Source organism: Canis lupus, chromosome 2 (genome assembly GCF_011100685.1).
Source record: "Canis lupus familiaris isolate Mischka breed German Shepherd chromosome 2, alternate assembly UU_Cfam_GSD_1.0, whole genome shotgun sequence".
NCBI classification, from domain to species: Eukaryota; Metazoa; Chordata; class Mammalia; order Carnivora; family Canidae; genus Canis; species Canis lupus.
The window spans coordinates 8540562-8684740 of NC_049223.1; the positions used below are offsets into that span (position 1 = coordinate 8540562).

Below are 144179 nucleotides of genomic sequence, written 5' to 3' on the forward strand. Positions count from 1 at the left end.
AGCATGTGATAAGAAATGACTGCAGGGGAAATAAGCCTTAGAAGACTTGGATCAGAGAAAGAAATGCCGTGAACTTTAAATAAAGTACAAACTGCATGGATGGGAAGGGAGCTGGGAACAGGCAAGAAGAGTTTATCCTGAGCACAGCTAGCTCAGGACCCATCAGGTTTATAACAATGCTAGATGATAAACAGTGAAAGAAATCACATCCATCATGTCGAACTCGTCTGCCTTCCTGAAATACTAGCTCCTACTCCATGTCACTGTTGGTCTAAGAATCCTGTTGATAATTTATGTCTCTGTTTATGTACCTGGCCTTTACTGCTTCAGATAACAAGGCTACAAGTTGTGTAAACCACCAAAACAAAGCTCCCCTCACACAATAGCATCTTCACCTAGTTTTAAAATACAATCATGATAATAAAGTTGGGACAAATACTTTTAGAATTTCCTTACCTATAACCAAACTAATATTAGTTGACTTCTGAACTTGTTGCTTACTTTTCGATTACATTATTTTTTATGCCTGCGGTGTTGCAAATACAAAAGAACTTCACAAGAAGCGTACGTGTTTTGAGAAACTTACTTTTATGAAATAATCCATATTAATTGCCCTGGAACTCTATTTAAAAGGAAAATAGGGGCTCCTGGGTGGCTCAGTTGGTTGGGCATCTGCCGGGGTCCTGGGATCAAGCCTCCAGTCAGGCTCCCTGCTCAGTGGGGAGCCTGCTTCTCCCTTTCCTCCTTGCTTGTGTTCTCTGTTGCTATCTCTGTCTCTCTCTTCAAATAAACAAAATCTTTAAAAAATAAATAAAAGTAGGAAAATAATTTATGTAACTCTCACCTACTCATTTATCTGATTTTGTTCAAGTCTGAACTGACAGGTATCAGAAAAGATAAATATATCCTAAACTCATTTCAAAATATTCTTGGGATGCCTGGGTGGTTCAGTGGTTGAGTGTCTGCCTTTGGCTCGGGGCATGATCCTGGAGTCCCAGGATTGAGTCCCACGTTGGGCTTCCTGCGTGGAGCCTGCTTCTCCCTCTGCCTGTGTCTCTGCCTCTCTCTCATGAATAAATAAAATCTTAAAAAAAAAAAATGTTCTTAAAGTCAAGATGCCCCATCAACTACAAGGGAAATTCTTTTACCTACTGTAAATTACAGCATTTACCTCAAGTTTTATGTAATGTTATATCAGTATCATAAGATTTATCACAAGAACATTATCTCTTTATATTTTCATAAATAAATTTCCATCCAAGTCATCTCTCAAAAGTGAGTGAATTCCATTCCTTCCTAACTTCCCTTTCCTGCTCCAAACACACATTCTTCTATAATTTTTGGCCATCAAAATCTTTCAGTGACCTGTAGCAACCAAACAGGTTTCCAGTATTTGATCTCAAATTGTTTTAAAAAAAATGGGGGGATTGTTCAGACTGAAATATTTGGCTATGCCTCAGGGGAAAAAATAAAAGGCACTCTTAATCCATGGTTCTAACAACATTGTTCTGATTTCTTTTCTTTCCTTTTTTTTTTTTTTATTGCTGGTGCTGGCATGAATGAAATGTAGGATGATTCATCTCATGAGAATTTGAATGCTGGTGGAAAATTGTACAGAAAATCCAGGTAAGTTGAAGGAGGAAAAAGATCAGGGATTTGTGAGAAAATTCATCAGAAACTGATGAGAGGCTCTGTGAATGCAGGAAAACAAACATAGCCGGCTGGAACTCTAATATTTGAAGCTTGCTAAAGACCAGCGACATAGGACACCAGGACAGCAGAAGAGCCGAGGGTGAAAAGTTTCTGAGCTGGCTATTAAATAGATGTAACTCACGGACGAATGTGCCCATGTGGGATTTTAATTACTCAGACATCTGTTTAGCGAAGTGTACTACTAAATAGGGATCAAATACAGAGATCAAATTACGTGGGGAGGAGAGTGGAGATGACATTCATGACTCAGAAAGGAGAGCTATCGGCCAGGGGAAAATCAATCCTGGCTTTACATCTCACCAACAGAGAAGCAATTATTTTAGATGTGGGGCTGGTTAGCATCCTAGGTCATGAATTTAATTAAATAACCCTCGAGTGGCAGAAAACAGAACAAACCACTGTATTTAACTGTCAGTAAGACATGCTGCAAATAAATGGTCCAAATTCCTGCTCTCTTCCTTCCCTCCTCCCACACAGATTTGGTGTAGTCCTCTTAAATTCACAGCTCTCTTCCCTTTCCTAATTTAGCCCACCCTTCCCAGCGGCAGCCAGTAAACTCATCTAAGCAGACGCTTAAGTCGGAGGCAGGATTTGACTTCAACATTTTCACAATGAGATGCTTGGGAAGATGGAAGAGATGGGGCAGGGATTTGGGCACCTTCCTCAGGCTCAATGAAAATGCCTGATAACTCCGAGAAATAATCCTGGAATCAAAAGAATTCTGTGGCCCTCTTGTTGACAGCACCTTGGAAAAGAAGCTGAAGGAGACTCAAAACAAGTAGTTTGGGGGGGGGGGGGTACCTGGGTGGCTCAGTGGTTGATCATGTGCCTTTGGCTCAGGGTGTGATCCCGGGGTCCTGGATTGAGTTCCATATCCGGCTCCCTGCAGGGAACCTGCTTCTCCTTCTGCCTGTGTCTCTGTGTCTCTCATGAATAAATAAAATCTTAAAACCAAACAAGTAGTTGGAGGAAGAACTGTTGGAGAGATTCCTAAGCAGAAAAGAGAGGAAGAGAAGGTACTCAACTTTTAAAATGAATACTTAAAACCCACCCTTCCTGGGCTCTGCCCCTCACAGTCCTCTGCTGAGCTCCAGTCAGCAGTCTATGCACAGTCCCTCGCCTGTAGCTGAAGAAAGACGGCTTTTTAGAGCCTTCACCCCAACTCTCCACTCAGCATTCCTTTCCACCTCTCACCACTTCCTTCTGTGACACTATCATTCTCTCAGCAACCAGCTTAGGACACTGGTTTCCTCTAAAGTGCTTTTCTTCTGCTTGCAAATAACAGAAACCAACTGGAGAGAACCTAAGTGTAAATGTACTGGAAGGATACTCAGGACATCATGGAATCCAGGGAAGAGTGAAACCACCAAGCCTTCCCCTGGGAGAGTTGGCCCAGGAAGCCCACCGGTTCCTCCAGAGCATGGCACCAGCGACCCTGTCAAATCCAAAGTTTCCGGCATTGATTCACATGCACAGAGTATGTATTCAAGCTTGCACAGTTTAATAAACTGAGAATTATACTACATGTGGGCTCATTCCTTTGAAACAGGTCTTTTTGGCTACCATGTTAAAGCCCTAAGGAGAACTGCTTCAGGCAGTGCTAACTTGAGTTGAGTGGCTGTGGCTGACAATATACCCAGATTCCAATGCCCAGTGTAAACCAAGTGGCAGCAGCCTTGGCAGTGCAGCTTGAAGAGAGCCTGTTCTAGCTTGGGCAGACTACTTTCAGAGTGTCCTTGCCAAAGGCTCTGGTGCCAACCACCATCAAGGCCCCAAGGAACTCTGCAGTGACTACTGATCTACTGAGTGCCAGGCAGCCAGGCTAAGCGATATGTTGAATACAAAGATGAGTTCCTGACCTCATGGTGCTGAAACCCAGACCTGTATCTCTTGTGTGAGCAGCAATCTGAAGACCTCTAAGAATAATTTTTCACATGAAAACTGCTTTTTTTTAACTCCCTCCCTACTCCCACTCCTATCCCCGGTCTTCGTTGAGAAATCCAAAGATTTGCCTGACCCGTGAGGCAGGCTCATCCTAAATGAAGTTAAGATAAATCACCCCTTATATTCAGAGCCTTTGTTAGGCTTAATTAGAGGAGAATCGAGACATGATTAACCACAGCCAGGTGTCACTTATTTATATGATGTGACTTGGAAGGGAAGTGGTTATGATATTGTGTGGGTGTGGAATTACTTTTGGAAATACAACCAATTTTTTCTTCCCCATCTGAGTAAGTTAGAAGCTTCTGATCAGCAAGAGCTGCTAAGGCCAGAAAGAGGCTAGCCAGGGTTAAATTCACACAGTGTCTGAAACTGTGGCTTGGGCCTAGATCTGAGAAAATCTGATGTTCTGGTTTGGTTTGATTCCAATTTAAACTAGTTGCCTAAGTGCTCTTGAGTGTTGGGGGGATTCAAGTGAAGGTGTTAATTTTAAGAGTTAGCAAATTATTAAGGCTCGTTCAGGTTGTGGGTTGAGGATTTAATTCAGTTCATATTTGTGGTAAGGACAGAAACTAGGTCTGCCTAGGAAAGAGCTGCAGCTGGGGAATGGGTGCCTGGGCCTGTGGGTGCGTGGGCTCGCAGCTTTGAAGAGGAGCGTCCATTACAGTTCATCCCTTGTGCTGCTCAGACCCAGCTGCTGCTGCTTCCCTTGTTTTACTGAAGTGCAGTGGACACTCAGTGTTACGTTAGTTGCAGGTGAACAACACAGTGATTCCACACCTCTCTACCTTATGCTGTGCTCACCACAGGTGTAGCTCCCACCTGTCCCCATATCACGCTGTTACAGCACCCCTGACTATATTCTGTACACTCTGCTTTTCTCCCTGTGTCTTATTCATCCCATCACTGGAAGCCTGGACCTCCCCATCTCTAGTACCCATTTTACACAGCCCCACACTCTTCTCCCTTCTGGCAACCATTAGTTGTATTTATGGGCCTGTTCCTGCTTTTTGTGTGTGTTCCTTGTTCATTTGTTTCTTAGATTCTCTGTATAAGTGAAATCATATTATATTTTTCTTTGTCTTGTGTCACTTAGCATAATACTCTCTAGGTCCATCCATGTTGGCACAATTGGCAAGATTTCAGTTTTATAACTGTATTATTCCAGTGTGTGTGTGTATATGCACACACACTCTGCATCTTCTTTATCCGTTCATGTATTGATAGGTGCTCGGGTTGCTTCCGTATTTTGGCTGTTATAAACAATGTTGCAGTAAACATATGGGGGTACATATATCTTTTCAAATTAGTGTTTTCATTTTCTTTGGGTAAATACCTAGTAGTGGAATTATTGGATCATGTGGTATTTCTATTTTTAATTTTTTGAGGAATCTCCATGCTGTTTTTCACAGTGACTGCACCAGTTTACATTCCCACCAACAGTGCATGAGAGTTACTTTTTCTCCATATCCTCACCAACACTTATTATTTCTTGTCCTTTTGTGTCTAGTCATTTTGACAGGTGTAAGGTGAGATCTCATTGTGGCTTTTATTTGCATTTCCCTGATGAGGAGTGATGTTGAGCATCTTTTCCTGTGCCACCAACTGTTTCTTATGGTAAATTCATCCACCTAATAATCCCAACTCTAGGATTCTGATTGGCTTTTATTGCTGGGGAAACTTACAAGATTTGTGGGCAAGCTACAGTTGCTACAGCTGCAATAGATCTCAAGCCTTCAGTAATTGACACTTCTCCACCACCCATTCTAGGTCTGCCTCAGCTAGCATCCATGCTGTCTAGGCATATTGTCTGGTAGGGTGACCCAAATCCTCATCTCCACCATTCCCATCTTAGATTATGGCTTCTGTTCTTGTCTGTTTACTGTTAAAACTGGGGATGGGAGCATCAGGAGATTCCATTGGATCATTTGTGTGCCAAAAATTGTTCCCTCTCTGAATTCTGTAACAGAGCTTTACCCTCCCCTGATGATCAGGATCAATGATGTCTGCTAGTTTAGTGACTCCTTGACTTCCTGCTGGTGTCTCGGCCTAAGAAGACTAAAGTGACTTGAATTGCAGCTATAGAATAAAGTACAGTGAGACTCTGAAGTGAAGTATCATCCCCCTAGGTACGAGACCTCCTGACCCACAGATCTAAAATGGGGACATGAAGCACAAACCTTCCAAGTGTACCACTGGGAATGCCACCCACTTTCCCACATAGTTCTACCTACTGGGGACACAGTACCACATAATAGTTACTGATTAGGGTGGCATCTCAACCTCAAATGTATCATCTCCAAGCCAGAGCCTTAACTGTATCTTTAAGAGGCCATCCCACCATTCTGTCATGCTGGTGGCTTTATGCAGTATGAGATTGTACTCTTTGGTCCAAGGCAGTATTCTATGGGATCTTGTGTCAGTAGATCACACATTCTTACTCCTCAGATGGGTACTGTTGGCTGGGTCATGTGGATAGGAAAGGAAAGTTCATTCTTAAAATATATAACAACCTTAGTCAAGATGAATACCTGCTTCTTCCAGGGTAGAAGAGGTCCACTTGTAGTCGGCTTACCTCCAGATGGTAGCTTGGTTACCTTGTGGGATGGTGCTGTAATTGGGAGGTCAGCATTGATTTCTCTGATTGACAGGTTGGATATTTGGCAGTAGCTGTGGCTGGGTCAGCCTTGGTAAATTGAAGCCCTGTTCATAACCACCATGCCTGCCCATCACCATGGCTACTCCACTTAAGTACCCGTTGTGCCAGCACTACAGTTGGGGATGAGAGAGACTGACTGATGTCCATGGCTGGACCATGAACATATTTAGTGGCTTTAAGACAGTGGCACTTTGATATGCATGAACTTGGGACACAAAATTCTTCACATTTTGTGTTCACACCTTATCCATGATATTTTATTATTTCTCCTTCTGAGCCTCTAGCCAGATTGTCACCCCATTTACCACTGGCTATGACCCTGTGTATATTCTTACCTGGAACTATTCTTGTTTCCATGCAAAGCAGACAACTAGGCACATGGCCAGAAACCTTCCCTCACCACTCTCTTTCAGGGTCCCCCTATGTAGGGCTGTGGCGTAGCAGCATCTCTTTTCGGCTTGCACTCTTATGCTGAGCCAACTCATCTGTGAAGAAAAGGTGGCCTTTTTTCTCTTCTGTCAGCCAGCCATAAGAGATACCCCCATGCAGCCATAGTTGTGAGCTAGTTGTGAACTCACAGTTGTGTATGCCAGTACATTCGTGGAGATCTGGGCCACCAACTGGAACAACTTACTTGTGCACTCTAGCCCTCCTGTTCACGCCCAATCCTGTTTCTTACATTTCCATTTTATGATAGGTTGCTGCTGGGTCCACCCAACTTATGACCTGCTGGGTCTGCTAGAACCTAGTCCCTATTATCTCTGGTTGCAGTTACATAATGTCGCACAATCAGTTGCTCTGTCTCAGTCAAGGCCATCTTTTCAAATGGTGTAAAGTTCTTTACTATAGATGGTATGGCCATGCTCCCAAATCCCAGAAGCCTATGCTGTGGGTTCTCCGGTTGGAGTTACCAGTAACTCTGCACAGTGTCCTTTCCTCCCACAAATCCCTCCAATACCACAGGGCCTGCTGACTAATCTGGCAGGGCTTCCTGCCTCCGGCACTGGGGCCTACACCTTGCTGCGATGCTTTGTCACCCAGGAAAAGGCCTGGGGCAGTATCTTGAAGTGCATGGGAAATAGTCACTAAATACACTTAGGGAAGAATTTTAGGCTCTATCCTCATAGTGACCAAACTGTCCTTCAGTCTGTTGGTTCTAGAATTGACTTACCCAACTGTAGTCAATCTTCTTTATGATTGTACTGCTAGGTATGCAAATTAGCCATATTGTTGCCTTTCGTGTACAGAAAGGTCCTACAATGATCCCTTCAATAAAGGCTATTTGGCTAGAAGAGAGAGTTACCTGTCATATCCCATCCCAGGTTCTGGGATGAAGAAAGGTGAACAGAGCCCTGGCAGAGCTGCTTTCCAGAGATCTGCCACCTTGCAATAACAATGTAATATTCTGAAACCACTTTTTAAAATCAAGATTAAAATGCTACATGGATTATTCCAAAACATACTTTGATTTTGCATATATATGTCCTTTGTTTGGTCTTTCAGTTTTTATAGATGCCAGAATAATGGTTGAATTAGTATGTCTGCTAACTTAAATTGCAGATTTTACTATAGAATGTACTTTTCTGTGTGAGAAGTAAGAGAAGTAGTAAGCCCAAATGTGTCCAAGCTTTGTAACAAAATAGACATGAACTGTTTATGGAGATTAACTTGGACTCCTTGATTTTTTTTTTAATCAATTGCTTCATACAATAGTATTGTTTATCTGGAATTCTCTTCCAAACCCCATATACAAAAGTGAAAAGGAGAGTAGCAAATATGATCTATTGAGCACCTATGTGCACAGTTGTGCAGGTTGTGTACTACCCAAGGAAACCAGCACATCTAAGGGGATGTGGTTCACATCATAGAAATCATGGATTTGCATATTTACTAAGAGAATTTTCCAGCAGATGGCAGTAAAGTGTCTTGGTCTAAAAATCAGAGTATTACAACAATTTCTGCCTAGATAAAAGTAAAGTGTCTTGAGGACTGTGCACCTTTTTCTAATTACACAAGGATACCATATAGTTAGTGCTGTCACTGCTTACTACATGCCAGGCTCTGTGCTCATTCACCCTGTTTAACCCTCAGGATCCTATAAATTGGGTACTATTAGTAACTTGCTGAAAGCCACTGAGTCAGGGCATAGCAGTTTTGAGATTCTAAAATGGGTCTCTAACTCTAGAGTCTGTGCTCTTCTGCACTAAATGATGGTCTTTCAGAAAAGCAAGGTGCCAGGACTTGAAGAGACATGACCACAGAGAACTGAGCTGCCCTGATCCTCAGGCTAGCCTGCCATTAGTGCTGCTGCATGCTCATCACAGTGTTAGTGCCACTGGGGACAGAAGAGCACACTTCATCCAAGAAAAAGGTCAGACTTGAGTTAGTGAAGAAAAGAAAGTGGGAGAATGATGACATTCTCTTTGGAATTTTAATTACATTTGTTTTAAACTATACATGCTACAGAACTTCAAAAAGGAGAGAAGTCAATATAGGTTGCAGTAGTTCTCAAAGGACTGGACTTCTTTATATCCCAAAATACTTTGAGTAAATACTTACCATCAGTAATGTATACATTCGATTCTTTAGTATAAATTTTAGCAGGAGTGCATTACCACCAATTCTGTATACATTGGAAAAATTATAGGCTTTATTTAATGTGTAAATAGCTATACCAACCCACCTTGCAAAATGATATATCTTTAGTATAATATTCTTGAACAAGTGTTGTAAAACTGATAACCCATAAATAGCACTCAGTTTAAAATCTCTGTAGCATTTAGGGGCACCGGCCTGGCTCAGTTGGTTAAATGTCCAACTCTTGATTTCAGCTGAGGTCGTGATCTTAGGGTCATGAGATCAAGCCCACACTGGGCTCTGTGCTGGGTACAGAGCCTGCTTAAGATTCTCTCTCTCCTTCTCCCTTTGCCCTTCCCCCTACCACACACACACTCTAAGAAAAATAAAAAGTAAAAATAAAATCTCTATAGCATTTGCAAAGTCATAGGTTCATGTATAAAGAGAAAAGAAAAAGACATTAAACCTTGTGGTCTGTTTCATAGAATCACTTAAAAATTATGAAATAAAATGTCTCCTAAAAAGACCAAAAATATAAAAGACAAAATCTCTGTAGCAAATACTAGCCAATCATTAACAAAGGAGCCCATTTATAAATATTTTATATTGGTCCTTAATTTACCACTGAGAACTTTTCCTTACACCAACTGAAATAAAAATAAAAAAGCCCCATCTTCAGTGAAACAAGCTATTATAGCTTTTTCTTTTTATTTTAAAATAGCATGGATAGCATGAATACACTTTTCTAAAATTTTTTATTTGTACAAAGGCTCAGGGAGATATCTAGAATTAGGTCAGCTTCTTAATGACATTTTCTGGGCTGTGAGTGATGTTTTGCATTTTTCTTTATCTTTTCCTATATTGCCTAAATTTTTTTAAAAGCTTACTCAAATACAATAAAAGTTACCATTCTTTAAAGCAATATCACTGATTATCTAATTTTATGCCCTATGAAATCCTCTTAAAACAAAGGTGGAGCACTTGGGTGGCTCAGTCTAAGCATCCAACTCTTGGTTTTGGCTCAGGTTGTGATCTTAGGGTGGTGAGATTGAGCCCTGTGAGGGCTCTGTGCTCAGCAAGGAGTCTGCTTAAAAATTCTCTCTTCTCCTCTCCCTTAGCCACCACCCCTCTCTGCCTCTCAAATAAATAAATCAATCTTTAAAAAATAAGTATTCATATTACTAGAAAAATAATTGCATAGACAAATCATATTTTAAAGGTCCACAGTCCCTTAATGGACTGTTAAATGCAATAGAGTTATGACTGTCATTTAATCCTTTTAATCTCTGAAGCAGAATAGCCACAAATCAATATTTTCCATACAGTGAATTTTGTGGCAAAATAAGCTACAGAATACACCAGCTTCAACATTCACTAGCACCTAACTTAAAAGAGTTGGCGATTTGAAAACAGACAAATCATTCTTTCAAGGTCAGTTTCTATACTTGACACTTTGGAATGGAGATGATCTCACCTAGGAATTTAAGGTCAGGGTTTATGTTATGCAGGACCTCACATCAAGATTAGAAGGGAGCAAACCTTTAATCCTTTCTTATTTAAGAGGGTAGTTTGAAAGGAAAAGATTAGAAAAACAGATCAAAACCAACTAGAATTAAAAACTTGGAAAAAAAGAAAACAGAAAAACAGGACAACCTCCTGTAAATATGAGGCTGTCATTTGTTTATATATGAAATAGGCCTGTTTTGTGTTCAGTGTCTCGTGCCTATTTTACTCTCTGCGTGTGGGCAAATGTGTTTTTATTAGAAAACTCCATGAGGACAGGCAATGTAGCTTTTCTTTATATAATCATCTAGTATCAACTCCACTTACCTAAGAGGATGGGGCCCGGTGTGCCCATTTGCCAGCCAAAATGTTTGATCTGCTATTGGCTGTCAAGATTCCCCTAAGATCATACATCAATTTCCACAGACTGGAAAGGTTTACAAAACCTTTACCTGCACCATTGGAGGTTAATTCATGAGCATCTTATGAGTAAGCCAAACAAGTATTTTAACCCCTTACTATGTGACAGAAATGACTAGAACCCAGATTTTCAACATCTCTTTTCAGCACCACTTATATGCACCTGTTTTCATAACAAGTGAACTGTATGAATAATGTTTCAACCAATAATAAGTTTCAAGTATTCTATTCTTGAACTGAAATCCTAAAAATAAAGTGCTGTTCATATAAGCTAAATGAGATATCTTAATGATAGCTGAATTTTAAATAAACTGCAGTGGGGGGAGAAGAGCAGTGAGACAGGGTTGGTCTGCTTAGAGAATAGGAATTGACAAAATTCAAAGCAGGGATGAAAATATCAAAGAAAATACCATCAATAAGACATACTATTTTGCTTTAGCACAAGTAGATAAGATTTTTTTAAAAAAGTCACATCACAAACTTTTCTAAAAATAAAGCAAGCCTAATTTTGCTTTAAGTGTGTTATATTAATGTTTCATAGCATATATTTTCCAAATTTCATGATAAAATTATAGTATTCATCCAAACAATATTAAACATTTTATTTCTTTAATAGTATTTGATTAAGTGTGAAATGATGAAATGAAATCTTCAACTACAGTAACATGCAAAGACAAGAAGTAATAATAGGAAAGTCACGATTCCTAGAACAGCTGAGGAGGTTTCATTCCAGAGAGACTAATTTTTGTCATGACCAACATGGCCATTCTAAAACAATGGTACTAAGGAAGAAACATGAAAACTTTATTTTCTCAGATTGTTAAAAGGTTCAGAAGAGATGCTGGGCAGGCATGAAGGAGAAAAAGGAAAGCTACCACAACTGAAAATGAAAGTTATTTTCTTATGTAATAAATCAAAGAAATTACTACAAGAAAACAAAGTAGACCCCAAGAGGTATTAAAAGTCAAATTCCAAGTAATCCTAGGCTGATACAAGGCAAAAAGAAATGGGACAATCTTGGGTATGATGAAATTTAATTTAAAAAGATGCAGCAAAGTTATGCACTGTCAGGAAATGATGACAGAGATGAATCCAGAAGATACCAAAAATAGATGGGTAGGTTCTTTTTTTTTGGGGGGGGGCGGGGAATCCAAGAAGGAAATCTGAAAGCTGGCCAGTTTGGGAACACTGTGGCCTGCAGGCTCTCTGGTTATCATTTGCCTCCTCTCCAGGCTGCTAGGGAAGAGCACTGTAAGAAATGTCCTTCTAAATCCAGACAGTCAGACAGGCAGACACCCACACACACCCACACACATACACACACACACAAGCCAACTAACCAAGACCCTTAAACCTAATCATGTATTCCCCAAGGTCAGAAATACACTACAGGAAAAATGCAAAGGACAATTCTAATGTTGTTTTTCTTAAAATTTTATTGAAACCCCCTCTCACCCCTTTATAGCCCCCTAAGTGAAAATGCATGTAAAGTCTAACCTTAGTGGTATTTTTAAAAAATTATTTCTTAAATCTCTGAAAATGTGACTTTTGAAATTCAGGGAAATGAAGTGAAGACAGGGTATGCTGAGGACCCATTTTATTTGCCTGCTTCCTGGTTTATTCATGAGCAAGGCTAGACTCAGAAGAAACCTTTCCATGAAATGGGAAGCATGTCTGTAGTGGAATAATGCTTAATATTGACTTCCTCCCTCTCCAGCCCCATGATAGGTAAGGAACAGTTTGAGTGAGGTGAGAAAAGAGCTTAGAAAATTTGGCATGAAGAGGAGAGGGACAGCTTCCTAAATTAGTAGGAGAACTCAACAGGTTACCAGAGTTTCCCTGTGTTTAGTGAATGCATTGATGTAAAGAGCATCAGAGTCTCTTCAGGTGCCCTATAGTTCTGTCATTAGTTTCCTTATTCAACTATTTCCCTGCTATGTCCTGCTGAGGAATTTGCAAGGCCAGTTTTTCTTGCCTATGTCTAGGAGGAACTGGTCAAATAACAGAGTTTTCAACATCATCTTTCACCTATATGTAGATGGGAGTGTGAGTGTTTGAGACTGGGAGTGGGATGGTAACAGAACAGCAACAAATGCCTTAATGCCCTTTAGTGTCTTCTAAAAATTGGCCCTTAGAGCAAATCCTATGTAAATGACCAGTATTTCCACATCTTTCAGGCCACTAATTCTTAAAGTATTACGTAAATTTAGAAAAAATTATCCAAAGGTACTTCACACTGAATAAATCTAGAATGTACTTAGTTCAAATATTTAGAAAGAGCTTTAACGACTGTCATTCATAAATACTCTGTTGTGAATTAGAGTATAAAAACAGAACTCTGCTTATTAGTTAGTAATTGGTTGATAGCTGTCCACTCTCTGCAGAAGTGTGTCTGAATATCCAGGGGAATAATATCTGAAAAAGAAAATTTTCTTTTAGATACTTGTAAAAAGATTTAGCACAGTAGGCACAAAAGATTCAATATAAGATATTTATCTAAATTAATTCTAATAGTGAAACCTCAAATATCTGAATAGTTAAGCTTTGTGCATAAGGTTAGAGACTACCAAGGAAGAGAACACCAATTTACAAGACTGTGCTAGATAAAGAGCAAGACATGTAAGGGTTATGAAGTGGCACAGAAGGGGCATTTTTAAAACTAGATATTTGGATCCAGTGATAGTATTTTATTACAAAGATTATTTTTATTATGTTAAATGACTGATGTTGCTTTAATGATCATAACTAATAGGTTTTTTCATAAGTTAGACATTACTAATTGATGTCTGCATTCTGATTGCCTTACAGATTATTCTCACTGTATGTCTTAATCAGATCTGGTCACCCATAAAAACAAAAATTTCTGGGAGTATAATTCACATTAAAAAACTATTTAATAAATGGTTTGCAAATATCCCATCATACAAACTTAGGAAACTAGTCATTTTCATTGATTGGGGGGAATCTAAAGTACTAAAATTTATATTTATCATTTGAGCATTTTGTAAAATATATAGTATAGAAGTATTAGATATAATGATTAATGCATTATGGGATGCTTCATATCTATGGAAAGAAATTACATACACATAAAAGTATGTCAAAATTTGGCAGGCATTCTAGAATATAATAAACAGATAAAAAAATCTAAGCATAATTTGAAGTTTTCCAAAACACTCAAAATAATTAAACTTCCTAAGGTATTCTTTCCAGATAAAATCTAATGTTCAAGATTTGCTTTGACTTTGCTATACCTGTGCTTGACTTAAAAACTCACAATTTATATTACACTAATTTATCCTACAATTTGTCAAGTGGAGGTGGACAAAACAGAACAGTATTTTCTCAATAGTGTATTTATAGGCAGTCATAGTTAAGCAGACACATACACACATACATAAAAAGTTACCCAAAAGATGTTTCTCCTTGAAAGGCAGCCTACCCTTGAAAAATATGTCCTTCAACAGTGGGTCTCTTTCAAGTACTCTTACACTGAGGAAGTCAAAACTGTTCCTCTCTCTGAGTTAGTCACAAATTTTAAAACAGGCCTCACCTTCCTAGGCCTGATAAATAGGTCAGATACAAGATAGGTACTTCTTATAAATGGTAAGAAGTAGATTTAGAAAAACCAAAACTTAAGAAATTGTGCTATTTCATGTAGTAGCCACTAGCTACATGTGACTGCTGAGCATTAGAAATATGGCTAGTGTAACTGAGGAACTGAATTTTTATATTTAGTTGTAATAAAAATGTAAAAACTAATCCTCCGAGAGAGAGAGAGAGAGAGAGAGAGAGTGTGTGTGCACATGCCCATACACATAAACGGTTTTAAGGGAGGGGAGGAAGAGGGAGAGAGAGAATCTGTAGCAGGCTCCATGCCTAGATCATGCAGAGCTCCTCATGACCCTGAGATCACAACCTGAGCTGCAATCAAGAGTTGGGCACTTAACCCAGCCTCCCAAGTGCCCCTAGATGAAACTTTTAGGTGTCTTTGGAACAACTTGTAAATCTACTGTAAACGTTATAGAATTCAAATACAGATAAAATATTTCTAATAAAGTTTAGCATCTGAATTGAAATGAACTGTATATGATAAAATCCCTACTAGATTTCAAAAACTTAGTATAAAAAATGAAATAGCTCATTAATAGTTTTTTATACTGATTTCAGTATAGTCTAGGCAGAGATCCAGAAGACAGAGGAGTTCCAAAAATACCTTCTGTCTGTGGAATGGGCCAGGATTAGAACTCAGGCCTTCTAGTCCAGAGCCCCTTCCTGCTCATCACACCAACCACCTTATTTGAGATCTTTAAAGTTTACTAAAACGGCAAGGCAATATGAAATAATGTTTAGGCTAGTAACAGCTGAAAGAATGTATTCATTGATAATCTGTCTTTAAAGAATAATTAGTTCTAAAATAGTCACCAAGTAATTCCTGAGAATTATATGATTACAAAAATAAAACCATTTCGAGCTTATATTTGTCCATTTTCATTGATAATGTTTCAAAGATTTCTATAGAACATTTCTAAATTGTATAGAACCTAATGTTTTAAAAAATATAATAAACATGAAAAGTCAGCTAATCAGAATTCTTCATGATAATTAGCCAATTTTTAAAATAAAATCCCAGATCACAGAGTGTGAGGCTAAAATTTTACAATGGTATTTTGACAAAGCACCAGATTAAATTCTAATGTGACAGAGTTTTCATTTTTCCCTAGTATTCTGTAAAGTAATTCTAGAAAGGAGTAAAAAGAAGACTTCTATTCCAGAAAGTACCTCACTGCCGGTTAATTCTGATAGGTCATTCCATTTAGGCCCCTTTGGCTTTTTAAATTTTTTTCTATAATTTCATTATGTTAGAAAATTACATTGAAAGTTATTTTCAACTTATATAAAATAGCATTCTTCCTGAAGGGAAGAATGTATGCAAATTAACTTTATTTTTTTCTCAATAAAAGATTTTCATATTTCCTTCACTTACTGGTTTTACACATATTTTATATAACCTTTTTTGTATATTATATATATTTTTTATACAGTAGATATACATTTATGATATGCTACTCCTTATATATGTTATTCTATATTAATATCTTTAAAGCTAATTTATTAGAACTCTCTTGGTCAAGCAGTTCTCATAAACCTCACAAAAGTGCATGAACTGTACCTCTGGAAAGAATTTACTAGAAGAATATATATGTACAGAAAACAAACCTTAATATTAAAGAAGATTATTTTATGCTTTTACAATGAATGTTACTATATATATTAAAGACCACTGATATTAAATAGGAAAAAGTATTTATATACCCTATATAAATTACAAGATTTAAACTCTGTAATTTATATTCTCTAATAATTAACTAGGGAAAATAAATGAATGTAGGATTAGACAAATACAGGTAAATATGGTCTTTAATTCTGAATATTTTATGGGCATTTTTCAAGATTCAGTTGTTTAAATCATTCTATATTTTCTTGGTAACTTTGCTTTTATTTCTTTTGGGTTTAGTGGCATAGTTCTTCTTTAGGCTTATAAAGACCGAGGCTTAGGTTTAATGCTCTGCAAATCAACCTTATTTTAAAAAATTAATCTTCAAAAGAACTTCCTGCTATATTACGATGAGGCACCTGCAGATCACAAACATTATTTTTTTATAGTAATATAGATAGTAACTTTCTTTTTGCCATTCAACATCTCTTTTCTATTTATAATACTCCTAATATAAATGTGAGCTTAGGGCAGAAAAATAATATGCAGGGAACTTTGAAAATCAGAATCTGTAGGCCCTTTCTAAATCAGTTTAACATTAAAGATTGTTAATTTAACTTACTCTCTGTATTTGGGTACTCTTTAGTGTTGGATTAGTATAGATATGTCTCAGATCACATTCCAGTTTGATTTGGAGATGTGGGTGTCAATCAGAACATTATTAAATTGAGGGGGGAAAAGATATCAAGAGAAAAGTAAAGGTATACATTGGTCTTATGTAGTATTTTAAAGACCACATTTTAACACAGTGGATATAAAATCTAGATTTGAAAACAGAAAAACTCTAATTTTGAACTACTCAAAGTCCATTTTTCCCACCTTACTATTTCCTCTGGGTAACAGTTGTTAATACTGTTGATGTATTCTTGAAGGAGAGATTCAGGCTCTGCTTTTATCTCTTGAATCTTTTTAAGTCCACCACTTGTTACAAAAAGTCGTCGAGCTTTGCTGTCATGTGGCAGTACCTTGAAAAGTTAAGCACATGAAAATGTCAGCTTTTCTTTTCCAAGTAGGAATATTATTAGTGAAAAGAAATAATATATCTGAGGAAATGTAAAAGAGAATTTATGTCCTATATATCTGTAACAGAATGAGCCTAAGTTTGCTGATGATTAGAAGTAAAATGTAGCCTTTTAAAAAATACATTTGCTTTTTAGGTTATGGAGATGGAATAAAGGCAATGAACATGAGCAAAGGTAATGGGGATCCACTCACATATGTAAAAGTAAAGCAGCGTCCCTCCTCTGCTTACACTCTGTCAGGGTCTCTCCACTACCCACAAAATCAAAGGCAAGTTCCTTCAGCAGGCACAGAGGGCCTTTTGTGACTCGGGTCCTAAATCTCTCTCCAGCTTTCTTCCCCCTACCAGTCTGTAGGCTAAATTTCACTTCAGTAAGCTCAACAGATACATGCAGGGCCATTTCTTGCCTTTGCCTTTGCTCTTTCCTCTTCCCAGAATGCCCTTCCACTCTTCACACTTCTCCCCACATTTATTTGGCTCTTATTCATCTTTGAAGATTCAGCTCAAGTATCCCTTCCTTTAAGAAACTTTCTTTGGGACACTCCTTCCCTCTTATCCCGGGATGAAGTAGATGACTTTTCTTCTCTTGTAGCATTCTGTTGAACCACTGCCAGTGCACTTGCCACATAATATTTTAACTATCAGCTGCTATGTCTGTCACAAATAAATGCCATTGAAGACAAATGATATATTCACTCGTTCATTTACTCATTCATTTATTTCTCTAGTGCTTGGTGCCTAAAAGATGTTCAACAAATGTTTAACAAATGAATGGACATACTAAAGAGTAAGCAGAGAAAGAAAATTGAGGAGATGATACAAAGACAAGAAAAATCAGAAAAGTAAAGGAATCAACAAATCCAAGAGAAGATTTTGAGAAGCAACCAATGAAAACTTTAAAAAGTCGCTGGATTTGACAGTGGATGTTCATGTGTTGAGATGAAGGAGTCAATGGAGATGAATAAATAAATTATGCGGGATCCCTGGGTGGCGCAGCGGTTTGGCGCCTGCTCTTGGCCCAGGGCGCGATCCTGGAGACCCGGGATTGAATCCCACGTCGGGCTCCCGGTACATGGAGCCTGCTTCTCCCTCTGCCTGTGTCTCTGCCTCTCTCTCTCTCTCTCTCTCTCTCTCTCTGTGACTATCATAAATAAATAAAAATAAAAAAAAAAAAATAAATTATGCAAGACAACAATGACTGGCCAGACCAGAAAGGTCCTGGAGAGAGGGCGTGTTTGCATTATGGGAATCGCTGCTCCCTTCTGTAGTCATTGCTATGCTCTCTGACAGAAACACCCTTTCTTTCCCCCTCCATTCTCTCTCTTTCTTACACGACCAGCTGTATTCCCTTGTACTTCCTGCATTGAAGTCCTCTCTGAATACTTCAGACTGCATTCATTTATTCCTTCTTAAAAAAAAAAAAAAAAAAAAAAGGTCTACTATGAAATCCAGCACACTGAAGCATTTTCTAATTGTTTTGTCTGGTCTCCCAGGTAGGTTATAAAGTTCCTTGAGGAAGAACTTTGTCTCATTCTTTTTTGTCTATCCTCCAGTGTTTAACAGAGTACTGGGTACATGTAGGCATTTAACAAATACTTAAAATTACAAAAGGATCTTGCTGACAGAATGATAATACACATCAGTGGACAATAAAAGATGACACTAGTGGAGTACCTGGGCTCAGTCAGTAAGTCTCCAACTCTTGATTTTGGCTCAGGTCATGATCTCAGGGTTGTGAGATCAAGCCCAGCATGGGGCTCTCCTCTCAGCATAGAGCCTGGCTAAGATTCTCTCTCTCCCTCTGCCCCTCCCCAGCCCCCTTAGGCTCAGGTCCACTTGTGCTCGCTCTAAAAAAAATAAAATAAAATAAAAAGATGATACTAGTGTGTATTTCTAAAAAATGAAATAGCCTACAGCTACGTCTGTTTTAAATATCTTGTTTGGCCTGGAGAGTTTTCATTACCTCCTGTCTCAGACCCCAGCCACACTAAATTAATGTCTTTTTTACCTTCTGCCTTGCTTTCTCATCTCCTTCTAGTGCTCTGGTATCCTTAGATTAAGAAAACACAAAATTCTGCCCAAAGCAAATATTCCCAAAGGCACATTTCTAAGAGGATATGATATGTGGTACTGTCTTTATTTTATCTTGGCTGGCTAACTTCCACAAATCCCACTGGTTTACTCTAATGACTTATTTTAAACTCAGTTCAGGTTAGTGTTCATTTTCATAGTAAGTTCAATAAAACTAGAATACCTCACTCGGTAGCCTAAAAGATGAGACCATAAAATAAAACTTTCAGAAATAATGTCAGCTACTCATTTTCAAGAGCTGATGACTCCGTAGATGAGCCACTCAGCAACTTACTCCCTCCCCCTTTTAGTCGATCAAACTGGCTGATCACTTTCTTACCTAGTACCCAAAGGGGGAAAAGGTTTGATTATTTTCCTAGAAGGGGACAACAGAACCTAAGTGTCTAATACCCAGAACCATATCCTGAGGCAGCCTCAGCAATGTAAAACCTTCTGCTATCCAGTGACTATGGTGCTTGAGGGTCACCCAAGCTGTTAGAGATCATGGAAGACAGAACTGAAGCCTGTTAGTAGATAGTAGCATCTTTCAGATGTGTACCTGAAACTAGACCTGTTGCAGGGCCTAATATAAAAGTTGTAACACTATATAGTTTTTGTTCATTGTAGAAATATAGTATACAAATAATGTTAACTCCTTTATATAGCGTTATACCTAACTATTCACATGAATATGTGCCCCTCACATTCATTTCCATTAATTCTTTAAGAGTCAACCTTAACCACTTCTACGCTTTATTTCTTAAAAGCAACATTTTGGGTTTCTCAGTGCGGGGAGGAGGTTTGAATGCTTAATATGTGCCCGGCATTAAACTAATGTTTATTGCCATTACCTATTGTTATATGTAAACCTGTTTACATATAACATCTCATTTAATCTTTACAGTGACCTTATAAAATAGGAACTCTCATTACCCTCCTAACCATACTGAGGTTCAGAGACATCAAGACTTTGCTAAAGATATAACAACTGGCAAATGGGAAATCCAGACACCCTAACTCCAGAGCCTGAGCCTGAGCTCATAACCCACTATGGTATGCTACTTCCAAAGACCCCATTTTCTTAAATCAAATCTCCTGATCACAATTTAACCAGTTCTTTATAGCTCAGGGTTGTCCCCCTGGCCATTGATGGCTGTGCAGATCCACTCATTCTTTCTCAGCCTTTGCTATCAATAGTTGATCCTGCTGGCTAAGCCTACATCTAGCAGCTTGACCTTTCTACCTTACTACTTTTAATCTGCAATGACTAAGAAGTATGATGGCTATATTTGTTAAAACTGTTCATAAAATAATTCAATAAACTCCAAATGACTGTCTGAAAGCATCTCCAGTAAACTGCACGGACTTTGTCATAAATGACTCAGGCAGCTTTTTAGTTTTCTTTACAAGATCCTTTTTTAAAAAATATTTTTAATTTATTTATTCATGAGAAACACACACACACACACACACACACACACACACACACAAGCAGAGACACAAGCAGAGACACAGGCAGAGGGAGAAGCAGGCTCTATGCAGGGAGCCTGAGGTGGGACTTGATCCTGGGTCTCCAGGATCAGGCCCTGGGCCAAAGGCGGCGCTAAACCGCTGAGCCACTGGGCTGCTCTCTTTACAAGATATTTGCAGTGTTCCCAGATGAGTGAGACCAACATATACCAGGATAATTACTAAATTACTATCAATATAAATTATCTGTATTATGAGGTGTTTATATATTGGCATACTATTTACTCCCCAAGATCACTGAAAAAGCCAGTACAGAGGCCGTGAAGAAAGTGAGGAAGAAGGAAATGTGAATTATTTATATGTGAATTTTATTAACTTATGTTAATTTTATTAACCTATGTTACCCCTCCTGTTACTACAGTCAGTGAGAATTAAAAAGTAAAGCCTGCCCCCATCTTTCAGAAGACATTGACCCACCAGAAAAAAGTTAACAAGTCATTTAAGTTTTCTTCCCTCACTTCCAGAAAAGAGAGCATGCCTTACCTTACTGAACTGTCCAACCACATGCTTCAGAATATTGGGAGGTGCATCATACAGAAATGGCTCAAGGGCTGGTAGATAGGTGCATTTTTGTAGGATATTCTTGATGGCTTTTTTACTCTATTGAAATACAAAGTAAAATACAGACCAAAGTAGTAATCAAAGCTTGACCAAAATTCATACCTCATATTCCTAGAATTTGAAAATGAAATGAATTTCCAGGTCTAATCTGCAGTTTCATTGTTTAAGATAGTTGTCAAAAGGGCAGCCCACGTGGAGCAGCGGTTTGGCGCCGCCTGCAGCCCAGGGTTTGATCCTGGGGACCCTGGATCGAGTCCCACGTCAGGCTCCCTGCATGGAGCCTGCTTCTCCCTCTGCCTGTGCCTCTGCCCATCTCTCTCTGTGTGTCTCTATGAATAAATAAATAAAATCTTAAAAAAAAAAAAGATAGTTGTCAAAAAAACTTCTATAGGGCGTTGGTTTTATCATAGAATATCCTGCCAGTTGTATCATGTTACATTTTAAAATGTATTACTGATGCCTTAAAATAACCCATGAGGAAAGTAAAATTGAAAAGCAAAAAGCTATAGACTGTAAATTAATATGTATTATATTTTATTAGTGTCAAAATTCGTACATATTAAACTGTGAGATAACCAAGAGGTCCTCCTCCCTAATCAACAAATAGAAAATAGTTTATTGTAGAAAGTCATTATCAAACATTCTTTAAAAGGTCTCATGGCTTATAGGTATATAGTCAGGAAGATTCTATCATATGCATGATGCAGTGAACATTCGCAGATAACGCTGTGGTAGCTCATGGGGAGAAACCACCCCATCCACAGGTAGAAAAGAGCAGAGGTCTACTTGAGCGTATAGGAAAGCTCCGTCAGCAACAGGGAGCGCAGCCCCCACAAGCAGAACAACAGGCCACAGCTGGTCGTGATCGTTGTATTAAATAAAGCCTGCCCTCTTCACTTCGGAAGGCTTCACGCTTGGATTTGTCTGTGGATTTTCCACTGGAATTCCACACCGGCTTGTATGTGGTTTTGTGCGTCAGTGCATTCTTTCCTCTGATCACTCAGATTCTCTGAATCTCTCTCAGGCCTTAGCCTACCTGGTCTTCTGGGATCTTGCTATTGAATAGTTAGCAGTGCTTTTTGAAATGTCAAGGAGGATTTGGGGATTTTTTTGGTTTTATTTTTGCTTTTGTTTTTCTTTCTTTTTTTTTTTAACGGTAGCACTAGGATTTATTAAACTGTCTTAGTAAGGGTGCTGGGGCTTGCCCATGGTGCTCTTGATGCATAAAGTCCGGACATTGATCCAATTCTTCTTGAGCGAGGACACTAGGAAATTGACAGCTCAGTGGATGTTGTGCACGAGCTCATCGCCTGTCATCTTCACGTGGCCAACAGCCACTGCCAGACATAGCACCTTCTTCATCTGGAATTTGATGGCAGACTTCACTTCATCATTTTGGCCACCATGTTCTCATGGTGGGTCAGCAAGGAAGGGAACTTGCTTTATTCAGCCAGCTTTATTCAGGCCTGGATCCAGGATTCGTGGGATCTGCTTGATCAGAGATTCTGGAGCCAAAAAGGCATCATACTTCTTGACTAGTTTATTATTCTTGTTGAGTTTCTTCAGCGCCTCAGTGTCCATGTGGGGAATATCCACTGCCTTGGCCCCATCACAGTGCTGCTGGTCCCCCAAACACACATGGAGAACTTGGGGCAGGGGGTGGACTTAAGCCTGATGGTGCCCGAGAAGCGTTAGTCCTTCTGAGAGTCATAGTTCTTCAGGCTGATCTGCAGCTCCACGGTCTCCAGAAACTTCCGGCACTTGTGCTGGTTCCCGTTCAGGACCCCCCGCACCGCCTCATACAGGGTGTCGCGGGACACTTTGCTGCTCATGGTAGCTTGTGCCGCAGTAGCCGGAAAAGAGCTGCTTTTGTTTTTCAAGGAGCAGTTTGATTTTCACATCATTAATTTTACAACTGGCAAATGGATTCAGGAAAAACTTCCATCACATTTGTGTTATCCCTAAAGGCTTCATGGTTTCCTAGAGACCCAAGCTAAGCAGTACTTACCTCTTGACACATTTGTCCTCAAACATTGTTCATAAACTAAATGAAACAAGGAATTTAAGAAATGCCGCCTGACTTTCTTCCACAAGTAGTATAACCTAAGTTTGAATTAAACTCTCAATCCCCAACATATCTAGTTATATCTTTGTGAGCCATTTTAGGATTATGGTGACCTTAGCAGGTCAACAAATTTAACTTAACTGCTGTTGATGATAAGGTCTACTAATTGCATAGCACAGATCACATCCACTGTGCCATGGTGATGTACTGTCAATTTATTAATTAAGAACTCTAGAAAAGAGTCTAATGATCCTCAAAATTCACTGAGCTTTACTATCCTTTGTCAAGAAATATACCTATGACTCTAGGTACTTCTAGATAGGAATGTATGTCGCGATTAATAATCAGTTATATTTCCCAACGTGAAAGAAATATTAGTATAGTAGTTAATTAAGATTTTATTTACTTGTCAATTTCTGAGCTTAAGATTTTTTAATAACCTTATTGAGATATAATTTAGATACTATAAATTCACTCATTTTAAGCACACTGTTCAATGGACTTTTAGTGAATTTACAGAGTTGTGCAACCATCATCACAACCTAATTTTAGAACATCTTCATCATTCCAGTAAAGAACCTCATTCCATTAGTAGCCACTCCCCTACCAGCCCTGGACAATTACCAACCCACTTTCTGTCTCTATAAATTTTACTTTTCTGGACAATTCAAGTAGGTGGAATCATACAATATGTGAACTCTTGAGTCTGGCTTCTTTCACTAAGTATAATGTTTTGGGGGTTCATCTATGTTATAGGATGTGTCAGTGCTTCGAGCCTTTCATTGTCAGAGAATATATTCCATCATACAGATTTGTCACATTTTATTTATCCATTCACCAGCTGATAGACATTTGGGTTGTTTCCACTTTTGGTGATTATGAATAATGCTGCTTTTGAGATTCATATACAAGTCTTTGTGTAGACAGATGTTTTCATTTCTCTTGGGAAGATACCTAGGAGTGAAGCTGTTGGGTGATGATGGTAAATTTATGTCTACTGTTTTGAGAAACTACCAAACTGGTTTTCAGCCTGACTGCAATATTTTACATTTCTACCAGTAATGTAAAAATGTTCAAGATTCTCCATATGATGATCAACACTTGTTACTGTCTTCCTAATTGTAGCCATTCTTGTGGGTGTGATATTGTATCTCATTATGGTTTTGATTTGCATTTCCCTAGTGACTAAAGATGTTGAATATTTTTTCATGCACTGATTATTTGTTGGTGAAATGCTTATTTAAATCTTTTGCCCACTGTTTAATTGGACTATTCATCTTCATACTATTGAGTTGTAGGAGCTCTTTATATGTTTTGAATATAAGTCCTTTCTTGAATATGTTATTTGCAAATAATTTTTTCAAGTCTGTGGCTTGTCTTTTTATTTTAATGATGTCTTTTAAAGCATATGAGCTTTTAATTTTGATGAAATCCAACTTATGAATACTTTTGTTTATCACTTGTGCTTTGTCATTTCTAAGAAATTAATGTCTAATCCAAGGTTTCAAAGATTTCTGTATTTTCTTCTAAGAGTTTTGTAGTCTTAACTCTTATATTTAGATCTCTGACCCATTTTTAGTTGATTTAATGTATGGTATGAGATAACGGCCCAAATTGATATTTTTGTTTGAGGATATAATAATTATCTCAGTGCCATTTACTGAAAAGACTATCCTTTTCCTTTTATTATTTTTTTTCCTTTTCCTTTTAAATTGCCTTGGAACCTTTGTGAAAAATCAGAAAATTGAATTTTCAAAATTCAATCACATTGATTTAGATGTCTTTATGTAAGCAAGTACCACACTATCTTATCTGATAGCTGTAGCTTTGTAGTAAGTTTTAAAAATGAGCAGCATTAAGTCCTTTTACAAGATTATTTTGGCTAATCTGAGTCCTTGTCATTTCCATCTGAATTTTAGAATCAGCTTCTCAAAATCGGGGGAGGAGGGAAGCCAGGTGGGATTATGATAAATATTGTATTGAATATAGAGATCAAAAAAAAAAAAGAATATAGAGATCAATTTGGGAAGAAGTACTGCCATCTTAACAATATTGAATCTTCCAGTCCATAAATACAGTGTCTCTCCATTTATTCACACCTTCTTTAATTTTTTTCAGCAACGTTTTGTAGTTTTCAGTGTACAAATATATACTTTTCTTATTAAATTTATTCCTAAGTATTCTTTTTGATGCTACTATGAATGAAACTATTGTCTTAATTTCGTATTTATTTCTTTTAAGTTTATGGAACTTGAACTCATGACTATGAGATCAAGAGCTGCATGCTCCATCGACTAAGCAAGCCATGTTTGAATTGTTCATTACTAGCATATGAAAATATGATAGATTTTGAGACACCTGGGTGGCTCTCTCTCTGTGTGTCTCTCTTGAATAAATAAATAAGATTATTTATTAATTTATTCATGAGAGAGGCAGAGACACAAGCAGAGGGAGAAGCAGGCTCCATGCAGAAAGCCCAATGCAGGACTCGATCTTGGGACTCCAGGAACATGCCCTGAGCCAAAGGCAGACGCTCAATTGCTGAGCCACTCAGGCATCCCTAAAAAATCTTAAAAAAAAAGAAAAAGAAAAAATATGATAGATTTATTTAAAATGCTATTTATGTTAGCCTGTTTGGTTTTTAAATCTAAATTCAATTAATTAACATATAGTGTACTAGTAGTTTCAGGGGTAGAATTCAATGACTCATCAGTTGTATATAACACCCAGTGCTCATTACATCACATACCCTCCTTAATGCCCATCATCCAATTACCCCATTCTCCACCCATCTCCCCTTCAGCAACCCTCAGTTTGTTTCCTATAGTTAAGTCTCTTATGGCTTGCTCCTTCTCTGATTTTTGTCTTGTTTTATTTTTCCCCTCCTTCTTTCCTCTATGCTCCTCTGTTTTGTTTCTTAAATTCCACATATGGGTGAAATAATATAATTGTCTTTCTCTGATTGGCTTATTTCATTTAACATAATACTCTAGAGCTCCGGAACATACACATTGTTGCAAATGGCAAGATTCTTTCTTTTTTTTTTTTTTTTTAAATGGCTGAGTAGTATTGTGTGTGTGTGTGTGTGTGTGTGTGTGTGTATCTCACATCTTCTTTGTGTGTGTGTGTGTGTGTGTGTGTGTGTATCTCACATCTTCTTTGTCCATTCATCTGTTGATGACATCTGGACTCTTTCCATAGTTTGGCTATTATAGACATTGCTGCTATTAACATAGGGGCACAGGTGCCCCTGAAAATATGATAGATTTTTTTATATATTGATCTTATGTCTGGTGATCTTGAACTCTTAGTAGTTCTAGTATTTGTGTGTGTCTATTCCTTAGGATTTTCTACACATAAGATCATGTTATATGTTTGTTTTAAAATGTATTAGCCTTTAGAAAATGTGCCTTATGTTTGCTTATTTATGGCAATGAGCAACTATTATACAGAATTTATATGGGGTAAACAAACCCTTTATTCTATTTCAGTAAATCAAGCATTTAGTAGTTAGTTAGTTATCCTTAGACATGCATAATAGATGATGATGTCAGAGAAGGAGTCATGAGCTATCTATGTAAGGCAGCTTGGGTTTGAGCCTGATTTTCCTATAAACTAGCATAGCATATATAGTTGCACATTCATTCATTTTTCAGATTAGACTAAAAATGGACTCTGTCCATATTGATAAAAGCTATTGTAAAACTACGGTAAGTAACTGGCAACACTGTTTTTTAATCTCTTAATAACACACATAAGACTATAAGTAATTAATAAGCTGAAGTTGTCGATATTATGCAAATATTTGATACCATTTCAATTGTTTTTCACAGAAAATGAAAGAAATAGGGGGATCCCTGGGTTGCTCAGTGGTTAAGCACCTGCCTTCAGCCCAGGACGTGATCCTGGAGTCCTGGGATTGAGGCCCACATCAGGCTCCCTCCATGGAGCCTGGTTCTCCCTCTGCCTGTGTCTCTGCCTCTCTCTCTCTCTCTCATGATAAATAAATAAAATCTTTTTTAAAAAATGAAAGAAATAACAAAACTTCTTTGTTGTTGCTTTCCTTAATTGATTATCTTTATTTTTTTTAAGATTTAATTTATTCATGAGACACACAGAGAGAGAGAGAGAGAGAGAGAGAGAGAGGCAGAGACATAGGTAGAGGGAGATCCCGGATCCTGGGATCAGGCCCTGACCCGAAGACAAATGCTCAGCTGCTGAGCCACCCAGGTGTCCTTTTTTTTTTTTTTTTTTTCTTTTAAAGATTTATTTATTTATTCATGAGAGACACAGAGAAAGAGAGGCAGAGGGAGAAGCAATTAATGGATGATCTTTAATGAAAATTGCCTAAAGTTAATACTGTTTTTAATTCAAAAGTTAATTTTGTTCTGAAAGCATTCTGGCCCAAAGAGTTACAGTTATTAAAAGGAAAGGGGGCAGTGCCTGGGAAGTTTAGTTGGTTAAACATCTGACTCTTGATTTTGGCTCAAGTCGTGATCTCAGGGCTGTGAGATCCAGCCCTGTGTGGGGCTCTGTGCTGGGTATGGAGCTTGCTTAAGATTCTCTCTCTGCCTCTGCCTCTGCCTCTGCCCCTCCCCCCCAAAAGATTAAAATTAAAATTGAAAATAAATGAAAGGAAGAGGGAATAAATCTTTATGACCTTGTTTTAGGCAAAGCCTTTTTAGATAGGGCTCCAAAAGTGGAAGCAACAACAACAAAAATAAATAAATTGAACCTTTTAAAATTTTAAAGATTTTTGCTGCAAATAATACCATCAATAAAATGATGACAACCCATAGAATGGAATACTTGTAAATCATACATCTGATGAGGATTTATATTAAAAATATATTTTAAAAACCCACACAACCCAATAATAAAAAGATAATAGCCCAAATAAAAAATGGGCAAAGGACCTGATTAGACATTTCTCCAAAGAAGATATACAAGTGGCCAATAAGCACATAAAAAGATTTCTCAACATCATTAGCCATCAGGGAAATGCAAATCAAAATCACAGTGAGATACCAATTCACACCTACTAGGGTGGCTACAATAAAAAAAAAAGTAATATTGTAGACAAGAATGTGGAAAATTGGAACCCTCATACATTGCTGGTGGGAATGTAATATGGTGCAGCCACAACAGAAAATAGTTTGGTGGTTCCTAAAAATGTTAAAGAGTTATTGTGTGACCTAGCAATTCCACTCCTAGGTTTGTACCCAAGAGAAATGAAAACATACATCCACACAAAAACATGTACAAATATATTCAGAACAGTATAATTTGCCATAGTAGAAAGAGTAGCAACAGTCCAAATGTCTGTCAACTGGTGAATGGGTAAACCCAATGCAGTATAGTGATGCAATGGAATATTATTTGGCAATCAAAAGGAACAAAGTATTGATATATGCTACAACATGGATGAACCCTAAAACTTACACTACACGAAAAGAAGCAGGCACAAAAGATCACATATAATGTGTGATCCCATTTAAATGAGATGTCCAGAAGAGGCAAATACCCAAAGACAGAAAATAAATTAATGGTTGCCAGGGACTAAGCATGGAGGGTATGGAATGACTGCTCATAAGGGAATGAAGAGGTTCTAAAATTAGATTGTGGCGATGGCTACATCTGTGAATATACTAAAAACCATTGAATTATATACTTTAAATGAGTGAACTGAATGACATATGAACTATATTTCAATAAAGCCATTAAAGAATGAAGGGAAACAACCATGATGACAAGAACACAATAATTAAGTCAAATAATCTTAGCAATACTTTCATAACGAAGTAAAAGAATGAACTTAGTCAAATGCCAAACTAAGATGGCCCATTTCAATATGATGCCTCTAAATCAGAACAAATAAAAATGCAATTGTGTGAATACTTTCAAAATATATGTAGGTGAGCTTATTAGATAAAAGATGGACTTTTCCCCCTGTTTTTAATAACATACAGGCAGATATAAGGCCATGTGAAAACATGCAAGCATTTCCAAGAGACTGCTCATTGGTTCTCCTGGATCAGAACCAATTAGAGAATGCTTACAAAAGCTGACATGCCTTTGGGATAAAATGAACTTCAACATGGCCTTTAATTTGAAAGCTGCCACAGAGTAACAAATGAAAAATACCATTAGAGGTTCCTAAAGCTCTTGGATACATTTTTCCCTACTGAGATAATGTCAAATCAAACAGACTTGGACTTTCACTCTAAAGCCTTTAAAACAACAAATGTTAGAATCCAAGAAAGCTTGGGGAAGTAAAAATAATAATCAAGTCCCTACAATAAAAAAATATTTGGATAGACTTAAAGCCTTGGAAGGATTGCTGACAGGGATAATTATTAATAAAGATCCCACTTTTTAATTTAATGCTCCTTGTATTTCCTGAAAGTAAATATCATATCAAATATAGGCGGAAGGAACCTTTGCTTCTATTAGTAAACTCGAATGTTTTAACAAAACTATTTTTGTTAAACATATATATAATAAAAATGATCTTATTTCAAAAGGTGAAGTTTTCTTTTAAAAAAAAAGATATTTTATTTATTTATTCATGAGAGACACACATAGAGAGAGGAGAGTGAGAGAGAGGCAGAGACACAGGCAGAGCAAGAAGCAGGCTCCATGCAAGGAGCCCGACGTGGGACTCGATCCCGGGACTCCAGGGCCCTGGGCTGAAGGTAGCGATAAACTGCTGAGCCACCCAGGCTGCCCAAAAGGTGAAGTTTTCAAACTTATTTTACTCTAGTGATATTTATATGACAAAACAACATAATAGCTCATTAAAAACCAAGTTACATAAACTTTGTAGTATATAAAAAAGCATATAATGCTACCTAAGACACTATTTGCAAGGGTTTCTCAAACTATAATTACTATTGATTCCACTATTAATTATTCATGCTGTGGCTGATATATTCCTTCATTTCCAAAACTTAAAGGAAGATAAAAGTTGTTACCTGAAGGAATCTGAAAGTGATAGAGACTTCTAGATAATCTAGAAGTTGAACATGATTACTATTACATTTTGGCCATAGCATATAGCTGCAGAGACCCTGCAGAGGAGACCCTAGTCACTGGACCAGTGACTAGAGAAAGGAGGAGGTAGGAAGGTGGGGGTGGAAATAAGACCAAAGACGGGGGAAGAAAAGGCAAGCATGATGATGGGTTAAATATGAGGCAAAAAGAGAACTACATATATAAGCTAAAATTATACATATGTAAATCAGCTGTACTTGGACAACTCAAAACTGGAAATGTAATTGTGGTTTCTCACCAGAAAGCCAAAGAATCACAGAATTGTTAACCAGGGAAAGGCCTTAGCTTATTGTCAATCTTACTCTCTACCAAACATTGCCAAGGAATACACTCAACACTGGAGAAATATAAGGGAAGCCCTAAATCTATGAAGTCATTGCTTTGATCTAGAAAGTCTTACAAAAACTGAAAAAGAAAACACTAATCTTAAAAATTCCCTCAAGGAATCTGTAGAAAAATAACACATAAACATAACCAGATAAACATAAATTCACTTTTATAAAATTTATAAATACAATTAATGACTCACTACATAACCTAACTTTCAGAGTCCCTCAGCTATATAGTTCAAGTAAACTACCATCTAAAGTTGCTTCAGCCAATGTGCTTTCCTATTTATTTATTAACTAAATTTAAATGTCCTCTAACTTACTCTTGTTAATTTTATTTTGAGTTACTATCTTTTCTGTGCACTTTCCTCAATCCAAGTCAATTCTGAAAACTCCTTTCAAAAAAGGCACATGTTTTCTTAAGGGAGTTATGCTGGGAAACATTGTTTTCTTTCATTGAAATTTTAAAAGTATTAAACAACCCATCCTAATTAATGTTCTGCCAATCATTCTAAATAGCCAGTGATATTTTTTTTCCAGAAAGCATGCTATTTAAAAAATGCATGATTTTAAAACGTTTAACTTAGGGACATGTGGGTGGCTCAGTTGGTTAAGTGTCTGCCTTCTGCTCAGGTCATGATCCCGGAGTCCTGGAATCAAGCCCCATGTTGGGAATCCCTGCTCAGCAGGGAGTCTGCTTCTCCCTCTACCCCTCACCCTGCTCGTACTCCCTCTTTTTCTTGCTCACTCTTTTTCTGTCTCTCAAATAAAGAAATAAAAATTTTAAAAATGCTTTCACTTTAAAAAAATAAATAAAATGCATCTTTTGGACATTTTTCTTTTAAGGAACAAACACAAAGCATATAATTAAAAACTAGAGCAGAGTTAAGAAAGATGGAACATAGCTTCCAGGAATACCCTCTGACCAGTTCCATTATGCCTTTCAATAGCACCTTAAATTCTTTTGGACTCAATTTTTTTATGTTAACTGGACTACAGTTATAATTCCACCTCAAAGTTCTATTATTCAATTCCTATTCCATAAGAAAAGTCAACATGAATGCAGAATGCAAAAGCCAGACATTCATTTTACAAACCACTTTGCACCTATAGAGAACTTTATTTAAAATTATCACTGTTAGAAATAAGGGTAACCCATTTTTGAAGGAGAGCTACCTCAGTTCTGATAAATTTGTATTTTTTGACTAATAAAATCAACATTATCCATAATGATAATTAAAACATTTAAAATGACATATTTTTTAAAAGATTGTATTCATTTATTTGAGAGACAGAGCATGCACAAGCTAAGGGGGAGGGGTGGAGGCAGAGGGAAAAGCAGACTCCCTGCTGAGCAGGGAGCTGACCCAAGGCTCCATCCCAGAACCCTGAGATCGTGACCTGAGCTGATGCAGATGCTTAACCAACTGCAGCACCCAGATGCCCCTAAAATTAAGAACGAGTCAAATGTAACAAATCTTCATATGACTGTTAAAAATTAAGCACTTACTTTTACTTGAAGATCCTCAGAACTTTCTGTTGACATGTACAATGACAGTAGAACTGGCAAGGTGTTTGTGACCGCAACAGCCCGTGCGTGCTCTGGAGTGTGTCTCCCAATCTGTCCTAAGGCCCAAGCAGCAGCAGCCTTAATATGATCTTCTGGTTCTTCTGACAAGCAGACTGACAACTGAGGCACACCCTGCAGCGTTGATCAAAAGAGCAAGTGTTATGAATCTAGAGCAGGATTAAAGAGTCTTCCGTGTCTCTCAAACATTAGAAGGAATCATTTTGGCCTTGATCCTTTTTTTCCTAAACGGTTCAATAAATGAGCACATCACAGGGGCTGTCATTTTTCAAGTCAATAAAATGACTAGAACTAATTTACCTTAATTATCTGTAACAATCCAACTAAACTAAGAATATCTCTGCTAGCGTTTACTCCCAAAATAGAGAGGCATTTAACCAAACAACAGATGCCACAGACTAGTATATTATAGGCAAAACCAGATTCCACTGTGACAAAATTAAAATGTTTAGGGTTTTTAAAATCTTTTATTGTCCTTTGTTTAAAGAGTTAATTTAGAATCCTTTTTTAAAAATGCCTTTCACCAAGTATAATAGATCTGAGAACAAAATAACTATTATAGATCCAAAATCAAATGAAAGAGCAAGAATCCTATTTAAGTAACTTTTAGATGAAATACATTCATTCAACACTTTCTTGAAATAGTAAATAATTTTCATTTCTTTCGTCCAATTTTTTTTTTTTAATTTTTTTTATTTATTTATGATAGGCACACAGTGAGAGAGAGAGAGGCAGAGACACAGGCAGAGGGAGAAGCAGGCTCCATGCACCAGGAGCCCGATGTGGGATTCGATCCCGGGTCTCCAGGATCGCGCCCTGGGCCAAAGGCAGGCGCCAAACCGCTGCGCCACCCAGGGATCCCTCTTTCGTCCAATTTTTAAATGATAGTTTTGCCCATTTTAACATGATTAAATGTCAAAGTAGAAATGATTACTTTGTTACACAGATATCATGTACTTATATTTTACATAGACTTCAATTTTATCTTAGTAATCAAACAGAATTAACTAAAGGATCTCAAATACACCACAGTTTATATACCCAAGGAAGACTCAAGTAATCAAACTCTAATTCCAGATTCTGTATAGGCATAATTTTCTACCTAATTTGAGACTATAATAATTATCACCTTAAATTTAATATACAAAAGTCAGTGTCATAAGATCAGGCTACCATAGCAAAGGCCAAATGATCATGTATATTTTCTTTTTGTCCACCTTTAAATTCAGTTATTAGTAAGACTAATTTCCTGAGGAAACATGCCATATCTCTCTTTTGGCTTCTTTTGGCTTTTATTTTTCAGTTATTAGTAAGACGAATTTCCTGAAGAAACCTGCCATATCTCTCTTTTGGCTTCTTTTGGCTTTTATTTTTCTTAAACTAAAAATTGTCTGCCAATACAAAAAAGATCAGATCTGTCTTCAAAATGAGGCAACCTGGGCAGCCTGGGTGGCTCAGCAGTCTAGCGCCGCCTTCAGCCCAGGGTGTGATCCTGGAGACCCGGGATCAAGTCCCACATCAGGCTCCCTGCATGGAGCCTGCTTCTGCCTGTGTCTGTGCCTCTGTGTGTGTGTGTGTGTGTCTCATGAATTAATAAATAAAATCTTAAAAAAAAATGAGGCAACTTTCCAGAAACTCTATACTTCTGGGATATATCAAGAATGAAGGGGCAAGAGGAAGGGAAGATACCCTTATCCCCATCCCTCAAATTCTGACTATGGGCCTCAGTTGTTATGACTATCAAATGAGATAAGGAATGTGAATGTGCTTCAATAATTACAAAGTGTTATGGAAATAGGAGTTGTTGTTACTAGTCCTTATGGTACTGCATAGGACAAGGAAAGAATAATGCAGCGCTGGGTGGTGTGCCTCGAACTGCTACTGCTACTACCCCAATCTTTCACTCACTGAAAGGCAAACTAGGTGGGAGAGGCCAGCAGCAACCCTAGAGCAAAGGAGGGGAATGCCTCCTGGTTAGTTTAGGGAAGAAATACAGGAAGCAAAAAATTGCTTCTTTCATCCTTCTTCCTATGTGTAAGCTTACTGACTATGCACAAAAGAACTGCAAATCAAAAATCCCAATAATATCCCCATGGTGACCCTTTGGAAAGCACTATGCTCTAGTCACTACCATAGTCTTTGGTAATAGAAGAACAAAAGGACAAGCACAGGATAAAAAGGGAGTGAAGCAAAGAATTACCAAGGAATAGGTAGAAAATAAAGATTTGAGGTTCCTCTTTATTCTGAGGATTAGCAAGGGGAAAAAAAAAAAAAAAAAAAAACACCAACCCAAGCCGCACTTCTGTTTAACATACAGCAGCAGGTTTTCTATGCTGATAAGAAACCCACACCCTAGAGGGTTGCCAGAGAGGCCATAAGCACACAGCTTTTGAAGCATTCTTTGGGAGAGCAATATTTATTCATTCAACAAATATTTTTTGAGCACCTACTATGTGCTAAGGCTACACTCCATGGTGGGTTAATAACAAGTTGAGATAAGGCCAAATCCACACAGACCTTGGAAATGATCACTGCCATTGCCAGGTTCTCAGAATGAGCTGCTACATAACCAAGCATCATGATGCCAGGCAGTCTTATGTTTCCTTTGCAGGACCCGATACAATCAATCACGGCAGCCACTCCTCCTGCGTTAACTATCAACTGTGAAAGCTAGGAGGAAAAGAGAGTCAGATCATCGTGACTATGATACATGAGATTATCTTTAAATATTACTTTAGCCTTGTCTGATTTTTTTTTGTTTAGGACCTAAAAAACATCTGGCAAAATTTGAAATATCATTTAGTAAGATTGTTATATTCATTAAGGAAACATACATTGACATAGATGGAACTGGAGGGTATTATGCTCAGTGAAATAAGTCAATCAGAGAAAGACAATTATCATATGGTTTTGCTCATATGTGGAATTTAAGAAACAAAAGAGAGGAGCATAGGGGAAGGGAGGGAAAAATAAAATAAGACAAAATCAGAGAGGGAGACAAACCATAAAAGACTCTTAACTACAGGAAACAAACTGAGGGTTGCTGGAGAGGAGGTGGGTGGGGGGATGGGGTAACCAGGTGATGGGCATTAAGGAGGGTACATGATATAATGAGCACTGGGCGTTATTTGAAACTGATGAATTACTGAATTCTACATACGAAACTAATGATGTGTTAACCAATTGAATCTAAATAAAATAAGTTAATAAAAAAAATTTTTTTTAATAAAAAATTTTTTTAAATAATTTTAAGGCATGAAAAAAAAAGTACAAGTATAATAATCCTGCTATTTCAAGTGAGCAGATATACTCATTGTGAGGAGCCACTCTGGTTCAGTTTTTCATGCATCAATAACACAACTTTTATCCTTAATAGATGTCAAAATTCCTCACTGAGACACTAAGCCTAGGGCTAGTTCATAACTAGCTAACTACTGAAACCCCCAATCACAATGTGTGAACATGAAACAGATTAATCACTGAATGCTAAAAGACAATGTCAGACTTGAAATATTCTAGCCTAATTATCCCCCCTTTGCTAGCAATGACTACTAGCTGATTGCACTTCAGTCCTGAAAAATCTCAACCAAATGAAGATGTTAGGTGACGTAAAGAATGAGGACTAAGTTGAGTGAAATGAAAATTGATGAGTCAAAATACACATGGAAAAATGTACAACTTCAGAATCCACCCAGATTCCTTTAGCATCTGAGAACTCCAGCAATTAGTAGAGGGGTTATACTAGGCTGTGGGCCATGTGGTCTCTTCAGACCTGGAGGTATCTGTCCCTCTCTTACTCCTCCCAGCTGACCTAGAATGACAAGGATGACTAAAGTCCACCCCCTGCTCTAGGTCTAGAAATGGAAAGCAGACAATTATTAAAAACTGAGATTTTAGATTCAAACTCCATTGATATAACCCAGTGGTTCTCAACTAGGGGCCCTTTGTCTCCTGGGAAGCATCTGGTGATATAGGGAGACATTTTTATCATGATAAGGTTAGGGGTGCTACTGGCATCTAGAGGGCAGAGGCCAGGGATTGCTGCTCAATAACCACCTGACAGTGCACAGGGTCAGCGCCCCACAACAAAGAATTACCTAGTCCCAAATGTCTGTACTGCTGAGGTGAGAAGCCCTGACCAGATCATGTGGCACAGCACTCATGCCTTGTAAACAAGTTGATGTTTTGCTTAAAAACTAAAACTAACTACATATTACTGTATTTTAACACCTTAAAAAATTTTTTTTACCTCAGGTGTATGTTTTGCAATCTCTCTAATTAGAGTAGAAGCATTTTTCTTCACGTATTCATCTTTGTCCTTCAGACAGGTAAGTACAACTGGAAAGATCTCTGCTTCCACCACCATCTCTGCCAGATCCACAGAATGTTTTGCAATCTGACTAAGAGCTGAAAGGACCTGATGCTGTTAAGGAAAAACCAAAATAAAACAAAACATGGCATACGGCTTGCTGTAGAGTTCTGATTTATACAGCCTTATACACACTCAAGTTCCTTCTTAAAAAGGAAAAAAACAATTATGTTTCTAACACAACCTTAGATTTAGGAGTCTTGAGACAGTCAATTCCTGGTCTCATACCTAGATACTCAATTTCTTAAATTCCCTAATTCCCAAATTAAATGCCTTCATTCTTCTGCACACTATTTAAATCTCTTATCTATGCAGATGATTGAAGAATATGACCTTTGCATGAATAGTATTCCTTAATTAATACTCACATTGTTAATTTATGATACATGTAGTACAAAAATGATCACGCAAAGTATAATCTGAGTTTTGGCATCATGCTGATAACATTTCAAACAGCTTTCCATTACTTAGTTAACATTAACAATTTTAAAATCTTATAGAATGTAACCACTAGAATGTGAAAGTATAATTGACTATGTTAGAAAGCTATAAAAAAGACTGAGATAAATATGGCAATTTTCATAAGAAACGTAAATATAATAGTGGTGGGCCAGAAGAACTTTAGGTACCTTCCAACCCTGAGATCCAATCATTATGTAATTCCTTATTTTAATGATCAATGTTAATACCGATGTTACATATTTTAACCAGATAAGTCTACCATCTAATGTTTATAGCAAAAGGTTCATGCATTAAAAGACCAAATATATAACATATCTGTATCTGTTTTCAATGATAAATTTACTAATGATTTTTAAATGTATAGTAATATTAACCTACCCACATTTCTATTTTCTTGGAAGCCTGATTTGTTTCTCAACCTTATTTTTAAATACCTTTAATTTAGAATCAGGGTTCAGGATCATCTGGGCCAAGTGAGCAATGGCTCCCACGTCCACTACTGTCTGTGCTAACTCTGGAGAATGCTTTGAAATATCACTGAGGGCCGAAGCAGCAACCCTTTTCAAAGCAATTTCTGGCTCCTGGATACAGAGTACTAAAAGAGGAACAGCTCCCGCATCCACCACAGCTTGTGACAGTTCTGTGGGTCCAAGAAAAGTAATTAAGTGAGTATGGGTGACTGACCCTTGTGCAAGCCATTTTTCACCCTGACAGATACAGCAAAGAAAAAAGGGGAGGGTGTACTTCACTGTCTCGACATCTGCATTTCAAATCAGCCTTCCTGGTTTCATAAACCATGTGGACCAATCCTGAGCTGAAAAGAATACAGGTCAATAGATGGACCTCCATTTACATGAACACATTTGAGGTAGATTAGGCTGAAATGGCTTGTTATTCTTTTTTTTTTTTTTTTTTTTTAAGAGAGTAAGCAGATGTCAGCTGTTTAAGCTCTGACAATTCTGCACTTCTCAATAGGCAAGCATTTTATGCATGGTTTACAATAACAGAGAAAATTAAAGTACCAAAAATTTACCAACCACACTAATTAGGCAGTATTTTGTGCTATTTACATGAGTAAACATTAGCACGAATCTTGTGCCAATAATGTCAATTTTTAAATTCCTTTCATCTTATAATACTTTTAAAAGATTTTTTTAACTTACTCAGAATTAAAAGGTGTACCTTCATTGTACACATAAAATGAGATCCACAACTGAATAACATATTTTAATATGTAAATGTTAATGTTTAGATACAGGAATAAATTTATTTTAACCATTTCACATGTCAGAAATAAAATCATTTGAGTATACATGCTGATTTGCTTATGTGTCCAAGACAAACTATAAAAATAACACATTTTAAATTATAGAGAATGGGAAACAAGCAGGCAGACCCATATAATATATATGTAAAAATAGGCCTTTTGAGAAGCATAAAACACCATACATAGTTACAGATTCTCCCCTCATTGTATTCATGGTCTCTCTTACTAAATCACATATACCCATTTCTAGAATCTCTTCTTTTCAAATTATTTTCTCATTTTCCCAGATTTGTAGTGCCTTAGCAATTTATGTCTTAATAGCCAAGCTATCTATTTAGCATATCACTTAAAGTCTTTAATTAAAAAAATACAGTGTTTAGTTTTTCAAAAGATTGGTGATATCACATTTTCTAAAAGGAAATAATGTTAGAAAACACAGGTTATAGTGTCCAATATTTGTTTTCCTTCAATTATTATAATTATCCTAGAAGTTCTATTATATAAATGATTCATTCATGCTTTCATTAAACATGTATCAACGAAAGGTTATTATGTGCCAGACTCATTCAACTCTGGTGCAGACGACACACTTCTACAAATTAACACTACATTGATTAGCAAATATATTTCAATTTGAAAAAATCTAACGTGAAATATGAAATACAATGGGAAGCTAATATGTAATCTTGAGAACAAGAGGAAGATAAGAGGAAGATGGTTAAAAAAAAAAAAAAAAAAGACAACAGCAACAGACTGGAATATCAACCTGGCAATATAACAGATTCCTCAGAATGTTCTCTGGGATTCTACTGCAACTGCCCGAAGACCAATAAGACAGCAGATGAAACAGGTGATTACTTTATTTCTCCTACCACCCCTACCCAAGGGAAATGGAAAGAAAGCATAAAGTGTGATATTATATGTAACTTATAGATATAATTTTCATATTTTATGTTAATTAGTAACATGCTACTTAATTCAGTTCAGTCCAAATTATACAGGTGTTGTATGGTAATATTAACTTTATGTGTACATATTTAAGGGCACCTGAATATATACACAGACAGTCCCCAACTTAGGATGGTTTGGCTTAAGGTTTTTCAACTTTATGATGGAGCAAAAGCAATATACATTCAGCAGAAATGGCTATTTATTTATTAAAAGATTTTATTTATTCATTCATGAGAGACACACACAGAGAGAGGCAGAGACACAGGCAGAGGGAGCAATAGGTTCCATGCAGGGAGCCCGATGTGAGACTCCATCCGGGGTCTCCAGGATCACACCCTGGGCCGAAGGCGGCGCTAAACCGCTGAGCCGCCCGGGCTGCCCAGAAATTGCAATTTAAATTTTGAATTTGGATCTTTTCCCAGGCTAGTGATACATACACAGTACAATACTCTCTCGTGATGTTGGGCAGTGGCCCCAGGCCTCAGCTCTGTCAGCCACATGATCACGAGGCTAAACAACCAATAGGGTTACAACCATGCTGCACCCATACAGTCATTCCAGTTCTCACTTGCAGTATTTAACCAATTACACAAGGTATGCAGCACTTTATTATAAAATGGGCTTTGTGTTAGGTGATTTTGCCCAACTATAGGCTAATTTAAGTGTTTTGAGCACATTTCAGGTAGGCGAGGCTAAGCTATGATGGTCAGTAGATTAGGTCTAGCAAATGCATTTTCAACTTAGGATATTTTCAGTTTGCAATGGATTTACCAGGACATAACCCTATTGTAAGTTGAGGGAGATCTGTAATGGGCTGCACATTTTATTTTGAGATAGTATAAAGATTAGTTCATCTACTTATGTTTGCTCACTTTTATTTATACTTTCTAAGAGTAGGAATGTGCCATAAACTATAACTGTTTAAAAGTATTATTAATAACTAAGGTTCTTTTTTAAAAAAAAATCTACTATCTTTGTAATTCCCATGCATTTTATCCTTTTCTTGAATAACTGTTTAGAGTGCCATATCCTCCTTTTCCTGAACTCTATATGTTCATATGAAAACAAACTCTGTCCTTCTGACTTGTTACCCAATCCCATTCTCAGCTGTTTTCTATTCTCTCCAGAGTAGTGATGTTAAATGTGGGGAAGGCCAGTGATGGCACTGGAGAAAGATTTACTGTGAAGGTAATGAAGCTTCCAACAACATGGGTTGGGCCTCCCAGTTCTGTACTTGAGATGTCATATACATCACATCTCCAGATTTATATGGTTCTATAAAACCTGGGATCAGAAACACACTATTATTTATAAATGATAATATTCAGCTACCTTCCTACACATATAAGGTATAAGGAAGGCAGTGTATATACAAGAAAGAATACAGCAGGCCTAGAGAATGCACGCTGTGCTATATTACATACACTGCAGACTCTTTCATCCTGCCTCTGTCACCCCCCTTTTTCCTATGGCCTATCTTTCTCCTCTTGCCTACTATTGCTTCCTCTGGCATTTCTGTGCCAGTCAGTGTTGGTGTCTACACAGTAGCCTTTGTCAGCCAAGGCGTGAGTAGAAGTCAACTAGAAGGCTCTGTGAAAGGTTTTTTTCTCTGTCATCAATAGATACACACAGAAAGAAACACCAACTCTTTGCTGGACATGGTCAAGTGTACGAATGACATCTGCAACTCTTACAACCATCTTGCAATGTTAGCGGAAGAAATCACCAATATTCTGAGGATGGTTGAGTACAGAAATGAAAAACATCTGTGTCCTCCATGACACTGTTCAGCTTCATAACCAAGCTTGGAACTGCCCTGACTCTGAACTTGTGTGTCACGTAAAATAAAAAATGTCCCTATTTTTAGGCCATTTGTACTTGATATTCTGTAACTTACAGCCAAAACATCACAATAATCCTGTCCTCTTTCATGCTCAGTATATTTACATATTTTCCTCTCTTCCTCTGGTTATAGGGTGTTCATTAAGTGCTTATACTATGTGCTAGAAACTTGGCTAGATCTTGGAGAAGCAGTATAGAGTAAAATACTTTTCTGTTCGAGCAGAGTTGGCTCAGGGTGAATGCACAAACAGACCACTACAAGAAAGAGCTAGGAGTCAAGTCTGTGGAGTGGTTGGGGAAAATGCATATGTAGGAGTGTAGCAGGCAGTGCCCTCCCACATTACTTCCTTTTCCCGGTTTCTTTTGTCCTATGCTTTTCTATTCTGAAAAAAAAGCAATGGTAACCAAAGCACATGCAAATTCTGGTACATTTAAAAATTCCTCCCTCCGCCCCTAAAAAATTCCTTCCCATAAAAGAAATCTCTTGGAGTTCATTTCTAACTCTAATTTGAAAATCAGTTTTGGTTGTTCAATAATTCTTCATACTCATGAAATCAAAGATTGATATACACAGACTCACATGCTCATTACAGGTTTGACCAAAGAAAAGCAGTGAGTCAAGAAATTTATCTCAGTGCCTGAAAATAGCTTCATTTAAAATTTTAAATATAACTTTAAAAGTTCATTTTCAAAAAATAAATCTTATGCAATAACATTCACATAATTATCCTGTTAGATAACAAGCAATATTAGAAGTAGTTATACAAAGAAAAATGCAGAGAAAGAGGGTTATGTTAATATAACCAACATACTAACAGGATTTATAGTGGATTGGTGGTACTATTGCTGATATATTTTTCTTCTCAATTTGCCAAATTTTCTTTGATGTGATTATAATTTTTTTAAATAAAAGAAATATGAACATGTCTTTGTCCATACACACAGCCACTGCTATGCTAACTATACTAATAATGCTATTATAAAGAAAAAATATAAACATTTTAGCTTATTTCTCAATATAGAAGAAATTTTCTATTTTAAAAAAATGGAAAAAAATAAAAATAAAAATAAAATGGTATGGGGACAGCTGGGTGGCTCACTGGTTGAGCGTCTGCCTTTGGCTCAGCGTGTGATCCCAGAGTCCTGGGATCCAGTCCCACATCAGGCTCCTTGCAGGGAGCCTGCTTCTCTGTCTTTCATCAAAAATAAATAAATAAAAATAAAAATGGTGGGGTATGCCTCCTTTAAGCATTTTGAAAATTGGAAATCTTTTGAAAATTACTAATATATAGTAGAAATACTATCCATTTACTCTTTTACACTTGCCCTCTTGTCTTAATGTATGCCCTTATTACATTTAAGTTAAAATATTATTTTTAAAATGTGAAACATTATTAATTTATAACAATATTTTAGACTGCAAATTGTCAGAGGGTATAAAACTATACAATAGCACTTCCCTTTTTCATAAATAATAATGAAAGCCATTTATTGCAGACATATGGAAAACTGAATAAACAATCCTCAGATCTGATGGTCAGCTGCTTTCAGTAAAGGAATAACTGGTTCTATTGGGCCTCATGAACAGCTCATTGTTGAGTGAAGGATGTAAGGCAGACTCCTCCCTGGGACCATGACAAGGGTGGTCACCCTTCACACTTCTGACTCTCAGTTTTTCCATGATCCTTTCTAATAATATCTGTAAGGGCTTATGTGCCTACAATTCTTTGTGTATTCTTAATATGAAAAATTTGGGTGAGAACTCATTGCTTCTCACACAGTTGCCTTTTCTTAAGAATTTTATTCTGTGCTGTTCTTGGGACCTGGGCTTTTGTCTTGGGTTTTTCTTTTCCTAACAAAATAAAGGCTGAATTTGCAGTACACTCTAACAGGTGTGAAGTGTTACAACTTCAATGGATCAAAAACATTAATTTAGTAAAATCAAAAATACTCAGTATACTTCCATTGTAAAACAAAAAAGACACTGCATAAAGGACAACAACATTCATAAAATTAATGCTATCTAAAGCTGGATTAATGGAATGTTAGAAATGACTTTATGTTGACAAGAGGAGGACAGGAATGCCCATCAGCATATATAACAGGCATGACTGTAACAGGGAAGTCAGGGAAAAGGGATTTTGTTTTAACAGGGCTCAGCTCACACAGGCTTGCTGGCTTCAAGTCCTCCTCTTAATTGCTGGGGAAGGTTGTTTGTTTAGATCTGGAGTGGCAAACTCACATGTCCACAGGGCCCAGGCAAGTAAGTCAAATAAGTGAAGACAGAAGGTGTAAGAAAAATACTAAGTGGGGTAGCAGTACAAAACAGGAAAAGTATATGCACCAGCTACAAGCAGCAGCAATTACTTAGCTTGAGTCCAGGGTTGCTATGTGAGAATATAGGCCTATAATTTTTCAAGAGAAGCCAGAAATCTGATTTTTAATGTGAAATTGCCCAGTTTTTAAGTGTTGGCTTTTTTTTTTTTTTTTTTTTTTTTTTTTTAAGAACACTCTGTGAGACAATATAATGCAAGCCAAATAAACCCCGTCCATCTGTGGGCCATCTACAGCCTGTAACCATCACTTCACAACCCTGGGCTTAAAATTCATACCTTCTAAAATGACCTGTGGGAGGCCTCCTGGATGTGCAAAAGTAATGATTTTTGGAGTCATAAAAGAACATGATTTGTTATTTATAAATAAAATAAAATAAATTCAGTGGCAAATTTCAGGAAACCGATGAAAACTTAAAAGTTGGCCTGCAAAAAAAAAGAATTAACCTAAACATATATTCCAATACTTAAGTAATTTTTCTCATACTGGAGATGTAGGAGAGAAGACTTTGAGCAAAATTAAGTGATCAGGAGAACTCATCAAAAGGTCTCAAAATGAAGAGATTCTCCGAAGGAAAAAAAGAAGAAAAATTACGAATTTAGCACACTCATTGAGAAATAATTAGGTAAATCAAACATCTCAGGAACTCTAATTTCTTTTAATTTTATTGTTTTTTAAATTATTTTTTCAAACACCACATTTAACTCACTGTTTCTAAGCCCTATAAAAAGTTATATTAAAAAAGGGGCACCTGGGTGGCTCAGTGGTTGAGCACCTGCCTTGGCTCAGGTCATGATCCTAAGGTTATGGGATCAAGTTCCACCTCAGGCTTCTCATAGGGAGCCTGCTTCTCCCTCTGCCTATGTCTCTGCCTCTCTCTGTGTCTCTCATGAATAAATAAATAAAATCTTAAAAAAAAAAAAAAAGCTAAAAGAAAGTCATGAATCATCATTTCTCTGCACTCAGGTGGCCCTGTTTATCCACAAGATAGGATGGTTTTTGCATCTGGCCGTAAAATGTATCACTATCACTTCAAAACCTTTTTGAAATAAAGTAGGTTAAAAATACATTTAAAATTTGGCTACACACTTATGATAATCTTGTATTGGAATAATCAGTCACCCCATTCAACCAAATTTTTCATGATTTGGTAAAACTATAGCAAAAGCAAATATGGTGTTGGCAATTGCCAAAGCTGGTTATATACTGACCATACTCCAGTATGAGTTTAGGAATGGCATTTCCAAAGTGGAAGAAATTTGTCCTGGTTTTGGTCTAACCCAGCTAATCTACTGCTTAGTTATCTACTACTATGTAACAAATCACACCAATTTAGCTGCTTGAAACAGGAAACACTATGTCATGGTTTCTGTAGTTCAGGAATCTGGAAGCACCTTAGCTGGGTGTCTCAGGGTGGGGCCTTTCACTGGTGGGGCACTTGACTGGGTCTAGAAGATCTGCTTTTAAGCACACTCCTTATATGTTGGGTGTTGAAGAAGACTTCATTAGGTCCTCCCCATTTCTGGGGCCTTTCCATAGGTGGCTTATAATGAGGCCTTTCCCAGAGTGAGTGATCCAAAAGAGAGAACCCAAGACAAAGCCTGCAGTCTTTCATAATCTAACCTCAGAAGTCACATACCATCATTTCTGCTATATTGCACCAGTGAAATGTGGGAGGAGGCTACACAAGGATGTGAGTAGGAGGAGGTGGGCATCATTGGGGGTTGAGGGGCCATCATGGAGGCTGGCTTTATTCTTCACCAACACATCTAAGAGAGGCAACATCCTTCTGTAGGTAACAAGGCTCATGATATCTATAATTCTGAGCTGAGAGATAGACCTCTCCAGTTGCAGGGTGAGAAAAGGGTGGAGAGAGAATTTTCATATAATTATGAAAGAGTCTAATATATGATTTTTTATTTATCTCCTCCACCTCACAGATGCCATTTTTCCTACATTATTTCCACACCATGTCTTTCCAATCCTCAGAGCCATCAGTCTAACTCATACACATGGGTGGAGTGTTTGAGAGATTAAGGGTTAACGTACATACATATGCTTTGAAGGTTAAATAATTCTGGTTCTTTTAAAAAGTCAAGTGAGTCAAGTAAGCCATTGATCTGGAGTTAATGGTGCTGTAGTAAGAAATTACAATCAGCTGGGATGGACTGCACACAGGCTCAAATATAAAAAGCAGCTTCAAAATACGGTGAGAACAAGAAGTGGAGGCAAGAGAAAGAAAATGTGGGAAATGAGAAAGACTTGGGCATGGCCTTGGAAGTCAATAAGTAACATAAGATTTAGAGCAATTTTTAAAACCCCCAAATTTTGGCAATCTTTAGTTTTTGACTTATTAACAACTTCACAGCTAAGACTAAGCCAAATAGGAGGCAAAAGCTACAGAGAGAGTTTATAATGCTCCATCCACAAGAAAACGGATACTAAATTCCTGGGAATCAGATCTTTTACAAAATATACTTTTTGTATCTAGAAATGTTTTCATTTGTTTCCAATTGCTGGATAAGTCTATAATGCTGAGGCCCCGGTTGTACCTTCACTCTGCTTACAGTTTTGCTTCGCACTTCAAAAAAAGTAAACTGAAGTGGAAAGGGTGCATTTTATGATTGTGACATCCCTGGCACGCTTTCTTTGCTCTAGCCCAGTGCTAAGTCCCTGCCTTCAAGTCACTCTGGCTGCTGAAGAGGCTGGACAGGCAAGGGTAGCTGGTGTTCTCTACAAGCACACACACAGAGGAAACAGAAAAGGGAAACGAAACACTGGATGGTTAGAAAGTTTGCTCCATGCTTTGATAAAGGTGGCCCCTGGTCCAACATTCTTGGTGTGACTCCCTCTGAGTTGTTCCTAGAAGCTACCCATGGGCTTCCACTGCCCGCGTCTATTCCTAAGGATAGATCCTGCCTGATATTTTTAATAATTGCATAATACCCCCGTGAGTAAATACATGCCATAATTTACTTAACCATTTCCCTGCTTTAGAACATTCTCTTGTTCTAAATCGTGGTTTGAGTTTGGGCCATTATAAAGTACAGCAGAGTGAACCTCTTTGTGCATTAAAGATTATGTATGTTATTTATTGCTGTGTAACAAATGACCCAAACTCAGCAGCTTCAAACATCATCATCTATTATCTCACATTTTCTGTGGGTCAGGAATCCAGCAGCAGCCCAGCTGGGTGGTTGTGGCTCCAAGTTATTCATGAAGTTGGTGTCACACAAATGGCTGTAGTCATTTGAGGGCACAACGTGGGGACAATCTGCTTCCAGGCTCACTCAGCTGAGTGTAGTTGTTGGGAAGCTCCAGTTTCTTGCTGGTTGTTGAGGGACCTCTGCTTCTCACCATGTGGGCCTTTCCCTAGCTTGTCTGACTGTCCCCATTGTCATAGAGGCTGGCTTTCCCCAGAATAAGTGATGAGAGACAGAAAGGGAGAAAGACTCTGGGACAGAGACCTCTCTGACAGCTGGTCACCTATTCTCAGAGGTAACCTACCATCGTTTCTGCCATATTCTAGTGGCCACACAGACTGATCCTAGTATGATGTGGGAGGGGCCTATACAAGAGTGTGAATACCAGGACACAGGACCTCTGTGGGGCATCTTGGAGGCTGGCTACCACTGGTCATACATACATACATCTAGAACTCCACAGGTTACACAAACATACATGCACGTGTGTGTTTACTTCTGATAGCGGCCCAGAGCTACAATTACTAAGGGGAAGAGTGTTGACATTTTTTGAGGTTTTTTTAAAAAATATATTTTTTTGTTTATTCATGGGAGACACACAGAGAGAGGCAGAGACATAGGCAGAGGGAGAAGTAGGCTCCCTATGAGAAGCCTGAGGCAGAACTCGATCCCATAACCTTGGGATCACGACCTGAGTCTAAGGCAGATGCTCAACCACTGAGTCACCCAGGCATTCCTGAGGTTCTTGATATTTTCAGATTAAACCACATAAACTTCTGTTTTTGTTCAATCAGAACCAATTGAATATAGGTAACTTCATGTAGGTCAACCTAATATACAGCAACCTAATAGGTACTGCAAAATTGTTTATTTTATAAGTAAATGTCTCCACCATCATGTCTCACCATGTGTGAGTTTGGCAGTCTGGCCACTTATCTTATAAAGTATATTTTAGTCCTTACATTGAGTAAGAGATTACTTGAAGTTGAATCATCACTTACTTCTCCCCAAATGGTATTTTTAGTTCTGAATTCCTTAATTTACTGTATACTACAGTTTAGTTTCACTGATTAAAAAAACATGAATATTATGTATATGACTTTTTAAGACCACAGCGTTACCAGTATATTGCCTTTTAACAAATAAACACAAAGCATAGGGTGCTAATTCTAAGTTAGTACTGTCCAATAGGAATGTGAGTCACATATATAATTAAAAATATTCTAGTAGTGGGGTGCCAGGGTGGCTCAATCAGTTAAGCACTGCCTCTGGGTCAGGTCATGATCTTGGGGTCCTGGGATGGAGCTTACTGATAGGTTGTTTCCCTGTTTAGTGGGGAATCTGCTTCTTTCTCTCCCCTTCTGCCCTTTCCCCCCACTCATGGTCTCTCTCACTCTCTCTCAAATAAATAAGTAAAAAAATCTTAATTAAGAAAAAACTTTAGAAAGCTAGATAATTCAAGAAAGGAATCCAGCATTAAAAAAATAATAAAATAAAATTTTCTAGTAGCCACATTTAAAAAGCAAAAAGAAATAGGTGAAATTAGGGGCACCTGGGTGGCTCAGTCTGTTAAGTGCCCTCCTTCAGTTCAGGTCATGATCTCAAGATTCTGGAATTGAGCCCCACATCAGACTCCCTGCGTAATGGGGAACCTGTTCTCCCTCTCCCTCTACTACTTCCCCTGCTTGGGCTCTCTCTCTCCCTCTCCCTCCCTCTGTCAAATAAATGAGTAAAATCTTTTAAAAACAGAGAAATAGGTGAAATTAATTTTAATAAAATACATTCTTTAACACATGTCCAAAATATTATAATTTAAATATACAAGCAACATTCAAAATTTTTAATGAGATATTTCACTTTTTTTTCCACATCAAGTCTTAGAATTTAGTGGATATTTTGCACTTTGCTGCATCTCAATTTGGCTTCTAAATTTTCATTGGAAAAACTCGATCTGTATTTAGATTTCAAAAAATTTACAGCTGAAAAAGTAGATTCACATGCCTATGTTGCTTCGATCATACCTAAAAACTTACCAGTAATTGGTTATCGATTTTTAAATTTATGTTAGAGGTAGACAGAAATTTAGTTCCTTAGATGCCCTACCCACCATTCAAGTACGTGACAGTAACGTGTGACTAGTGCAGTACCATATTGGTAAAACTATAGTTTAAAATCAAAGGAGATATAGAGAAATGGCTTCTAATAGAATAATCACACAAATAGTTAAATAACTGCAGTTAACACTTTTTCAAGGCCAGAGGTCCTATCTTGAGCAAAATACTCTAATGCAATTAATTTACACTACATTTTTCTAGCAAGCTGGTTCATTCATCTATAGCCACAGATGAGAGCAGAGTAGGCCCTAAAAGTTAACTGCAAAATCAGCCAGATAACATGGTAATTATACAGTATTTTCCCTGTAGACAGTGGATTTTAAAATTTATGGTAGGATAAGATGATGAACGTGACTTATTTCAAAATACAATTCTTTTTGTTTTAGGTGAGGGGGAGGGGCAGAAAGAGAATCTCAAGCAGACTTCTTACTGAGCTGGGGGCCTGTTGTGGGGCTGATCTCACCACCCCTCCCAACCTGAGCTGAAACCAAGATTCTGAGGCTCAGCTGACTTTGCCACCCAGTCTCCCCTCAAAGTATAATTCTATGCTAACAAAGTCCTAAGCTTTCAAGAAGTAATTCTCTTGCAGATGTTTATTAAATGCTTAATTGCAGTACTTTCAAACTTCAAATACACGATGACTAATGAACTTTGAAAATTACAAATATAAATAAAAAAGTTTTTTCCCCTCAATATCTAAAGGGTGTTGGACAGTTTTATATGCTAGTGACTGGAAAATAAATCAAGTTTGAAAATGCTTTTGTTCAAACTCCAAAAATATGTTATGATGTACTGTTCAAACTTGATTTATTTCTAAACTAATAGGTTACAAATACCCTTGTCTTTACCTACTCAGTACACAATTTAGTGACATTTCTTGTGCAGATATTTCCAAACAGAAAACAAAGCCTCAGACTAAAAGAATATTAGATGACATCAAGTAGAGGAAATATTTTGATGGGTAGGACTTTCCTTTCTCCTATAACTGTACTATCAATGTCACTTGTTTTTATTTCTATGCCCAAAGTCTGTCCAGTGGTTATCTGATGTAACGAGGTTCTTAAGAATAATATAAAGATTATTGCCCTTTCTGCAATGGCACAAAAAGCTTGACTTGTCATTCACCCTTTACTTGGTCCAACTTAGAATCACCCAGTATTTTATATGTACTCTTAGGACAGCACATTTCTGTCTAATGTGCCCAGCTGTCTGGATGACTTTTATACTCATCTCTATCAATTTTTCTACCTTACATTATAAAGTCCTGGAGGTAAGGTATTAGCCAACTTATTTTACTTTGAAGACATGGTAACATACACATAAGTGCCTCAGATACTTTTTGATGATTACAATGATGATGATGGCAATAAATTGTTTGCTAGCCTCATATATAAAGTTACAGGCCTCAAGGACTTAGGAATCTGAGATTACAGAATTATGTTATTGTTTCATATTCTAAATTCTAAAAAAAGGTGCATGAAAAAAATCTCAGAAGATTTTAGCAAACAAGAGTTTATAACTTTAAAAATCACAATAAATGAAAATACAGAAGCATTCACAACATATTTTTCTTCTAGCTAGCACACAAACTAATCCTAAAAATGACTATCAAAGGAGGTAACTACTGAAGTAAAGTTATAATTAAAGTGTTACTTTAACATATTTGGCCTCCATGACAAAAGAACATGGATAAGACATTTATTTGCACTTTATCTTTTTTTCACCAACACTTAAATACGTAGAAAAGGTATTTGTGGAAATCAATGTTAGGATCAAAATAGGTATAACAGGTAATACATACAATCTCATATACATCAGATGCTCATGTGTTCCTTGACCCCTCCAAGATAAAACAAGTTGTACAAAGAAAAAGACAGTACAGAAATCAACATCATTATCTACAGGCATCAGTAAAGACAGTCATCTGTAGGACTTTTAAAATAATTTTTAATTACCAGGCTATAGTCCCCTTCACCCCCTCATCCACACAGTACAAAGTCCCTGTTTATCTCAGATATTTGTCATGAATATGTGGATTTTTCAAAAATTAATTACTGCTTCCTAAGGCTGTTCCACATGGGTTTAGCCTATTGGTATTGATAGATGGGTGGTATGAGAAGAATATTTGCAAAACTCTGAATTTTAAAATTATTTTCTCTATTTATCATGTCATCATTCTACATAAAGATAGAAAAGAAACAGGCTGGCCAGCTTGATCTGGATCCCTTCTTTATATTATCTATTAGGCAAATAGAATATAATCTACTAAATGTTTCTATAGTATCCAAACCAGCCAGTTCCTGCCAGCACTGCTCATTCTGGCAGTCTTATCTCCTAACTGCCACTGAGCTGGGATGGAAATCTCTCATTTGATTTAGTCCTGTGGACATCAATCAAGTCTATAGGAGAAAGGATAGTCACACATGTGGAAACCAGCCATGAGGGATTAAAAACAGAGGTATCTGGCAAGACTTTTAGATACAATGAGGAGCTTAAAATGAAGAATGATGAGCTCTCAAACACTTTACATACTCACAGTATAAAAAGGAAGAATCTCTGAAAGATTCTGAGTAATTGCCAGACAGTTCCATCATAAATTGCTGCCGGGCCAGAATAAATCCTTCCCCTCTCTACTTCAGTTTCCTCATCTATATAATATGACAATTATAGCAATGATTAAAATGTTTTAGGACACCTAACCAAATGTACTATATTCCTTTTGCTGGGCTTGAGAACAAAGTTTACTCTGAGACAGCAAAAGTATATAAAGAGATGGCATATTTAGCTAAAACTTCCAGAATAAACACTTAAAACTTATTTTTAAGTGGAAATGTGGAAAATCATACCTACAAAACCTTAGTATGGTTCCTCCTTCCTCATGTTTTCAGCTAGGCTATTGCTCTCACCTTAGTCCCAAGTGCTACCCTCCCTGCTCCCACACCCTTGATTCAAGGTCACTGGAAGCAGCTCCTCTGGGAAGCTGCTGTGCTACCACAGTAAGGAAGCCAGAGAGAGGCTGCCAGTGGGGAGCAGGGGAGCAAGGCCTGGAGAGGGCGACACACTCCTCTGGGCCCCTCCAGGTGGAAGCCCTGCACCTGCAGAGACCCATGGTTCATTCTTCCTCGCCCCTCACACTTTTAGTCCACGCAGGCTCCTCGCCTCATCCTTCTATTATCTCCAAAAGCAAGACTAATCCTCAGATACAGTGAGAAGTCAATATGGATGAGTTAAATATGTTAATAGAATAATGCTGCAGACTGGGAGAATCCAGAGAGAAGGAAGAAGAAAGAACCAATCTAAGGATTTATCTCAGCTTTTATTTAAAAAGCAGGAGAAAACAAAGAAATAGTTTATTTATCTTCCTAGTAAGAGGTCTATATGTCAAGTATATTCAATAACTGGTGATTCAACCACAGAAATTTAATGTTACGATTCACACAGAGTTAAAAAATAAAAAAACCCCACACCATTTCGGGTTGTTTGTCTCCAGTTCCCTTTGATTATCTAAAACGCTTTAAAATCTACTCATAGAAATAACTTTTAGAAGTTGTATCTTTCAAGTAAGAACAAGTCAGATGGTGCCTATTGATTTTTCTCTTCTAATTGCATGCTTACTTTATTTTTGTTTCTGAGACACAAAACGTTTTCCTTCTATTGCCCTTACAGGTACACTTTATCTCTTTTGCATCTCCACTTAAGGTTTCTATTTCCTGAACTGTCTATGAAATATTCTCCTAATACTAAGAAGAAAACACTGAGTGTCCTCCGATTAATCTTATTCTATTTTTAGGAAATCATTGAAAAAGAAACCAGGTTATTTAGAGGTAAACCCTCTATTTTCACTAATTCAGGATGTGAGTGATGACTTCTTTTATTGCCTACTGGGTAACAATTCCCTTTCCTTCTGAGAAATCTATGCAGTAATCTCTTCTGGGAGCTTCTGGGTCCCAGATCCCTAACTACTGTGAAATATTGAAATTACAGTGGGAATTCCATGTGGGAGCCAGATTATAGCAAGAAATTGGAATGGAATCCCTAAGACAGATTCTATTTATGAACTATAATCATTTAGCCTCAGACTCAACAAAAGGGAGATAGAGAAAGGTTATCTATAGGCACCTGCCTGACAATGTATCTGTACGGCAGTCTCTCAAAGCTCCTTTGCACCGCCTTTTGAAATATTCATATTACAATCTATTTGCCATAAAGTCCTCTGACCACATGCAACAACAACAGCAAAACCCAAAACTAAATATGATAACCAGTTTCTCATGGTAACCAGCTTCTGATTTAAAACACTGCCTTAGGAGTGCCTGGGCAGATCAGTTGTTTAAGCATCCAACTCCTGATTTTGGCTCAGGTCCAGGATTCTGGGTCATGGGAGCAAGTCTCGTGTCATGTTGGGCTCCATGCTCAGTGGGTAGTCTGCTCAAGGTTCTCTCTCTCTCCCTCTGCCCCTTCCCTGCCCCAACTGTCTTTCAAATAAATCTTAAAAACAAAAAAACTACCTTAGTTTCCTCAATCAACATATATTAAAGAATAGTCCTAGGTGACCCTATTTGGAAAACCAAAATCCAGATATTAAAGAACTATACTTTTTTAAGATTTTATTTTATTTATTTGAGAGAAAGAGAGAGTAAGTGAGCAGGGGTGGGGGGGAGAAGAGGGAGAGGGAGAGAGAAGCAGACTCTCTGATCAGTGGGGAGCCAGATGTAAGGCTCAATCCCACAACCCTGAGATCATGACCTGAGTTGAAACCAAGAGCCAGATGCTTAACTGACTGAGCCCCCCAGGTGCCCCAGAAAATCATTTTAGTATACTGATTCAGAATCGTTCTAGGCATGACAATAGCTTTCTTTCTCCACTTATTTTTGCATCATTTTCTTCCCTTTTTGTCTCTAATAGTGTTGCCATTTTAAGAACCAAATTAAACATAACCATGGGAGAACCTCTTCATATTTCCATTTTTAATTCCTTCTTCACTCTTTTAAGATATATTGAGTGAAGCTGTTATGGTCTGTGGTTAACATGGGCTTTGAAGTCAGACATATTTAGACTCAAATTCAGGTTCCACCATTTAGGCAACTTTGAGTCACCCTCTCTAAGTTACATTTTCTTCCTCTGTTTAACAGGGTAATACCCACCCTATGGAGTAACAGTAATCAAAATGACATAATGTATCTGAAGCATACTGCACAGAGCCAGGCACACAGTAAGTACTAAGTGGTACCTACTGTTTTATACATACACACACACTTAAAAATATGGAAAACAAATATATCCTTAATTCTATCACCCTAGTAACACAAACGTGTATTTCTTTGAAATTTATGTCCACGGGCAGCCCAGGTGGCTCAGCAGTTTAGTGCTGCCTCCAGCCCAGGGTGTGATCCTAGAGACCCGGGATCTTGCCTTGCATCAGGCTTCCTGCATGGAGCCTGCTTCTCCCTCTCCCTTGTGTCTCTGCCTCTCTCTCTCTCTGTCTCTCATGAATAAATAAATCTTAAAAAAAAAAAAAAAAGAGGAAAGTTTAAAAAAAAATTATGTCCACATAAAAAACTTATTTTTATATTATTATAATTGCAATATGTAATTTTATCTCTTTTTTACATTACAATCACATTTCCATGTTACCATGTAGGATTCATAATTAACTTTTTAATTTGCCAAGTGAAATTCCATTAAGTAAAAACTACCACAATTTAATTGCTAAATTCCTGCCCAATATTTGAGGGTTTTTGATATTATAAATAATACTATGATAACATTTGCATGAATATAACTTTTTCATTCTATGGAATGCTTTCTTTAGGATGAATTCCCAAAGCAGACTTTTTAGAGTAGCCATGAACTCTTTCACGACTTAGTTTTGCCGAGCTGCTTTCTACAAGTTTATATAATTTGTATGCCTTCACCAATGGGTATAAACATCATGTCTTCTCCAACCTTCAGTATTATTACTAATATCTTATATTTATTGAATATTTACCATGTGCCTACTGGTCTAAGTGCTTTGCATATATTATCTCATTGTGCTCACAGTAAATCTCTGAAACACCTACTTTCAGGTGCCATCTTTTGCCGATGAGGAAGTTAAGTGAGGTTCAGGAAGTTTAAAAGCCATGTTCAAGGTCATACAGAAACTAAGTGATACAACTTGGACTCAAACTCAGATCCTAACGCCACTGTGTTCTCAGCCATTTGGCTACATTTCTGCTTTTCTCTTTTTTCCTCTAAATAATATTAAATGGAAAAAGACATTTGCACTGATGTTTTAATATGCAGCCCTTCGATTACTAGTGAAGTTGATCATTTTTACATGTTTGTTTTAAAACTGTATTTTTGGGGCAGCCCGGGTGGCTCAGCAGTTTAGCGCCGCCTTCAGCCCAGGGTGTGATCCTGGAGACCTGGGATCGGGTCCCACATTGGGCTCCCTGCATGGAGCCTGCTTCTCCATCTGCCTGTGTCTCTGCCCCCCTCTCTCTCTGTGTGTGTCTCTCATGAATGAATGAATAAATAAAATCTTTAAAATATAAAAAATAAAAAAATGAAACTGTATTTTCTTGTATTATCTGTTCATATTGTTTAACAACTTCTGTAAAGTGGTGGGGGAAATTTTGTTCCCTCTATATTCTTTACCAATCAGGTGTGTCAGCACAAACTTCACACAAGAGGTCCATGTCCTTCTTGATGACTTCATTGAGCTGTGAGTTCATAAAAGAAGGTACTCATCCTTCCCCTTCTTCTTGCCAATATGGGCTCAATACAAATATATTCTAGAAATTATCATGTCCATTTCTCTTCAACACTATTCATTCAAGTAATATGTCTCCTGCCTGGTTTAGAACACCCCTATCATGAGAGAGAATAAAGACCCAATATCCCCCGAAGAGTGACAAACTAAAATTTTTTCACTGAACCAATTTACCAAGGTCTTTGAGAATCCATCAATATCTCACTCTCCTCATTCCCCACTCCCTTTCTCTTTCCATCTTCAAATTTCTTTTCTGCCAACTAAGATAATGACTGAAATGCGTAGGGTTTTCTTCTTTTCAAATTTTTATTTATATTCTAGCTAGTTAACATACAGTGTAATGTTGGTTTCAGGAGTAGAAGTTAGTGATTCTTCACTTACGTATGACACACAGTGCTCATCACAATACGTGCCCTCCTTAATACCCACCCCCCATTTAGCCCATCTCCTTTCCCAGCTCCTCCCCAGCCACCCTCTGTTTTTTCTCTATAGTGAAGAATCTCTAATGGTTTGCTTCCTGCTCTCTTTTTTTCCCTTCCGTTTATCTGTTTTGTTTCTTAAATTCTGCATATGAGTGAAATCAAAGGTGTTTGTCTTTCTCTGACTGACTTATTTCACTTAGCATAATACTTTCTAGCTCTACCCATGTCTTTGCAAATGACAAAATTTCATCATTCTTCATTCTCTTTGATGGCTGAGTAATATTCCATTATGTATCTATATCTATATATATGTTAATAGATTTGTATTTTATTTATTTATTTAAAGATTTTATTTAAATTCAAGTTAGTTAACATATAGTGTATTATTAGTTTCAGAGGTAGAATTTAGTGATTCATCAGTTGCACATAACATCCAGTTCTCATTACATTAAATGCCCTCCTTAATGTCCATCACCCAATTACCCCTTCCCCCCACCCATCTCCCCTCCAGCAATTTACCACATCTTCTTCATCCATTCATCAGTTGACAGATATTTGGGCTCTTTCCATTATTTGGCTGTTATTGATAATGCTGCTATAAACATCAGTGTGCATGCGCCCCTTCAAATCAGTATTTTTGTAGCCTTTGGGTAAGTACCTCGTTGTGCAATTGCTGGATCATAGGGCAGCTCTATTTTTAACTTTTTGAGGAACCTCCATACTGTTTTCCAGAGTGGCTGCACTAGTTTGTATTCCCACCAACAACGCAAGAGGGTTCCCCCTTCTCCACATCCTCACCAACATCTGTTGTTTCCTGTGTTGTTAATTTTAGCCATTCTGACAGGTATGAGGTGGTATCTTATCGTGGTTTTGATTTGTATTTCCCTGATGATGAGTGATGTTGAGCATTTTTTCGTGTGTCTGTTAGCCATCTGGATGTCTTCTGCCCATTTCTTAACTGGATTATTTGTTTTTCAGGTGTTGAGTTTGATAAGTTCTCTATAGATTTTGGATATGTCATTTGCAAATATCTTCTCCCAAGACTGAAATGTGTAGGTTTTTGTGAATTTGTGATCCAAACAATTTGGCCATCATTCAAAACTTATCTCCCATAATGTATGGAAACATCATTAGAACTGCATCTATAGCTCACTAAGCAAAACCAGATTTACCTAATAAATCTAAATTTTAATAATCCTGTTTTCAGATATGCTCCATTACCTGCATTATGTCTTGCAATATATCCAAGTGCCCAAGCTGCAGCCTCCTTGACTCCAGGGTCAAAATCTTCCAAGCATATCACCAGCGTATCCAGTGCTCCACAATCAACTATTGCCTGAGCTAGTTGAGGAGAATGTTTACCAACTGCTCGTAACACAAAAGCAGCTGCTTTTTTGTAAAAACGCTACAATGATAAAATAGATAAAACTCAAAGTGAATTAAGCACTCATAAAACCAAAGGTTAAAATAGACCAAAACCAACATGAAAATGACATTAGTATAAATAAAGCTCAACAGCTTTTCAATACAAAAGATGAAAAACATCCTGCAAAATCTTTTGATGTTCTCCTATTGCTTTTGTTCAGTAACTAAACTGAAATAATGTTAAGTCTTAAGTTACACTTCAAATGTTTTGTTCTGAAACATTCATTTGGAAATTGTGTAAAATAAAATAAAATATAAACATTGTATTTCCTACCAATTCAGAAAATAATGAGATCTTCTGTATCTGCATCACATTGAAAAGTATTTGTTTGACCCATGGGAACTCTTAGATTGTTAGCATGTGCAACAAAACTGTCCACTGACAAATTCATTTCCTTTACTTGGCCTCAGTCTCTAAGCATGGTAGGCCTTTCATGACCTCAACTAATCTTTTGGGTGTCCCAAGTTATCCTGAAATAACAACCATGTTTCGAGATACACTACCAATTATTGGATAAATGTAAAGGCAAAACACTCATGATATATTTTAAAACCCTTCCTGGTAAATAAACTAGTCAAACAAGGGGATGTGTTACTTATCCCCTCTTAGAAATGCTTTTTTAAAAACGATAAATACAAATGACTTCTATTTGTAAGGTGAATTTTAAGTAATGCTTCATATTTATAATATTTTCTATATAAAATTTTATCAGATTGAGAAATAAAAAACCTGAAACACAATACTAACATGTTTTTCTTCATATAACTAAAAAAATTAAATGTAGAGGAAGTGTTTGGCTGTAACACTCACTGTTGTTTTATGGTTAGCATAATCACATAGTAATAATCTCTTTTTTTTATTAATAGAACCCGATTAATCCTCTATTTTAGATTCCAAGTTTTTATTTCTTTACAGTGACAATTAAAAGTGACTAGGTAGAAAAAAATAAAATAAAATAAAATAAATAAAAGTGACTAGGTGACTACAGCACCCATTTTGAAAGCATACTATTTTACTTTAGCTAAAAGATTAAAATACAACAAAAATTATAGGAAAGAAAATATATCAAGTGTATTTTAACATATTAAATATAAAAAATTGGTATATGTTGATGATATAAGAAATATACAATAATAATATTTTGATTTGATATATTTCTTTAGGTTCTTAAATGTCAACATATAGATATTAAAATATTTGTTATAAAGATTAAAGACAGTAACAAATATCTACTTACTATAAAACTTAGAGTTTTAAAATAGCTATTATTTTCTTATAATCATGGAAAAATAATGGTGATAAATTTCCTGTCATCACCTTAAGCTAATGTGACTTTTTATATGGCAGAATTTTCAAATTCACAATTACTGGGCATCGATAGTCACTGTTAACTACAGTGCCTATAATTCACACCTTCTGATCCCATTTCCCCTTTCTCTTAATTTCCGCTTCTCCAAATTCCACTCTCTTCTCTCCCATTCCTCACCAAAAGAATTGCCTTAAGAAAAAAAAAAAAAAAAAAAGCCATGCCAGGGACTTTGTACCTCATAAAGAAGAGATTAAATCCTGTGAGAAATGAATTAAAGGACTGGTAGATGAAGGAGACAGAAGCCTAGAAATACTGCTTCACATTCTCACTTTCTCCTTACTTCTGTCCTAGCATTTTTTTTTTTGTCTCTACAGCTCATGGACATTCATTCGCATTTAGATCTATTGAGAACCTTCTTCATGGGATACCAAAACACAGACTCTGCCCTCGAAAGAAAGAGCTAAGAGTCCAGGAAGAACAAAGTCTAATAGTATTTGATGATAGAAGGAACACCTGCAAGAAAAATAAAATTTCTGAGACCACTGGTAGAGATAAGACAGTCAGTAAATGACTCTCCAATTTATAAAAATAAGCAAAATTTTAAACAATTAGGATTTATATTTTTATTCTGATAAAATACACAAAATGTTTACTATCTTAACCATTTTTAAAGTGTACAACTCAGTGGCATTTAGCACATTCACAGTGTTGTACAAACATCACCGTCTAGTTCTAGAATATTTTCACTGGCTCAACAAGAAACTGCATACATGTTCAGGAATCACTCCTCATTCCCCTCTCCTCCCAGACCTTGGCAACCTCTAATCTCCTTCTGTCTCTATGGATTTGCATATTCTGGAAATTTTCTATAAATGGAATCATACAATATATAGCCTTTTATGTCTGGCTTCTTTCTCTTAGCATAATGTTTTCAAGATTTATCCATGTTGTAGCATGTGTCAGCACTTCATCCCTTTTTACAACTGATAATATTCCATTATATGGATGTCCAACATTTTATCCAATCATTCTTTTGTTATAGTGAATAATGCTGCTATAAACATTTGTGTACAAGTTTTGTTTGAACACCTGTTTTCAATTTTTTTGGAAATCTAACTAGCAGAATTGCTGGGTCATGTGGTAATTATGTTTAACTTGACTGCCAGACTGTCTTGTATAGCAGCTGCACCATTTTACACTCATATCAGCAATGTAGGAGAGCTCCAATTTCTCCAAATCTTCACTAACACTTGTTATAGTTTTCTTTTCTTTTTCTTTCTTGTGTGTGTGTGTGTGTGTGTGTGTGTGTGTGTGTGTGTGTCGTGGCCATCCTAGTAGGTAAAGTGATCTTTTGCTGTGATTCTGATTTGTATTTCCTAATGACTTATGCTGTTAAACATCTTTTCATCTTTGTTGGCCATGTATATATCTCCTTTATATGTATATAGCTGTCTACTCAAGTCTTAAGCCCATTTTTAAATTGGATAGTTGTCATTTGGTTACATAAATAGGAATTTAATCTTAAAATATATCAAGAAATATATAGCCCCAAAAAAGAAACATACATCCTTAGGTTATGGTAAACTAATAGAATGGAATAAACAGACCAAGACCCTATCTGTAGGAAGGTCCTTAACTATTGTTAGGTGGTGCTGTACAGAAACATAGAATAGAGCCGTGTAGAAAGGGAAAAAAATCGGGGCACCCTTAGATGACTCTTGAAAGAACCGACATGCTTACATACTTGGTATAAAATACTTTACCAAACCTTCCATTACAGGTATTCTCCTTCCTTTTGTATGCTTCTCTTCCCCTTGCTTCCAAGCTGTCTCACAGTTTCCACTAACCAGATTTCACCTGCATATAAGGATTGCTGAAAACAACTTTTTATTTAGCTAAGGCTCCTACAGCTCTCTAAAGCTGATCCTACAGGTTTAAGACTCTCATTCACAGAAGTACTGCTTTATATATAATCCCATTAAAAACTGTGTAATCTGTTTTCTTATATTAACAGTAATGGAAAAAATGTGCCCATCACTCCCAAGATAAAATACCCTAAAGGTAACATTATATGCAGTTCAAAGAATTAAAGGTTGTATTAATATCCTAAAATTCTAATGCCTACAAGCATGCCACTGTACCCAAACTAGCAGATTTTTAAAAATATAAGACAAAAAAGATACAAAACATTTTTTTTAATCTTACATTCTGTTCTGCCAATGAATAAACAAGCTGGGGAAGAATGTCACCCTTCACCACTGCTTCTGCTAAGTCATTATTATAATTAGCCAGTCTCCCAAGAGCCAATGCAGCAGTCTGTTGAATCGTCGGGACCACATCCAGAAGAAGAGGCCTCAGCAAAGACATTACACCTGAGTTATGAACAAACATATGTCAGCAAAATTAAATGAGAAAGCAAATATAAAATTCAGCATATATGTAGATAAAATTAACCATAAAAAATCAGTAAAAACAAAAAAATTATATACTAAAAACTAATGATATATTTAGAAGCATCTAACTGGAATAATATAACCTGTAATTATCCAAGCAGGGGCATAGCATGAAAACAAGAAAGGCTTTGGAGTTAGGTTAAAAGTTTAAATCCCTGATTTGGCAAATAGTAGCTATGTGACCTAACCAGGCTGTCATGAGGAGCGCAAAGAAAGATTATGGAGTATGTAGTTTAATGCCTACCTACCACATGGTAGAGGGTAGAGGGGGGATCGGGGTAGGTTTTCCCCAGCCTTTGCAAATCCTATCTTTCAGGGCTTAGACTTCTATGGAGACTTCCATCTGTCTTGTTTTCTTTTGTTTTTTTCTCTAATTCCAGCTGTTCGGTCTTTTCTATGATTTCAACTGGCTAGGGCCTCACATTGATGAAGGGATGCAAATTCAGATTTCTGACACTATTTCAAAGAAACAAATTCTTTGAGATAAGTGTTTTGTATTACTAGCTCTCATAATACTGACTCTAGAGTTGAATACATAGTAGGTATATCATCATCACAGCAACAATAGTAAAAGATAGCTTGTATTTATCTGGCACTTTATTATCATGCACACGTTGTTTTAAGGACTTGTTTTCCAAAAAAAAAAAAAAAGGACTTGTTTTCCATTTTCCATATTAGTTCACTGAACTGTCATAACAAACTTATGAAGTTGGCCCTATTACGTCCATTTTACAGGTAAGGAAATGGAATGGTGAAGAAGTGAGAAAGGTAAAGAAAGGTGAGAAAGGTGAAGAAGTCATTACAAAACTAATAAATGGTGGAAAACAGAAATTCAGACATTCTTCATTAATGATTGCTAAACATATAATACATATTGAAAGTTGAGGAGGTAGGGATAAGGAGATAAAAAATGATTACATTTTGGACATTTGATTGGCTATTCTAATTTTTTATCTTACCTTTGACTTACTATAAAATACCCAAAATAGTCAACTGCTATTTGGGCTTTAATGATGCTGTTTTAGTCTTAAGGTTACAAGAAAGGTAATGACAGAGTTCAAACTGGAACAAAATGCCCTTTGACCTTCTAAACTTTACTTAATTTGCAGCAGGCTATTCAACTAGATGTTATTACATCTTTTCTTTAAAAACATACCACAGTGATCTAGAAAAGCAAATATTATCAATATTCTTTTATAATGTTATATCCAGAAACATTTGAAATAGAATAAAAACAAAACATTTATAGTAACACTTAGGATTAGACCAAATTAAGATAAACACTACTACCAAATAACATAAGCAGAGAATAATGATGCTTATCACAGATACATGTAACGATGTGACCCGGGGCTTTTCACAGTTTCCAGTTTCACTTAGTGCTCATTTTTATGGCAGGGGTGGCTTGGTGAGGTCATCTTGTATGAGATCACAGTTGCAAGTTTGAATCGCACTCAGGCTGGTTAACTTTGCAGGCACTTCTACTCACGCCTAGATCACAGCTCACATTCAACAAATCAGTGTGTCTGTGCTCATAAGTGTTGCTAATATGACTATCTATAGTTTTTATAGTGATAATTTCTGAAATACCTCACAATAAAAAGGTCAAAGTACAGAATGATAACCAAATATTAACATGAGTTCTTTCTAGAAAGTTGAATTTAAAATAATTTTTTGGTCTTCTCCTTAGTTGCTTCATTAATCTTTTTTTTTTTTTTGGCTTTTTAACTGTAGCAAAATACACATAACATAAAAATTACCATTTTAAACCATTTTTTAGTGTACAAATTAGTGTAATCATCATTACTATCTAGGAACTGCTGTGCCATTTTACATTCCTACCGGCAAAGTACAAAGGTTCAAATTTCTCCACATCCTTACCAATACGTTTTACTTTTTGTTTTTTGTTTTTTAATAACAGCACTCTAGCAGGTGTGAAGTGGTAACTCCTGCGGTTTTGATTTTCATTTCCCTAGCACTCATGTCAGTGAATGCCTTTTTATGTTTTTTGCTTATATTGGCCATTTTACATGTTCTTTGTTGAAATGTCTATTCAAGTCCTCTGCCCATTTTTAAATTGGGTTGGTTTTGGTTGTTGTTGAATATAACTTGATTTTTCATAACAAAGATGCATGATTTTAACATAAAATAAGTCAATAATTACATTTCATGTTATTTTTTCCTGATAATTCTGGTATTTCCTCCCCCGCACCCCCATTTGATATATATAAAGCCAGTGGCTTATTGCCTTTTGAAATATAATTGGAGGGCAGCCCGGGTGGCTCAGTGGTTTAGTGCTGCCTTTGGCCCAGGGCGTGATCCTGGAGACCCAGGATCGAGTCCCATGTCCAGTTCCCTGCATGGAGCCTGCTTCTCCCTCTTCCTGTGTCTCTGCCTCCCTCTCTCTCTCTCTCTTTCTCTGTGTGTTTCTCATGAATAAATAAATAAAATCTTTAAAAAAATAAAAAGAAATATAATTGGAAAATCAGCCTATATTAGGTTATTAATCCTGGTTATTTTGAATTAAATCTCAAAAACTTTGAACTTTTACATTAAGAAGTTGAAGAATAAATTCATCTATCTGGGCCTATAATGTTTAACTTAGTTTTAAGTGTTTATTATTAGTTATGGTATTTAGCTAATAATATCATAAGTCTCCCAATTTTGTAAATTTTCAGTTTGTAGTTTTAGCAGTAAAATATTTTACCTCCCTATATGTATTTCACCTGTCCACATAATCAAAGGAATTTTTTGCTTTATATATTTTCTCCTCCATTTTTATTTTTAAAAAAAAAATATTTTATTTATTTATTAGAGACAGAGAGAGAGAGAGGCAGAGACACAGGCAGAGGGAGAAGCAGGTTCCATGCAGGGAACCCAACATGGAACTCAATCCTGGGTCTCCAGGATCAGGCAGTGGGCTGAAGGTGGCGCTAAACTGCTAAGCCACCGGGGCTGCCCTCTCCTCCATTTTTCTACTACATCTGGCCCAGGAAAAATAAGATAAACAAAATGACACACCATTCCTTTCCTTCTATCCCTGTATTTAATATCAAATTTAGGCCTCTATGCAGATGCCTCTGCTCTATCATTCTTTTTTGTAAAAAATATTTTTATTTATTTATTCATGAGAGACACATAGAGAGAGGCAGAGACACATAGGCAGAGGGAGAAGCAGGCTCCCCACAAGGAGCCGGAAGGACCCTGGGATCAAGACCTGAGCCAAAGGCAGATGGCTCAGCCACTTAGCCACCCAGGCGTCCCTGCTCTATCATTCTTTTCCACATTCCCTAGTTCAGACAGTAACACAATAAGACTTTTGAAAAATTTAAAATCTTTGAACCTATAAAAGTAAAAGCTAAAGTTTCAGTTTAAAATATGTTTGTTTGGGGAGGCCTGGGTGAATCAGACAGCTAAGCCTCTAACTCTTGATTTTGGCTCAGATCATTATCTCAGGGTTGTGAGATGGAGCCCCGTGTCAGGCTTCAAGCTCAGTGAGGAACCTGCTTCTTTCTCTCTCTCTCTCTCTCTCTCTCTCTCTGCCACTCCCCCTGCTCAAGCTCACTCTCTGTCTCTAAAATAAATAAATAAATATTTTAAAAAATATATCTTTCTTTGAGTAAGGTAATCTTTATTACCTTATTTCTATTTATTACCAAATTTCTAGTCCTTGAAATATCTCTTAGTGATTCATAATTATCAGTCCCCAGAGACATGTTTTTATCTTTTACACAGATTAGGTATGGAGACCTTGTTATTCTAATTATGTCTGTCCTAAAAATACAGATAATGATACAAGAGGAACCAGGGAAGGAAGGAAGGCAGTATGAGAGGGAGGAAGGGAAAGGTAAAGGAGAAAAGAAGCATATATGACATAAAAAGAAAATTTTCCTTACCTGCCTGTCCATTAGGAATCCATGGTGATTGATCCTTAGTGAATGAATGCATGAAAATTTAGAGTCCGTAAATTACAGCACTTTGAATAGTGGCTACAATATCTGATAAGCAAGGTCTCTAGTGACAGCTAATGACCTCAGTGAGGTTTCTACTGAAGGATCCCACAGGTTCTAATATTAAAAATAATGATTCACATATTATACCCTAATATCCATGTTTCTTTTATAAAAACTGATCAAATGATGTGAAAGTGTTTCTGAAACTTCTAGATAAATCTTCACAATCTCTCTCCTCCCAACTTTATAGCTTGGAGTTTCTTATCTATTTTTCTTGTTTCAGTGCCAGAGATATAGATTCTAATACCTACATTCAATCCAGTTATACAAAAACAACAACAAAAATAACTTTGCTGATCCTGCTGCCCCTAGTCATTCACTCAAAAAATAGATTAGGATTCACCAACTGGCAAACAATAGGATTAAACACCTGAGCAAAGGCAGCTCCTTCCCTCAAGAAACAAATAATCTAATGGAGGAGATTATAAAATACCCTCAAAATAATCACAACTCCTTTGATGTCCTTATGTTTTAGACTTAAAAGTGATTTCTATCAAGTATATTTTTTACTTTCCAGTTTTATACTCAAAATTATCATAAACATAAAATATGTTGAAGATTTATATATAACTTACAAGGCATTAAAAATTTCAATTCCAACAATATACTTTTTTAAAGTGTCTTTCTATATGACCGTTTACCATGAAACTATTACTATAGCTCATTTATGAAGCTTTTATTTTTTTAAGATTTATTTATTTATTCATGATAGACACCGAGAGAGAGAGGCAGAAACACAGGAGGAGGGAGAAGCAGGCTCCATGCGGGGAGCCCGATGCGGAACTCGATCCCGGGACTCCAGGATCGGGCCTGGGCCAAAGGCAGACGCCAAACCACTGAGCCACCCAGGGATCCCTTCATTTATGAAGTTTTGAAAGAAGTCATCTCTGCATACAATAAATCAATATGTAGTCAAGGATTTACCTTTGCCTGTCAATGTTACCATCTGACTGGGACATTCTGTTTGGGGTCCAATAAGAATATAGAGGGACTTCATGCTTTAGAAATAGAAGGAGGGATCCCTGGGTGGCGCAGCGGTTTGGCGCCTGCCTTTGGCCCAGGGCGCGATCCTGGAGACCCGGGATCGAATCCCACGTCGGGCTCCCGGTGCATGGAGCCTGCTTCTCCCTCTGCCTGTGTCTCTGCCTCTCTCTCTCTCTCTCTCTCTCTCTCTCTCTGTGACTATCATAAATAAATAAAAAATAAAAAATAAAAAAATTTAGAAATAGAAGGAATCTCTTGCCCTGCTTGTTATGCAACTGCTTGTGTGGAGAGACAACAGACTGAGATCATTAAAGCATGTATTTAGAGGGAGATTGGCTGCCTTTGACTCCAGGCTCTGCCACATGTCAGCTGTGGGACCTCAACAACATTAACTAATCATCTCTGCATCACAGTTCCCTCATGTGTAAAATGGTGACAAATTCTAGGAGTGCCTCATAAAGTTGTTGTGAGAATTAAAATGAGTTAAAATTTTTAAAGTGCTAGGCAGATGAGTTGGGGTAAAATATATACCAGTAAGTGCCTGGTAAGTGAATGTGCAAAAGGAATCCATTCCCTTTGTTGCCCATATTTCTCATCAACATGTTATTACTATTAATGTATAGGACTCATTAATCAGCACCTTCCATTATGATGAAGAAATATTTATGGTTCCCTGGCCTCAAAGATTGAGCCTTTTCTATCATGTATTTTATTTTTTTTTAATATTTTATTTATCTATTCATGAGAGGCACAGAGAGAGAGGCAGAGACACAGGCAGAGGGAGAAGCAGGCTCCCTGCAGGGAGCCCAATGCAGAACTTGATCCAGCACCCTGGGATCAGGACCTGCACTGAAGGCAGATGCTCAACCACTGAGTCACCCAGGCATCCCTCTACCATGTATTTTAGAATTACCATGGTAGAATAATTATTCACCATTCATTCAAGAAGTATCTAGTAAGAATATACAAGGTATTGAAAACACAATCAGGGATGCTTGGGTGGCTCAGGAGGTTAAGCATCTGCCTTTGGCTCAGGGCATGATCCCTGGGTCCTGGGATCCAGTCCCACATCGGGCTCCCTGCAAGGAGCCTGCTTCTCTCTCTGCCTGTGTCTCTGCATCTCTCTCTCTCTCTAATGAATAAATAAAATCTTACAAAAAAGAAAAAAAAGAAAAGAAAAGAAAACATAATCATCTTTGACCTCAAAGAACTTATAAAGGGGTCAAGAGAAATATAAAAAAATGCAAACGAATGCAACACATTATGAGATATGCAACTAAAAGAGAAGTAGAGGGTGCTTTGCAAATATATATACAATGGAGCATCCAACCTAGACCTTGAGGGACACAAGGAAGGAAACCCAAGGTAAGGGACATCCAAGTGGAGATTTGAAGGCTCTCAGATGGGTCACAGATCATCTGCTAAAATAACTGGAGGGTGTGGAGATGGGAAGGACTGGAGAGTTTTCAAACCAGAAGGAACTGTATAAATGAAGCTCAGAGCCAAGAGAGTTTGTCAAAACTGAGAATTCAGTGTGATCATAGCACAAGAGGGGAGCAAAGAGTTGGGAAACAAGGCTAAGATATTAACAGAAGCAAAAGTACTGAAGAGCCCAAAAACCTAAGTATTTTGAATTTAATCTCAACATTAACATCAGTGTTTCTGTACTTTGTAAAGAAGGGTTACTGGTTACACTGGAGAAAAAGGACGAAAAGAGACAAGATGGGAGGCAGGAAGACTACTTAGGAAGCTATTGTATGAATCTGGGCCAGATGTGAAGATAGCCTGGAGAAAGCTAATGGCAAAGGGAAAGAGAAAAGTGAAAGGTCAAGATATTTACAAGACAAACCGATTATTGTGAGGAAAAGGGAAGAATAAGTGATATTTCCAAGTTTCTAGCTTGGACAAGATGTATGCTTGTTGCCAACTGTTGAAGAAGCCATGATAAATTCATACTGGCCTGAAATGTAAAGTGGGAGGGCTGATATGGCAAGTGATAAAGCTGGAAAGTTGGTTGGGGCCAGATCAAATCTGGCTATAAACTGAATTAAGATTTTGTAATGTTACTCTAAATAAAATGGAAAGCCATGGGAACCTTATTGTTTGTACCACCTACTCTCAGGGAAGCAAATAAATGGGAATGAAGACTTTGAATAATTCCAAGGCCCAACACATATGGCTGAGCAGGCTATGTACTGCGCAAATCCAAGGGATGCCATTCACATAGATCATGATACAAATGGCACTTCTGAAGTTGTACAAATCACAGCAGCCATCCTTGATGTAGCATGTTATGTGGCTCTCATTTGTTTTATGTGAATAAATGTCTTATCTTCTCAGTAAAATGATAAACATCTCTAGAGCAGACTTTGTTTTACACTTCTTTTCTATTTACCAAATCATCTAGCACAGTTCTGAATATACAACTAACTCTTATTAAGGTACTTCTGGTCTTGGCTCTAGAAACTATAATCTACTTCAATTTTACTATACCGACTCTCCCATCACAGAGTAACTCCAATTACACTTACTAACTTTACTAATTTTAAGTTTTTTACTTCTGTAAATTACTACATTTACATGACTATATTTTTACTGAAGCAAGTTCCATGACACTGATGAATATTATAGCATGTTCTCATCTTCCTTCACTGGTCATTTTTAACTTGAAAATATTTAAGTGTTCCTCTCTTGTTTTCTGTTTTGGTTTTTTTTTTTTTTTTTTAGAATTAATAATTTTCAGGCTTTGCTTTGGTTTCTTCTAGCCTCTATGATTATATACCACTGACCACCATTCCTGCATTTGATTAAGAAATCACAAATTTCAGTATCACATCTCTTTGCCCTGTTTTCTGTGAAATACTTCTTTGCTGCTATAACCATAGAATCAATTATAATTTTAGATGTTATATCCCTTAAAACACACAAAGAGTCCCTTAGTTTATTTGAGGGATCAGAATGAATCATGAAATGTATGGTCTTTTTGCACAGAATTCAATTATAATGGTAAATAATTCAGGAAACATCTCTTTTCTTCTTTTAAATGTATTCTCGTTGGGTAGCCCCAGTGGCTTTAGCGGTTTAGTGCTGCCTTCAGCCCTGATCCTGGAGACCCAGGATCGAGTCCCACATCAGGCACCCTGCATGGAGCCTGCTTCTCCCTCTGCCTGTCTCTCTCTCTCTCTGTGTGTCTCTAATAAATAAATAAAATCTTAAAAAAAAAATAAATGTATTCTCGTTAATTGTAGTATCCTCTGAATTTTGTTTGGTAAGTCACTGTCAATTCAGATGTCTGTGAGTGAAGGACTACCACAGCTGATTTGCCATTGTTGAGTAGGGAAGGGTGAGAGAAGCTGGGACCAAGAGCACTGAGTCTCACAATGACAGCTAGCAGCTCTTCCAAGGGGCACAAAGCACAGTAGGTATTTATTTACCTAACATATACCTACATAGTACTTATGTGCCAGGGACTCCCTTAATAAATTAATAAATTAAAAAAAAGAAATTAATAAATATTTTTTAAAAAATCACAAATATTAACTCATCAATCCTCATTAAATCCTATGAGGTAGATACTATTTGATAACTCTAGCATCTATGCTCTTTTGTTTCTCCTCCCCTATATCAATCACATCCCATTTGCCAATGAAAACCAGCCTACAGGAGCCAGGTTTCAAATGCATACCAAAGGGTATTATCTGTTGAATTCATTTAATTCTATCATTAACATTACTGTAGTTCTCTTCCATGATTACTATATTAAACTGAAATTTCATTCATTCTTCCAGTGGCTAGGTCATAGCCACCACCGTCTATATGCAAGATTTAAACTCAGAGATCATAAAGGTTATGGCAAGTTCAATTGACATGATACTTTAGATAAAATGACTGGAACTTACATGTTTATAATTATACACATAAATTTAAAATGGGCCTTTAGTATGGTTTTCAAATGAACATGTAAATTCCACATGTTCAAACCTCTCTTTCCAGCCAAAGTGACTCTCGTGAGCTCCAGAGCCCTACGTACCCAAACTGCTCACTATAGTCACTGGCACACAGATACCCCAGACACTTCAACTTTGACACTATTAGAAAAGGAGGTCATGGTCTTCCTCTGCTTTTTGTATCTCTTCTCCATTCATGAATGGTGACCATGAGTCACCCGGAGCTCTCCTTTCTCCTCACCTGTTCCTGCCCTTTCCCCTAAGACACAAATGCTACAGATCTGTGAGGCAGCATGACTGCTATAACAACACTGGGCACTCACTCGGTCTTCCTGATCCTCTTTTAATTCCCTACAATCTATCTTCCACATTGCTGTGAAAATCATCTCTCAAAAATACAAAATGGATCCCTTTACTCCTCTAATGAAAGCTTTTTGATGACTTTCTGCCCATTTCAGGATAAAAACCAAACTTCAGATGAGGTCCTTCATAAATAGGCCCGTTTTCCTCTCCAGCCATGCATTGCCTCTCTGTAGCCCTATTATCCCAAGAGGCTCCTGCCATAGCTAAACATTAGACTTTTCTATCAAGCACCACCTTTCCTCTTGCCTCTGTGCCTTTGCACATAATGTTCCCTCTATCTGAATGCAGTTTTCCTTGCCGCCTTCTTCATCTGGCTAACTCCTAGGAAGTTCAGTTAGGTATCTCCGTCTAGAAGTCTTCCATGAATGTACTCCTCCAAAGCTTGAATTAGGTACCCTCCATGTATGCTCCACATGTTGTGTAATGGACACTTATCAACAAGTATGTATGTAGCTCTCTTTCAGCAAATAAGCTCCTTAAGTGCATTGTCTGTGCCTCCTATTTTTTGCATGATCAGCATCTAAACATGCCCCTGGCCCTTCGATACTCAATAAATGTTGAATGGTGAAGGAACAAACTGAAATTTAATGTGCAATTTTCTCTTTTTTAGGCAATTTTGAGTTAAAATAAAAACAAAATGAGCTCCTGTTTAGGGTGACTTTTTAAAAGTTTTGGAAATGGTGATGATTGCATAACATTATGAATGTAATTAATACCACTGAACTGTACACTTTAAAAATGGCTAAAATGGGTAGCCACTTTAAAGTGGCTCAGCGGTTTAGCGCTGCCTTCAGCCCAGGGCCTAATCCTGGAGACCCGGGATAGAGTCCCACGTCGGGCTCCCTGCATGGAGCCTGCTCCTCCCTCTGCCTGTGTCTCTACCTCTCTCTCTCTGTGTGTCTCTCATGAATAAATAAATAAAATCTTAAAAAGAAATGGCTAAAATGGCAAATTTTGTTATATTTTACCACAATTCTAAGAAATTACCAATATATTGGAATTCCTAGCTAGCTCAGTCAAAAGAGCCTTCAATTCCTGATCTCAGGGTCATGAGTTTGAGCCCCATGGTAGGTATAGAAGTTATTTAAATAAAAAACTACTAAAATATTAACAATGTACTAAAACCCACTAAATTTTACACTTAAATGGGTGAATTGTATGGCATGTGAATTATATATATTAAAAAAAGTGATTTTTAGAAACCTTTTAAAAATAAAAAAATAACAAAATGGATAATGCATGTTCATAGTTCTTTTTTTAGGTATATAGAGCACATAGATATAATTGTACCTTATTTTGAAAGTTTTCTAGAGAGCTGAATTTCTAAATATTGAATTAGTCCTGTCTTCTTCTGGCAATGGATTTTCTCTTTTATGATTTATACCTATGAAACCCACCTGCCTGCAGAAAATTGGAATGTTCATGAATGGGGTCAGTAGAGAATAAATAGAATTATAAAAGGATTGTCTGCTCCAAGAGGTTTCATGAGTAATATTTGAAGAGGTCACTTTTGGAAGGTAATCAGTTCAAAAAACTTCTTTCAGATAAAATGTTTTATTCACATTCCACTTACTCTAAAATTTTTTGAGATAGTTTTCTTTAAAAGATAGAGATACAAAGATAAAAATTAAGAGCCATGTAGTAGGGGTGCCTGTGTGACTCAGTTAAGTGTCTGCCTTCAGCTCAGGTTGGGCCTTGATCCCAGGGTCCTGAGATTGAGCCTGTTTCTCCCTTTCCCTCTGCTAACTCTCTCTGCTTGAACTCTCTCTCTCTCTGTATCAAATAAATAAATAAAATCTAAAAAAAAAAAAAAAAAAAAAAGAGCCAGTAGTAGAGAGATGAGAACTGATAATTTTATCAAAAATATAGGTTAAGAATAGCTACTACAACTGAACTTTAAACATATCACTGAGTTTCCTGGCAGCAAAAGTAAAAAGGGAACCACTTTGTGAAATGAAGCTGGAACAAAATTTTTTTTCCTGAAATTTCATATGTAGGCCTAGCTTGACACTTAATGATTAATAAAGATTGGTTGAATAAAAGAGTATATCTTTACATTAAAAATGTTTAATAAAATAGACAATGTCTTCAGTGGTAGATTTAAGGAAGCTATGGAGAAATCTAAGTATTTTTTAATAAGCCCTCAAAAAAAGGCATATTATTAGACTAATTCTACAAAGACATTTCTATGGAAAACTAACATAAGCTAGTCTATGTATATAACTTAATAGTGATTCTAATGACACAGAAATAGAATATACAGAAAAGTAGATAGAGATCATTTCCTTTGAAGACACATGCACACATACATATAGCACAAATATCACTTATTTTCACCTGGACTTAGAAAACTTGAATAAAAGTAAATTAGGCTCAGCAGTTGAGCATCTGCCTTCAGCTCAGGTCTTGATCCTGGGGGTCCCAGGATTGAGTCCCAAATGAGGCTCCCTGCATGGAGCCTGCTTCTCCCTCTGCCTGTGTCTCTGCCTATCTCTCTGTCTCTCATGAATAAAGAAAATCTTTAAAAAAAAAAATCTAATTTAAAACTGATCCACCCTTAGGACAGAAAGCATTAGGTATATGACAAAACCAATATTTCACTTTGAAAATTAGGGAAGTCTGACGTGTTTGGAGAGGCCATCCAACCCAGTATAAAGCAAAACCAAATTTTTTCTCAAGGGTGGCTTTGATTTCTCCTAGGGCCAGTACTTGATAGAAATCCCAAAGTTCTGAGCACAGTGAACATGGAGTAAAAGTCCTTCACACAAAGCATAATTAAGTTAAAAAACAAAGGTAAGTGTTAGATATAATCAACCAACAAATATCAAGTGCCTCTCTCTCCACTGTGCTCTACTCCTCACCCCACCATGTTCTTAAAAAGTGAGCGACAGTCACAGGGCGGCTAGCCACCTTGGGATCTAAGGAAGTCTCCCTTGCACTCTCCCTCATCCCAGCAGGGACTCAGTCCAAGGACTCTCTGAAGTACTATCTTAGTTTGCAACTTCCAGTGGATTACACACTTTTCCTGGGGTGCTTTTTAAAGAGCTTCTGCCTTGATAAGGTTTTCCTTAGAAGTCAGAGGAAGCTGAAGGTCCTCCAGAGTTCTGAGTCCAGTGTAAGCCCTAAATACAACTCCCACTCCCTCAAACCTCAAACTTATCAATTAAAGTTAGTTCCCTGCACCCGGCCTCCACTCAAGCTCCCATAATGATCCTCAAGGAGACCTCAAAAGCCAATTGCACACAATTACTGGATAGCCTTTGGCACCCAAAGGCCTAAAGAAATGACCTGGTTTAACAGTTAACATTAAGATGTATTAGGAACTCCTAGAACGACCTAGAAATAGCTTACTAACACTTACAAGGTAACATAGAGTGCAATGTCAGGCAGCAATTAAACATCTTCTAGTCTTAGTTTGACTGGGACTCTCTTTATAATGAGGGTAATTATCAACCTTTTTGCAGCTTAAGTATCCACACTGAAGAAGATACCTATACTACCTACCTGAGCTGTTATAAGAATCTAATTTTTTAAGAGATGTGAAAACACTCAGAAGACAATTACTCCTGGGTCACCTGGCTGGCTCAGTGGGTAGAGCATGTGACTCTTGATCTCAGTGTTGTGAGTTTAAGCCCTATGTTGGGGATAGGTTACTTTAAAAAATTAAATTTTTTAAAAAAGAAAAATAATTACTCCTTTCATTCTATTTCAACATGTTGAACATCTGCCCTATGCTAAGCATTACGCTGGGCATGGAATTTACAGTTTGTGGAGAAAACAGAAACTAAATCATTGCAATCATAATGAGTATCATGAAAGAGAAATATTAGGAGCAAGAAAAGCATAAATCAAGAGCCTTAACTTACTGTGAGGGCTTAAGGAAAGTTTCCCTGAGGAATCAACATCCAACAGAGCCATAAAGAATGAGTAGAAATTAATTAGGCAAAGAAGTACAGGAAAAGGTTCTAGTCAGAGGAGCAAAAGCCATGAAAAAACATTGAAAGGTAGAGTTAGGAAATACTTAAGTAACTTTTCAAAAACATTAAATTGTCACATTAAAATATAACCACACAAACTTGCCATTTCTAAGCCCTACTCTAATAGGGTCATCCATAGCCTTTTTTTTTTTTTTTTTTTTTTTTAAATCATCCAATTTTTCCTAAGAAAACAAGGATACCCTAACCCTGGCTACATTACTTTCTACTTCTGTACCAAAGCTTAAATAACAAAATAGATAAATGTCCAAGTAGGAACAAGGGTTTGAAACATAGAATACAATTTTGAATGATCTTATTTTTAGGATGTATTATTGGGTGCATACAAGTTCAGAATTTTTATAGTTCCCTCACTTAAGCATATGTAAAACAAACAAAACACAAAATCACTATCCCTATCTTTTAAGATCAGTGCTTAATTATCATGCATTCACAACTCTAAGACTCCTTTTATATTCATGAAATGTATTTATTTATTTATTTTTATTCATGAAATTTAAATAGCATGATTGATTAAGTTTTTTGAAGTTGCTTTACTCATTATCTTTTCAGTTTCAATATCCTTTGGATTAGTGGTTTTTGTAAGAGAATCATGCTACTTGTACCTACCAGGCTATGTTTTAAACATAAATGCTTACCACAGGCTTTACCTTCTCAGAAAATTGAGGTGCTAAATCATTAATCTGAACATTTTCACCCTACCCCAGACACGTGTAACTTCAGATCATTTTGTGTCAACAAATAATTTTCTTGAATTGTAAACTCATCAAATTGCCTAGATTTGCAAATTAGCTTCATAAAGATTCATATTTAAAGTGTTAAAGTATGTAATCTTCTCTATTGCTACTCTTCTGAAAATGTACATAACTAGTGATTAGCCATATTTATTGTTTTGCTATACATTATATGTTAAATATTACAAAATATTACTTTAAACTTTACTCCCATTTTTCTTACATAAGTAGCTGCTTCAGAAAGTTTATTTTATGTAGCTAAGCAGTTTAAAAATAATTTTCTTGGAGTTTTTATATTAGCTTATTATAAAAGACTTTCTAAGCAACCTAAGTAAGAGAGCCTGATAGTCCAATATGCCACAAAATATATTACTTATATTTTATAACTAAACAATCACCTCCATTTGCTGAAATTCTACAATTGGTAGAAGTAACAATGTATTGTCTCTACTATTTACAATGTGTTACATGTGTTACTAATTATTCAAAGAGGGAAGTATCAAAATTCATTTTTAAATAGCTGCAAGATGTAATGGTTCAAAGGCACAGGGTTGGAGGGTGCATAAAGAGATTCTATAACAAACATTAAACTTTTAAATGTTTTCCTATACGTATTTGATTTAGAAGGAATAAAAATCTCAGTAAAAAAAAAAAAAATTCCTCTAGAGTAAACACATTGTACACCATTCTTTCTAGTAACAATTCTGGTTAGAAATCAAACTTATTTTTTGTCCAAATACTCTAAAGAAGATATCTTGCAACACTTTGTTTGCTTTAGTAATTACTTTGGACATATTTGATAAAGCAAGTATTCTTGTTAACACATCGAAAATATAATGAAAAAGATCACAGATTTAAAATGAAATAAAACTCCATATCGGATAATTTTCACTTTTAGGTTCCTTTCAGAGTGAATGAATTAAAAAATTCTTAACAAGTGAACTACTGATTTATCATGATGCCTATAAGGAAAATGTTTTCTACCTTATCTTGGATCCATGGTACATATTTATTTAAGCAGTTCATTAGGGGAGAAAAGTGAGAAAGCAAAACCAAACCTTCCCAAGTGTGCAGAGAATACGACAAAGTCAGGAATAAGATGCATTGGTACTTTATGCTATCAAAATGAAGTCACTTGATTGAAAGAAAAACTTGATCATAATATATGTGATGCATAGCTATTGTGGCTCATTAAAAAGTATTTTAAAATCCATGTTGATTATTATTAAAGAACAATCCATTTGAATGGTTTATAGACTATTATGTTCTCATAACAAAATTTACAGATTTTAATTAAAAGAATAAATATGTTGAAATATTCATTAGCTATATCTATTTAAAATTATTAAAGGAGAGCTTAAATTGAATCTAGATGACATGAAATATGTTAAAGTAAGCTCAAGAAAAGAAAAATCTTAGCATTCCATCAACAACATTGATCAAGAGCAGACAACTTCAAAATATTGTTATATTCCTTTTGTATTCCCTTCCTTCATAAGCCAGACCATAAGTGGAAATGGGCGGCTACTTCAGATGTCATATGTAGGTCCCATACTTTGGTGATCACTTAGCCTAATGGTCTGGATGGATTGATTAAATTCCATAACACATTCTACATTGTACACTTACAGGAAAAGATAACCTGCCACTATTATACTAAAATCTGATATTCTGTATCTTGTTACTTAAACTCCTGTGTTACAGTATCAAATTTTTAAAATAATGTCAATCATTTTCCCTTTTAAAAAAAAGTCATAGTTTAACTGTTTACTTATAGTTCAGAAATTAAATATCTGTAAACAGATAGGTGTCCATTCACAAAAGCCATTGAGTAGGACTGAGGGGGAGGGGACTAAAAATTAAGTGCATTAAAAATAATGTAATATGCTCTAATAAACTTGTATTTGCCAGTATATATGAAACACTGTGCCCAACACTGTTCTGGGTACTTTGGGGAATATACATACAAGCACATAAGTACACACACATGCAGAAGAAAGAAAATTAATCTACATGAAACAACTGCAGAACAAAAGATGATCAACTTTGAAATTTTTGAAAGGAGAACACATTAGTGGTTTTTCAGGGTTAGGGACAAGAAGAATGTAGGTGTGGTTATAAAAGAACAATAAAAGTGATCCTTGCAGTAATGAAAGTGTTGTGTATCTTGACTACAGTGATGATGGATACACACAGGATAAAACTGTACAGAACTAAACATACACATACACAGAAACACACAAATAAATACAAGCAAAACTGATAAAACCTGAATACAGTGGATGGATTTCTATCAGTGTCAACATACTGGTTGTGACATCATGCCACAGCCTTGAGGTACAGGGGATCTCTGTATTATTTCTTACGGGATTATTATTTCTTACAATTCATATAACTCTACAATTATCTCAAAATAAAAAGTCTTAAAACATGATTATCAAATATACTTTCTCTATTCTAAACACAACCCCACCCTCAAATAAAAGCATACAAGGAATAAACACCAAAATCCTTCTCAGTGACAGAAAAAATTGCCATTTAGGTGCAATTGTAAGTCCCCCCCCCCCCCCCCCCCGCCAGAGAAGCCAGAACAAACATTATTTCTAAGCATTCTTGCCCTGTCAATATGTCCTTAAAATATCTTTTAACTCCGTGTTAATTTGAATGAGTTTTAAAGATCACAAACTATAAATTGAACATTTATGATACAGTAGTGCTAAAATGCTACCTTACTTTGAGTTTAGACGGCAGTGGAATCATCCCTAATCCACCAGGATCTTCTCCATCTATTTATGTTAATTGATCGGAAGCAGATCACACCCCGTCTCTCTTCCTCTTTCTAGAGTATGCATCGGTTCGGACTGAGGGGGGTGGAACGACAGCACCAGAAGGACTTCCCAAAGCTAGCACTTCACCTACTTTGAAAGTCTTAGAAATTATTCAAGCAAATCTTTGCTCTTTCACTAATGCAAGGCGAGAAGTAATGTGTCAACCGCTCTGGAATTCCTTTGGTGTGAGGAAGTCCAAGGTGATCAAAGGCAGGGTGACAAGCCACGGCACCCGGATAAAATGGGTCTGATTGAGGTAGATTTCCATTTGCGTAAAATGACTTCCAGGCCATTCTTCTGGCCTTGACTTTGAACTTGACACTTGCCCGGTTGCGAAAAGCTGGAAACAGGGACGTCGGGCCCCTCTCACGCCCATCTGGACGCTTCACCCTCTCGGCCTCGCACCCCAAGAAGACCCGCTAAAGAGGACGGCTGCTCTAGGGTCTCAGCGGTGTGCTGCAAGAGCTTAGGGGCACCGTCCTCCCGCCGCCGCCCAGCGCCTCTCCAAAGCTCAGCGGGCAGGGGAGCGGGGCGACGGGGAGCGGAGGGGTGGGGGGAGGGGGAGGCCGGGGTGGAGGCAGGGGGCGGGGAGGCACCGAGGGCTGAGTACCCGGGGCTGCAGGGCGCGGCGGGGGCACCTAGAGACGCGGGCCCGGGGGTCGCGGGCTCACCCGCGTTCTGCAGCGTCTCGATGTTTTGGGGTCTGGTCGCCAGCTCCGCCACCATCTGCACGAACTGGGTCCGGGCCTTCTGGTACTGCTCGAACACTGCCGGGGACAGACGCGGTGGAGCAGGCCGCCCGGGTGGTCCCCGCGCCTCCCGCCGCCCGCCGTCGGGGCGCCCCCGCCCTGCGCCTGCCCCCGGGGCCCTACCTTGCAACACCTGCCTCTGGCTCATGGCGCCCGCGGCTCTCGGCCCGCCACCGGCTCGGCTGCGAGGCGGCCCGTCCGCGTCCGCGCCCGACCTGCGAGAAAGCCCAGGGGGCGAGCCGCCGCCTCCGACGGGAGCCGTTTCTGTGTACCCGCGTCGCCCGGGCAACCGACCGGAACCGGAACGCGACCGTCTCGCGGCGACCGCCCGGGCCGGGCGTGACGTCAGGGCAGCGGTTCTGGGCGCGGGGCGCGGGGCGCGGGGCGCGGGGCGCGGGCGGGCAGCCCCCGGGGGAGCTTCGCCTGCAGGGGTCCCCTGGGCGCGTCCCGCTCGCGCCGCCGCCGCGGGGGCGTGCGCCGTCGGGGCCCGGGTCTGGCCCGGGCAGGCGTCCGCGGGGAGCCGGGGCTCTTCGCCGGCCGGACCCACACCCGCCGGCTCTCCCGACTGTGCCGCGGACCGGGTCCCGGCGGGGGGGTACCCCGAGAGCGCCGGCCGGCGCGCGGCGAGGCGCAGTCGTCCTTCCCTTGGACGGCCAAGGGACACCCCAGCTAGGACGCCGTGTCATCCTTATACGCATTGCCAGTGCAACCCCGACGCCCGCTGAATGGTTTCCCCTTGGATCCAGCTCTCATGTGCCTGGCATTTCTGGCTTCAGGATTCCTGGAGGGGCAAGACAGCCGTGTCCATAACTACTGCTTTACAAGTATTTAACAAGCACTTCTAGAGATTCAGTGAGAAAAGTAGACGGGGAACATACGATTGATAAATATCCTGTCTTCCGTGACTTTCTCCTTCCTACCAACCTTGCTGTTTCCTCCCTTCTGTGGTATTTAGACATCTGTCTTTTAAATTGAGGCTTCATTTTGTTGCTAAATGACATTTCCAAAAGAAAGGGAGAGAAAATTTTTTACCTGGAAAGTCTTGATTCACATGATCTTAACTAGACTTCCCTAGGTTGTATAAGTGTAAAAAAATTTTTTTTTACCCAGTTTCTTTTAACAGGGATTAAGTAGCCTATCACTGGTTTCTAGCTTGCCTGAAAACTGTATAGGGGATGTTTCAAGGACAGGTGTCAACTTTAAGTGTTTCTCCATCAGAAACTACAATTTCACCAGGTGTCAAGTGAGTAGATAGCCACAGCTGCTGCTAAGTAGTGCCAAGACAGGAAACTTCTTGATATCTCCTCTTCAATAGAAGGGAGTATGAAAACTTAGCTTGTTCTCATATTTGAGGGGAGTCCTATATAATAATCTTTAGGCTCTCACTCCGACTTGAGCTCTCCGGTGAAATCCTGATATTTTATAGAGCCCCAGATACTTGGGGAATAGACCACCAATAAGAGAGATGAGTAAGTTTAATCAGTCAGGTCCCTGCTACAGGAGCAGGTGCATGCCTTTTGCTCCGCAGTTCAGAAGCCAGGACTACTCACAATCCCTTTACCTAACTCCAAAGTCGTAAGTTTCACGATGATCTCCCCACATTTCTCTCGGGTCTTTTAAAATTAAAGTTTTTGTATGTTCCCATGTGGGGGAAAACAGATTGAGCAAATAATTAAAATGGCAAATAAAACCTTCATTGTAATTTTGTTTTCGGTTCCTTGTTGCATTATGAAAAAAAATCCCCCTTAAAACTAAGAGGTTCCATATTTGGTTTCAGTCCTTAAACAATTCAAACTCCTAAGCTACCACAGCTGCCATTTTTAGTAATTGTTTTACTATGATTTTCTACTTTAAAAGTGTTGAGATAGGAACTCAATACTGAAAAAGATGCCTAAGCCTATAAATATACTACGTATACAAGTCTACTTATGGAATGCTACAAAGTTTAAAAACTTAAGTTCAGATAGTATATAAACTATTTTTAACTAGAGGTTCTGAATATCTGTCATTAACAATATCTGTGGTTAAATTATATTTTCCTGATAAAACATAATATAGGATTCCCACTTTATATCTGAAATTGGACACATTAAAGAATCTAGATCTTTGCTCTTTCTTCTAGCATTTTTTTTTTGGGGGGGGGAAGGCTTTACCATTAAAGAGAGAAATGCTACAGAATGATTATAATATACATAGAAATGAATTATCAACAATTCAAGTGTAAAATATGGCAGATTTACTGACAAGAAAGCCAATCTACATTTTCTGACCCACTTTTCAACTTAGTAACTTCAAAATAAAATACCATTCTGTTTTACAAAGCTAATTGAATGCCCCAATATCACATACACACCTGTAGCATTTAAGTAGTGAGAAAGAAAACTGTTCAAAGGGATATTTCAGGGTTTAAGTGCTATTTAAGATTACTGTTCTTAAAGTACCAGCTGACTTTAAATACAGATATACAATGTACTTAATCTATTAAACTATACATTTGATTGAGGATAAAACACATTATCTGAACAAATTGAAAAGTGTTTCTATGAAAGATTTGTTTGGAAATCTGGCTCCTTTTGTAAAAAGCTAATCATGTGTAACTTCAAAATCACTTTTGCATTTAATTTTTTTTACTTATGCAAATTAGACTTAAAAGACAACATTATAAAGTCAGTTTAGATATCCTGTTCTGCTTCTCTAAAATCTGATTTGGGAATTCTGAAAAATCTCATTATCATGGGAATATATTTTACACATGCCTGAAAGAAATTTTGCTGATTTTACCATACATATTTTTTTTTCTTCAGCTCCTCGCTGAATTTTAAAAGTTAAGGTTTATATATGCTGATTAGATATTAACATCCACATTTTAAAAATTGTTGAGGTGAATCAAGTGTATACATATTCTTCTATCAAGCCAAACACATATTAAGTATCAAAGTATGCCAGACATTTTGCTAGTAACAGAATGTGTCTGTCTTCTAGCACATGAGATCTAGTGGGAGAAAGACACCTAAACAAAGTATTAGTTCATTCATCAAGTATATACTGCAGCCTGCCCATGTTTTAAGAGCTATAATGGCTCTAAGCCATACAAGTGCTTTGGAAGCAAAGACCAGGGACTTAGGGTAACCTAGGTGAAGAAATGAAAATATCTAAATCACTTAAATAATGAAAGGCTTCTTGTTTTTGATAAAAATTAGCTGGCTTTTATTTAGATATGAAATCTCCTTCCCTCCTCCCCCAAAGAATTAAAACGTAGTATTAGCATTTAAATAGGCATTCATTTGGCAATTGCATGTAATTATTAAGTTATAGAATACAATAATCACCTTGCCAAAAACAAATCTAAGGTCACTGAAACAACTCCATATTTGCATACTTGAATTAAAAATAAAAACACTACATATCTCATAACCAAATTAGTGGACTCAAAATATTATCTACAATGATGAAAGCAAACATATGACTCCTAAATGTTGCTTTGGCACTCTTTCAGGGAAAAACATCAGGATTTTGCATTTGGGTCTCAGCAGACCATCCATTTGTGTAATCAGGTTTGTCAGCAGTGCAGAGGAGACTCAACACTCCTTTCCAGGAGGGGAAGATTAACATTTCTATGCTTGGGCTGTATTTGTCTTATTTCCTATTCTTTGCTTTTCAAGCCTTTTAAAGACAATTCTTCACATTTTAAACTTTAAAGTGTTTACGTTTCAGTGTTGAGGTCAGTAAAATGTTAAGAGGACAGTGATTGAACTGGCCCAAAGTTCTAAGGCTATACCTGTAAATGAATTTCTTTTCCAGTAATTCAATGGATGCAGAGACTGAGCTCATCTTTTCCACTCTCAAAATAAACCATGATTAGGGGGATTCCATACATGAATAATTTCGCTTCCAAAGGCACCATAGAGCACAAAGTGATTGGTACTAAAAATGGATTCTTTTAACGTAGAAGCCTGAAATAGGTACTAGGACATGTATTTAAAAAAAAGAAGAAAGAAGAAAGAAGAAAGAAGAAAGAAGAAGAAAGAAGAAGAAGAAGAAGAAGAAGAAGAAGAAGAAGAAGAAGAAGAAGAAGAAGAAGAAGAAGAAGAAGAAGAAGGAGAATTATTGCTGCTTGGTGTGTGTGTATGTGATATGGATAATTTTAAGGAAGTGAGTTTTCCTTAAAAATTGTACCCAAACCCCGCATCACCAGATAGAAAACTCTAAGCTCCCTGACATAGACCTCTGTCAGCCACTCCCTCTCAACACTACCCCAGCCCCCAACTCTTTAAAATCTTGGTGTTGTTGGACTCGTCTCAGGGATGGTAGGTACTGTCCCTTTCCCATCTTTTTATTAGTACAGGATACAGGAGGCAAAAATGGCAGGTGTCACATAGGAAACGACCCCCCGGGGCCCACCCCGCCCGCCTCGGGTGCAGGACCTGGGAGGACTCGGCCCGCGCACCGGTCAGGTGCAGGTCCAGCCGCCGCGGCGCCCCGGCTCCGCCAGACGGAAGCCTAGTGCTTGGCCGGCGCCGCACCACTGGACACTGGCGGGTCTCCGCGCCGGGCGGACGCGGGGTTCCCGGCTCGACGGCGCGGGCCGGCAGGCACCTGTGTTCAGTGTCGATGGGGCTGTTGGGGTCCCAGGGGAAGGGAAGAATGCAGTACTCCGGGAGGTCCTCGACTTTTCTCTTAGTCCCCAAATCCTCTAACTCCGATGAGCACCTCCGCGCAGTTCCTAACGAGGGACGGGGCTCCGGGAACCAGCTGGGGCTGGGCTCAGGTGGTGGTTTGGATCAGAAACCGTCGCGGGCCCCGCGGTGAACCGCTGCGCTAGGCAGTACAGGGGGTGCGGGGGAGCCCGGTCGGGGTCGGGGTCGGGGTCGGGGTAGGGGGAGCTGACCGGAGGAAGAGGCGGGGGCGCCCCGCCCGAGGGCGCGAGTGCGGAAGCGCGGCGCAGGCTCGGCCCGGCCCGGCAGCTCCCCCCTCCGCAGGGCCTCCCGGGCGGGCTGCGCGCTCGGCCTTGGGGATGCCCGAGGGTGCGAGCGGGGTGCGTCGGGGGTGAGGGGTGTCCCACTCTGCGTGCATCCGCCAGCTCTGCAGGCCTGGCTATCTTGAGGGAGGGAACCGCGGGTCCCGCAGAGCCGGCGTCTGCTGGGGGGCGGGTTGCAGGAAAAGAAGGCCTCTATCCTTTCGTTTTGCTTCCCCGGGCCAGGGCTCCGGCGAGAACCGCACCGCCACGCGGGCTCCCGCGGAGGGGTCCCGGCCGAGCCTCCCCGCGGCGCGGCCGGGCGGTGGGCCCAGGAATGGTGCGGCCAACTCTCAGGGGCCGGCCCGGCCGGGGCGGAGCCCCGAACCCCCGAGCCGAGGTCCCGCGGCGCGGGCGCAGCCGGAAAAACTCGCCGCGGCCGCTCGGGTCGGCCTTGCTTCCCCCTGACTTTCTCCTGCCAGGAGTTCTAAAGAGAGCCCGGTGGTGGTGGTGGGGGCGGCAGGGGGGAGCCTGAGGGTTCAGACTTTTTTTTTTTTTGCCGGGGGTGGGGTGTTGAAACCCCGTACCACCTTCCTTCAGCCAGCTCCCTAGACCCCGTGGCGCAGGCCAGATCCCAGAGGCGGGTTGAAGAACCAAAAGCTTATTTGAAAAAAAAAAAAAAAAAGCCAAATCTCACTGCGCATGTGCGAGTCTCATTTTTTTTGAATTTGACGTCATTTTGTTATATCAAGTTCCAAACCCAAACTTCTTGCTCATTGATTCCTCTGAAGAATAACTGACTGTATGCGCTGACCCCTCGAAAATGCTGAAAAAGTAATGAGAGAAAAATTTCAAGGTTTGTGCTTGAACAAAGATGGCATAGGCTGTTTATCCACTCTGCAGGTCGGTTTCCCCCACAGGGATTATCAGATCCAAGAGTAAGCTCCGCTAAAACGTAGACTAGGTTGTAAGACGCGGTGGCACAGCATCTCATTCTTTACGAGGACATACTTGCACTGCAATTTGCCTTCTCGTTAGCCCGAGCAAGCTATAAAACATCTTATTTTTTGATATGCCAGAGGGAAATCTCTGAATATTGCTACTGAGTTATTTTAATTTACCTCCTACTCCAACATTACCCCCTATTTATTTTTTTAAGTGAAAGATAAAGGTTCTCATATGGGTAATATAAAAGATTAATGACTACACGTATGAAGAAAATAATACCTCTCCCATTAGCAAGACAGGAAATGAATTACAAAGAAATGCTTTTTATTCTAGGAGTTTTTCCCTCCCTCTGCTGAAAGAATACGTAATTGCTTCTCATTTTAATTTTAAGTCAAGAGTAAAGTTCTTGGAAGTTTACAAACAAACTTAGAAGTATACAAATAATGCCAGAATGTTTATGGCCAAATCTCAAATAGAAACACACTTACTAACAAAACTCTTGGCTTACAAGGTCTTTTGCAATATTATGGACACCAAATGGGGATAGTGAAGATAGAGCCTTTTTGTTGCACAATTAGATAGAAAAAAAAATAATTTAAAAAAATGTGATGCTTATGCATAGTGCTTTCAATGTATGGCAAGAATTTAAGAATGATACCAAGAAACTGGCATCAGTTATCTTTGTGGGAAAAGGATATTCCCAGAACCCATGGCAGACCATGGTAATATAATAGACTTGTAGTGCACTAGAGGCTCTCTTTCAGTCTAGAGAGCCTACATGAATTGTGTGTTAAAGTTCATGACATGCATTTTCTTAAGTCCATTTTAAAGGATGCTTATATATTTTGTTGTAAACTTAGTTTATTATAATGACTTTCCTTAGAGGTGTTCTCCAAAGTGCTAAGAATTTTCATAGGTGAATAATTTGAGTCGAATGAGCATTTGGTAAAAGTAAGTGAGGTCCTTTGCATCTCCTAACCTTTTTCTCCTTAGAAAATGATGGGGTAGTTTGAAGAGAACCCAAGTAAAAATATTTTAAGAAAATTGTCACGAGGCATATTTAGAAAGAAACAGCTGGTAAACACATTTTCCCAAGCTTACTCTGACCAAGTTCTTCAATTACATTAGAAAACAAACTGTAATGAATCATGTTCAAAGCAAAAACACTGTCCTGAATTAATTACTGATAAGATTAATTTTCTGATTCATGAACAACTAAATGCTTTCCAAACATCACTTTATCTTCCCAGTATGATTTACACTTAAGTATTTTGGTAGTGTGTTTATTAAACTTAGGATTGTTATTGTTGTTGTTGTTGTTGTTGTTTTTCCCAAGAGGTTGGAAAGGAGTCAAAAATTGCGTGGTAAGATTCTATAGAAATGTAGCCGATTCCAATAAATAGTCCTCTGTAGGGAAGTACATTATGGAAATGACGTGGTTGTCAGACCTAATTGCTTGGCTTTTGAGTCCTTATAGAAGAAATTCTACAGCCTTAGGGGTATAGACTCAAAAGCAGCATTTCTGGTTTCAGTTTAAATAAAACAATGAAATCCATCATTATTCAAGTCAATAGCGATAATTCACATGAATATGAATGCACTTTGATCTTATCCTTCAATTCAATGAAAGACACAGTCATAATGAAAAAGGGAGATAATCTCTTTAACTTGGTCCAAAGCAAGTTGTTGGAGCTTTTCTTTCTTGAAAGACCGTAGAAGGGAACTTTTCACTAAAGCCTTGCTTTCCTATTTTTAAGGTGGTGGTGGAGTGTTTGGGCAATCTACAGGTCATTATGTTGCCTCCAGGAACCAAGTAATGCTAACTTTCTTCTTTGAAGTAAACTGTCTTATTTAATGAACTTGACATTTTGTGAAGCTTAAAAGTGAACCCCTTTTAAAACATCACACCTAAGATTTTAGGATGCGTATTGATTTGAGTTCACCATCAGATATGATTAAGACATATTAACTATTTTCAGTATGTTTTAAAGCTGATTTAAATTAAAAAAAGATATTTCAAGATGCATTGTCTTGGTAGATTTGCAACATCCAATACAACCTCTTAAGTGTTCCTGTTGAGCTGTTAATATCATGCTTGTGCTATCTGAAAGTATCAAACTCTCTTTAAAGTCTCATCCTGCATTTGCCTATTTAACCAATTTTCAGAGTTTAGTGGGAGAATAGCAAAGTTACTAGTTCTTAAATACACTTTATCATTGTCCTTAGAATTCTGGGAACATCTGTCAGATAATTTTGGTACAATCTACCACATTTGAAATATAATTAGGTAAAAAATATGCATGAATGAGAATATCTGACTAATGGCACTAGCTTGGAAAATGTCTAGCTTTTCAGCGAGTTCATTAAAGGTACCCAAACTTTATAGCAGTTATTAATAATTTTTTAAAATAAGTGTTGTTGAACTTCTGGAATCCTCTAGAAATTCAAATATTTGTTGAATTGTGTTTAAAGGACTGAAGCATACAAAGATTTATAAGACAGGTGGTTGTTCTCTAGGCGCTTTAAACTTTTGAAATCATATTTCAGCTGATTTACATGAAATTTTAATCCTTGAAGAACACTCAGCTAACTTAATGGCTATTTAAAGAAGGGACAGTTATCAAGCGTGAAGAAATCTGGCAATACATATATTTCCCAAATTATCCTACTAGCTAAATAAAAGACTGTGCTGGATACTTTTCTTCAATAAAAACCTGTTTCAAACACTAACAAGCTTCTGTTAAAAAAAAATTAAACCAGTGTCCTAGAGCCACAGATATTAGGAAGGCAAAAAGATTCCTGAGGGTTAAGGTCAATCATTTTCTTTATGGATCAGACCAGTCTACACTGCCAAGAGCTGATGTGGTTCATCAAATGAAATGAAGGGGGGTGGGATGCTCTATCCGCTTACGCATAACAAGTATTTGGATGTGAGGCTGGAGCAAATCAAAATATTCGTGGTAGACAAAGAAGACAGAAGATTGTAGCATTTTCCTGTGGTTCTAACCCAGAGGAAAGCCACTGTTACCAAGAGCAGATACAACCATAAGCTCTTCTTTGTGTCCATGTTACCAGAGAGGGAGTGGGCGTCTATTCTTGACTTCTTTCTTTACCACCATGCTTATTTCTGATGTCAAGAAAAGCTTTCTACGGGATTGCCCATTGATAAAGCATTTCAGCTCAAGTTGGAGAGCAGGGCACCTGGGGCTGGGGACTAAGCAAAGCGCCCTATCTCGGGGGCTCAGGTGCCTGTTCAGCGAGGCGCGCGCTGCAGCGTGCTCTCCTAGCAGCCCCTATTGTCTGCGGTGGGGGCAGGGCCAAGCCAGGGGAGCTGGCTTTTGAGCCGAGCTGAGGGTACTGGAGGATGAGGAGCCGGGGCGGGGGCGAGGGATGTCAACCAGGGCAACCCCCAGAGTTTCAAACGCTCGACCCCGAGGTGTACGAGGATGCAGCGGTACCAGCGGCGGCTGCGGCGGCCCCGGCTGCAAATCGCCGTCGTGTGGTTGCTACTGGCAACCGAGCCTCTGCCTAGCGCGCAGCCCTGCAGCTCCTGGAAGGAAGGTGGCGAGGGGAAGCGGCTGCGGCGCCGCCGCCTCGCTGCGGCCCGCGCCCCGCGGTCCCTTCGGGCTCTGACCGCGGCTGTGAGGCGCGGAGGGCCGAAGGGCTCTTCGGATGGGGGTGTCGCCGCCTCGGAAGCGTCAAATTACTGGCGCCCTCTGTGCATGCAACATGGCAGCTCCGGCTCGAAGACTGGGTGCATTCGGTCGGCCGCGGAGGCGGGGGCCGCGCGCTCTGCAGGGCGCCCACCAGCTCCTTCACCAGGCCGGGAGCCGGGCCTGCTCGCGCCCCCGACCCGGGGCCGGGCGGAGCCCCGGGCTGCCGCGCGCGCGGACTCGCCTCGCGTTCACCCCGCGGCCCTTTGTTCTGGCGCTAGGCAGGCGCCTCACGCTTCGGGGGCTGTTCAAGGAGACCCTCGAAGACCCGGCCACCCCAGGTGGGACGCCAGGCCTCCCAGCGCCCTGCGCCTCTGTCTAGCGTCCCCGGTCCCCGAAGGGCGCCGGGCCGGGCTGGAAGCGCGAGCGCGGGATCCTAACCCGACCTTCGCGAGGGGCCGCCTCTCGTCGGGTGGGTTCCTTCCCTGGGCGGAGCTCCTCACGCCGAGAGGTGTGAGGCGCGCTACCCGGCAGGGCTGCGGGCCGGCGGGAAGACCACGCCCGTCACGGCCGCAGGGCAGTGGCATTCTCCGCCGGGAGACGCGGAGCGCTGCGGGCTCGCCAGCGCCCCGGTCTCCGAAAAACGGGGAGGCAAACGCCGCGCTGAGGTGTGCGCCGGGCCCCGCATCGCCTCGCTCCGGCCGCCGTCGCCGCCCGCGAGGAGACGTCCCCGCCCTGGGTCCGGGGCGCGCCGAGCGGCCCACCGGGAGTGGCCGAGGGGGCCGGCGCCCCCGCGGGGGAGGGTTGGGGGACACTTGGCATCTCTAAAAACCGCGGTGGAAGAGTGACACTGCCACGTATACAAGCCAGTTGTGACGTTCAGCACAACGTGCTACTGAAATACCAAAATCCGCCACCAAATGGCGGCTCCTGCAGTCTGCCGCGCTGATAAAGAGGACTCGCCCGGCGTCGCCCATTTTAGGCCGCTTTCACTTCTCCGCCGTTGCCCCGACTCCCCTTCCCGAGCCGTTCCTTTCTCTCCCGGTTTTCGGGGCGCCCGCGGGGGGCCCAGGTCAGGGGAGCGCTCGCGCCCCGGGCACCCGGCGGGCGCAGGCTCTGTCGGGAACCGGCGGCGGCGAGCCAGCGTCTTTCGGAGGCGACATCCCAGCGTCGGGCCGCCGCGCTCTCCCCGGCCGGGGGCGCGAGGGCGCGGGGCGGCGGCCTCCAGTCTCCGGCCTCCCAGGGTCGCCTGGCCCCCAGGCCTGGTTAGGCGTCGCCTTGGGGCCCCACGTGTGGGCCTGTGCCCAGACCGCGAGATTGCTCCCGCGAAGCCACCCCCGCCCTGGGCAGCGTCACCGACTAAGCCCCAGGGGACCCGGGCCCGACCGGAGGACCCTCTCCCACCCGCCTTCCCAGTCACCGCCCTCGAAGCGCGGCCTTCGGGAACCTTCAAGATGGCAGCTTGATGTTTTGTTAGTAACGGAGTTTGCGATCTATCCAATAAAAGCTCCAATTGCAAGGACACCCCTTTCTTGAAGGAGAAAGGGCGTAGCATTCGAAGCGGGAGGAGGAGGGGGTGCAACGCACGGACGAGCGTCGGCGGGCTCGGCGGGCGACGCCGCGGCCTCCCCGGACGTGGGCCGCCTTTCCGCCCGCGCCGAGCTCGAGGCCCGAGGCCGGGTCTCCGCGCCTCCGCCGCGCGGCAGGCTGCGGAGGTCTCGCCCGGTGGGCCAGCCCTCGTCAGGGAGGCGGCCGCCTCGTGAGGCGCGCGCACCCCGCTGTCGCCGCTCCCCACCCCCCCGCCTTGCCACAGGTTCCGACTTTGGAGAAACGTCTTCCTTTTTTTCCGCCGCGTCCCCAGCCAGCGGGGCCTGAGAATCTCGCTTTCAAATTTGGCGGGATCCGAATCGGCCGAACCCAGGCCGGCGCGAGGCAAGCGGCGCACGCGCAAAATGGCCTCCCGGCGCCCTGCGGCTCGGCCGGCGCGTAGGGCCTGGCGGAGCCCCCGCGGCGCGCGGTCCCCGGGGTCTGAGCCGCCGCGCCGGCCCCGCGCCGAGGGCCGCTGGCTAGACAACACGGACCGGGAGAATGGCAGCTTCCTCCTCAATGTGTCCTTGTGGGGAAGACTCCCTGACCGGGAAGCCAGCGCGGCGGTGCAAGGGAGGTCATTTCTCCAGGCGGTCGTCCTGTGCCCTTTCCACCGGGCACCAGAGTAGGAGAAGGCTTTGCTTGCTTGCCTTTTTTTTCTTTCATTTTTATTCCTTCCTTCTTTTTTTTTTTTTTTTTTAAGCTGTGGCTCTTGCCACCCTAATCACCCTCGCCCCCGCTTTTTCAAAAAAATTTTTTTTTCCTTCCAACTGCGCCGTGCGCTCCCGTCTTCGGCTTGAGTATCGTCTACTCTTGGGGGCATTTATTCCAAACACTGTGGATCCCGGATCCCGGATCCTGGACAGACTCCTCTGTCTCCAGTAACGTCTTTATCTCGGCAGCGTCCCCATGCCTTCCATCTCAGTTTTCGACGCGTTTCCCGGGTGCCCTGGTCCGCAGCCTTCCAGGCTGTTAGCCAACTTAGTGGGGGGGACAGGATGGAGGGCACCAAATCGGCACCGAACCTGAAACCACGTCCTCTGTGCAGTTTGGACTTTGTGATGACTCCAGAATCAGAGCAAGAAGTAGTATTTTTACTGAAATATGGGGGACTCTAAGGGAACGACACCTGCTATTTTTCAAAATTCTCTCTGAGAAGTCTCTGGAGGATAATATTCTTAGGAGTGCAGAAGAATGGGAGTAATTTAACTCGGTGGAAGTTTTATTGAGTGCTTACTATATTTGGAGGGTTAAATGAGATGTCGGGATGAGTTTTCCACATGCGCTTGAACTTCTTCAGGAAACTCACAAGGATCCTAGAAATAGCCTCTTTGCAGTGATGACTGAGTTTTGACGTCGTCGACTTGATGAAGACAGGGCTGGCAGTGAAGTCTTCATGTGAGAACTCTAGAAATTGCACACTAAGAAAAAGAAACTGGTGCAAATAAAGGAAATCCGTTTCAAGAACCAAAAGAAGAAAAAAACGTTAAAAAAAATTAACTGCGGAAACAGGAAACACTCGACTGTGTAAACATTTTCGGAGACTTTCATAATCAAAACTGGGCGATTTTGAGATTTGCAAGGAGATCCACAGGCTCAAGGTATTCGCGGGAGTATTTCCCAAATCCGACTTATTAGGAGGTTCTAATATGTACTACTTTCTCTTTCTTATAAAAGACCTGTCCATCTGAAATCTGTGGTCCCAGTTTAATACAAGGTTTTATTTGGAAGGAGTCAGAATTTTTTAGAGCCATCTTAAAAATAACCACCTGTTGTGCTATTTTATACTTGAAGAAACATCCTCAAGTGAAATGATGCTATCTAACCCAAAAGCCTCATGCTGGAGCTGTCTTCTGTCGTTTCACATCAAGTGTCTTTAAAGTGTTAAATGGGATCATCTTAAATGTAATTGCATCAAGACCTTAGCTTTGGATAGAATGCAAAAAGACTGTATGAGGGAACAACCATAGTATTTCAGGATATGATGTAACCTCCATTTTATAGAAGAACTAGACTAAATCAGAATTCCCAACTATCATTCCAGGGAAAATGAGGGGGAAAAATGTATCTACCAGACCTTTAAAATATAAAGGAAACGGGGGAAAAACCCCACTTCCATCACCTCACGATTCTGAGACTAGGTCCCATGTACAGATTGTTTCTAAAATTAAGATTCTGTCCCCTCAAAAGATGACCATAAGCTACTTTTAAAAAGCCGAACATCTTCATTTCTTGTTGGCCAGTGGGAAGTAGTATTTCACATGGGTTCTTAGATTTCACAATAAAACTTGATCTAGATAGGCCTATACACAAACTCCAAATATTGGGAAAAGAGTAAGAGGAAAGGATGTAGGAAAGTCGCATTGTACCTCCAGAAATCCTAACGTTTGCACGTATGAATATGGAAACAAAGCAATATGGTTGGTAGGTTAAGTCAACCATAGGGCAGCTTCTTCCCCCCCCCCCCCCCTCCCACTCAGTGCAATTAACGGCCGGCAATTTTAAAAGCAAAAAGTACTTGGAAAGTGGTATGCATGTGTAAAGCAAGATAGATCGCTATTTACACAACAGTAACCAGCCTCATTCTCCTTTTGCATTTAAACTGAATCTGTGAAATCAATTTAGGCATTTTCTGTGGAATATTTTTTAAGTACTAACTTTGAGATATATAACCCTAGAATACTTTTCAGAAGCAAAAGCCAAATTTAAAGCCGACTTTTCAGGTACCCTGCCTTTACTGCTAAGAGTTACAAAGTTAGCAACTTTGATATTGGTTATTGTGAAGATTGAAGGTTCTTAAAGTGGTAGCTTAGCAAAAGTTTTAAAACTTAATAGTCACAACTGTGAAAGCTGGTTATGGGAGAATGCAAAACATAATTTTTCTTCTGTTTTATTAAAACACATTTTAGCTGAAATACCCAGTAACGCTTAAGAAATTTTCAAATGGAGTAGGGAAAAAAATCCTTTCAAACAAAATAAATGCATGTTTTCAAGTATGGTAAAACAGTGTTAAGTAAGCCATAAATTTAAGATCTGATTTTTAATAAGTAATTTAAAAAATAAGTCCATCATAAAAAGGTTGAATTGTAAAGTCTTTTAGTTCTTACAACTTGGTTTTGTGTAAGTCAAGTGACAGGTCCACTAGCATTTGAAGTTTTTAGTTTTTGAAAAATATTTTTTCATTCTTTATATACATGACCATCCAAAGTTAAAGTATCATTTGAAACTTCCATTAACTAAGTTTTCTTTCTTAGATAACATCATGAAAAACTTGAGAAGCCTAGAAAAATGAGTTAAATTCACCAAAATTGGCAAACATGGGTAACTTTTACTTCAAAGATTGTAGAGTAAATAAACAGATACATCTTTCAATTGGGCTTTCAAGCAATTATACAACAAAGCATGGACTTCTTAGCAACATCACTATTTAAGACAGCAATGGATTCTCTTTAGTTTTACCTGTTGTAATCCACAGTAGGTTTTCCAAAACTTCCGCACATTGTGCTTTTCATATCAAATTTTTATTAAAGTCTTAGCTATTTTCTAAATGAATATCCTTTTTTTTATTGGATTTTTCCCAATTACAAATGAAATTTAATTTTACATCTATAATTAGAAACAACACTTACAATGGTACTGTACAAATTTAGGTCAAAATAAAAATATATGTATTTTGTGGCTTCATAAAACTTCATTTACTGTATCTTTAAAGAAAGCAGAAATAACAGTAATATATGTAAAAGTAATGATTTAATGACTATAAGCAAGACAAAGCAATAGAATTGTGCTTCTTTTGCAGACTGGGAACAATGAAGTGTTTAGCTACAGTTTTCCCATACAAACATGAAACGATATTCATATAGAATAAACACCCTCACAAATAACTGATGGGTGATGAACACACACCAAGTTCGACCAAAGCAAAACACAAACTGAAAACGATTATGGTTTTTCATATTTTAAATTCAACATGTTCACTCGATTTAAAAATACCTGGAGAAGCTAAAAATAAATTGCTTTTATTTCAAGACATTAGAGAGAGGGTATATGTCATTGTTTATAACTGTAAAAGCAATTCATAAATTTGAAGTAACTGCTAAACCACATGTTAAAATAATTTTAGATAAAATGCCTTCTTCCAGCAATTTTCTGGTTTACTTAAAAATTTGTTTTAGAACTATAGTGATCAATACGCATTTTAAAAACACATTCATTCCATCAAAAGCAACGGGAAATGAAGACACCATTTCCAAAGTCCTTAGTTAAAAGTTTTTCTTTACTACAACAATTAATTTGAAAAGTAAACGTATTACTAGAGAAAAATCAGTATTATGATTTGCCAGTTGCTTCCAAATGAATTTTGATTCCCAAATGAATTGAGATTTAGAGGTCCACATTAAAAATGTTCTATGCTGATAAGGCTCAAACATAGGGTTATCTGCAAAGGTCGAACCAGTTGGGAGAATTTTAACAACCATTTCTGAATGCATGAAACACAATATTTTCTTTATAGTATTTATAAATATATCATACAATACTGTTTCCTGTTATGTCATATACCAATATGGCATTGTACAACAAGCATAATGCCATCTGATTCTTACAAAAGCGAATCATTTAAACAAGTCAGTAAAATAAACGGTAGTACCCGCTTTTAGGCATACAGATTGTAAAACTGAAGTTTACTTTCCTTTGATCGGTTTTGTGTAGCAACAGAGAAGTAAAAATCAAACAGGAATCAAAATGGCTAAATATGCAAGAAGTCATTATTCACAGTGACATGGCTACATAGAATGCAGTATTCTATGCATATTCTTTCTGTTTGTTGAATTTCAAGATAAAAAGCACTTGTTTTCTACAGGTTCACAAAACAGCATAATAACAAGAACAATCAAGGAGAATGTAATGTAGGCGTTAGTTGAGATTAACAAACTATGGCCCAATGTTTATATCCATTGCAGAGTATTTTCAAATCTGAACAATGGTTACAGAAACCATTTCACATCTTCCCTAACACACAGAAAAACATCTTGCCTGCCTTCTCAGAAACCAATTCTTCATAGGAACAATCTTTCTCTTCCATTAACGTCCATATGAGTATCACAACTAGTCCATCTTTTATAGCCAAATTTCATGTCACTACAAAAGAAAGCAAATTGGACGACAGTCACATGTATTAGCATCTCTAAAGCTGTAACGGCATGAAGATATCTATATAAATCAGGGCTTTAAAATTGTTTTTTCCTCAAGAGTCTCAGGTATCAACCAGATGAAGTTGCTGACGACCCATTTACTGACGATTTTCGAGGTCTATTGGCAAAGGAAGATTGGTGGTTACCGCTGGGGCTGCTGCTGGTTCCATTCATAGTGCTGGAGATGTGAGGGAACTGAGGATGAGGAGACTGAACGGGAGTGCTGGGGCTGGGCAGACAGGAAGAGGTTGAGGGAGCGCCTCCTGCGGGGCTGTTGGCCTTGTCACTCCCAGAGTCACTTTCCAGTTCTCCAGCATTTGTCAGTCCATCTCTCTGGTGACTCATCTTCATTCTTTTACAGGTAGGTCGAACTCTGTATTTCAAAGGAAGGGGACCATTCTACAAAGTGAGAAGGAAAAAAATTAGTCCTCTTTCAATACAGTTTACCACGATAATCATCAAGCATCAGCTATAATACTTACCCTTCTCCAAGTATAAATGTAGGCAATATCCATTAGTGTATAGTAATCCTTTAAAGGTTCCTCTTCGTACATGACATCAATCTATTGGAAAATAGTATTTCAGTTACTAAGAACCATGAAGAACAAAGATAAATTGAGATTTTCTTTTTGGTCATCTATATGCAATCCAAAAATGCTTTAAAAAGCATTCTCTTCAAACATCTGGACAAGGAAAGAATCCCTCTTGACACTTTAAATGAGGAAAAATATTTCCTGAAATTACTAAGGAATCTTTTTCATAGCATAAGAAAAAATTCATACTAAACATTTTAAGAGACAGTTCCAATAAACTGCTAATTAAAAAAAAAAAAAAAAAGGCTGCTTTTTTTGGGTTCAGAATCCAAAAAGAAAAGTCACTGAATCAAAAAATTTCACATTAAATGCACAAGAACTATAAAGTAGATACCTGGAAAGTATTAGGTATGTCCATTTTACTTCTGAGAAACTTTCTTAGGTGCATCACAGTCATTGCTGCTGGGCAACGTAAATACCTTTTATCATTCACCTAAAAATACATTTAGAAAAGTTATTTTTTAAAATTCCTAACTTTTGGGTAAGAAAAAAATTTCAATTAGAGTGCCTCAATATAACAAAATGTATGAATACCAAAACTGAAATTGACTAAATTCTCTACTATGAGTTTACTATTATAAATAGGAAATAGGCAGATTACTGATAAAATAAGAAAACTTTACATACATCAAGGCATTAAATATTATTTAAAGTACTTTTTAAGAACAGTAATCATATATAAATTCTATCTAGTTACTATCAGATATAAATCATTCTTAAACATCAAATATGATCATTTTCTCCTACTTGACAGCATCATCCAGCCTTAGTTATATTCTAAAGGGCAACATACACCTTCATAAAAATCTAGAATCCAAACAATGTTTCTTCTGTGTTTTTGTGATATGGAACATACCTCCTCCTTAGGTTTCTCCTTGTCTTTGTTTACTTTCCGATCCAATCTAAGAAACATAACTTTATTAGTGGAATAATGTATCTATGAGCAGATTAGCATAAAACACATTTCCTACAGAATTTACCTGTTCTGGTCAAAGAATTCAATGGATAAGCTTATTATCTCATCATCGGTTATAATTCTTTTATCCTCATCTGCAACTTCTCCTCTATCTTCATTAGAGCCATTGGCAGCTATAAAGACATTTTCAAATTTAATTTTAAAGGTAAATAATTAAAATATTACATATATAGGAAGATGGAAGTGGTACTTTAATTCAATTTTAATCAATTAATGAATAAGTTCTCCCTCCAAATAAATTATCTTTTCCCTCTCTAAAGAGTTTACCATCAGCTGAAGGATGAGCTGCATAAAAATCCCTTCTTCTCTTCATTTCATCTAAAGAGGGGAGGGCAAAAACAAAGAAAAGAAAAGAAAAGAAAAGAAAAGAAAAAGACAAACTTTTGTTATAGCAGGTAAAACTGATGAAATACTTTGTAAAAATTCATTTGTAAGCAAGTTACTCACTTTTGAAAAGCCCTGGAACTAATTTGTATACAATATCTTGGAGAGTTTTATCTGACCTGAAAAATAATTAGTAAATTATTAATTAATAGCAAAAACTTAAAATGCTCTTAAGTTATGATAGATTCTTTGTTTTCTTTGTGTTATAGTATTATTTTATTTGATTGTGAGTCTACATCAGCAACATAATAATTACGGGAATAAAAATTCTTTATATAGTAGTAATCTTTTAAGTCAGTAGAATACTTTTATTTTACATTCATTAAGAAATTCTTTGTATTTCACTGCAAAGAACCAGAGAAGTGTGCCTTTCAAGTTATAAAACTAGCTAATATGAAAGAATTAAGAGAAGAAAATGGAAGTACTTTAAACACACTCATTCCAGCCCGTCATAAAGTCAATAAAGCAATGCAGAAATGCAGAACTACTTCAGGTTTTAAAAAAGATGGTTTTAAAAAAAACTCTTAAAATCCACTTGAATAATACCAAATTTTGCAGTTAGTCAAATTAAAATGGGAAGAAATGAAAAGCAACCTCTACAAAACATACACATCAGGTGGGTATTCAACAGTAAGTTTTGTGTGAAAAATAAAACAGCGTAGCCTTTACTAAATTATGCCATTCCAATAACGATTAGAAACAATAATTCTAAACCTTTTCTTACCTAATATTCAGAAGTGGTCTGGTTTTGTGAACTTGGACATCACAGATAGGACAATACTTGCTGGTCTCCAAGTAACGCACAATACATGTTTTACAGACTGGAAGTAGAAAAACAAAGTTTTATAAGTTTAGAAATTAGATATTAAGCATTGAAATTAGTGTCAAAAATGGAGAACCAGTGGTAACAAAATAGTAAATGCCAAAAGGTATTTCCAATTAACTAAGCTAATTCAATTAACATCCTGAGAACACTCATCTGTTGCACACTTATACACTTAAAATATGCATTAACAAAAATTCACCAAATGCAAGAGTAGAAAATGACTCCATCACTTTTGTACCAACATTCTCAAGGATTGCGGGAATTGTTAGTAGTTTCCAAACATCAGAAAGACATGTGAAATATAAATGACACAATAAAAGAGTCTAAAACTATGTACTTACAGGAATGTAGACATTCTATTATGGTTGTGGCATCAATGAAGTACCCTCCACAAAGCACACACATTAGGTGGGGATTTAGCTCAGTGATCTTGATTCTGGTTGTTCGATGCATTTCTGCTTGATAAAATATCCTGCAAGACACAGAAATATTGGCTATCATCCACAGAAAGAGAAACGAGATTATCTCCCAACTTCTAGTAACCCAACACTCTGAAATGCTGAAGAGTTCATAAAACTCGTTTAACACTGTAGAGCTGGACTGTCCCAACGTTTTCTACAGAAGGAATTTACTAATCAGATCTGAATCAATTATACTGAAACGACAAAAAAGGATTCAACTAAAGTAACTTCTGGTCCCTCAGGTCATTCCAGGAGGGAGAAGAAAAGGTCTGGGGTGGGGGCTGGGAGCTGAGAGTATTCGGGTCTCTTTCTTCCATTTGTCCTCCTGCCTAGCAGCCCCAGGGCTGCTGCAGACGCCACACAGTCCCCGTAGATATTTACCAACCGCCAGGGCTTGTCCCAGGTCTCCAAATTTACTGTAAAACTTCCTTATGGATCTTCAATCGAAAATCCGGGAGCATGCCCTGGCTTCCCAGGGGTTCCTGTTGTTTTAGGCGGTTCCAGCAACCAGAACCTGGCACGTTTTCACGCGATACAAAGGGAAAACAAATTCTGCCCTATCTGCATCCCTGGCATTTCCGGAGCTGGGTGCCGGGGCCGCAGGAGCACCTCCAGTCGGCCTCGGGCTGGGGCCTGAGCGCGCGGACGCCCGGGGGCCGGGATGCGAGGGGCGGATCCGGCGGCGCCCCGGGCTCCGTCTCGCTCCGGATTCGGAACTCGCCTCTGTCGGGGTTTCCATAGCAACTTACACTTACACTTGGCATCCGGCCACCGCTGCAACTCCGCGCGAAGCCCGGCCGAGCCCGGAGCTCCGGCGGGCGTGCGGGGCGGCGGGGCGGCGGGGCGGCGGGGCGGCGGCGGCGGGCGCGGGGGAGGGGCCGGCGCGGCGCGGGGGCGGGGCCGGCGCGGGGGCGGGGTGGGGTGCGGGCGGGCGGCGCGGCTCGGGGGTGGGGCAGCCCCACGAGGCCCGCGGCGCTGGGGAGCAGGATCCCGGCGGGCGGCCAGCCTGGGGGGCCCGGAGCTAGCGAGCGCGAAAGGAAAATGCAAACCGCACTCCCGGCCATTTCGGACACTCTTGGGGGCCTCTTTCCAAGTCGACTCGGTGCGAAGAGCTTCTTTCAGATCTTGACTCTATCTCTCCTGTTAGCAATCACTAAGTCAAAAATTTCACGAAGGGATCTTTTGAGAATTGCCAACTGTGCACTTAGCCCGAAACCGTCAGGGCTCAAATTGCAGAGATGTTTATTGAACTGAACCTCTTTAAAGCTTTCTTCTCTAATAAGAAGTTCTCCTGCAGATTAGATGAGCGATAGAAAGTTTTGCTAAGGCTAAAAAGTAAAATCTGTTTTACAAGAAGACAAGGAGGGGGCAAAGCCGTGTGTTTTATTTGAACTATGCTGGAGGCGAGACAAACTACTTTAATCGGTACGTAGTGACAATATGTAAAGAACCATGTGAACAGCCCATTCCCAACGCTAAATCAACACCTTGTCAACCCAGAGCAACGATAGGAGACAAAAACAAATGTCATTTTCTCAACCTAACCTCCATTCACATCCCCACACGATGGAATAATATTCCCAATAGATACCATATAATATAGAAAAGTCACGGTGGGGAACTGTCAGCAAGAATACACCAGCGGACAATCAAGGGAAGTCAATTATTTCGTGTAGTACTCTTGAAAAATATATTTCTTACCCCCACTTCATTCATTTCAGAACCTAAAATAGGACCAAGCTTCTAGACCAGACTGAAGTATGAAGTACATTCTCAAAGCCGCTTTGAATAGACATCTAGGAACCTGTGAAACCTGAAGATGCATCTGAGGTTTTTAATTCTTAGGGAATTTTAATGCAGAAGAAGGAAATACCAATCAACATACCTCAATGGCTCAAACTAACCGCTTTAGAGTACTAGAGAACGGCAAAAACAAAACAAAGTCTCTTTTATGAAAGTGATCACAGTGGCAACTGGCAACTTCAACCAGAAAACTTCAAATGTGATTCTTCAGTTACCTTTGGATTACTTGTTTACAAGACTATTGTCAACATATTGTTAAAATAAATCTAAGTGGAGTTGCAGAGGAGTTGTGGGTGGAGCACTGTCTCTAAAAAGTAGCAGTATTTAAATCCACTGTGGTTGATTAAAGACAAAACGTTAATTCTTAAAGAAAACTCTCCTTGTGAAACCACAGGACCTTTCCTAGAAAGATAGCAAGGTGGTACTTATGTCTCCTTGTGAAAGCGTATCACACTAAAGCCACCGCACATGAAGTTTAGGAAGGGACTTCAGTAAGAATAGCTGCCTTTCTTACTCTACAGAAAACACCAAATACTAAAACACAGGTCAAACCTCAGTGGAAGGTAGTCTACTGGTTGGCTTTTAACATTTAAGTCACAGGTACTAGTCTTTCAAATTCATCTTAAGTCTTAATTCACACAACTCTTCAACCTCAGTTCTGAAGAATTTGGCCACAGTCCTATTACCATTTATAATGCTGGTAAACATCACTATCATATCACCTTGTTACTTACATAAAAATCAGTTATTTACCTTTTTGTACCACTTGAAAGTCCTGGCAACCTAAGGATGACTTCCAAAACGTTTGACATGCTTGATAGATTTAAGAAACAATCTCTTCTTGCACCTTACAAATGAAAGCCTTCCAGGTTCCAACATAGAAACTGCCAGGTAGGCAAGTAAAACAGCACCAAACGTACCATAGTAAAAATACTCAATAGTTAAAACTTGTCATTATAATCTACTCGGGGCTGTCAGTTTAGTTGGGAGGCCTAACACCAGTACTGTCAAAATGAAGCAAAACAGAAGAAAGTTCTTATGTTAACAATCAGCTTGACTACTGCAATCTAAGAAATGCAAATGAGCTCTGTAACCCCAATTGGGGTTCACAGCCCCAGTAGAAGTATGGGCAAAGTTTGGGTTAACTTGACTCCTAGGGAGAATTTAGCCTAGTTGGGTACCTTAATGCACATCCCAGAACTTGGTGGTAGAGTACTAATGGATTTATCAAGTACAATTAAATGCTCAATTTTCTTACAAAAGCATACATGTGTACACACACGCATACACAGTTGGGATTTACACAGCTTGGATTTAAAGATACTAGGCATATAATTACTAGGCATATAATTTGCACAGATAGGCTATTTCAAACCCCTCTGCCCTTTGGGGCAAATGAATGGGAATGAACTCAAATATTAAGAAGTTTGTAAATCTGCTCACAAGATCAATCTCTAAGGGGTTCTGCTCAATCTACTTAAAATAAAATTCAAATGTTAACATAGTCACATAAGTTAGTATATACTGTCAACAATCTGCATCCTTAACTTCCAACTCTTTTTTTTGCAGCTTGTGATGTGTTTTCAGAACTTGGGGGTTACGGTTCCTATAAAATAGACGTTAAAGTACTCATAACATTCTAGGTTACCACCAACCTACACTTGGATAAATATGCCCAGAATTTTGCCTACTTTAAAAGAAAAGGGGTTAAATGCATGCTTCTCTTTCAAATATTGGACCGTGACCACTAAGCCCACTAAATCCTTTTATTGCAATTGGGAATGATCAAAGTCTCTCTCCTTGTTTACTTCCAATCATTAACTGTAAATTTCTGGGGGAAAAGATCATGCTATATCGCTGTCAAACCCAAAAGACTGTGTAAACCCATGCAGTCAACTTTTTAGAGCTCCTTTTCCAAAGCATCTCTTCACCACATGACCCATGCTGACATTTAGCAAAACCTATAAAACGTAGTGGGCTTAAGTCATGGTTCTAAGTGCATCCCATAGTAGAGGTGGAGAGAAAAACTGCAGCCACCGAGGAGGAAAAACAGAAGAGAAAAAGAATGGGGGGGAAGAAAGGGGAAACCTCTTGCAGGAGTGACGTCCAGTCACCACCATCACTCCAAAAAAAGCTCCAAATTTGAAATGCCCACTTCCCAGTGCGCACGTCCCAAGCCATGTTTGGAGAAGTTACCTAAGACTCCCAACAAAGAACACCTTGAAAACTTTACCACTTTAAAGACAAATGCAGGAGACCTTGGAAACAACTGGGAACCGCCATCTTACAAGCCATCCAATTTCACACAAGTGTCCCTCCAACTTAAGTTAATAACATTTTTGTCTGGGCTCTTTCCAGTTTAACATCCACCTTGGCGGCATCGCTGCCCCCCACGTAACCCGTCCCTATAAAATGAGGGCGTTCTCTGGACGTTTAAACCCCTCAAAAGCCTTTTCTTCGGGAGAAGAGGGAAGCCACTTGACCCGAGCAGCTCCCGATTTCAGGAACCCGTCCCCGTTTCATCAAAATCTACCTCTCAACAAAGGGCGCCGTGGCGGGGCGAGCCGCGGAGGCTGGAAATAGAAGAGTTCTTCTCGGGGGCCATGTGCGTCGCGAGGGTGTAGAGGGGCGCTCGGGGGAGAAAGGAACTAAAACGTGGGGCCGCGCGCGGCGCGTCCGGGGCTGAGCGGGCGGCGGCTGGAGCGGCGCCGAGCCCGGCTGGCGGCGGCGGCGGCGGCGGCGGCGGCGGCGGCGGCGGCGCGGCCGCGGGCTGCGGGTCGGTCCCGGCGCCGCGGGAGTCGGCGGGCGGCGGCGGGCGCGCGCGCGGGGGCGCGGGCGGCGCGCGGGGCCGGGCGGCGCGCGGGGCCGGGCGGCGGGCGGCGGCGGCGGCGGCGGCGGCGGCGGGCGGCGGCGGGCGGCGGCGCGGGGCTCGGCGCCCACGCTGTCAGCGCCCTCCCGGCCGGCGCGGGAGAGGCGCGGGGGGGCCGCTCCCCGTCCACCCGCGGCCGGCCCGGGCCCCGAGCGGCCCCCGCCGCCCCCCAGCCCCGTCCCGGAGGCGCCTCGCCTCCTACGTACCCGGAAAAAGCAGCCGGCGAGAGGCGATCGAAGCGGGCGGAAAAGACAATGAAAGTTAAAAGTCGTTCAGCAGAAAATGAATGTGAGCCAAGCGGCCATCTTGAAGCGAGCTGCAGACGCCGCTGTCAATGGGCAACGAGCGCAGCCGAGAGGAGCCGCGGCCGCCGCGCTCGGCTCATGCTGCCTCCCGAGCCCGGCCTCCTCCTCCTCCTCCGCCTCGGCCTCCTCCTCCTCCGCCTCGGCCTCCTCCTCCTCCTCCTCCTCCTCCTCGGCCTCCAACGCCTCCTCCTCCTGGGCCTCCTCCTCCTCCTCCTCCTCCTCGGCCGCTGCCGCCTCCTCCCGCTCCGCACTCGGGGGAGGGAGCGCGCGGAGGGGGCGCGATCAGTATTATTCTGCGGGGCTGGGAGGTGTTTCTAATCCGGATCGGGGCTCCCTCGCCAACATCCCCATTGTCTCGCCCCGATCTCTGCCTTTAATACTACGATTATTATTTCATAGTTGCCGTGGGGGGGGAGGAGGGCGAGTGGGGGGCGCCGTGTGTGTGCGTGCGGAGAGGCGGGGGGAGGGGAGGAAGGATGAGGAGGGGGGAGGGGAGGGTGGAAAAAAATGCACCGCTGAAGGCAGAGTGGAAACTGACACCGGCTCCAAAATGGCTCAGAGTCCGCCCGCCCCCTCCCCCCGCCGCCCCCCCACCGGGTCACGTGCTCCCCTCATTCCTTAAGGGCGGCCTGGGAATTAGTGTCGGTGTAGTCGGGCCCGCGGCCGCCCCCTCCCCTCCGAGCAGCGCGACCCGGCCCCCTCCCCCCTCGCTCTGCGCGGCGGCGGCGGCGGCGGCGGCGGCGCTGGCGGCGCTGGCGCGGCTGCGGAGACATTTCTCCACAGCGCCACACGCGCCACCCTGCTCTCGGCGCGGGCATCGCTCCGGCCCCGCACACAGCTCAGCCCACCCCGCCCCCCGTTATTTCTTTCTTTCCGCCGCCCGCCTCCGCCCGCGGCGCACACGTCCACTGGCTCCCGCCAAGGAGAGCGCCCGGCCACCGCCCCCGCCTCGGCCCCGCCAGCCCCGCGGGCTGCGGCCCAGGCTCCGGCGCCGCGGCGCGGAACCTGCGCCCGAGTTGGGCTCGCGGAAACAACAGCGCCCGCCCCTGTTTTCCCGCGGCCGCGCCAGCCCCCTTCCCCGCCCGCTGGCCGCCGAGGCGGGGCGCGCGCGGGCAGGGCTCCCTCCGGGCAGGGGCTCCGCGCGGGGGCTGGCCGGGCCGGGCCTCGGGAGCCCCGCGGGCGAGGGTCCTGCTGCGGGCGAGCCCCCGCCCCCCCCCCCCCCCCCCCCCATCCCCCGGCGCAGGTAACGGGACCGGCCGGCGCCCGCCGCGGGGCGGCCACGTCCGCTCCCCAAGTCCCGGGGCTGGGGTCTTCAACGAGCCCCGGGGATCGCATCCTTTCCCACTGTGTTTAACTTTCATCCCAAGAGAGCAGGCGATCGTTAAAAGTTAACGCTAATCGCATGTATGTCTTCAAAGTAATAATTAACACACGAACTCAAATCCAAACAAACTCTCACCACTCTTTTTGTGGGAACAACTTATTTATTCAGAATGTAATACTGTCTACTTCCTTTTGTAAGACTTGAAAAAGACCAAAATGGGATCAATGTACAGTTTATACTAAAGACGTCTGAAATACTCAGGCAGAATTTCCCTCAACTCTTTTACAAGTGTAAAAAAATAAAGTGTCAAAACTGATGAGCGGCATAAATCCAAAAGGGAAATATTTTTTCTACTCAAGAGGAGGACATCCAGCTCTCAACAAACGGTGGTTCGGCCGACGACAAGGCGTTCCTGATCTTCCTCTAGACCCGGACGGATCGTTAACTTCCCCAAGTTACAACTGAGTTGCTCTTTCCAGACTTTTCGAAGCATCTTTAAGTTTCCCCACTAAGTCCTAAAAGATGTTTATAATGCCACGTTTTTAGGATAAAACACAAGACAGAAGTATCCAAGTTTGAGAAAGGTGCAAGAAAAAAGTCGGGGCGCTTTCTAAACGAGTTTAAAATTCTCGAGGATTTCAGTCTTTGACAAACCACTATCGATCAAAAGATTTCCTCTAAAATATTTCTTTTTCAAGTGGACTACTTGCCCTCAGATTTGAAATATGATTTCCAACCGAATCCTCTTAATAGGCAAGGTACGTCAAAACTAAACTTCTCAAGTTATCTAACAAAAATAATGCTGTATCCACACTTTCTGAAAGTTTAGTTTGATCAATGGTTACATTAAAACAACTCCACAGGAGATGCCTTTTGACAAATTCAAAATTCATCAAAATTTCAAGTAATGGTCTTCATTTTTTTTAAGTGGTAAGAAATAAATTCGTTATCATGTCCACTAATCAATGTAGTTTTGAATTTTTCTAGTCTTACACTGGCAATATAGTTTTAGAATTTATGTATACTTCCTCCTTTTTAAAAAGTCACTTAAAAATGTTTGAAAACCCTGTTTGAAAGTTTAATTCAACTTCCGAAAGCAAAGAAGATATTTTCAAAGACATGTTCTTGATTTTGCTCTGTCCTATTGGAGCAAACTAATCACAAATAGAAGGAAGTTACACTCAGTACTACAATTCAGAAATCTGTCTTAATCAGAGGGAACAGCAAATACAAAACCAATTCTTTGTAACATCTTAAGTTCAAAAGTGAAGCCTACTTTAAAATACTGCTTTTGAAGCGTTTTCCCATTAAATCCTTCACTATCTACCGGCAGATGGTTAGATAATTTTTCTTTTGAACTTTCCATGAGCATATTTCTCAATTAAACATCTATAAACAGATAGGTATATTCACAGATCCTAATACTGTACCTGTAATTGTTCCATGTTGCAACTAAAACTAATCTCTGGGTGGGATCGGGAATCAGTGTTCTAGGGAAGAGAAAAAAATGCTGTTTATGTAAATCAAGGACTTTTAAAATTTCATTTCACATTTAAATTTTAGACAAGGCTTATCTGTAAATACCTCTACATTTAAGGTCACCAAATATGCAGGTCTGTACATCTTATGAAGTTGATTGGTCTAAAACAACACAATACATAAATTCAGTTTTTAACTCTATTTTTTTTAAGTTCCCTAAATCCCCCTAGAGAACAGTTCATTAAACTTTACCTTTATCTGATATTCCAAACGCCAAGAAACATCAGTTATATGTGGAAGAGATCTGCCTATACTAAAAAATACAATGATAATTTTGTACATAATATCTACATAGAAACTTTCAGTGTTTATTTCTACCAAGAATGGTGTCTACCTCCTCCCCCCCACCGCCACATACATACACAATTTCAATTTACTCTGAATTTAAAACATTGTTAAACTTTATTTTCAAGTTCTGAAGAATAAAAGAGCATTTTAAAAATCATCTCAATAAACTTTATCTTTAAAAACATTAGCTTAACTTCAATCGTTTCACTTGCCCTTTGGCCCCTTTTCTTTTGGTCAAGATCCCTGTCTTTTTGCCCTGTTTTGTTTCACACCAGCACTCTCCATTCATACCTGCAAGTGAAAAGTGGCTCAGCTTGACACCTTAGACAGTACCTACCTTCCCAGTAGGATTTCTAGGGTATTCTTATTATTCTGGAGGGGGAGGGGGGGGGAGAAAGAAAGAAAACACATCTTTGCAAAGAGAAGAAAAATAGTAATTGTTAATTTAAAAAACTTTAAATAAGTAACCTGATATTCCGTGCAAAACAGTTCTATTCGCTCTCTATCAAATTTACAGTCTTCTAGATAAGTGCTAAAGGAGGGGGGAAAAAAGTCAAAGTTTAGTGTCCATTTTAAAAACTGAAATTGGAATCTTAAAGGTAGTATTTGAAAACAAATGGATATTTAAATAAATCCTGTACCTTAGAGTTGATTTGTCAGCTCTTTGCTTTCCCGCCTCTAGTATGTAGGTTGCAGCTGCTGTGTGACAATGTTTTAAAACCACAGGATCGATATGTTTCAAGTCTGGGTGATCTAAAATAAATTAATTGCTAGTGATGCCTGTGACAGGAAATTCCTTATAGTCATGTTTCTAAATTGAGTATTTTGATTTGGGCAAAAATCCCCTTAAACAAGAACACAAAAAAGAACTCAACTATAAGGACTGGCAATTATAAGTAAATGAGATGAACAACAAGGTCAATGGAAAACAATAAAGAGCATACATCAGTAATTCTGCTGTTACCAGTCTCAATTACCTTCTTTTATTTTGCCTTAATTTGTTTTTTTTTTTTTTTAAACATTGTAGCCCCAAAGAAAAAAAGAAACCACACAGTTGGTCCTTACAATGCTGGATGCAGTAAATTCAGAGGAAAAATAAGATAAATATTTTACATGGTGTAAATTTAAGAATGAATAAACTTTCCCTCTAAAGATCGATTACTTTTAGAATAACTGGCTCCAAAGACATGAATATATGAAGGGCGGGGCACGAGTTCAGAATATGTAATACAATTTTCAAAATATTTTCAGATTTTGACAGCTATCCTTTTTTTGAGATTAACCCAGGTGGTGGTTACTATTTTCGTTTGAAGAACTTCCACTTTCATACTTTTTTGTAAGGTGTTATAGATCATGAAACTACAGAAAAAACAAAATTTGAATTGTTGGGATATTTATATTTAAGAAAATGATCTAAAAGCGATCTGTCTTAAAGTATGCCTTCAATCCATACTGACACACGGCACTCCGCAATCACTGACCGGACCATTTAAAAGAGACTTGCCTCCTGGTAACTGATGCGGAACAAAACATTCTGCACCATATTTTAAGGTTCTAGGCGTGGAACCTGTGCAAAACATATCTAACCAGAGTGTTGGAGTGATCACAGGAACTGGAGGTATTTTCGAAGTTGGGAAATGTCAACACTTGGTGACCTGGTAATTGCTTTGGAAACAGACTCTTGCAAACCTTTGCCAGCCTCGCACTGAACGCTTGAATTGCAGGGAGCTACCCTGACGGAGTCCAAGTGTCAACCAGCCTCTGCCTCCGACCAGGCTGAAAACCTTGGATGTTTAGGCCACAAACAAGACTTTAACACGGGCTTTACAAAGGAACAAAGAGACTGGGAGGAGAAATCGGAGCAGAAACAAGTGGCAGGCTATGTGCAGGTGCCAACCGGGGCCAGAACAATGGTCAGGGGCCGCTCCGGGCTCACAGCCCCACACTCCGTCCGGAGCGAAGGGCAAAGCCGGGAGACTTCCTCTTCCCGGGGTTTTCCCCTCTCGCTCGGTCTCGCTCCTCTTCTCGGAGCGCCCCTCCACCCAGGCCGATCTAGCTCAGAGCCGAGCGGCTTACCTAACACGGCCTCGTCCGCCTGGGCGTCCAGCAGGCTCTGGAAAGCCGCCCGGAGGAGAAGCGTGAAGGCGTTGGAGTCGAAGGAGCCAGGATCGGCCAGCATCTGGAAGCCTTTCTGCACATACTCCGAGAGCTCCATTGTGAGCGCGCCGTGACCTTCGACACGCGCACCACGTGACACGCGCCGCGCGCTCAGCTGATGCGGCCGCGCGCGCACGCGGCTCGGGGCGGCGGCGCGGGCTGCGGGCCTCCCAGCCCGGGGCCTCCCCGCCGGCCTCCCGGCTCGCGCCTCGGCCAGCGCGCCCAGCCGCCCGCCGTCCACCGCCCGCCGCCCCCGAGCTCCCCGGCGCCGCGGCTTCCGTCCAGCCCTTCCTGCGGCGCCCCAGCGAGAGGCGCGGCCCCGGGGGCTTTGTGGACGCGCTCGGCGCTTTCTCCTCCACCCGGGGCTCACCTAGGTCTGTCACCGGCTCCTGCGCGGCTCCGCCGCCGCGTTCCTTGAAAGACCCCCGGGCGGGGGCGGGGGCGGGGGCGGGGAGGAAGGGGTCTGGGTCCCGGCCCCACGTCCCCCGAAAACTACGCCTTCCTAGTTCCTCAGCGCGAAAGCCTTCGGGAAGCTCCCATTCTGAGGCAACTGGTTGTGTTTGGTTTGGTTTGGGGTTGTTTATTGTTTTGTTTTTTGTTTTTTTGTGGGTTTTTTTTGGTTTTTTTTTTTGGTTTGTGTGTGTGTGTGTGTGTGTTTGTTTTTGTTTTACGCCACAGCTTAACCTCCCAGCATTGCTCTTTTGTGAGTGAGGCTGTAGGCATCTAACAAGCCTTGTTTATTTCTCCTTTTTCATTGTCATTGCTGGGATATGGCAGTTGATTCCTGCACGGATGTGCGTGTGCACAGACGTGCGTGTGTTCTTGCTGTACCTAAACAATTGAGGAATTAATACATTATCCACATACATGTTTGACAGTTATTAAAATCTCATGCCGCTGCAAATAAATATCATCCAAAAGCAAACTGACTCGAATTCTGTGCTGCTGTACTCATGACATCTCTATGGTTTTAATTAAACAATCTTCATATGTTTGTATCAGGCAGTTATCTCAGTAAGATACAGTTAGGAGTGTCAAGGTCTTTACTAGAAGTGATTACTGTCTCGGATATCCGTAACTTTAAAGACTCACATTGTATAAAGTTTTAAAATTCTCCTTTATATGTCTATGAAGTTGGACAACTAGAGTGAATTCTTGGGGGGGGGGGGGGGGAACGAGACACAAAGGAGATGATGCAATTTTGATCCAAAGAGTTTAAAAAGAAAAGTTCAAAAGCAAGTTCTTTAAGCGTGGAGGGGAGGGATAAGGAACAAGAAAGGTGTTTTAGTCTTCAGGAGCGATTATTTATTTGAAGCAGGTTCAACGTGAAACACTTCTGTGGGAATAATTTAGGTGCTTATTTGGGGAAAAATTGTTTCTAATGAAAACAGTCAAGATTTAACCTTGCAGCAATACATAGGAGCACCTGATTTCACAACAGGACACAAATGGAATAATTTAGCATCAGTAACAGATTGAGTAACTACTGAATTTTCCTTTGAAGGCTTTGAAAGGCATGTGAACTAGCTCTTCACTTCGGTGAGCATATAGGAGCAGTGAAGGATTTAAGAGTCTCCCTAGAGTCTTTATGAAACAAACACCTATTAATCATGTTCATCTTTTCTTCCCATCTCTCATCTTCTTTCCAAACTCCTTGTTTCTCTTCAGTAGTAAAATGTCAGTTGAAAAATTTCCAGATACCCTATTTACATAGGGGACATTTTACAGGGCAGAGGTGTGTTAATTTTAACACCCAAGACCATTTATTACATATAGTTTATGACCTTGCATAACATTGATTGTTAATACTCTAATAGAAATTGAGTTGATAATTGTAATCATACTTAATGTAGTGTCAAAAAAGAAAGCATTAATGCTTGAGCATATTTTTTGAATTGTTATTTTAGAAGAGGAAAGTACATACCATAAATGGTTGTAAATTGAGGTTATAAAAGTTAAGAAATTCACAGGGATTATTTTCAAAATAGCTGTCATGTTACTGTCTTATACACATGAAATTACATTCTCTTACAAAGCACTTATTTATCCTCTTTTGCCTAAATTTCCTTATGTGTTAGGCCCAAGTGGTGAGTACATTTACAGCTCTACAAAAATTTTAATTATGTTTTTTGATACTAGAAAAGCTGAATTTTTCTACCATAGGTATTTTATTTCAACTGCCTTTGAAGGAAGCACAAGATTGTTTGTTTAAATGTAGATAGAGCATATATTCTTGGCAAGTAAGTCATTGAAGTTCATTGAAGTATGATCATTAAAAAGCATGATTGCACAGATGTAGACTATTGTTTGCAGCAAAAATCGATGCATTTTATATTGTTAGAAAAACTGTATATGAACACATTCTGAAAGTGTAAAAAAATATTTTAAAAGTTTTGCTCTGACTACTACAAAGAGCATTGAAGATTTCACTAGACTTTAAAAAAATACTGCAGGCTCAAAGCCAGCAGACTAAATTTGGCCTCTAAAAAACAGACTTTTAAAATAATACCTATGTGCAGCTGAAAATAACAAAATACTTGTATATTTTCATTTTTTAATGTTTTTTCCTTCTAAATTGAAATGTTACGGTAGACAGTGCTGGTATTTGTTTTTCTTTTTGAGAATCTAGAAATCACTCAAATAATTAGAAAGTATCGTTTAAACAATGTTTTACAATGTTTTAAGATACATTGTATACTTTGAGCTGTTGGTTGATTTTTTTTTTTTTTTAAGAAACCAATTTAATATTGGCCTCTGCACTGGGAGCACAATTAAAATGTGCTGGGGGCACTTACAGCAACTTCTCCCAAAGGCCTCATTGGTACATTCGTTAGTTTCATGAAATAAAGTATTTTCTAGCATTCTTTTTTTTTATTTTATCTTTTAGACCATGTAAGAACAGTTGCTTTCGTGCAAAGAAAGTTGAAAGGAAATATTTCTTTAGAATGAAGAGTTTATTGAACATCCATGGGGGTGGGGAAGGGAAGCCAATATGCCTAAGTGCTGATAAGACATCTAGAAGTGTTAACTGGCATACATACTATGTGTTCTAGTGGTGTTCTTTTTTATCCTTGCCCATGGAATATTTGTTCATTTTTTAGAGAGAAGAAAGTTAAAAAAAAAAACACTTAAAAATTACCTATACATGAGAAACTGTCTTCTCTCTGCCCCCTAATAATCATTCTGTGATGGCTAGTGATCATAAAGTCTTGAGATACATATTAATGAAAATAGAATTTGTTATTCTAAAGGTATTTTAAGCTGACAGGAATATTTAACTGAGTTATACATGGCATCTGAGTATAGGTCAAAATCCTTTCAGTGAAGTTTATAAAATCTATATGCATTCTTTTATTAAATATCTTAACTTGGTGTAAGGCAAAGATTAGGACTTGGAATTTGAATGGTCAAGTTTTCGTACATTCATGATCACAGAGTTCAGTGATTTCAAATTGAGTCTTATGTCACATACATTGTCAAAAAACCACATTGAGAGTTCAGAGGGAACAACAAAACTTTTATTTTCAAATTAAACATTTAACTCAATCCCTAATAGTTTATAAATTGTCATTGCTACAATAATTAACAAAGACAAATATAACCTTTTCTCCTTCCTCACATCATATAGCCTATCTTATATGTGTGGACTTTTAAATAAAACTCAAATTAATTTAAATGGAATTAGTGCCTTAGTATGTGAGAGAAAGTGAAATGCCAGTCACATTAAAGAAACTGGAACCACAGGAATGAAAATCAATCATACAGTGTTCATGCTTATAGTTTTGTATGAATGTATTGGATTTTCCCCAAAAAGCTTTTATTCAAAACATTTAGATTAAATAGTACAATTTCCATGTAAGCAATATTTTCATCAGTACCATTTAAAAATATTTATTTTTCAGATAGTTGTATCAGGGAAATATCAAATATAAACCTTCAAAATCTGATAAGCAAACTTAAATATTTTAAACCTAAATTTTAACAGGTTAAATTGTTACACAGTAAGAAAGCTTCTTAAAAAGATAAATCTCAAAGCATTTCTCGAAGTTAGGAAACTATAATTTTGTTAAACTTTGCAAATAGGAAATTCTACAGTCAAGATATTGTCAAAAAAGGAGAATTTTCTTGAATTTCTGAAAATTTGGGAATTATCAAGATGGTCCTGCCATGATTTTGTTAGTTACTTGAGTCAGAAGAAGATAACTCTATGACATTAAAGGAATGTACATAAGAATCAAATGACAATTTTTAATATAAAATCTTTCTATCTAACCAGTTTATAATTTGGAAAAAAAAATTTATGCTTACTAGAAAAGCCATGTCTTCTTCTTAGGAGATTTGAACCCTTATTCTGAAGCAAAGCAACTAATGTCACATGGAAATATCTGAGCTGAACTGACTAAAATTGTAGTGTTCAGTTAGGAAGAAATGAAGAATTGATTATTTAAAAGAAAATAAACAAAAGAAAAAAGAAAAAATAAAATAAATACAATTTGGTAAGGGATGAAGGCAAATTTTAATTTAAAGATGAGTAAATTAGAAATAAAGAAAGCAATCATACTCAACATTGCATTTAAAGGACAGATTGAATTATGTGTCTTAGAATTCTCTACATAGACAAATGAAAACTAACAGTTTACCTTTAAATTCAGTAAATGATTTAAGTGGTTACAATTTGCTTATCTTTTGTATGGATTAAGAAAAGCAAATTTGCTTCTTAAATCACACAATTTGTGTCTACTTCACCAGTGAAAGTGATATAAAAATTAGGAGCTGGTCAATGATCCAATAAATTCTGTCAAACAGAAAACTTAGATAATAAACATAGTTTGCCTATCAACAGCGGTTTTTTTCTCTATTTAAATTATAAAGATCAAAAAAAAGTAAATTATAAAGATCACTACTTCAATTTCCTACTTCATTAACTGGTTTCAGCCAGAATGACCCATGGCTTAGCTATAAGAAAATAAACGTGAAAGATGGACATGTTGAAATAAGTTTATTTTGATGAATATATCTAATTAATTATTTCATTTGTGTATAGACTATTCTATAAATTTTAGAGAGAGGTTGAATATTTTTAGAGAGAGGTTGTATATTTTCAAAAAGAAAGAAGGAAAAGGAAGGAAAGAGGAAGGGAAGAAGGGAGGAAGGAAGGAAAGAAGGAAGGAAGGAAGGAAGGAAGGAAGGAAGGAAGGAAGGAAGGAAGGAAGGAAGGAAGGAAGGAAGGAAGGAAGAAAACTTTCCCTTCATGAGAAATATTATGGAAAGCTTATTTATTGTTTATTTTCTCTGACAGTCTATTACAGTGAGATTGTCTTAGCTACGCTGAATTCAACTGAGCCTCACAGTAATGCTTGGAATGGACTGGAAGGTCATCTATTATGTCCAGAACTTAATCAGTTTCAAGATGTCCTACATTTAGACAACAACAACAGAAAGTATCTAACAAATTCCTTTTCTTTTTGATTCTGGTTTGGGGAATCTATTCTAATAGTATTTTCTTATACTGCAGAAATTGATGTTTGAGCCAGTTCCACAAATTCCGGGAAAAAAAAAAAAAAAAGGAATGAATGGGCCTGCTCTATGGAATATTACTGTTTAAAGCCAATATTTCTTAAAACTTGGTATTTGTGACCATGCTTTTTACATAGTAAATTTTGAAATTTAAGTAATATACCAATATTCATATTTATTTTGTGAAAAGGAGCATAATTTAAAAAAGAAAATGACCATCACTAGACTATCACTTATCAAACAAATCATTTCAGAACCAAAGTTATGTATATAAGGATGCACAATCTGAATTAAATACATTACAAACACTAAAAAATACACAATGTGCTTTTAAGTCATTTAACTTTAAAATTTAAATCAGAATTAATATTTTTAAAGAGCTTATCTGGCAAAGAAAGGCCTAAGTTAAAGTATTTTTCTTGTATGGTTTTTTGAAGGTGGTGCTTGAACTCACGACCCTGAGATCTAAACCTGAGCTGAGATCAATAATCAGATGCTCAACTGACAGAGCCACCCAGGTGCCCCATAAGTGTCTTATATATATATATATGAGAGAGAGGCAGAGACACAGGCAAAGGGAGAAGCAGGCTCCCCCAAGGAGCCCAATGTAGGGCTTGATCTCGTTTCCTGGGATCAGGACCTGACCTGAAGGCAGATGCTTAAACGCGGAGCCACTCAGGTGTCCCCCATAAGTGTCTTAATATTTTGAAATATATATGATATTTTAAATAGTACTGGTTAAGAATTTAACATTTTAACTACAGTTGTTTTGGATAAGTTATTTTCAAGAGAATACATATTCTATCTCCCTTGCCAAAGTAAAACATAGCCTTGAAAACATCTTACCACAACATTCAGGCTAGAAATACTTTAAAGAAAACCTTAGTAGTATAATTGGGTTCAACACTCACTTTTATTTTTTTGCATAGATAGACATATTCAGAAAATACTTTAAATAGTTTATGCATAACTGACTTTTATACCATGGTAAATGCTCAGAAAGTAATTTTATAGAAAGTAATTTTACAGATGACTATGAAAACAAGCACCTATAAAATAGATTAAATCTTTCTGTCCCCCCTCCATAGAGAATTTTCTCTCCTCAAGCTTTTAATTGTTTTTATTAAGGTTAAAACATAAATATAGTTGCTCTAACTCTTTCAAGTATTATTTTCAAAATCACATTTCTTTATGCAAGCATTTTATCTGTATTTTGTGAAAAGGGATTGCAAAATAAGACTTATAAAATCATTTTAATGTCATAAAATACCAAGAAAATAATGACTAACAACAGAGTGAAAGGGAGAATTATATTAATATAGTCAATTTAGTCCATGTGATTAGAAACTTGGACCTGGGTTACTGGTATCGGGGTAATTATTCAATTTTCTTTTTATTTTGTGCTAAAGGAAACAGGCCTGGATCATTTGGAGCAATAGTATTCTAAATCAAAATTAATCAGATAATTGGCAATGTTTATGTGACTTGTAGTGCTCTGTAAATTATGGACTAAGAAATAAGGAGAAATTTGGGAAAGAATAATGATGTATATGGAACTACATGGGCAAATGAGGCCTATGAAAACTACATTTTCATATACTTTTCTTAAAATTTGAAGGTAAGGGAAAATTTAAAATGCGATCCACTACAATAAACAGGTGAGTAGAGGTTTAAGATAACTTGTTTTTTTGTTTTGTTGTCTTAATTCACAAATTAAGACATTTGTGAGTTAAAATGAAGAACTGTTTCATAAGACTAATAGTATCAATAAAGAGATACATATTTTTTTAAAGAGATTTTATTCATCCATTCATGAAAGACACAGAGAGAGAGAGAGAGGCAGAGACACAGGCAGAGGGAGAAACAGGTTCCATGCAGAGAGCCTGACATGGGACTCGATCCCGGATCTCCAGGATCATGCCACAGGCCGAAGGCAGGCACTAAACCACTGAGCCACCCGGGCTGCCCAAGATACATCTTTTGTTTCAGAAATTGTTATAGACAGTATGTGTTATTTACAAAAAAACTCCTGCCAACAGCATATACTGGAAATATTGATTTTACATTTGCCAATCATAATAGAAAGAAAATAATATTTTACATATATTGTAGTTTTAAAGTTTGCCTTAAATTATTTTTGTAACAAAGTGGACATAAATGAAAATCTAAATTTCAGACATTTGTGAGATATTTTAACCGATGAGTTTTTAGATAATACTAAAAGCATTTTCAAACTAATACTTCTAAGTTAATTTTAATTTTATTTTGCTTTTATTCTGTTTCTAAAAGTTGCTATGATCAATATTTGTCTATTTGTAGAAACTATGACATTCCATGTCACTAATGTTCAAGTTGAGTCATAATCATAGTCTGTTATATTAAAATCAAGAGCGACTATAGGAAAGTAGTCATTTTGCAAACAAACATCCTGTCCAGTAGTGGCGGGTGGTGGGGGGAGCATATGTCATAAAGTAACAAACTTAAACCTTTAGTTCAGCCTTAACTATCCTTCCATTGACACAAATGGCATAAACACTCTGTATTTGTCTTAAGCTTTTTCTTTTTAGCTTATTTTTGTTTTATTAAAGTTTTTAAAGTTAGTATAAAAACATGGTTAGATTTGAATATATTTAACATGATTCCTGAGGGGATTAAAAAAAAAAACAACCCTTTACATTGAAATGTAATCAGAATCTCCAGCATAGTTTTATATTATGTAAAATTTTAAGTGATCATTCCAGCTAAATATAATAATGGAAGAGTAGATAATGCTACATTTGTATTGGAATAATATTGCACCATTCTTTGAATGAAAATAGTTGTTACTCTTTTTCTTTATTTTATTTTATTTTTTTTAACTTTATTTATTTATTTATTTTTTAAGATTTCATTTATTTATTCATGAGAGACACAGAGAGAGAGAGAGGCAGAGACACAGGCAGAGGGAGAGCAGGCTCCATGCCGGGAGCCTGATGTGGGACTCGATCCCGGAACTCCAGGATCACATCCCTGGCTGAAGGCAGGCACTAAACCGCTGAGCCACCAGGCTGCCCTCTTTTTCTTTAATATATCTGAATAATTATATGAATAATTATTTTGGAAATACAAGATTTAAATGGCAAATTTAAGGATTAGAATTTTTCTCTAGTTATAAGTGGAATATTAATTTTTTGAATAACATACTTGATTAGGATAACAAGATTCTGTGAAAAGGAACATAAAAGATCTTTTGGGGGGATTTGCCCAGAAATGTATTCTCTTTTTTAATAGAGAAATTTCCATAACTTTGCTTAACATTTTCTTTTTATCTTAAAATAAAATAGGATCACTAAAAAAGTTCTATAAATAAATTGCAGCCTTCTTAAAGTACACTGAAGAACATGGGATTTAAACTTTTATGGATGTTACTTCTTTATTGTTTCACCTTTTATTAGACATGATTGATAGTCAAGAATATTTGTTGAATGAATAAAGGTAGTATAGAACATGGTGTCATAGAAAATTTAGCTCAAGTCTTTATCCCACCTGCTTCTAGTTCTATGACCTTGGACTTATTTTCTCTAAGTCTCATTTTTTTCAAATGTACAATGGAAGTAATAATGGCATCTTTCATATGGCTCTTGAAAAGCATTCAGAGTCTGGCCTAAGCATGTGCTTCATGCATGCAATTATAACCAAATAATGTAATTCTGTAATTGTCTTGTTTATACTGGCATAGTTTTTTTTTGTTTTGTTTTCATTCAAATTTACAGCTGTTGTGCACATGATGTAACCATTTGAGGACCCCAAGCACACAAGCCCCTACTTAGAAAATTAAATAAAAACCTTCTGGGCTGCCTAGCACTTCTTTGCTTTCAGGGACTCTAAAGTGAATCTGAAAGAGCCCTTTTAATAGCAGCAGTCATAAGATACCCTCAAAGACCTTGATGACAATAGTTATCTTACCCTCATCTTTTGCCCCTCCCCCTGAAATCTCAGAATCCAGGCCAGTGTTCCTTTTGGTCAGCCTGCCTCCCTCTAGGAGGCCATTTCCTCTCTTCCCACTGGTTATTACTCTAGTTTTTCTTGAATTATATTCTTGGTTAGCAGCTCTTTAGTAAGTCTTTGGTAGCAAAATCAAGATGGCTTCACATTTTCCTCTGGAATATTTCTCATCTTGTTTCAAGGAGTTGCTTTCTCATACTCTAGTTAGAGTGATCCATAACTTGTGATCCTTTGGCTCTGCTTAGAACACCTTCTACAAATGCCACATGCTTCTTAAAGTATTAAGAAGATTAAGCAAATTTAAAAGAATAAGAAAAAAAGAACCCTTACCTACCATGGAATAGAAGACACAGTTTGAAATGTGGAGGTCTAAACTTTACAACTCCGAAGTACTAAGCAATTCAATGAGTTTTGGCAGATTTATGCAGTCATATAAGCATATCACACTGAAGATATAAAGACTGCCATAATCCCAACCATTTTCCCTCTTCCCCATTGTAGTCATTATACCAACCCCACCCCTGACCCTAGGCAACAATTGATTTACTTTGTCTCACTATAGTTTTGTCTTTTCTGGAATGTCATACAAATATAATCATTCAGTTTGTAGTTTTGTGTTTAGCTTCTCTTACCAAGTAAAATGTTCTTGAGATTCACCTATGCTGATGCATGTATCAGTAGTTCATTACTTATTTTGAATAATATTTAATTGTATGAATATATCACATTTTATTTACCCATTCACCAGTTGATGGGCATTTAGATTGTTTCCAGTTTTGGAGATTATGAAAAAAGCCTCTATAAAGATTTACATGCTGATTTTGTGTAGACACATGCTTGTATTTCTCTTGAATAACTATCAAAGTGTGGAACTGCCGGGTTATATGATATGTGTATGTTTAACTTTTTAAGAAGCTGTCAAACTGTTTTCCATCATAGAATCCTATCATATTCCCATCAGCATTGTATGGCAGTCTCAATTGCTTCACATCCTCTTTACATGTGGTGTAATAAGTTATTTTATTTTATTTTTAATATATTTTTATAATATTTTATTGTTTTAAAGTAATCTCTATACCCAATGTGAGCTCAGACTTACAACCCCAAGATCAAGAGTCACATGCTCTGCCAACTGAGCCAGCCAGCTGCACAGGTGTTATAAGTTATTTTAGACCTTTTAACAGGTGTGTGGTATGTGATTGTGGTTTTAATTTGCATTTACTTAATGACTACTGATGTTGAGCATCTTTTCATGTGCCTATTTGCCATCTATATATCTTTATTAGTTAAGTGTGAATTCAAATCTTTTGCCCACTTTTATAGGAGTGTTTGTTTTCTTCTTATTGAGTTTGAAGAGTTCTTTATATATTCTGGATACAGTTCCTTTATTAGATATATTTTGCAACTACTTCCATGAATATTTTATGGATAGTCTTTTCACAAAGAGTGTCTTTCAGAGAACAGAAGTTTTAAATTTTAAGTCCAATTTTTCTCTTATGGGTTGTATTTAATGGTGTTGTGTCCAAGAATTTATTCATTAACCAAGCTCACAAAGATTTTCATCTATGTTTTCTTCAATAGTTTTATTGTTTAGATTTTACATTTAGGTATTCCATTTTGTGCCAATTTTTATATATTGTGTGAGATACTAATTAAGTTGTGGGTTTTTTGCACATGGATGTTCAATTTTTTGCCCTACTTGTTGACAAACTATCTCTATTGAATTGTCTTTTCACTCTTGTCAAAATTCAATTGATATATGTGGCTCTATTTCTGGATCTTCTATGACATATTGATCTATGTCAATATCTTTTCCCAATATGAACATAGTCTTAGTTACTGCAGCTTTATCGAAGTGAATCTTAAAATCAAGTAGTATGAATCTTCCAACTTTGTTCTTGTTTTTCAAACTCATTTTGGCAATTCCATTTTGTTTGCTTTTTCCACATAAATTTTAGAATCTGTTTTTTATTTCTACAAATAAGTATGCTGGGATTTTGATTGGGATCATACTGAATCTATGACCAATTTACAGGAGAAATGACAAGCCATGTGTGTGACATATCTCTACTTTTATTTATGTCTTCTTTTATTTCTTTCATCACTGTTTTATAGTTAAGCATGAAGATTTTGTACATTTTGATTAGATTTATATCTAAGTAGTGTATGCTTTTTGGTACTATTTTATTTTTTTCTTTTATTTTTTTTTTTGTTTTGTTTATTTATGATAGTCATACAGAGAGAGAGAGAGGCAGAGACACAGGCAGAGGGAGAAGCAGGCTCCATGCACCGGGAGCCCGACGTGGGATTCGATCCCGGGTCTCCAGAATCGCGCCCTGGGCCAAAGGCAGGCGCCAAACCGCTGCGCCACCCAGGGATCCCTATTTTTTTCTTTTTTAAAAAAAAGATTTTATTTATTCATGATAGACATAGAAAGAGAGAGAGAGAGAGAGAGAGGGAGAAGCAGGCTCCATGCACCGGGAGCCCGATGTGGGATTCGATCCCGGGTCTCCAGAATCGCGCCCTGGGCCAAAGGCAGGCACTAAACCGCTGCACCACCCAGGGATCCCTTTTTGGTACTATTTTAAACAATACTTTTAAAAGCCCATTTTCCAATTGTTCATTGTGAGTATGTAAACATACAATTGATTTTGCATTTTGATTTTATATCCTAATACTTTGCAAATTTGATTTTATATCCTAATACTTTGCAAATTCACTGATTAGTTCTAGGTGATCTTTATAGACTATATTTGGAATTTTTCTGTGTAAGCAATAGTGTCTTCTGTAAATAGAGTTAATTTTTATTTCTTCTTTCCCAATCTGTGTGCCTTTAAATTTATTTTCATACTTTATTGCACTTGCTAGGATCTCTAGGATGATGTTGAATAGGAGTGGTGAAAGGGGACATCCTTACCTTGTTTCTCATCTTCAGGGAAAGCATTTGGTCTTTCAACATTAACTATGATGTTAATTGTAGATTTTCCATAGATATCTTTTCTTAGATTGAGGAACATGAGGAACATCCTTTATAATCCTAGTATGCTGGGATCTCTGGGTGGCGCAGTGGTTTGGCGCCTGCCTTTGGCCCAGGGCGTGATCCTGAAGACCCAGGATCGAATCCCATGTCTGGCTCCTAGTGTATGGAGCCTGTTTCTCCATCTGCCTGTGTCTCTGCCTCTCTCTCTCTGTGTAACTATCATAAATAAAAAATTAAAAAGAAAAAAAAGGATTCTTTAAAAAAAAAATCCTAGTATGCTGAGAGGTTTTTTAAAATCATGAATAGTTGTTGGATTTTTTCAAAGCCTTTTTTTATATCTATTGAGATGACCATGCATTCTTTTTTATAAATATACTTTTTAAAGATTTTATTTATTTATTCATGAGACACACACACACACACAAACACACACACAGAGAGAGAGAGAGAGAGAGAGAGAGAGAGAGAGGCAGAGGAAGAAGCAGGCTCCGTGCAGGGAGCCTGACATGGGACTCAATCCTGGGTCTCCAGGATTGCACCCTGGGCTGAAGGCAGCGCTAAACCGCTGAGCCACCAGGGCTGCCAGACCATGCATTCTTTCTTCTCTAGTCTGTTGATACGTTGAATTACATTGATTGGTTTTTAAGATCTGAAACAAACTTACATTTGTGTGGTAAAGCCCACTTAGTCTTGAGGTATTATCTGATTTATGTATCACTGTAATTTATGTAAATTTATGTATCATAAATTTGCTAATATTTTGTTGAGGACTTTGCATGTATGTTCATGAGGCATATTGATCTATAGTTTTCTTTTCCTCTAATGTCTTTGTCTCTTTTTGGTATCAGGCTAATGTTGATCTCTCTCCTTTTTTATTTTGTGTAAGAGTTTGTGTAGAGTTAGTATTTAGTTTTCTATAAATATTTTGTAGAGCTCACTGGGGAAGTTTTCTTTATTTTAGGTCTTGAGCCATGAATTTGTTTTTAAAGTGATGTAATACTATTCAGGTTATCTATTTTTTCTTGAAAAAACTGTCATTTGTCTTTTCATTTTAACATTGTCATTCAAAGAACAAAATATTTTATACAAGTTATATTACTTAATATAATAGACAGTTACAAGCAGTTATAAGTTCTAAGCAGTGTGGAACAGTGAAACAATAGTGTTTTGGGAAGATGAGTAGGATTCAGACAGGATCAAAGAAGATGGGAGTTAAGGAAACTATCTAGCAGATGCAGGTCAGGGCAAAGGTGGTGGCAAGTGAAAATGAAGAGGAAAGTGAACACTTGGATGTCACTTTATTTATTTTATTTATTTATTTTTAAAGATTTTATTTATTTATTCATGAGACACACACACACACACACACACACACACACACAGAGGCAGAGACACAGGCAGAGGGAGAAGCAGGATCCATGCAGGGAGCCCAACATGGGACTTGATCCTGGGTCTCCAGAATCAGACCCTGGGCTGAAGGCGGTGCTAAACTGCTGAGTCACCCAGGCTGCCCTGGATGTTACTTTAAAGACGGAATTGAGAGAATTTAGTAATGTCTGGAAGTAAGTAAAGATGGAAAAGGGCACTCAAAAATGAACCCAAGATTCTATTTGAAGAGATGAGAAGAATGTCAATAGTGCTGATTGAGGTGACTTGATGGAAAGGGTAGCCATTTGAAAGGCCAAGGTCATGTTTCATCTTTGGATATATTAAGTGTGAAATGAAACTGCTATGGAAATTGTTGGCAAAAATAATACGAGAAGGTATGACTGTAGGAGAGATTCCTTAATTAGTGAGACTAGGATGCCTTAGAAGAAATGAAGAGTCAGAGTGGTTTCCATAAAAAAACAGGATTCTCAGTTAAATTAAAATTCCTGATGAATAATGAATGTTTTTTTGGGGGGGGGTATAACTTTGTCCCAAATGTTACATTGGATATACTTATATTAAAAAATTATCCATTGTTTATCTTAAATTCAAATTTTATTGGGCATCCTGTATTTTTATTGCTAAGTCTGGCAATCCTATGATCAATGAACTTTTATTTCATTGTGGGCATTGGCTCCACAGGCCTCAAAGTAGAAAGAATATAAAAATAGAGGATCATAGGATGCCTGGCTGGTTCAGTAGAGCATCATACTGGTAGAGCATCATACTCTTGATCTCAAGGTTGTGAATTTGAACCCCAGGTTAGGTGTAGAGATTACTTCAAAAAATAATAAAAATAGAGGGTCACATAACTTTTGGAGGAATCTGAAGTTTCTAATCAGTATAAATTGAGGACCGGGCTTTGGTGATTATAGAGGTTTCATATTATCCAAATCATCTGCCTATTTTCAAATTTTAGACTGTAAATATAGATGTTAACTGTATATAAGATTTGCTTTCAGTAATATCAAAAACCATTTATAGTCGAAGGAATAGACATATAAACTCAATGTTAAACTATATTTCCAAAAAATTATATGTAATTTCTTTTAAAATTAGCAAGTCATACTGATAATCTTATAAAAAAAAAGATAACTTAAAAAACAGAGGGAAATACCATAAATTTAGCCATAATAAATAGCCAAAAATACCATAATTTATGATATGGGAAATACCATAAATGCTATACAAGAATCTGTTTTGGGGTACCTGGGCGGCTCAGTCGGTTGAGTGTTCAACTCTAGATTTTGGTTCAGGTCATGATCTCAGGGTCAGGAGATTAAGCGCTGCACTGGATGTGGAGTCTGCTTAAGATTTTCTCTCTCTCTGGGAACACCTGGGTGGCTCAGCAGTTGAGCATCCACCTTCGGCTCAGGACGTGATGCCAGGGTCCTGGGATCGAGTCCCACATCGGGCTCCCTGCGTGGAGTCTGCTTCTTCCTCTGCCTATGACTCTCTGCCTCTCTGTGTGTGTCTTCCATGAATAAATAAATAAAATCTTTAAAAAAGAAAAAAAAAGCTCTTTCTGTCTCTCCCTCTGCCCCTCGCCCACCCCACATGTGCACTCTCTGAAAAACAAACAAACAAACAAACAAACAAGCTTGTTTCATGGGATAAATAATATTATAGGCTACAACTACAGCTACAATACCTCTGCTAGGTAAATGCTGTTATTCCCTTTTCCAATGAGAAAACTGAGACTAAGGGCACTTTAGTCTCTTACTTGAGGTAACACAGTATGGTGGCTTTATACTGTGTCAGTTTAGCCACGCTGGAATTCCCCAAACTTCCTGATTTGTATGGTTCGCATTTAAAGTTGGCCACAAGAGAAATCTGTGCAAGATTTGGAATGTAGAAGTGAAGCGGCAGCCATTACCCTCAAAGCATGATCTCCTGGCTCATCTTGCTGGCTTGAGGCAACAGCTCCCTCAGCTCCTGCCAATCTCCTCCTTCAGTTGCTCTCAGTCCCGGGCCAGATTAGATGCCTGGAGAGACAATATCAAGCCAGTATGCTCTGTTACTACAAGTAGTTGTGCTTGCTTTCCATCCCTTCATGTCCAGCTATCCTTACTACTGTTCAGCTCTCCTGGCCTGCGGTGACTCCAGACCCACCACAGAGCCTTTATAGACTCCCAATCATGCTCCCAGGAGAGTGACTTTCTCTGATCCTCCAAGTATCCCCACCCCCTTTTCAGATCTTTACAATCACATTTTCTCCCACATTTGTGTAAGTTCAAATCTCTATAATGAATTCCTAATTCCACATTACACCTACTGGTTCTGCTTCCCTGATTGAGCTGTTAACATAGTAAGCAAGTCACTGGGTATCTTCTAAGTCCGTCTGTCTGGCTTCTAAGCGCCTATTAGTCTTCTCATGTTGAAAGAAATAACAATTAAGATTTTTATTTGGATAACATTCATTATCAAGTGTGGCTTATTGTTATAGATGATATGATTGCTTAGTTGTTATCTTGCTGAAATTGGTAGGTTTCATAGCAGTTTGAACCTCTTTCATGTTTCCTAACACATTCTATTTTGAATTATAGTCATTGTGTATATGTCCTCTCTGGTACAGAATGCTAATGTTCTCTAAGGTCCAAAATTGTTCTTCAGTAGCTCCTGCCACAGCATTTTGCAGACAGTGGGTACTCAATAAATGTTTGTTACTTTTGATATGTGTAGCTTAGTTCCTCAAAAATATGCAAAACAGTCCCACATCAGAATATAAATCTACACTTGGGGACACTCGGTATATGTTATAATATGTAGAAGAGATGTTGCAGTTAAATAGGGATGCCTAGAAAGATGAAATATTTTATTTTATTTTATTTTATTTTATTTTATTTTATTTTATTTTATTTTATTTTTAGAGATTTTATTTTTAAGTAATCTCTGCATCCAATGTAGGGCTTGGACTCATAACCTTGAGATCAAGAGTTACACACTCCACCTACTGAGTCAGCCAGGTGCCTCTTGAAAGATGAGCAATTTTAAATAGGAATTGGACTGTTGTTCAAAGGATTGGAATATTCTCGTTACAAATTGAGGCTAAGCTTCAGAATGAAAGGCAGAATCTTGCCTTCCCTTGAACATTGTAGGCTCATGGCAGAGATTTTTGTTACATGCTACTGAAAAGTTACTGTCTCATTGCAGATAGATTAGTGCATCCACCTGTTTTCTTGGTCCTCGGATACCTATGCTACCTGATTTGTTCAGTAAAAGATTTTTGACAAGGATAATAGGTTGCTCTTAAAATCTCTGGGAAGAACGGAGAATAAGGCTTTTGAGCAGTGAAACCAGTCCTCTGGGGGTGTGGGGAGTATGTTTTCTTAATTTCTGTGCTATTTCCAAGTAATGATTATAGACACAGCAAAATTTTAAATTAATCTGTATTATTAACATTTTTCCATAACTTAAACCCTAGACACTCAACAAAACAATAAATCAAGTCCTACTTTGTGGTGTTTGCCAATTTCTATGGTGTAAATATTCCCATCCTGGCTGATTTCAAGCTCCTCCTGTGATGTCACTGAACGAGGACTTGGGAAGAGACATATCATACAGATATAGTAGATGTAAATAATCTTAAGTCCACAGATAACAGTAAAATGTAGAAAAAATAGGAAGTAATGAATTTTGAGTACTTACTTTCATTTTATATTTAATTTATTAATAATAAATTTACATAATTTAATCTTTAGTATTATATTTATTTTTTAAAGATTTTATTTATTTATTCACAAGAGACACACAGAGAGAGAGAGAGAGGCAGAGACACAGGCAGAAGTAGAAGCAGGCTCCCTGCAGGGACCCCGAAGTGGGACTCCATCCGGGTCTCCAGTATCATGCCCTGGGCCGAAGGCAGTGCTAAACCGCTGAGCCACCCAGGGATCCACTAGTATTACATTTAATGATTCTTGACTGGCTCACAAATGTCCACCAAGTTAGCAGTCACCTTTTACAACCTGGTACAGTGGACGCTAGCACACCATTGCTTCCGGGCCACCTACCCAGGAAGCGGCAGCCCAATCGCCCACAGCACGGCTCTCTGGAAGATAGCACTGGACAGGGAGTAGCTGATAGCAGGCGGAATAGCTGGGCACAGGACCTGTCACTAGCTGGCCCAGGAGGGTTCTGCTAGAACTACTCCCCTCGTTGCTTCAGGAAATGGCTGTCTGGTGACGTCTGCCACCATGACACTTGTGTCTTTGTGTTACTAGGTCCCAAGACTAAATTGGGAGCTGAGAGCTCTTGCTTAGGTGCAAGGAATCTGAACAAAAGAACTACAATATTCCAGATTTTCAGCTTAGTTGGCAGCAGGCTCTGCCCTATAAAATGAGGGGTTCTTCAAATCCAGAGAGTTCAGATATTGAATGCAAGAAGAACAACAAGCTTCTGCTCAACTCTGCATTTTACCCCTGTTTTAGACAGTCAAACTGTCTAATAACAGCATATAACCTTCTTCCCATACTCGAGACTTCCAAAAATGGGAGGAAGCAAGGGAGAAGAAGGAGGGAGAGAGAGAGAAGAAGAATCTTAGAAGAAAAGAAACGATTAAAATTAACATGATGAGCAAGCCTCAGGATAATGGAAAATGTGTTCATCTCCCTTCCCAGAAAGGTCAACGCAATCTCATTACTAACTGTACTCAGTTCCAAGTCAGGATCCCCGGATGCTGTGCATTCCTTTTCTAGTTTCATCACCATCCCATCTCGATATTCTGTAATCCATGGACTAAGTGTAGAGTTAATCACTACATCTATTTAAAGACTAAATAAAATAATGGGGAAAAGAGACCTGGAGAGAAAATGGACCTTAGTTAAAATGTTTGGATATATCCCTGATACAGGAAAGAAGAAACTAATCCTTGCTCATAGCATGAATCACCAGGCAAGGGTAGATGTTATGATTTTCCTGCTACACTACATGTTCTCTATTCCCTTTGTGATCAGCTAGTTAAGATTCTTAACCCAAAGGGGCTCACACCAACAGTCCTGGAAGATCTGAGTCTGGCATATTTGGGTTTTTGTAATTTTCACCACTTCTAAGGTGATCTGGTATATCCTGATGTGTAGGAGGTGATCTGATGTATCCTCAAGAATCAGTGCATACTTTTCCCTTACTTTCTTTTTGAACTGTTATCCAGTAGCACGAAAAGCCCAAATTGGCCATGTGACACTCTCAGTTTATAATTCAAAGGAATCTGTGCTTTACCTCTAATGGAAAAATTCTTTCCTTGGGTACTAAGACCTCTATGCCAGAGCCTAATGTTACTGGGATAGTAAGCAAACATTTTGCAGAGGGATCATTAGGGTAATAGTGAAAGATTAAACTCTTACTTCCTCCTATTGTTCCCAAATCCATCTATTCTAGCTGTGGGAGAATTGGTTGTTGGCTAAAAACATTTTGTATATCCCATAAGAGAGCACAACAATCTGTCAAGGACATGTATAATTATTCTACTGTTCAATAGGGCCAGCTACTTCTGAGTGATGTCTACAAGATAAGTGAATCTCATGGATATCAACTCACTGTCTTACTTCTTTTCCTATAAGGGAGATTGAAATGTTGATAATATGCTTCCTTTTTCAAGATATCTATCAGCTTCACTAACAATACAGTTTAGTTAAACAGTGATGTAAAAAGAATCTTTAACCCTGCCCATAAGGGGCATTGTTATGATGTCCCTTATCTCTATGATCCCTCGGTAGCAGGGTATTGCTTTTTGGTGACTGGTTGGTATAGAGAGGTACACAGGGGATGCTCTAAGAGCTCTGAATGTGGCCCCTCCTGCCATAAGAGCTCTTGCTCTTGCAATGACAGGAATTTGGGTGGAAATTCTTTCATATTTTATCTATTCCTTTTTGTGCTTAGCAACAGAGGAACTAAATACAGTATGAGTTTAAGGTACTACTGGGCCTAAATAATACAAAATCAGATCAAAATTTTATTTCTCATTTTTATTTATTTGATAAATACTTATAAAGGCATTGTTCTAGCTGTTTGCAAAACAACAACGAAAAAAAAAACAGATAATAATCCTTGCATTAATGGTGCTTGTGTTCTAAAAGAAACAGATGTTTAACTAATATAGAAGGCAGCAAATTCTATAGAGCAAAAAGTAAGTCAGGGAAGAGGGTTAGAGAGTTCTAGATGGAAAGGTGTTTGCATTTTTCACTGGATGATCAGAGATGGCCTTATTTGAGCTAAGATTAAAGGAAACAAGGGAAGCAATCTCATTGTATTCTATAAACCACTGTTTCATTCAGGAATTGCAGTTCTTAGTTTCCAATTATCTTCTAAACATCTTTAAACTCTTACGCTGATTAAAGACTTGCAAGTGCTTTTGGGAAAGTCCAGGAGGAGATACACAGTATGGACAGGGGATGATACAGATTCTTCCTCCAATGGTCCCTGCCTCTCTTTCAACACAGGCACTCTGGGTCTCTGGACTGACTCAGGTTCAGGAGTTGGGTGAATGGCCTGGATCCCCATTATCAAAGCTCATAGCAAATCTCTGTTCACCAGATAGAAGTTTTGGTTATTTAGATCAAGTAGGCCTTTAAGGGGCTAACTATCTAATTTGGTTCTAGAGAGCCAATACTCAAATAGCTGCTAACAAAGATTTTTGTAGGGCTGATTGTATTTATCACTCCCATTCTGCTGCCACATACACCTTGCCTGAGTGACACTGCACTCAGTGAGACCTTGGTACTCTCTTTATGAATTCATTGGGGAATGATATCAAAAGCACATTTCAATCAAAACATCCCCAGGCTACACAGAACAACCAGTGCAATGTTTGTTCTTTTTTTTTTTTTTTCGGTGTTGGTACTACTCTCGCCAAGGACTGTCTTCTGGACCCCCTCAGGGGACACAGTTAGCAGTTGGGAGAACAGCCTCTGCATGACTAATCCACTCCAACATTTTTATTTCCCTACTATTTGGATTTCTTCCTTGACATTATATCAAGGAGTTTCAGACATCTCAACTTTATTCAGTCAGGTTTCAGCAACCAACTGGCCGATCCATTAGAACAATTCCCAGCTACTTGAGTCAGTACATCCAATAAATGGCCACTGCTAACAAACTCAAACTCAAACCAAAAATTCTGTCCCATTGTCTTTGGTTGAACATCCTCAGAATCCATTTCCAAAGTTTAGCAATATCAGTTAGAATAACCTTGCAACTCTTTTGATGTATAGTTGGCATCTCTTTTATTAGATTTTGTTATTATAGCCTATCTCCTTGAGGGCATACTAGGATGTATATAATACAATATATATAATTATATACTACAGTATATATGTAGTATATATAGTATTCTATATACTAATATATGTATTCCATATACTACAGTTATTTATGTATATATGTGTATTAATTATGTATATATGTAACTATATAGAGCTATAGTATCTATATATGTATATATGATAGCTATATATGCATATATAGTAATATGCTAATATACGTATACACAGTGATATTAAGTTACCATCATACTAATAAATAATAATTATTAATATAAGTATTAATTATATAATTAATGATACAATATATCATATTAACTAGATGTTGATATCACTATAGTGATAGTAATACAGTCATATATATGTTTATATCACTATATATACATATGTAATTACATATAACTATATCCAGTTACACGTGTGTATGTGTGTGTAGTTATATATGTATACATAAGGGTAGTTACATATATAGCCACAAAACATATATGTAACTATATAGATAGATACAATGAGGTATGGAAGTGGTAAAGTATGAAGGAAATATTTAAGATCACATTCATATCATATCTCTTCTGTTATGACATTGCACATGTAGGCCTGTTGCAAGAAATTAAATCATAGGGCTAAGTCATTTTATATCATTTCTATTCTTGATATTTCTAGTTTGGTATTTTGGAATTAGGAACACTTGGGTTCCAACCCTAGATCCATAATATACTCATGGTATAATCTTGGGTAAATTATTCTTTAAACCTCAGTTTCCTTATCTGTAAACATGAGGACAATACTATTTACCTAATTGTTGGGAGATGTTGCTGTGAGAATTAAATAAAATCATCTGTGAAGAACCCAGTGAACTCCAAGCTCCTATTTCTTAAGTGAAACCTCACAAGGCTTTGGAAAGCACCCCATTTCATCAGGAAGACATTTACAAATGATCATAAAATCCCTCAGCAGGTGTCTAATACCACCCATTATAAATCTGTCATGATTAAAAAGCAACACACAGACTGCATCAATTCTATGGAGATTCTCAGTGTGGAATTCAGAAACTAGCAAGGCTGCTCCTTGAGTGCAAGTACTGTGTCTCATTTACCATTGTATCCTTACATCTCCTAGAGAGCATGGCCAACATCAGGCACTGAGCAAATATTTATTGAATTATTACAATGTTTCTTCTGATTTTGTCCCCAAATTCTAGGAAGATTCCTTTCTTTTATAGAAACTGAGAAGCTGGTTTTTAAATTAATATGGAAGTGCAAAGTGTGAAGAGTACCCACAAAAGATGAGGTAAAATGGCCAATAAGCCTATGAAAAGATGTTCAACTTCTTTAGACAATAGAGTAATGCAAATGAAAACCACATCGGTCCCACCGAACATTTAAAGAATTAATAGTAATTATTTTCAAACTCTTCTGAAAAATGGAAGAAGAGGAAATATTTACCAGCTCATAGTTGGTATGTTCTCATACTCATAGGCTAGTACTGTAATGATACTAAAGCCAGACAGAGATATCAAAAAAAAAAAAATAGAAAGAAAGAAAGAAAGAAAGAAAGAAAGAAAGAAAGAAAGACTATAGGACAATATTCCTTACAAATATAAGTTCAAATATCCTCAACGAAATACTAGCAAATCAAATCAAACAACACATTTAGATGATTATATATAAAGACAACGTGGGAAATATCCCAGATATGCAAGGGTGATTGAACGTAGGAAACTCAGTGTACATGCCACATGAATAGGATGAAAGTAAAAACTACATGATCACCTCAATTGATACAGAAGAGGCATTTGACAAAATCTAAAACACTCATGATAAAAATGCTTAGAAAACTAGGAATAAAAGGAACATCTTCAACATGATAAAAGTTATCTATGAAGAGCTACTGCTAACAAACTCAATAGTGAAAGACTGAGAACTTTCCCCCTAAGAGCTAACAGACAAGGATGTCTGTTTTAAACACTATTAATCAACAATGTACTGAAAGTTCTATCCAGAGCAAGTGGACAAGAAAAATAAATAATACGCATCCAAATTGGAGAGGAAGAAGCAAAACTATCTCTATTAATGACGACATGATCCTACATACAGAAAATCTCCAAGACTCTACCAAAAAGAAAAAACCTGCTAGAGCTAGTAAACAAATCTCAGCCAAGTTTCAAGCACAAGATGAGTACACATACACACATAGTCCCCATTCTGTCACCCACATACACACAGAGTTGTGTTTCTATACACCAACAACAAACAACCTGACTAGGAAATTAAGAAAACAATTCCACTTTCAAGAGCATCCAAAAGAATAAAGTGCCTGGAATAAAGTTAGCAAAGTTGGTGAAAGAACCGTACCCCGAAAACTATAAATGTTGCTTTAAAAAATAGAAGAAGGTCTAAATAAATGGAATGACATCCTGTGTTCATTGAATGGAAGCCTTAATATTGTTAAGATGGTAGTACTACTCAAAGCAATCTACAGATGCAGTGAAATTTGTCAACATGCTAGTGACAATTTTTGTAGAAATGGAAAAGTCAATTCTCAAACTCATATGGAATTGCAAGGGGCACTTAACAGCCAAAGAATACTGAAAAAGAACAAAATTGAGGGACTCACACTTCCCAGTTTCAGAACTTAACTACAAACCTATAGTAATCAAAACAGTGTGGTACGACATAAGGACAGATACAGAGAGCAAGGACAGATACAGAGACCAATGTAATAAATTTGGGATTCCAAAAATAAATCCATACATCTATGATTAATTGATTTTCAACAAGGATGCTAAGACCATTCAATAGCAGAAAAGATACTCTCTTCAACAGATGGTGCTGGCATAACCATATGCAAAAGAATAAAATTGACTCCTACTTCACATTACATATAAAAATTAATTCAAAATGGATCAACAAGCTAAATATAAGAGCTACAATCATACAACTCTTAGAAGAAACATAGAAGTAAATCTTCATGGGTTTAGATTTAACAATGGACTCTTAGATATGACATGAAAACACAAGCAGCCACAACAACAAAAATAGATAAATTGGACTTCATCAAAAATTTTAAAGATTTTATTAATTTATTTGTTAGAGAGAGAGTGAGAGCACAAGCAGGGGGAGTGGCAGGCAGAAGGAGAAGCAGGCTGATCTAGGATCCCAGTGCGGGATTCCATGCCAGGACCCTGGGATCATGACCTGAGTGAGCCGAAGACAGATGCTTAACCAACTGAGCCACTTAGGCATTCTGGACTTCATCAAAATTAACTTTTGTTTTAATAAATTAAAGAAATGTTCTTGGACACTATCAAGAAAGTGAAAAGATAACCTATAGAATGGGAGAAACTATTCACAAATAGTACATTGATTAAGTCTAGTATCCAGAATATATAAAGAACTCTAAAAACTCAACAGCAAAAGGCAAACAGTCCAATTAAAATACGGGCAAATGACTAAAACAGACATATCTTGAAGATATGTAAATCGGAAAGGAGAACATGAAAAGATGTTAAACATCTTTACTCATTAGGGAAATGTAAATCAAAATCACAATAAAGTACCACTTTATACCCATTAGGATGGCTGTGGCTATAATCATAATGCTTTTTTAAATCTGGAAAATAATAAGTGTTATTTTTCTACTGAGGATGTGGAGAATTTGGAGCCCTGATATACTATGGGTAGGAATCTAAAATGGTTAGGCTGCTATGGAAACACTCTGGCAATTCCCTGATGAGTTAAACAGAATTACTGTGTGACCCAGGAATTCCACTCCTAGGATGGAGATATGTATATCTATCTATAGATATAGATATATATCTCTCTATAGATAGATATCTATAGATCTATCTATCTATCTATCTATATCTTGATATAGATATATAGGAGATACATATCTATCTCCATCCTAGGAGATATATATTTATATCTATATCTATATATCTATATCAGTATATATCTCCAAGAGAATCAAAAAGAGGGGTTCAACTAAATACATGTACACACATATGTACAGCAGTACTAGTCATAATAACTAAAAGGTAGGAAGAACTTAAATGTGTATGCAGAGATAAATAAATTGTAGTATATCCAAACAATGGAATATTATTCAGCTATAAAAAGAGTGAAGTACTGATACAGTGTGAATGATCCTTGAAAACAGTCTGCTAAGTGAAAGAAGCTGGAAGCATAATGTCACATAGTGTATGATTCCATTTATATGAAATATCCAGAATAAGTAAATCCATAGAGACAGAATGCAGATTGGTGGTTGCCATGGATAGATTAGGGGACACAGGGAATAGGGAGTGAATGCTTAGTAGGCACAGTTTCTTTTTGCGTTGACGAAATGTTCTAGAGCTAGATAGACATGATGGTTACGCAACATTGTGAATGTAATAAATGTTACTGAATTGTTCTTTTTTAAAAAATATTTTATTATTTACTTGACAAGATAGCTGAGCAGGAGAGAGATAGCATGAGCAGGAGGGAAGGGCAGAGGGAGAGGGAAATGCAGGCTCCCTGCTGAGTAGACAGCCTAATGTAGGGCTTGATCCCAGGACCCTGAGATCATGACCTGAGCCAAAGGCAGACACTTAACTGACTGAGCCACCCAGGCGTCCCTACGTTGTTCACTTTAAAAATGTTAATTTTTTTTTTTAATTTTTATTTATTTATGATAGTCACAGAGAGAGAAAGAGAGAGAGGCAGAGACACAGGCAGAGGGAGAAGCAGGCTCCATGCACCGGGAGCCCGACGTGGGATTCGATCCCGGGTCTCCAGGATCGCGCCCTGGGCCAAAGGCAGGCGCCAAACCGCTGCGCCACCCAGGGATCCCTGTTAATTTTATGTTATGCGAATTTCACCTCAATAAAACAAATCTTAAAAAAATACACTTTGGGATGTTCACCAGAAAAGCAACGCTGTAAGAGAAAAAAAAAAAAAAGACATAAATTCTAAAATTTGGCAGGGATGTGGAGCAACAGGAATTCTCATAAACTGATGGGTGGGTGTGTAAATTGATTAGAATTCCTTGAGAAAACTGGCAATGTCTACTACAGCTGCATGTGCATATCCTATGACCTAGCAAATCTCTTCAGTATATGCCCCAAAGAAATGCATACATACATGTTTATTAAAAAGAGGTGTACTCAAATATTCACAGGAATATTATTTGTCACAGCCAAAATCTAGAAACTAACCAAATGCCTGTCAACAGTAGTATAGATAAATGAATTACTATATAGCAATGAGAATAAACAGTCTAAAACTACATGCAACAATGTGAGTGAATCTCATGAGCATAATATCAAGTAAAAGAAGCCAGACACAAAAGAGCTCATGTTGTATGATTCCATTTATATAAAGTTCAAAAGACAGTTATGGCTAATATATGTTGGTAGAAGTCCCAATAGTGGTTGCTAGTGATGAGGTAGTGACTGGAAAGAGTAGTATCTTCTTGGGTGCTGGTGGTGCTCTATTTCTTGATCTGTTACTGTTTTCATTGGTATGTTCAGTTTATGAAGGTTCATGAACTATTCTTGTATCTTATGTGTCCTTTTCTGTTTATGTTATTACTTCTAAAAAATTAAAAAATATCTTTATGGAGGAGTTTTGAATGATGGGGGAAAACACCTATCTCTAAGGCCTTTGAAAGAGTGTAGATGAATCAAGACTTCCTTACCTCTAAAAACCTTAGGAATCCAGGGAAATTTGGCTTATGTAGCAGCAATCATTGTGCTCCACCTTCTTTTGGAGTTGTAATAGCCATGAGATTTCTACTCGGAATTTTGATTCTTATTTTGAAAGAAAAGCACCATTTCATTTGTTTACATTAGAAATAGGGAATTGTAGCTGAGAAGGACCTTAGAGATAGTCTAGTCCGATTCCTTAATTTTATTAGGTAGGAAAAAAAAAACACAGAGAAGTTATGTAACATAAATCACATGTTTCCTTCTCTGTTCACAGGAGTGATCTTAAGGGATTCTGAATCTTTCCTCCTTCCACTTATGATTCAAATCATATAATTTTTGGATTTGAAACTTTGAAATTATTTTTTAAAGGAAAAACTTAAAAATGCCAATAAAGTGTCCCCTCTGAACAATCTTTCCTAAATTAAAAACAAAATAGAGTGAATCTCAGGCATTTTTGAGATTTAGCAGATGATTGAATTGGGAAATTCAATTTCATTGATTTGTTATGATAAATTTCCTTAGAAATTATATGTGACATTGAAATAATAGAATTAAATGCACTACAGGATTTTAATAACAGATGAGAAGCTAATGAGCTAATTCTGTAAAATGCTCCAGTTCCACGTTTCTTTAAGAGAAGCTTTAATAATCATGAAGTCTTCTGGAGAAGCTAAAACATTTTCCGCTCACAAAACACCACCAAACCATTTCCCGCAAATGGCCAAGTTATTTTTACATTTCTAGTTAAAAAAAGTAAATGTGAGATTTTTGTCAAAATCTGTCCATTCTCTTGAATTCCAGTCCATTTATATTAAACAAGGCATGAATTGACAAGCTCCTAACCATAAGCTTGAGACAGACAGTCATTTTGATCTTCTCAGTTGGAATTCCTGTTCTCAACACCTATACTTGATGCACATACATAGTCCCTTGGCTGTCATCCCTGAGCCCATCTGTTGGCATGGCTTGCTGCCCATCACAAGTTTGGACTCTCGCCCTAGGGTGTAGGTGCCAGGGAATAACAGTTTACATGAGCAGCCTGCACAACAATGTAAATGTATTCTCTGCCCAATGTCTAGATATGGTGTCCACTAAACTTGAGGGCTGAGTGCCTCTCCCTTTGTTAGATTACATTTTTCATCATATGTTTTTGATAGATGAAAAGTAGAACACAACAGTGGAAGTGGAAGAGAAGAGGCTGAGAGAAGTGAGCTTCCTGGTTTTTAAGGTTGAAAACCTGCAGGTTAATTTTACTGTAGCAGCTACCTGGGCAAGCCAGGAAAATCATCACAGGAGTGTCACCAAGGTGATGGCTGATAGGAGGAAACATCTCTGCCCCTTTGGTGAGATCAGCTGCAGCAGATAACTGACCCACAAAAGACTATACTTATTTCTTTATTTTTTGTCTTTATTTAAATTTAATTAGCCAACATATAGTACATCCTTAGTTTCAAATGTAGTATTCAATAATTTATCAGTTGTCTATAACACCAGTGCTCATTACATCCCATGCCCTCCTTAAGATTTATTTGTTTGTTTGAGAGGAAGAAAATATAAGCGTGCAGGAGTGTGGTGGGGGGAGAGGCAGAGGGAGAGGGAAAGAGAATCAAGCAGGATCTGCCTTGAGCACCCAACCGGAGGTGGGGATGTAGGGCTTGATCTCACAACCCTGAGATCACAACGTGAGATCACTACCTATGCTGAAACCAAGAGTCGGACACACAACCAAGTGCACCATCCAGAATCCCCAATACTTATTTCTTTAAATTACCCAAAGGGTCAAAAAGCTAGATCTCTTTTGTTTTCTTTTTTTTCTCTAAAAGTTTTTGTTTCTGATGCATCTTCATATCAGGCATAGAAAAAAGGTTTTTTTTATTGGGGGGTGTTTCTAGGCTTTAGAGAAACTACTACTTAGTATAGTTGAAATAAAAAAGATAGAAGTCTATTGTATAGTATCTGCTAAATTCTTATTGTTCAAGAAGGCTGTTGTTCACGGCTCAGTTAGAAACATGATTGTTTTCAAACATATCTTAAATATAAATATCATGCTATTTATTTTATTTAATTATTCCTAGAAAATGCTAGGAGTATGCAATGAAATGTTAAAGCATAAGGTTTTAAACCCCTGTGTAAGACAATTAAAGTTAAATCTCTCTGTCTCTTCACATACAGGAGAAAAGGAGCTAGAATTATATATGCAGAAGGGAACACAAGATCTTATAGAATCTGATGATTTATTCTTTAGTTCAAAAGGAAATGACCGAAGTCATGAAAGCTGGGCATTAATCTTGCAGAACTCCTGGGAAATGAACAGTAAATATGAATATTGATAGAAATCAGTGGCCCATTACAATAGCTTTTATGCCCGAGAAAAGTATTCACTCTGTGTGAAGGTTAGCAAGATTTGGGGACTTGTTTATTTTCTGCTAAAAGATGTGAATTATCTTTTTTAAAAAAGATTTATGTATTTATTTTAGAGACAGAGAACACAAGCAAGGGGGATAGAGGGGGAGTGAGAGGGAGTGAGAACCTCAAACAGATTCTGCTAAGTGCAGAGCCCACATGGGGCTTGATCACAACCTTGAGATCAGGACCTGAGCTGACACCAAGAGTCAGATGCTTAACTCACTGTGCCACCCAGGCACCTCTGTGAATTATCTTTTCTATGACAAGTCTGGTAAGTGAGAACAAAAGAAAAATGTACACACCTTTCACCTTAAGTGATTAGTAAACATGTAGTAAGCACCTATGATACACCTCCCATGTGCAAAACATACAAAGGATACAAAATCCACTAGGTAAATTCGGTGTTATCAATAGAAGATTGTGGTAAAACAAACCCTGAATTCAGTATCAGAAGAATCTGCTTTCTAGTCTTGCATACACCATTTTCCACCTATGAAACCTCAAACAAATCACTTTTTCTCTCTGAATTTCACTTTCCTTATCTGTAAAATGAAAAAAATGGTGTTTGCCCTGGTTTATCTCTCTCTTTTTAAATCTTTTTTTATTTTGTTATTTTTCTAAATTTAAATTTTAGTAGTTAACATACTGAATGTTATGGTTTATATTTATTCATACTGCATATTGGTTTCTGGAGTAGAATTCAGTGATTCATCACTTACATACAATACCCAGCGCTCATCACAACACATACTCTCTTTAATTCCCATCCCCCTACATCCCTCCATCAACCCTCAGTTTGTTCTCTGTTCTTGAGAGTCTCTTTTGATTTGTTTCCCTCTCTCTCTCTCTCTCTTTTTTTTCCTTTCCTGGTTCCTTTTTAATGTGGTCATGGTTATAAACAAGTAGGCTATGTAAAAGCTCTTTGTAAATCATAAAGCATTGTAAAAACAGGAGGAGACATTATTGATCCCTAGAAAAATCATCATCATATGTTTCTGGAAAATTCTTTACTATTTGAAAAAAATTATATCTTATTAACTTTTCTGTTAAATGTTGAGTTTAAAATTTAAATTTAGAAGGCCTTGCATGCAAGATTAGAAGTTTGGATTTTATTATGGAAGTTGTTCCAAGTTGGAAGTTGGAAATTCTCAGATTTTCGATTAGAGAGTGACATGCTATAATTTGCTTATTTGATCAAATTCTTGTTTCCTTTACTACACTTAAAAAGTTTAGATTGTTTTAGCTTATTTGCAATATTCTTTTTTTAAAGATATTTATTTATTTATTTATTTATTTATTTATTTATTTATTTATGATAGAGAGAGACAGAGACAGAGAGACAGGAGGAGGGAGAAGCGGGTTTCATGCTGGGAGCCCGACGCGAGACTCGATCCCGGGACTTCAGGATCGCACCCTGGGCCAAAGGCAGGCGCCAAACCGCTGAGCCACCCAGGGATCCCCCTATTTGGAATTTTCTTATCTCATTGTGAGTTTCAAAGGACTATCATTATCATCATTGTCATCTAACAGTTACTATGCTGTAAATATATTTACTCATTTAATTCTCATGACAACTCCATATATAATTACTATAATAGCTATTATTCCAACTCCATATATAATTACTATTATAGCTATTATTCCTATTTTATGAAGATACTAAGCATAGAGAAGTTAAATGCTTTTCCCAGCTGGTCAGTAGAGATGCTGGATTTTGAACACAGGCAATCCAGTGTTGTGTCAGTCTATTCTCCAACAAATATTCAACAAGTATTTATTGAATGCCTACAATATGAAAGACACTGTTAGAGTCACCAAGAAGGAAAAGGCACAGTGCCTTCTTTTAAGGGATCTGTCCTTCATGGAAGTATACTTGTTAATTATGCTTTTGCCTTTGTCTTAAATACTCTTTATTTACTCATTTATTCACTCAACTTATATCTATTGATCACTTACTATGTGCTAGGCATGGCTCTAGATGAAAAAAACAAAATTCCCTGCTGTCATGGAGCTGGCATTCCAGTAAGGAAGGATAGACAATAAACTAATAAGCAACATGTACATCAGAAGGTAATAAGCGCTATGGAGAAAAGTAAAAAAGAGACAAGAGATAGAGAGCTGGGGGGAAGGTGGAAGGTGCATTTTTAAATGGGCAGACAAGATAACTTTGAATCAAGACCTGAAAATATCTATGAAGCTATTTGGAGAAAGATCGTTCTTGGTAGAGGACCAACAGTTGCCAGGATCTTGGGGAGAGAGCATGCCTGGAGGGATAGCAAGGGAGCCAGTGTGGCTAGAGCAGAGGTGGGGCATCTGAGTCAGTTGTGAAGACTTTGACCTTGGCTCTGTCTGAAATGGAAATACATTGGAGGGTTGTGAGTGGAGCAAGAGATTTAAAAGGATCATCTTGGCTTCTATATTCAAAGAAGACCTTAGTTAGGCATGGGCGTTGGAGAAGAAGGTTGAAGTGGGGAAACCAGTTAGGAGACTATTGCAAGAATTTAGGTGAGAGATAATGGCAGTTTGCTTTGTGACAGAGGTAGTGAGAGTGGTCAAAGTGTGGAGAGATTATGGAGGTAGAACCCTTAAGGTTTCCTCACAGATTAGTTGTGGGAGGTGCAAGGAGAAAGTGAGAAGTCAAGAATGACACCAAGGTTTTTGACCTCAGCGATTTGGAAGGATGGAGTTACTATTTATTGAAATAAGGGAGGACTGTGGGATTAAGTCTCTTTTTAGGGGGAAATCAGAAATTCTGCTTTAGGATTAAGTTTGATGTGTCTTTTGGGCATCCATGTGATGCTCTATAGGCAGAGGGATATGTGAGACAGGGAGAAGTCTGAGCCAGAGATATAAAATTGGGAGTTGTCAGCACAGAGATGGTTCTTAAAGCTGAGAGATTTCTTGATATCATCCCAGAAAAGAGATAGATGTGATAACTGAGCCCTGATGTACGCCAACATTCAAGTCGCAGGGGATCAAGAGGAAGCAACACAGAAGACCAGGAAGAGTGACAGGATGAAGAATAGTGGAGAATCACTGGTATCTTTTGGAAAGAGGCAAAAGATCTTATTTTGTTTTGATTTAGATTCACCAGTTTCCGAAAGAGCATATTGTACTTATTTATCAAAAATTTGACAGCAGTGTCTAAAGTGGCATTGTTTCTTTTTCCAAGCAAATAGCCTGTTTAGTGCTGTGTTTGAGTGCTACTAAATATTTAGAAAAATCAGTTGCAGAACGAATTGTCCTTTAGGAAGTCTTTGTAGCCCACTGTAGAAGGTCAAGTGCTTTATTTTTTACCAATGAACAATTGTTGCTTGAGAGTATGCAAATTAAATTTCCAGCACAATTATTTAAATGTTATATCTTGTTAAGCAAGTGTGCATAAGGTGAGACTGCTTGATGGCTGGTTTTAGTGAGGAACCAACTGATATCTGGGGACAGGGAAGGTCTTTAGAGCAGGAATAATGTGAATCGAGGGAAACATCTGAATTATATCACAAGAGTTGTCTATTCTCTTTGCGTTCAAGTTTTCCAGCTAGTGGAGTTCATTACTTGTCACATAAAGGAGATTAAGTATGTCAATACTGTAGCTAAATAATAGAAGGCTTGGAGCAAAAGTATGGCTAACCCTGAAGTTTGAATTTTAATTTCTAGGAGCAGGAGAGAGAGACAGCAGAGGAATAAGGAAATGAGGGTTTTAGGATTCAGGGCCAAATTATGAAAGAGGAGGATTGGTGAACAAAAAGGCAAAGCCAAGAATGGAAAAGGTTGGTGTTAGCTCACAAAATACGTTGTTCACTTCTTCAGGTTGAGCACTCTGCTGGATGAATTGCTCCTCTATCTCCCCATCTTGCTAACCTCATAACTCATTCATCATATTACCCGGCTTGAGCAACTCCTTTATTTTAAGAGCCAGAACATTCCTGCTAAGAAAGTATTCCAAACCAGTTTGGGCAGCAGGACACACATGCATTCTGCATACTAGCCAGATGCCATCTTCCTGCTACCGTGTCTACACAAACAAGGTATGCCAGACACTGCTATTGGCCCCAAATCCATTCTCCCCCCCACTTTCTCCAAAATAACTCGTGATTGTTAGCCTCAGAATAAATATTACTTGTCTGAGGCTCCTTTCCCTTTGCAACTGACAACTCCTTTTGAGATTAACAAAAAATGGGGCCTCTTTCATGAAACCCACTCTGATTCACCTCCCTGAAAGATGGCTTTGCCCTCTGTGAGTGCTCATGGGATTTTTTCTGAGCCTCTGTTATGATATTTATAAAAATGTCAGATGTACATTCCTTACATATCTTGAAAACTCTTTGGACACGTGAATTAGATTTTATGTTTGCTTCACATCAAGTATTTTACAAGTAGGAGGCACTCCATCAATATGTTTTTGTATCAAATTGTGGAAGGAACTCCTTTCTTACTCTCTTCCCATGGGCTTTGTCCTCACTCTCCTCCTATGTTGTTTTTTTTTTTTTTCTAAACTTCATTCTTTCTGGTGGAATAAAGACAATATAACTGAACTTGAGCAAATAGAACTTAAGAGGTTCCGCCTTCTTTGTCCTTTTTCACATCATCTTTGCCAAGCAAAGGCTCAAAATCATCAATTATATTTTCGTTTCAGTCATTGGCTGAAAAGTTTCCTAAACACATACTCTCACCACTACTCTTTTGTTCAGGAACCTGTGGTTCCTTTGCTCCTTTCTGAGGCAACTCAGAGTTCCCTTGACTTGTTTTTCTGTTGATAACCTTCACTGGTTATCCAGATGAATTTCCACTGCTTTCAAAATGAATCTTCACTTCTATCAGGTTAAACTCCTTACTGCCCATAAAACAAACCTGGTGAACTCCTGCCTGTGATATTTTGTTTATTCTCTTCCTCCACCTGAGACAACTCATTGCTCTAACTTTCTTGCTGAAATTCTATTCATCTCTTTATGGCCTTGCTTACAGCTCACTGCCTCCTTTTAATTTTACCTGAGTCCACCAGCACCTATTAATGATTTTCTTTTCTCAACCTCTTTTGCGTTTATTATGTACTATTTTTATTTTTTAACATAATTCCACATAAAATGATCTCTACTGTTGAAATCTTGTATCCTCACTTAAACTATAAGCTCTTTAAACATGGGAATATGTATATTTATATTTAATTATAGTTAGTTATATAATCACCAAACAACCTTGCCCAGGACTCAGTCCATAGTAGATATTCAGTAAATATTTATTGATTGATAGATTGGAGAAGTATGTTCTATAACTTTGAGTTGAATACACGCTAATTTTTAATTCTTTTCTTGAAAATGTATTTGCATAATATTTATGACTATACATGTAATTTTATTGTTCATGTCACTTTGAAATAAACTGAATGTCTATTTACTTATATCACTCCATTTTCAAGTGAGTACCAGGGGTATGCTATCTCCACAATGAAAATAAAACATATACATTGATAAATCTCTCTTGAAAACTCAGTTAACATACAAAATTAACTTGGAGTTAGAATTTGGAGGCAGTTTGAGAAACTTTTAGCTTTACGCTATTTAGAAAAGCCTAGCAATCCACTTTGGTTTGAAATGAAGCCTTTTTCAAAATCCTGATTTTATTGTCAGTATATTTCACTGAATATTAATGTACCCTCAAATTTTTTGTACTCTCAAATTTTTGAAAAAAAATAAAATCAAATAAGTGAAACTGTGAGAAAGGCTATGTGAATACAAATTATGATGTAGGGATAGTATGGGAATAGATGATAGCTACACTTCTGGTGAATGGAGCACAATGTATAAACTTGGGGAACCACTGTGTTGTACACCTGACACTAATGTAACATTGTGTTTCAACTATACTTAAATTAAAAAATTAAAAATTACAACGTAGAGAAATGCATCTTCTCTAAGTTTCTGTCAGTGCCATGCTGGCAAATATTGACGGAAAGTAATCGTTCAGACACTTCCGTAACGATGCATTGATTCTGATTAATAAGTGCTCCTCAATAAGACTTCTAAGGGCCTAGAAAGTTTATTATCTTAAATATTAAAATAATCTCTTGTAGGATCTAACTTACATTTCAGATATATTTATAAAAAATTTTTATTTAATTTATTTTTTTATAAAAAATTTTTAAAAAGATTTTTTTATTTACTTACTTGAGAAAGAGAGAGAGCAAGCATGAGCGGGGAGGGGCAGGGGAGAAAGGAGAGTGAGAAAGAATCTGAAGC

At 38.4% G+C, this 144179-nt stretch overlaps 3 protein-coding genes and 1 pseudogene across 5 annotated transcripts; all 4 read right to left on the bottom strand.

Moving 5' to 3' along the window:
* Positions 1 to 12229: 12229 nt before the first annotated feature.
* Positions 12230 to 79104, bottom strand: SPAG6 (sperm associated antigen 6). Of its 3 annotated transcripts, XM_038529826.1 has the most exons (11): positions 78951 to 79104; positions 78750 to 78845; positions 60967 to 61133; positions 57248 to 57431; positions 37574 to 37779; positions 36558 to 36731; positions 34826 to 34978; positions 32231 to 32422; positions 21196 to 21312; positions 16911 to 17056; positions 12230 to 13228 (listed from the first exon to the last, which is right to left on the bottom strand). In XM_038529826.1, exons 1-11 carry the CDS (start codon positions 78973 to 78975, stop codon positions 13159 to 13161), a joined length of 1530 nt encoding a protein of 509 aa, XP_038385754.1. In that variant the 5' UTR covers positions 78976 to 79104; the 3' UTR covers positions 12230 to 13158. The 3 variants fall into 3 exon arrangements, with proteins under 3 accessions (XP_038385754.1, XP_038385755.1, XP_038385756.1); XM_038529827.1 differs by lacking the exon at positions 21196 to 21312; XM_038529828.1 differs by lacking the exon at positions 16911 to 17056.
* Positions 21601 to 23105, bottom strand: LOC111091324 (annotated as a pseudogene).
* Positions 79105 to 93277: 14173 nt separating the features above from the next.
* BMI1 (BMI1 proto-oncogene, polycomb ring finger) lies at positions 93278 to 103508 on the bottom strand. Its single transcript, NM_001287063.1, is given in 10 exon segments — positions 93278 to 95560; positions 95644 to 95724; positions 96089 to 96187; positions 96611 to 96656; positions 96735 to 96843; positions 96998 to 97048; positions 97178 to 97233; positions 97839 to 97935; positions 98282 to 98412; positions 103280 to 103508. Coding segments are annotated over 9 exon segments (981 nt in total). The 5' UTR covers positions 98394 to 98412; positions 103280 to 103508; the 3' UTR covers positions 93278 to 95230.
* A 1380-nt stretch (positions 103509 to 104888) lies between these two features.
* COMMD3 (COMM domain containing 3) lies at positions 104889 to 108766 on the bottom strand. Its single transcript, NM_001252346.1, has 8 exons — positions 108606 to 108766; positions 107171 to 107282; positions 106998 to 107061; positions 106867 to 106901; positions 106434 to 106494; positions 106287 to 106343; positions 106133 to 106192; positions 104889 to 105217 (listed from the first exon to the last, which is right to left on the bottom strand). The coding sequence occupies exons 1-8, from the start codon at positions 108742 to 108744 to the stop codon at positions 105158 to 105160; spliced, it is 588 nt and encodes a 195-aa protein (NP_001239275.1). The 5' UTR covers positions 108745 to 108766; the 3' UTR covers positions 104889 to 105157.
* Between the last annotated feature and the right edge of the window lie 35413 nt (positions 108767 to 144179).

What these genes read in the sequence shown, in the direction of transcription:
- SPAG6 (XM_038529826.1), bottom strand. Translation starts at nt 78,975, where the DNA reads ATGAGCCAGAGGCAGGTGTTGCAAG. An exon ending in ATTCATTGGCAGAACAGAAT is followed by an intron (nt 57,432 to 60,966) that starts GTAAGATTAAAA and finishes TTATCATTGTAG; the next exon opens with CGTTTTTACAAAAAAGCAGC. An exon ending in TGGCAGTGATCATTTCCAAG is followed by an intron (nt 32,423 to 34,825) that starts GTCTGTGTGGAT and finishes TCAACGCTGCAG; the next exon opens with GGTGTGCCTCAGTTGTCAGT.
- COMMD3 (NM_001252346.1), bottom strand. Translation starts at nt 108,744, where the DNA reads ATGGAGCTCTCGGAGTATGTGCAGAAAGGCTTCCAGATGCTGGCCGAT. An exon ending in CTAGAAATCCTACTGGGAAG is followed by an intron (nt 106,495 to 106,866) that starts GTAGGTACTGTC and finishes TGTATTTTTTAG; the next exon opens with TATAGGCAGATCTCTTCCAC. An exon ending in TGGTGACCTTAAATGTAGAG is followed by an intron (nt 106,193 to 106,286) that starts GTATTTACAGAT and finishes TCTCTTCCCTAG; the next exon opens with AACACTGATTCCCGATCCCA.